Below are 102,241 nucleotides of genomic sequence, written 5' to 3'. Positions count from 1 at the left end.
CTGAGTTTATTACCACTGGTGGAAATAGTTTTTGTCTTATGCAGCTGTATTTACCCAATGGGTGAATAAACTTGTTTGGAGCTTACATAGTGTCTGTCAATTTCTTACTCTGATATTTAGAACCTAACAGTATGCAAGTGAAATCTGTCTGTAAACAATTGTTGGAAAAATGACTTGTCATGCACAAAGTAGATGTCCTATCCGACTTGCCAAAACTATGGTTTGTTAACAAGAAATTTGTGGAGTGATTGAAAAACGAGTTTTAATGACTCCAACCTAAGTGTATGTAAACTTCTGACTTCAACTGTACATACACTGACCAAAAAGTTATTTTGTTGGTATTTATGCATGTCCCCATTACCAGTAAAACATAATCAACCTATTTAATTCACTTATTTGCTGTGCTGTTTAGTTGTTCTTTCTCAACCAGGATTTCATCATACATGTCAAGCAGTGAAGTTTCAGCTCTGTCTGTCCGTGGCCTTTCTTCCTCATTGCTCACTGTCAGTGTGTCCGTTTTCCATCTTGTCCAGCTGTGTCAAACATTTCATGTAAACCCCGTTTCTTGTCTGCATCGAAGTAGTGGTCCTTGTCCTTAGCATCGAGCATGGTGGCGACCCTGTCAAGAGGCTCAGAGAGACTGCCAACAAATCGCTTGTTCACATCCTCTAGTGGACTTCTTTTGCAAGTTTTAACACCACGGTCTGTGTCAGCAGTTTTGTTGAGCGGGCGTTTCAATGTCTTGACAGAGGGTATCACGTCTGCTGCAGACGCAGTTCATGAGGTGATTTCTCGAGTCAGTTGGAGCTAGGGGTGTGTGTTTGTTTTCAATGAGAGTCCACTGGTTTGTACTGATTGTTGCCTGTAACTCCTAGGTGGCTGAGTACACGCCAAGCACTTGTTTTTGTTCCAGCAGGCTCTCCATCGTGTAAAAAGTACTGTTCCACCTGGTGGAAACGTCTTGCTTAAGCCTTTTCGTTTTCACTCCAAGCTGCTCCTCTTCCTACCTGTTGCCACTGTGTCAGATATGCTGCGTTGAGCCAAAACACCTTCATTTGCAGCGTGTGCCATGCATGGCAAATTGGCGACTCCGCATTCTTCAAAAGCCTTTGTCATATTACGTGCATTATCACGTAGCCCGTGTGTACTTTGTTCTTGGAGATTTTCCTAGTTTCAAACGTGTTCTCAAATGCCATTGAAATGGCAGCATCGGTATGAGAACCAGCACATTCTTGAGCATGCAATACAGCGTTTCTCAGTATGAAATGTGCTGTCAGACTCTGCATGCTCATGGGGCTGACATCGCTGGTCCAAATGTCAGTCGTGAAGCTTATAGCAGTGACTCCCATAGCAAGTAGCTCGAGGATGTGCGTTTCAACTATACTGTGTAACTCCTGTAGGGTAACATCTGAAAAATAGAGCCTACTTGGTAGTGTGTTCCCGGGGCTTGAGATACTCGACCAGTCAGCGAAAGCCAACATCATCCACGACAGAGAACAGTTGATTGTCAAAGGCAATGAATTCTATTATCTTGACGTTAATGGATTTCGCCTTTTGAGGTGTCTCGCAGAAATTGTATTTTTCTTTCAAGTGACTGCTCGACTTCAACTTGTTTAGTTGTTGGACGTGAGCGCTTAGTTTTCTTCTGCTTTTGTTCTAAGTAGTTGCTGAACGTCTGGGGGTGATGCACTTTCAAATGAGTAATTAGATTTGTGGTATTGAAAGATTTCACTTTCTCCCCTCGGGAAATAATAGCAGAATAACTTTGCATATGGCCTTTTTGTTATCTTCCTTTTGAAACTTAAATATATCCACACAGCAAACATTGTGGGCAAGGGTAGGAATGCTGTGTTTCGCACGTGCAGCGCTGTTTTTTTCGTGCCGTCAGTACGTCATCCTACCTACGTTATACAGGTATGCACGTCAGCCTTGACATCGGTTTTGCACGTCGGCGTTAAACTACACATAGAGCCGATGTTGCCATTTTTAGCTAATATCAGCCTATTCCGTTATCGTGCATCCCTAGAAATTAACATTACATTTTCTGGCAACAGCTCTGCTGGACATACATGCAGTCAGCATGCCAATTGCACACTCCCTCAACTTAAGACATATATATGTGGCATTGTGTGATGACAAAACTGCACATGTTAGCTTGGCCTTTGTCCCCAGCACAAGGTACACCTGATCATGCTGTTTAATCAGCTTCTTGATATGCCACAAATGTAAGGTGAATGGATTATCTTAGCAAAGGAGAAATTCTCACAAACAGGGATGTAAATACATTTGTGCACAAATTTTGAGAGAAATAAGCTTTTTGTGCATATGCAAAACCCTGGCTTAGGGGCTAGAGGTCGTGTTTTGGACAGGGACCAGGTAGACTTGTTCGGCCATCCTGATCTCTCTTGTTTGGCTATTAAACTGTGTGCAGTGGTCAGGATGGTGTGTCAGGCCTAAAGCTTAAGGATGCTACATTAGGATTTATTTGTTATCTTCAGTGCTCCGCTCCGAGATTAACCAGTCTGTCCAGGGAGACAGACCGTTGAGGCTCCACCATCTCATTAACACATTGTAATGACAAGAAGACCAATTGCACTTCCTTCAGAATCTGACACTTTAATTAACAGATTTAATTGGTTTTCTATGTAACCATCTCAGCTAACAGCAATGGTGATGTCCCTTTTGCTTTGGGGAAATAAAAAGTATCTGTCATGTAATGGTATAGTAGAGAAGGATGACTACTGAATGTGAAAACATGGACCAGGCACATGGATATACTGTACATGCAGAAAACTGCTACACACCTTTTGGCTTGGCTGAGGCCATGTAGGTTGGAACAGGCCTATAAGGGCATCATAAGGCAATGCTGGGGGATCAGCAATCATGTTGTTAGGAGTTAGTTTACTGTCACCATAGTTGTATTCATGGAAAAGCCCACTTGCATGTCAACTATAGCCATTACATACTACACTTTTTTAAATGTTTTATTTATTTTATTTAACTTGGCAAGTCAGTGGGTGATGGATTTGGTGCAATGCGAACACCAATCGTTCACTCGTAGCCTACCCCCTCCTCATCCCAACGCACTCTGCCGGCTACATGGACAATAGAGAGCAGCCTCCCACTCCCCGTTATTAGTAACAACAAAGGGGGCGGCCAGCAGGCAGCGTGACTCACTAGAATAGCGGTTCAGTTCAGACACACACACACCAACCAACCGGAGTCATCTTTCGATCAAGTAGCATAGCCTAAACAGAATCTGAAGAGGTAGAATTAATTGCTCGAAACCAAAAAGAGACGGGATAACGAGGAAGCTCTCGTTCAATTACGTCAAAGAGATTAGACTATTCTGATAACCTGCAGGTAGGCTGCTACGTGTGATTGGTGGTAGGGTTACTGTAGGAGACATTTTGCATTGGCGGCGCAGCGGGTTGTGCGGATTGGCTGAGCGATGCAAGGTAGAATTGGGCGACACTCAGGAAGAAACTGATATCAGTCCGACTTCAGTCGGCACTAGACGGGGGGGGCGTATCTCCTCACGAGTCAGCACAAGGAGGTGAAAAACGGTGTGTCTAATCACTTCGGTCTTCCCTGGTGGCGACATGGCGAGGGAGAACGGAGAGTCGGGCGGGGATGGATCTTGGAAGAAGAATGTCGACGATATCAAGCATGTATTCGAGTTCAAAGAAGTCCTTGGAACGTGAGTCACATGGTTTATCCTACTCCGTTCTAGAACCATAGGGTGTTTTACACTTAACTTTTGTCGTCGACTCGGTTTACTTGACAGACAAGGCAGTGATACAATGTAACCGTAGCGGAAATGCAATTGTCCTCGTGTTCTATTGCACATTAGATGAACCAGTCGGATTTCCACTGTTGTCAACGATGTATACACAATATGGCTATTGTGATAACCAATAGCCAGCCTACCTGCGATTATTTTTTAAATTATTATATGTTTTACAAATGTTAATTATGCTTTTATGATTTCCTACAAATGTTTATGACATCGAAAGTTACTTTCTGGATGCAACTATTCGACGCACGTGCAAAAAACGGTAAATGATTGGTATATTCTATGGTGGCAGGTGTTTGACGGATAATCGGACACGACCGTATATAATACGACATCTAAATTGATCTCTCATAGAATGGAAGGTTATTTTGGTCAGAGATTAGTTCTGTTAGGTTATGGCGTTTGCCCAAGGTGGTGCCTCAGCTCAATGCACCTGGATTACAGAATAGATTCTCTTGAGGTTTTCTTTATTCATGTACATCAAATTGAGTCTATAAGCAGAAACAACGTTAATATCAATAACATTGAATATATGCAGAAGATTCTAATCTTGTGCTGATTTATGATCATGTCTATGCCGTATTTCATTTATGATAACACAAAAGCACAGGAGGTTAGTGGGACCTTAATTGGGGAAAACGGGTTTGATGAGTAGAATTGTATCAAATACATCACACACATGGTCTCCAGGTGTTTGATGCCATTCCATTGGTCCCGTTGCGGCAATTACGATGAGCTGTTCTCCCCTCAGCCTCCTGTGCACGAAAAGGCACTTGCCCATTGGGAAAGTCAGGGATAGTTTTTTTGGTTGCCAGAAGATTATGATCACTTGTCCCGAAAATGTTAAGTGGATAAATTCACCTAAACACAGACTGTACCCGGCTTCAAGAGGGGGCTGAAGGGGGCTTTAGCACCCTCAGTTCAAACCTGTGCCCCCTCAGTTTTAGTTTGTCGCTATATAATAAAAGGTCAAATGATTGACAGGTTGGCTTGGGGGAAAAAATCTATCTGTATCAACTTTTAAATAATTATTTTCCCATTGTTCCTCAACTGTAGTGTATGCTATACTTTTATCCAATGTAAAAATAAAAAAAATATGTTGCTACATAAGACTGAATTGAGCTGGTCAGTATTTTAACGCAACAGTTTTTGTGACCAACTATCAGTAGAGTTGAAAATGTGATGGAAATACTTAACTTTTTATTTGGTACGTAAGAAAAAAGTGCATTTTGTGCACTACGTCATCACACTGATTTATGGGAGATTTGAATATTTGCATAAAAAAATCTTGTGGCCAATTGGATGGAAGCCTGCTTACTGACTGATGCTGAATTGATTATGCCCGAGCGGTGTGCTGTGACCCTTTCCCCGGGCTTGGAGAGAAAATAACTGTACCGCAAAATGGGTGTTGCATGGAAGTTGTCACTGCTGGGTGGGGGGGTCTGGAGACAACTCGTGTCCACTGTGCGTCATTTATGCAGAGAATGCTCCCTTACCTGCTTCAACAAAGGCCCATGCAGGGAAGTTTATACCCCCGCATTGCCAAAAGGTTAGTGGACAGTGTTTAGGGCCTGGGCAAAATCTTCATCTGCCTTGGTGCTATGATGTTACTTCATTTGCTCCACTAATCTATATTCACCAAATTAACATACCATGTTGGTCAATATTTGAGGTCGACTGATTATGATTTTTCAACGCCGATACTTATTTATTGGAGGATCAAAAAAAGCCGATGCCGATTTAATCGGACAATTTTAATTTATTTGTAATTATGACAATTCCAACAATACTGAATGAACACTTATTTTAATTTAATATAATACATCAATAAAAATCAATTTCGCCTTAAATAAATGTTCAAAAATAAAATGTTTGATTTGGTTTAAATAATGCAAAAACAAAGTGTTGGAGCAATATGTGCCATGTAAAAAAGCTAACGTTTGAGCTCCTTGCTTAGAACATATGAAAGTTGGTGGTTCCTTTTAACATGAGACTTCAATATTCCAAGGTAAGAGGTTTTAGTTTGTAGTTAATATAGTATTTATCGGACTATTTCTCTCTACCATTTTTATTTCATATACCTTTGACCATTGGATGTTCTTATAGGCACTATAGTATTGCCAGTGTAGCTTCCGCCCCTCTCCTCACCCCTACCTGGGCTCGAACCAGGAACACATCGACAACAGCCACACTCGAAGCAGCGTTACCCATCGCTCCACAAAAGCCGCGGCCCTTGCAGAGTAAGGGGAATAACTACTCCAAGTCTCAGAGCGAGTGACGTTTGAAACACTATTAGTGCGCACCCCACTAACTAGCTAGACATTTCACATCGGTTACACCAGCCATTAGGCTGATAGGCTTGAAGTCATAAACAGCGCTGTGCTTGCGAAGAGCTGCTGGCAAAACGCACGAAAGTGCTGTTTGAATGAATGCTTACGAGCCTGCTGCTGCCTACCATCGCTCAGTCAGACTGCTCTATCAAATCATAGACTTAATTCTAACGTGTAACACAGAAATACGAGCCTTTGGTCATTAATATGGTCGAATCCAGATACGATCATTTAAAAAACAAGACGTTTATTATTTCAGTGAAATACGGAACCGTTCGGTATTTTATCTAACGGGTGGCATCCGTAAGTTTAAATATTCTTGTTACATTGTACAACCTAAAATGTTATGTCATAATTGCGTAAAATTCTGGCAAATTAGTTCGCAATGAGCCAGCCTGCCCAAACTTTTGCATATACCCTGACTCAGTATGCAATGAATGCAATTTCACCTGGTTAACATTGCCTGCTAACCTGGATTTATTTTAGCTAAATATGCAGGTTTAAAAATACATACTTCTGTGTATTGATTTTAAGAAAGGCATTGGTGTTAATGGTTAGGTACAGTCATGCAACGATTGTGATTTTTTTTCTCGCAAATGAGCTTTTGTTAAATCATCCCCCAGCGTTGCATCGATTATATGCAGCGCAGGACACGCTAGGTAAACTAGTAATATCATCAACCATGTGTAGTTAACTAGTCATTATGATTGATTGTTTTTATAAGATAAGTTTAATGCTAGCTAGCAACTTACCTTGGCTTACTGCATTCGCGTAACAGGCAGTCAGTCTCCTCGTGGAGTGCAATGAGAGGCAGGTGGTTAGCGTTGGACAAGTTAACATGGGTTAACTTGCAAGATTGAATCCCAGAGCTGACAAGGTAAACATCTGTCGTCCTGCCCCTGAACAAGGCGGGTAACCCACTGTTCCTAGGCCGTCATTTAAAATAAGAATGTGTTCTTAACTGACTTACCTAGTTATTTAAAAAAAAAAAAATGTGCAAAATCGACGCCCAAACATATCCTCATTTCCGATTGTTATGAAACTTGAAATCGGCCCTAATTAATCAGCCATTCCGATTAATCGGCCGACCTCTAGTCTATGTATGATGTACCCAGTGCTCATTTGGAATATGTCATTCTGCCTTGCTGTCTGTTTGGGTAGTGTGAGTTTTTAATGGGGTGGTTAGAAATACTGAACCGTAATGATTTCAGTTGAAGGGAAAATGACCACTGATACGTCCTGACAATGTATGAGGTTACTGCCCATATGTGAGGAAGTTGTCTCAAACAGTTTTTAAAATGTTGATCAGAATAAGGGTATGGTTGTGTGGCGAAGATGCGCTATAGGCACGTCTCTCCACTTTTCCAACTCCAAAACCGCACAACAATTGTGAAGAACTTTTGGTTAATTTAATTGCTTTTACCAGTTTACTGTCAATTTCTTTGTAGTCTTTGTTTGGAGAGGGTGTGTCTGGTTTCTCCATGTTTAATGTTGTGTGACTGCACACACTGTAGCATGCATACATATACCTGGCCTACGTGCCAAAACTAGGTGTTGCCAAATGTATTTAAGTGTTTGGGGACGTTCTAGTTAGTTCACCTTTGGGTAACTCAAAGGGAGGTTGTATCTGTAGCATATTGGTTAAGACAGGTTTTGCCTAATGAAAGGTTTTTTCTTTTGAATGCTGACATTCTTAAATCAGACGTGTGTGTGTGTGCGTGCATGCATGCACACTACATGACCAAAAGTCATGCTCGTTGAACATCTCATTCCAAAATCATGGGCATTAATATGGAGTTGGTCCCCCACCCCCTGGCTGCCATAACAGCCTCCACTCTTCTGGGAAGGCTTTCCACTAGATTTCCACCAATCTCTCGACAAACCATTCATTTCTATATAGACCTCGCTTTGTGCACAGGGCACTACGTGCTTCAGCTGTCCTGTTCTGTGGCCTACCACTTCACAGCTGAGCCGTTGTTGCTCCTAGATGTTTCTCTTTCACAATAACAGCTCTTACAGTTGACTGGGGCAGCTGGAGCAGGGCAGAAATTTGTAGGAACTGACTTGTTGGAAAGGTGGCATCCTATGACTGTGCCACCTTGAAAGTCACTGAGCTTTTCAATAAGGCCATTCTACTGCCAATGTTTGTCTGTGGAGATTGCATGGCTGTGTGCTCGATTTTATACCCTTGTCAGTAACGGGTGTGGCTGAAATGGCCAAATCCACTAATTTGAAGGGGTATAAAACATACTTTCAAATATGATAGTGATATTTAAACACCAGCTCTGTGTAAATCAATCCAACACTCATTTGCACATCTGCCTCCTGCTGAATCTTTCTTCTTACGACTGCTAGAAGGACCCTGTTTTATGCTGATACAGCGCAGTGGATATGGGCTACAGATTTCACGCCAACCTGTCACTTCAAAAGTACTCTGATCTCTGAGTCTCGGCATTTGAACTTTTATGTTTATTGTGGTATAGCTTGATGTAAGCAGAATCCAATGTCATTCGAATGTAAGCACCCTGAAAATGTTTGTCCCCTTTCCACTGCCCCCTTAGTCACTTTATCCTGGTGCCATGTCTGGAGCAGACTACTGGAATTATTTGCATTTTGTTTGTCAGTAAAAAATGATTACCTGCCCCACATAGGGCAACTTTAGAACAGGCACAACTTGTGAGACTGCTCAGTGCGCAGGTCACTTTCCCCAGGCAATAAGTCAACCATTAATGTCAATCAATGCATGTAATGTTATCCTCTTCATCAGCAGTCATGAAAGCACTGCTATCACTTCATCTATCGTCTAAGTTACCTGGCGATTTTAAGATCGCTCTGGGCGTATGTACCATTTTCATTATCACTTCAGATCTCTGGTGTTCAGTTCCCCAGAATCTGTGTGTTTAGGATGTCGAAGATGAGTATGATGTGTCTCCTGTCTGACACCCAGGAAGCTCCGATTTTCAAACACATGTCAGACATGTTTTTAAGGTATGTACCCAGTAGGTCCCTCAGGTCCTCTGGCCTTTTAACTTTCCCAACGTCTAGGACCGAGAGGCAGCTATTAGTTATTATGCCCTCAGCTTCTGGAATAACCTGCCGTTCTTTTTGTTTTATATTTTTGTGTATTAAATTTTTCAGCTTTTATTTACATTTTTTTACTGTAAAGCACATTGCTGGCATTTCATGTCTGAAATGTGCTGTATAAATAAAGCTTGATTTGGTTCGGCTAACTCGTTTTTTGTTGTTTTTTGCTGTGTTTTGAACGTGAAGTGAACCTGTCAACATGTTTGATAGAGGTTGAATTGATAAGCTGTGTCTTATAGGAAATGAGACTAAGTCCTTTGACCTTCAGATGTTTTTTTTCTATTTAATTCCTCCAATGTTCGTAGCAACACATGCATCAGCACTCCTTCTTTTGGGGGAGACTGTCATTTGATCGGGTATTGTAGGAAGCCTGTGTCGGAGAAGGGAATTCTCGGGGGCTGTTTATGGCCAGCCCTCGGAGAACGGTGTCAAGCTGGAGAGGTAGGCCACTCTTAGCTTCAGTAAACTGGCAATGCTGGTCTCCATTCAACTGTGTAAACTTAGACAATATGGGGATCAGGATTGGGGTAAATTCCATTTTGATTCAGTCAATTCCGGAAATAATTGGAATCTCGGTTTACTTCCTGGCTATTTGGCGTGATAACACACAGCACTTCCTTCATCACGGCATATCCTATTTGTTGTTGAGAGTCTAAGATCATTCTCAATATGCTACATCTCTTTAGCCTAAGTCACATTCTGTCTGCACACTTTTTGGCTTAGCCCAAGGCTAAGAAAGAACATGCAGTGTGAAAGCCCTTAATGTCCTCTAATGGCCTCCCCCCTAAACCCATATGGATCCGTGTTCGACCCTGTCCTCCTGAGGTACAGGCTGTGCCTCTCATTACCATCAGGGAGGAGAGGAGCTCAATGTTCCCATCAGCCTCTTGATTTGAACCCATGGCTTTAGTGTGATTGTAACCCCTGACTTGGGTCACACCAAGAGACCTTACGTAATTCACTCCATTCCATTCAACTATATTTCCTTGCACGCTCCCGTTGTATTCAAGATCGTAACGGCAGAAGGTTTCAATGCCCTCATCTCTTTTATTGTTACCTGTGAGTGTCATCATGAGGGACCAATATTCATAGTCAGTTAGGATAGCTAAGGCTAGCTTTTTCAAACAGTAATGTGCATCTTTGTAGCGCTGATTCCAAAAAGTTTTGGAACACTAATGTCTATGGAGAATAATGCCACCTCCCAGCTGCCCACTGAACTGAAGCTAGGAAACTCTGTCACCACCGATAAATCTACGATAATCGAGAATTTCAAAAAGCATTTTTCTACGGCTGGCCATGCTTTCCACCTGGCTCCCACCCCCTGATCTGAAAGAGCTGCAAAATCTGGATCCCTACAAATCAACTGGGCTAGTCGATCTGGACCCTCTCTAAAATTATACGCCAAAATTGTTGCGAACCCTATTGCTAGCCTGTTCAACCTCTTTCACCGACCATTTCGAATCCCACCGTACCTTCTCCACTATGCAATCTGGTTTCCGAGCTGGTCATGGGTGCACCTCAGCCATGCTCAAGGTCCAAAACAATATGACCGCCATCAATAAAAAATAGTACTGTGCAGCCGTCTTCATCAACTTGGCCAAGGCTTTCGACTCTGTCAATCACCGCATTTATTAGCGGCAGACTCAATAGCCTTGGTTTCTCAAATGACTGCCTCGCCTGGTTCACCGATAGAGTTCAGTGTGTCAAATCGGAGGACCTGTTGTCAGGACCTCTGGCAGTCTCTATGGGGTGCCACAGGGTTCAATTCTCGGGCCGACTCCTTTCTGTGTATATCAATGTCACTTGCTGCTGGTGATTCTCTGATCCACGTCTACGCAGATGACACCATTCTGTATACATCTGGCCCTTCTTTGGACACTGTGTTACCTAACCTCCAAACAAGCTTCAATGCCATACAACACTCCTTCCGCGGCCTGTGACTGCTTTTAAATGCTAGTAAAACTAAATGCATGCTCTTCAACTAATTGCTGCCCGCACCCGCCCTCTTGATAAGCATCACTACTCTGGACGGTTCTGACTTAGAATATGTGGACAACTACAAATACCTAGGTGTCTGGTTAGACTGTAAACTCTCCTTCCAGACTCACATTAAGCATCTCCAATCCAAAATTAAATCTAGAATTGGCTTCCTATTTCACACCAAAGCCTCCTTCACTCATGCTGCAAACATACCCTTGTAAAACTGACTATCCTACCGATCCTTGACTTTGGCGATGTCATTTACAACAGCCCCCAACACTACATCCGATTTGCTATCACAGTGCCATCCGTTTTATCACCAAAGCCTCATATACTACCCACCACTGCGACCTGTATGGTCTCGTTGGCTGGCCCTCGCTACATATTCGTCGCCAAACCCACTGGCTCCAAGTCATCTATAAATCTTTGCTAGGTAAAGCCCCGCCTTATCTCAGCTCACTGGTCACCATAGCAACACCCACCTGTAGCACGCTCTCCAGCAGGTATATTTCACTGGTCATCCCCAAAGCCAACACTTCTTTTGGTCTCCTTTCCTTCCATTTGTTCTGCTGCCAATGACTGGAACGAATTGCCAAAATCTCTGAAGCTGGAGTCTTAAATCTCCCTCTATAACTTTAAGCATCAGCTGTCAGAGCAGCTTACGATCGCTGTACCTGTACACAGTCAATCTGTAAGTAGCACACCCAACTACCTCATCCCCATATTATTACTTACCCTCTTGCTCTTTTGCCCCCCAGTATCTCTACTTGCAGATCATCATCTGCACATATATCACTCCAGTATTAATGCTAAATTGTAATTTCACCTCTATGGCCTATTTATTGCCTTTACCTCCCTACTCTTCTACATTTGCACACACTGTACATAGATTTAAATATTTTTATTTAGTTATTGACTGTACGTTTTGTTTAACTCTGTTGTTTTTGTCGCACTGCTTTGCTTTATCTTGGCCAGGTCGCAGTTGTGAATGAGAACGTGAGAACGTCAACTGGCCTACCTGGTTAAATAAAGGTGAAAAAATAAAAAAATGAGTCACTGTCTAAACAGTCTGTAGGTTGAAAACCAGTCATCTCTACATAACAGCCCACCATGCCTGGGGGCGGCAGGTAGCCTAGTGGTTAGAGTGTTGGGCCAGTAACCGAAAGTGCCTACTTAAAGGTTAAAATGAAAACAAAAGAAATGAATTAAAAATGCCTCTGCCTGTCTGCCCACCAATGTCTTCAGGAGCTCGGTCGTGCTCAGTTTTGTTCTGTTGTAAACTATTTTTTCTAACACACACACACACACTGTCCCATGTCAGCACAGCAGAGGCTTTGGTTGGGGCTCCTGCTGTGTTGTGTATAAGCAGAGACAGCAGGTGTGTGTAGTGTGTTGTATTCAGTGAGCTTGCTGCCTGCTGAGCTGCTGTCACAGGCTGACAGAAGGCGGTTCACTCAGGGTGAGCCAACCCTGGCAGGTTTAGCACACACATACACACAGCGCTGTCTTTTCACCTCTTCCTCCCGACCCCTTGTTCAGCACTGAGCCTAGACGCTTTGCTTGGGGATTAACAATAGACTGATATAGGAAGGAGGTGACAGGGACAGAGAGATGTAGATTATCTCTTCTCCTCCTCTTTCTTCCCTTCCTCTACTTCGGGCTTTCCCGAAGGGATCATCCCTTCTCACTCATTCACTTCAGGTCTCCCTGACTGAATAACTTTCAACCCCTTCCCCCGACCCTAGAATTTACCCACTAGCCCATACACATTTACATCAGAACAGATTTGATTGGTTATTGGGTATAAGCAATATGGCAGCAATTCCAACTAGCCTATCAGAGGTAAATGTGGAACTAGCACAAGAACACATTTTTAACTGACTTGCCTAGTTAAATTGAAACAGTATTGCTCATACCTGTTAAATATTTTAAGATCTAGGTGAAAGGCTGCTTCTGGATGAGGCCATAATCTCCACATGTTGCCCTTCAACAACGCATAGCTATGAGATGGGAAGCAAGCTTGGGAAAAAGAAAGGAACGGCCAAATTGTCAACCATTGAAAACATCAATGCTCAGTCACATTGATTTGGGTCACGCCAAGAGACCTTACGTAATTCACTCCGTTCCATCCAACTATATTGTCCTGGCGGGGAAATTCATTGTGCTTCCGGGGGCACGTAAGACACACAATTTAGGTTACAGTTAAGAAGTAATATGTGTCACAGTCATATACAGTGGGGCAAAAAAGTATTTAGTCAGCCACCAATTGTGCAAGTTCTCCCACTTAAAAAGATGAGAGGCCTGTAATTTTCATCATAGGTACACTTCTACTATGACAGACAAAATGAGGAAAAAAAAATCCAGAAAATCACGTTGTAGGATTTTTATGAATTTATTTGCAAAATATGGTGGAAAATAAGTATTTGGTCACCTACAAACAAGCAAGATTTCTGGCTCTCACAGACCTTTAACTTCTTCTTTTACGAGGCTCCTCTGTCCTCCACTCGTTACCTGTATTAATGGCACCTGTTTGAACTTGTTATCAGTATAAAAGACACCTGTCCACAACCTCAAACAGTCACACTCCAAACTCCACTATGGCCAAGACCAAAGAGCTGTCAAAGGACACCAGAAACAAAATTGTAGACCTGCACCAGGCTGGGAAGACTGAATCTGCAATAGGTAAGCAGCTTGGTTTGAAGAAATCGACTGTGGGAGCAATTGTTAGGAAATGGAAGACATACAAGACCACTGATAACCTCCCTCGATCTGGGGCTCCACGCAAGATCTCACCCCGTCGGGTCAAAATGATCACAAGAACGGTGAGCAAAAATCCCAGAATCACACTGGGGGACCTAGTGAATGACCTGCAGAGAGCTGGGACCAAAGTAACAAAGCCTACCATCAGTAACACACTACGCCACCAGGGACTCAAATCCTGCAGTGCAGGACGTGTCCCCCTGCTTAAGCCAGGACATGTCCAGGCCCCTGAAGTTTGCTAGAGAGCATTTGGATGATCCAGAAGAAGATTGGGAGAATGTCATATGGTCAGATGAAACCAAAATAGAACTTTTTGGTAAAAACTCAACTCGTCGTGTTTGGAGGACAAAGAATGCTGAGTTGCATCCAAAGAACACCGTACCTACTGTGAAACATGGGTGGAAACATGCTTTGGGGCTGTTTTTCTGCAAAGGGACCAGGACGACTGATCCGTGTAAAGGAAAGAATGAACGGGGCCATGTATCGTGAGTTTTTGAGTGAAAACCTCCTTCCATCAGCACGGGCATTGAAGATGAAACGTGGCTGGGTCTTTCAGCATGACAATGATCCCAAACACACCGCTCGGGCAACGAAGGAGTGGCTTCGTAAGAAGCATTTCAAGGTCCTGGAGTGGCCTAGCCAGTCTCCAGATCTCAACCCCATAACATATTTGGAGGGAGTTGAAAGTCCATGTTGCCCAGGAACAGCCCCAAAACATCACTGCTCTAGAGGAGATCTGCATGGAGGAATGGGCCAAAATACCAGCAACAGTGTGTGAAAACCTTGTGAAGACTTACAGAAAACGTTTGACCTGTCATTGCCATCAAAGGGTATATATAACAAAGTATTGAGAAACTTTTGTTATTGACCAAATATTTATTTTCCACCATTATTTGCAAATAAATTCATAAAAAATCCTACATATGTGATTTTCTGGATTCTTTTTCTCATTTTGTCTATTATAGTTGAAGTGTACCTATGATGAAAATTACAGGCCTCTCTCATCTTTGTATGTGGGAGAACTTGCACAATTGGTGGCTGACTAAATACTTTTTGGAACCTGTCGTACAGTATTCACGGAGTGGGCGATCGTAACGGCAGAAGGTTACGATGCCCTCATCTGTTCTTTTTATTGTTACCTGTGAATGTCGTCATGAGTCACTGTCTGAACAGTCGATAGGTTGAAAACCAGTCATCTCTACATAACAGTTCACCATGCCCCTGCCTGTCTGCCCACCTACATCTGCTGTAGCTCGGTCGTGCTCAGTTTTGTTCTGTAAAACTTTCTTCCACGCCCACACACACACAGTCCCATGCCAACACAGCAGAGGCCCTGGTTGGGGCTCCTGCTGTGTTGTGTATAAGCAGAGACAGCAGGTGTGCGGTGTGGTGTATTCAGTCAGCTAGCTGCCTGCTGAGCTGGTGTCGTGGTCGGGTCACTCAGGGTGAGTCAGCCCTTGCAGCTATAGCACCCACACACACAGCACGGTCTTCTCTCCTCCTCTTCCCAATCCCTCATTCAGCCTAGACCCTTTACTTGGGAATTAAGAATAGACTTATCAAAGGAGTGCGGGACAGGAAGAGACCCAGATTCTCAGATTCTTCCTTCCCCTCCTTCATTTCAGGCTTCTCCAGAAATTCCAACTAGCCTACCAGAGGGAAATGTGGAACTACCACCATGTTGCTCATACCTATTCAATCCTTTAATAATTGAGATGAAGTCCTTATGGTTAATAGGGCTGCTTCTGGATGAGGCCATAGTCTTTTCCTTGTTACCCTTCAGCAATGCATAGCTATGAGAGGGAGAATCTGCTATTGATCCACGGACCCTGACATCTACTTTCTAATATTGTTCCTTTACTACAGCTCAATTGACTGTTTGGCAGGCAGGTGTAATCCATTTGGTTTCCCAATACAAACAGAAGGATAGATAAGCTTAGATTTTGATTACAATAGAATAAAAGTTGTGTTAAACATCTGATGTGTGCTCTTTGAATGAGAAATATATATATATCTCACACTGAACAAAAATAAGTGCAACATGTAAAGTGTTGGTCCCATGTTTCATGAGCTGAAATTAAAGACCCCAGAAATGTTCCAATGCACAAAAAGCTTCTCTCAAATGTTGTGCACGAATTTGTTTACATCCCCGTCAGGGAGAATTTCTACTTTGCCAATATAATTAGTCCTCCTGACCGGTGTGGAATATCAAGAAGCTGATTAAATGGCAGGATCATTACACATGTGCACCTTGTGCTGGGGACAAGGCCACCCCAAAAATGTGCAGTTTTGTCACACAACACAATGCTACAGATGTCTCAATTTTGGTGGAGTGTTGAATTGGCATTCTGACTACAGGAATGTCCACCAGAGTTGTTGCCAGATAATTGAATGTTTGTTTATCTACCATAAGCTGCCTCCAACGTCGTTTTAGAGAATTTGTCAGTACATCCAACCGGCCTCACAAACGCAGACCACGTGTCACCACGCCAGCCCAGGACCTCTGGCTTCACCTGCAGGATCGTCTGAGACCGGACAGCTGATGAAACTGTGTGTTTACTCGTCATCGTCACCAGGGTCTTAACCTGACTGCAGTAACCGACTTCAGTGGGCAAATGTTCACCTTTGATGGTCACTGGCATTCTGGGGAAGTGTGCTCATGGATAGAATTCCAGGTATTCCAAATTGTATTTGTCACATGCGCCAAATACTTAGCCCTGAACCAACCATGCTTTAAGAAGTTAAGAAAAAATCAAGTTAAGTGAAAAATAAAAGTAATAATTTAACAGCAGCAGTAAAATAACAAGCGAGGCTATATACAGGGGGTACCGGTACAGAGTCTATGTGCGAGGGAACCGGTTAGTTGAGGTAATTAAGGTAATATGTACATGTAAGTAGAGTTAAAGTGACTGCATAGATTATAAACAGAGTAGCAGCAGTGTAAAAGAGGGGTCAAGGGTAGCCCTTTGATTAGCTGTTCAGGAGTATTATGGCTCGGGGGTTGAAGCTGTTAAGAAGCTTTTTGGACCTCAACTTGGTGCTCCGGTACCGCTTGCCATGTGGTAGCAGAGAGAACAGTCTATGACTAGGGTGGCTGGAGTTTTAGGGCCTTCCTCTGACTCAAAGGTGTGGTTGAATTTATTATGCCGCTATGTCTTATTGTCTCTAACCTTAGGCCTATATATCACAGTGGCAATGTATATGAATTAACAGGTTATAGAACAAATGAACACATAGGTTGTAATAATAGAACACATAGGTTGTAATAATAGAACACAGGTTGTAATAATAGAACACAGGTTGTAATAAGAACACACAGGTTGTAATAAGAACACAGGTTGTAATAATAGAACACAGGTTGTAATAATAGAACACAGGTTGTAATAAGAAAACACAGGTTGTAATAAGAGAACACAGGTTGTAATAAGAACACACAGGTTGTAATAAGAACACAGGTTGTAATAAGAACACAGGTTGTAATAAGAACACAGGTTGTAATAAGAACACAGGTTGTAATAAGAACACATAGGTTGTAATAATAGAACACATAGGTTGTAATAATAGAACACATAGGTTGTAATAATAGAACACATAGGTTGTAATAATAGAACATAGGTTGTAATAATAGAACACATAGGTTGTAATAAGAACACATAGGTTGTAATAATAGAACACAGGTTGTAATAAGAACACATAGGTTGTAATAAGAACACATAGGTTGTAATAATAGAACATAGGTTGTAATAATAGAACATAGGTTGTAATAAGAACACATAGGTTGTAATAAGAACACATAGGTTGTAATAATAGAACACATAGGTTGTAATAATAGAACACATAGGTTGCAATAATAGAACACAGGTTGTAATAATAGAACACAGGTTGTAATAATAGAACACATAGGTTGTAATAAGAACACATAGGTTGTAATAAGAACACATAGGTTGTAATAAGAACACATAGGTTGTAATAAGAACACATATGTTGTTATAGAACACATAGGTTGTAATAAGAACACATATGTTGTTATAGAACACACAGGTTGTAATAATAGAACACACAGGTTGTAATAAGAACACACAGGTTGTAATAAGAACACAGGTTGTAATAATAGAACACATAGGTTGTAATAATAGAACACACAGGTTGTAATAATAGAACACACAGGTTGTAATAATAGAACACATAGGTTGTAATAAGAACACATAGGTTGTAATAAGAACACATATGTTGTTATAGAACACATAGGTTGTAATAAGAACACATATGTTGTTATAGAACACACAGGTTGTAATAATAGAACACACAGGTTGTAATAAGAACACACAGGTTGTAATAAGAACACAGGTTGTAATAATAGAACATAGGTTGTAATAATAGAACACATAGGTTGTAATAATATAACACATAGGTTTTAATAATAGAACATAGGTTTTAATAATAGAACACAGGTTGTAATACGAACACATAGGTTGTTATAGAACACATAGGTTGTAATAGGTTGTAATAAGAACACAGGTTGTAATAATAGAACATAGGTTGTAATAATAGAACACATAGGTTGTAATAATATAACACATAGGTTTTAATAATAGAACATAGGTTTTAATAATAGAACACAGGTTGTAATACGAACACATAGGTTGTAATAATAGAACACAGGTTGTTATAGAACACATAGGTTGTTATAGAACACACAGGTTGTAATAAGGCTTTTGTTCTGGCTTGGCTTCCCCAGGGATTTTTTCCCCACGCACGGATCCTGTCGACATCAGTCAGTCAGATCCACTGCTGCTTGGCCGGCATCTCGCTCGCACTCAATGATGGTGCTCTCAATGATGATGTCAGAGATGCATTTAGTACCAGAAACAAACAAATACTTCTACAGTGCCTCCCGCTTTTACTTATCACATCTGTGCAGGACAATTAGATCACCATAACCATATCCACTGTCACTGGACTGCTCTGTAGCATTAAGACCACTTTAAAGGGTTTTCTCTTATTACCTTCCTTTACCCAGTCCTATTTTCAGAGAAAGTGATGTAGTGTAGCTAGTCTCCTTTCAGGCAGGCACTGAGGGATTGTGGAGTAAAGTGTGTGTGTGTGTCTACACACAGTCGGTCCTCAAATGAGTGGCTGTGGGAGAGGGGATTGACTTGAGCTGCAGCTAGGAAATTGGTATGACGATGGGGACTCTTTGGATGTGGCTGTGGCTGTTGAAAGTGTATGTGTGTCCATATGTGGGTGCAGAAGTGTCTCTGCCTCCTCATGCATTCGTTGAATCTCTGATTACTTGAATCTGGTCCTGTATTCATAGGACTTCTTCACCTGATCCTAGATCAGCACTCCTGCTCGGAGACGCTTTATAACGACGCCCAGACGTGATAGTAGTACAGGATATAGTAAGGGGAGCTGGCTCGGGTTTGGGTCTGGAAACACGGGTCTAGTTAATAGTAGGCGTTTAACGATTCAGAACCGATCCAAATGTAGCATGGATTGGTCAGAAAATGTATTCAAAAGTTACGATACACAGATTCACAAATGTTTTGCTCCTATTTCTTTGTTTCGACCTTCCAAAAAATATGATTTTTTTTGTACAACTGATGTGTTCTCTCGTTCATGGTCAAACTAAGAATGTAACTGTCTTGACAGTCATGCCCAACAACCTAGGGAATATTAGTAACCTAGTCAAACTGCGCACTGTGCCAGCTTCGCGTGCAGACCAATGTGTGCTAGGTGGCCTCTTCCTGATCTTGCTCATCTGAGCAACACGTTCAGCATTCAAATGCTAAAATAGTTTGTGTGATATTAGGCAGCATTAGTTCACAACCTAAAGTGCCTTCAGAAAGTATTCACACCCCATTATTAAAAATAAAAAGCTGGAATGTCTTGAGTCAAGTTATTCAATCCTTTTTGTTATGGCAAGCCTAAATAAGTTCAGGATGAAACATTTGCTCAAGTCACATATGTTGCATGCATAATAACATAATAGTGTTTAACATGATTTTTGAATGACTACCTATATACCCCCACAGGTACAATTATCTGTAAGGTCCTTCAGTTGAGCAGGGGATTTCAGACACTGATTCAACTACAAAGACAAGGGAGGTTTTTCAATGCCTCGCGAAAAAAGGAGCACCTATTGGTAGATGGGTAAACACCAAAAAAAAGCAGACATTTAATATCCCTTTGAGCATGATGAATTTATAATTACACTATGGATGGTGTATCAATAAACCCTCAGGGATTTCACCATGAGGTCAATGGGGACTTTAAAACACTTAAAGTTTAATGGCTGTGATGGCAGAAAACAACTGAGGGTGGATCAACAACATTGTAGTTACTCCACAATACTAACCTAAATGACAGTGGCTGCATCATGTTATGGCTATGCTTGTCATCGGCAAGGACTCGTTTTTTAAAGATGAAAATAAATGGAAAAGAGCTGAGCACAGGCAAAGCCCCAGAGGAAAAACCTGGTTCATCAGTCTGCTTTCCAACAGTCACTGGAAGACAAATTCACCTTTCAGCAGGACAATAATCTAAAATACAACGGCAAATATACTGTACACTGTACAACATTTAATGTTCCTGAGTGGCCTAGTTACACACAGCTGTAAACCCTGCCAAGGGGGATTCTAACACATATTGACTCAGAAGTGTGAATACTTACGTAAATTAGATTTCTGTATTTCATATTCAGTCAATTTGCAAACATTTCTAAAAATCTGTTTTTACTTTGTCATTATGGGATATTGTGTGTAGATAGGCAAGGAAGAATATCTATTTAATCCATTTTGAATTCACGCTGTAACACAATATTATATGGAATAAGTCAAGGGGTATGAATACTTTCTGAAGGCACTGTATGTAATTTGCTAAGTTATTCGTATCTATGGGCTGTTAAATTGTTTTACCGGAATAAAAGTAAGCTACCAGAAACAACTCTCATTTGGCTATACTTGCTGAACAGTGTTTACAATTGATTTTATTTCGATTGTTAAGATTCACCATCAGTTTTGGTAGTTTTACTTTAAACAGTCAGTCAATATTGTTATTTTTAGATTTACAGGGTAACTTTGATACATTTATCATGCGGAATCACTTTTATGAGGCACACGGTTGGCCAATGTGGGAGAAGAAAATATAATTCTTTCAAACGGTCAAAACCATTTCATTTTGAGGGGTGAAATCCAAACTTGTGCTACATATTCATTGGCTATGTCATACCTAATTCGTAAACATTGATACATGACTAGCTCATACACTTAATCTTGCAAAAATTACAAGTTTTATTAGTGGGTGATGGTGATTTCTAAACATGATGGTGATTTTCAAATAGGCTATATTGCAGCCCCCCCATCTGATATTGTAGATGCTTAGTCTCCCTTATGGCTCAGATCAGGTACCTGCATAATACATACACATCATTCACAGTACATTCGGAAAGTATTCATACCCCTTGACTTTTTCCACATTTGTGACCGACCGTCTCGATTCGGTCTTGGGGCAAAATATCCAATGTTTTTTTTACAATCGATAAATGTAAAGACTCAGCTAGAAAATGGTATATCATACACTACAATTGAAGAACAAACGTAATTCTGCTTTGAAAGTTGATAAACCTGTAATCTCACTTTTGAGAAAATGGCCCTTGAATGTTTTGGTACACCTACTGGAGAGTTCTTCTTTTCTACACCCATTCAGCATCATTCACACCCTCTTACGCTTTAACCCCACCAATCTCTTTAAGGATTCACATGTGAGGCTATGTATTAAGCAACCAAAGATTTCGAGACCTAAAGTCTGGTATATACTACGGGTGTGTTCGTAAATTTAATCTGGAGTGCCAGAGTGTGTTCTGGGTGTTCGTAAACTCAGAGCGTTTGTCAGATTTGTATTTCGTGAATTCCAAGTGTTTCGCTCTCAGAGTGTTCATAGAGCACACTTGACGGTCTGGCCAAGGAGTAGCGTTGATCTGAGCGTTCTGACCTAACAGCAGCAGTCAAGCTAACTGGCTAACGTTGGCTAGCTTGCTAGCTTCTTTCAGACACAAATGAGAGAACAGCTCAATCTGACCATTTTACCCACCCTAGCAGAGCTGGTTAGGCTGTTTTTGTGTTAACCAAAGCGTTGCTGACTGCAACTGTGCTGCCGGCAAATTTAATTACGTTTTTTTGCCAACGTTTACTGACACCGGCCATATTCAACAGGTGTTGAGCGTTTGTAAATTTGTCAGTTATTCTGCTCTCTGGCATACTCAGACGAGTGCTCTGAAATCGGAATAGATAACCAAAGTGAATTTACCAGCTTCGTCTAGCAAAAATTGTCGCAGTGACAACATAAACATTCTATTATAATAGTTACTTGCCTAGTGGAGTCTTTTGTTAAGACATGTAGCTAGCGGAGACACGTGATGCCACAGAGCTGAGCAGACGTTGACAAAGCGAGCTCTACAAAGTTATTCTATTTTTACCTAAATAACAACGTTGAAACAGTATTCTAACATCGGCTGATAAATTGTCAAGTACTTACCTTCCCAAAGAGCCATGGACCCCCGACCGAGAGGCAAGAAGGACGACCAAAACATTGTTGATTCCCAAGATAACGATAACGCTACAGCTAGCAAGATTAGCATTAGCCCTCATAACTCAGACGACAGTTCCAGACTGTTGCTCTCAGCAGCCTCTTGCGAGCCTGCCGACATGCTGGCTACTCTCCTCCGGGAAATTCAAGATGGTAACAGAGGTCTTTCTCTGAAAATCGATAAGAAATCGGCTGAACTACATTCTTCCATTGACGACCTGAAATCCTCCATGAATGATCTCCTTTTGAGAACGACTGAGGCAGAGCTGCGCATTAGCACAGTTGAAGATACCATCGCTAGACATGACCAGGTCTTGACACAACTGCAAAAGGACAATGCCTACCTCAAAAACAAGGTAGATCAGATGGAGAACCAGAGTAGACGTAGTAATATCCGTGTGGTGGGATTGAAAGAGGACAGCGAGGGCCGTGACCCGGTCCGTTTCTTCACTCAATGGATCCCGGAGGTCCTAGGCATAACCAACTTCACCAAGCCGCTGGAAATCGAACGCGCCCACAGAACATCAGCGCTGAAACCCCGGCCAGATGAGCCCGCATGAGCCGTCCTGATCAGGTTCCTCCGTTTCCAAGACAGAGAGAAGATACTGCAACTCGCAAGAGCCAAAGGGGACATCGCCATCGATGGGAAGAGGGTCAGCCTTTTCCCGGATATGAGCTCGGACCTCGCCAGACACCGCAAGCAGTTCAGACCTGCCGCCAAAGCACTGAAGGAGAAGAACATCACCGGCTACCTCATCCACCCTGCACGGATGAAAGTTCAGTACAAAGGCCGAAGCCATCTCTTCAACACACCGGGAGAAGTGCACACTTTTCTCAAAGAACTGAGCAACGTCTGAGTCTGAGCCAGGACGGTCTCTCTGGGGGATAAAATGCAGTTCGTTTGTTTTCTCTTATCCGGATTGAACTGCTGGTATCTCCCGGTCACTTTAATTGATTTGTACATTTTCAACTAACCGTATCTTCCCGGGGTGAGTTCTATTACATTTACAGGAGAGTATATTTTGGTTTAGTCCATATCTACTGGGCGACGCAATAAGTGGGTTTAGGCCCACTGCTTTCCCCCTCATTTATGTTAATCTTTCGTAAAGAGACTCAAGCAGCCCTTTACCGTGGGCAGTAAATATTCAGCCATAAATATCTATTCACAACGTTTGTTTTCAATTTAGAGAGCTCGCAGGTTTTAGTTTACGCCAAGGTTTAGCTAGTAAGAGCAAGATGGAAAGCGATCAGCAACATATCTCTACAAGTGTATTCATGTTTGATTGTTGGGACTGTTGTTCTAGTCTGACAATCGGGGTGGGTGGGATTTTTATTATTTTTTTCTTCCTTTTTTCTATGTTTATTGTTTCCTTCCTAAAGAGACACACAGGTCACTTTTGTGCTCAAACCAAAGTTGAAACATTTCCTAATTATCTGCATATGATAGATTTCTATTCAGTTACATATTTGAAACCCAACCTATGCTTAATCCACTAAAATATGTCACATTCAACGTAAAAGGTCTTAAAAGCCCGATTAAAAAGAAAAGAGTCTATACATACCTTAAGAAATTAAAGGCTGACATTGTGTTTTTACAAGAAACACATCTTACAGCCAGTGAACACAAGACATTGAAGAGGGAATGGGTAGGACAAGTTTTTGCATCCTCTTTTAACTCCAAAGCAAGAGGAACTGCAATTTTGATAAGTAGACACATCCCCTTCTGTGTCAACAACACCATCTCTGATCCGTCTGGCAGGGGCATATGTTTTCAGAGTCTTGGACCCTATTGAATATTTATGCTCCTAACTTCGATGACCATATGTTTATTCAGAATGTCTTCCTTCAGGTTGCTCAAGCACCACCAGGATGGCTACTGGTTGGAGGAGATTTTAATTTTTGCTTAGATACAGTTCTTGATAGGTCTTCTGATAAACCCTCACTTCTTACCAAAGCCGGCAAGCTCACCATGTCATTCATGAAAGATCTCAATTTACTAGACATCTGGAGACAGTTGTACCCACAGGATAGGGACTACTCTTTTTATTCACACCCACACAAGACACACACACGCATAGATAACTTTTTACTTTCGACACAACTGTTTCATAGAGTGTTAGATGTCGAGTATCTCCCCAGATTGCTTAGTGACCATTCTCCTCTGGTATTATCAATCTCCATTCCTACCAAGGTAAATGGAGCATATAGATGGAGACTACATTCTACACTTCTAAAGCAACCTGAATTTTGTGCATTCATCAAAGAGCAGATCAATATTTTTACTTTGACAAACAAACCCTCTGCTCCTGACAGCTTCATTCTTTGGGACACATTGAAGGCCTACCTGAGGGGACAGATTATTCCCTATACTAAAGGGCTGAAGAAAAAACACGGTGCGGAACTGAGTGCTCTTGAATCTGAAATCTCCGAGCTAGAGAAAACCTACCAAAGAGGCCCGACTAAAGATCTATACAGGCTTTTGGTAAATAAAAAACTTAAATATAATATTCTGATTACATATCAAGCTGAGAGGGCCATCACTAAATCAAAACAGCGTTATTATGAGCTTGGAGAGAAAGCTCACAAAGTATTGGCATGGCAACTGAAAGCAGAGGAAAGTAAGAGGACAATTAATGCCATAGAAACTCTCACTAAAGAGATATCTTTCGACCCTACTGAAATTAATAATACTTTTAAGAAATACTATGAAGACCTCTACACTTCCCAATCAAGCAGTCTGCCAGCTTACTAGCAGTTCATGCTCTATTGTCGATTATCTATCAGAGGGACTCCTTTCTCTCTTCTCTCAAACTCCCATGCCTGTCAGGGGAAGACAGCGAGCGCCTGAGTGAACACTTCTCAGTCCCTGAATTGTTGGAGGCCATTAAAACCTTACCTTCTAATAAATCCCCTGGGGAGGATGGCTTCCCTCCAGAGTTCTATAAAGAATTTAGGGAGCTGTTGGTCCCCTACCTTATGGAGGTACTTAAAAAAGCCAGAGAAGACAACTGCTTTCCAGAGTCCTTCTCTCAAGCAGTAATTACTGTAATCCACAAGAAAGGAAAAACCCGCTGGCAGACAAAGTGCGCCTCCTATAGACCAATCTCTCTCCTTAACACAGATTGTAAACTGGTCACCAAGATGCTATCTAAGAGACTGGAGTCATGTCTTCCCTGTTGGTCAACCCAGATCAGACTGGCTTCATAATTAATAGATTGTCCTCCAATAATCTCAGAAGGTTCTTTGATATAATTCACCTTGCTAACAAAAACAAAGTAACTCCTTCTCTGCTCTCATCCTTCTAGACCTATCGGATGCCCTATTCCACCCTCTTGGGCATCTAAGGTGAATGCACCAATTTGTAAGATGAAGAGTCGCACTAGGTGGCGTAAGACAACTGTCTAATACCTGGTGTCGCAGTCTCCTCGACGCTGAAAAGGCCTTTGATAGGGTTGAATGGCCATACCTCTTTCGCGTCTTGGAAAAGTCAGTGTTTGTAAATTTGATAAAATCACTCTACAAATCTCCTAAAGCTAGGATTGCTACTAATGGGATTACTTCCTCCTCTTTCCCTCTTTATAGGGGGAACAGACAAGGTTGCCCAATTAGCCCCCACCTCTTTGCCCTCGCCATCGAACCGTTGGCTGAGGCTATTAGAACGTGCCCTGACATACATGGCTTTGAGGTGGGCCCCCATACCCATAAATTATCACTCTTTGCGGACGACCTTGTCTTATTCCTAACAAACCCAGAACACTCCCTCTCTCACTTGCAGATCCTACTAAAGTGTTATAGTTCTTTCTCTGGATATAAGGTCAATCTTGATAAAAGCGAAATCTTACCGTTGTCTGTCTTTGACCATCATACCATCAAGCACAAGTTTCCTTTTAGATGGTCTCCTATGGGCTTCACATATTTGGGCATAATGGTGGATGGTAATCTGAACAACCTCTATAAACTCAATCTGGCCAGTTTGTTGCAAAAGGTGGAGGTTGACCTTTGTAAATGGATGGATTTACCTCTCACTCTACTGGGTAGAATCAATGTAATTAAAATGAACGTCCTGCCCAGGTCTCTATATCTGTTTCAATCTCTCCCTATCCCTGTTCCCGCAGCATTTTTTTCCTCTCTCGACAAGCTGACCAGACGGTTTATCTGGCACGGCAAAACCCCTAGGGTTGGCCTGGATAAACTGACCCTTGATTACAGTCAAGGGGGCTTAAACCTCCCCAATTTTAGAATGTACTACTGGGCTGCACAGTCTAGGTTTCTGGCTCAGAAAATCTATAAAAACCATCACAGACAACCCTTTAATCATACATTCTGTCCTGGCATGGTGCAAACTGCATGAGCTGTTCAGACGAGGGGGATTCCTTTCCCCTAAAACCCCTTTATGGAACAATAGATTGATCCCTATGTTTTTCCAGAATAGTAACTTTAGACCATAGTCTGATAAGGGGATCACTCTTCTGGAACATTGTTACGAGGAGGGAGTTCTTATGTCTTTTGATCAGCTGAAACAGAAATACCACTTGCCTAACAGGGACTTCTTTAGCTACCTACAACTACGAAACTTTATTAGGGTGACTCTCAAGGGACAATGGAACCTACCTAAGATGTCACCTATTGAACAACTCTGCCACGCAGACCAACCACTGTTCAAGACCATTTCCCGTGTTTACAATGCTCTTATGTCAGGACTAACACTGCCTGGGCTAGATAAACCCCGACTTAGATGGGAGAGAGATCTGGGTATTGATCTTGATGAGGATCTATGGAATGACCTATGCAGGGATGGGGTTACATCCACATTGAACTCCAGATACAGACTGATCCAGTTTAATTTCCTCCATCAGCTCTATATCACCCCATCTAGACTGCACAGGTTCAACCCAGATATCTCCACCCTATGTTTTAGATGTGGCTCAGATGAAGGAACATTCCTCCATTCCACTTGGCAGTGTTCAAAACTACACGGTTTCTGGCAGGGGGTATGCGATACCATATCCTCAATTCACTTTAATTTTCAAAACAGTAACAGTCGGACACTTACATGGAATTTCAGGCTAAGCTGCAATCTTTAGAATAGATTTTGGCGAGTTACAGTCTCTTTCTTGTCCGCTCTCTCACCCCACCCCCTCTCTCTCACCCCCCTCTCTCTCGCCCCCCTCTCTCTTGCTCTCCCCTCTCTCTGTCTCTCGCCCTCCCTCTCTCTCGCACTCCCTCCCTCTCTCTCGCCCTCACTCTCTCGTCCGTCCGCCCTCCCTCCCTCTCTCTCGCCCTCCCTCTTGCCCGCCCTCCCTCCCTTTCTCTCACCCTCCCTCCCTTTCTCACGCCCTCCCTCTCTCTCCCCTGCCCTCTCTCGCCTGCTCGCCTACCCTCCCTGTCTCTTGCACGCCCTCCCTCTCTCTCTCTCGCCCACCCTCCCTCCTCTCTCGCCCACCCTCCCTCCCCTCGCCCACCCTCTCTCGCCCGCCCTCCCTCCCTCCCTCTCGCCCGCCTCCCCTCCCTCTCTCTTGCCCGCCCTCCCTCTCTCTTGCCCGCCCTCCCTCTCTCTCGCCCGCCCGCCCTCACTCTCGCCCTCCCTCCCTCTCGCCCTCCCTCTCTCTTGCCCGCCCTCTCTCTCGCCCGGCCTCCCTCTCGCCTGCCCTCACTCTCGCCCACCCTCCATCCCTCTCGCCCGACCGCCAGCCCTCTCTCTCTCTCTCTCGCCTCAGCCGAACTAACCTCCAGGAAATAAAGATTAGAATGATTATTTCTCCCATTTAATCAAGAGTCTGGCGAGCCGAGCACAGAGCTTACATTCCAGGAAAGCAACCCAAGGCCCTAGCCAGTGCTCATAACAACAACATGTAGGCCTAATGTCCCGTGTTGATGCAGTAGCAGACACTGGACAGAAGTTGTTAGTAATCATCAGTATGAGAGAATGTTATATTATTCTCAGGAGTAATAGAGGCAACATTTTCCAAAACAGAATTTGCTGTACAGTATGTATAATGCCTGTTTTAAAGTGATCATAACCTGATTCACATCGTATATTGACACGCTTATGAAAGCCTATGCCACATTGCCAGTCTTAAGATGAGATGGTGCCTTTTGCTTGTCTTGGTGAATGTTGGCATAACACTGTCTACAGTGTTGGCTTCAATTTGATTTCAATTCATGAGAGCTCATAACAGCATGTAGGCCAACATGTAATATAATAATAATAACATGTAGGTGCCACTGGTCGCCCCAGGCGCATTTAAAAAAAAAAAAAAAAAAGTTTTTGAAAAGGAGATGAGTATCTAGCAATGTTCAAATCATAATACATTCTCTGCTCTTGTTCTTGTGACACACGTGCAGTACTGTCCAAGGGAATTATTATTATTTTTTTAAACCTTTATTTAACTAGGCAAGACAAGATTTCAAACAACAACACGAAGAGTTATATTTTTGGCTCTTTAACAAAGGACAAACAGCAAAAACATACACATGATCAAATATAAATCTTAGTATCAACTATTTTTTTTATTTTACCTTTATTTAACTAGGCAAGTCAGTTCAGAACTAATTCTTCTTTTCAATGACGACCTAGGAACAGTGGGTTAACTGCCTGTTCAGGGGCAGATTTGTACCTTGTCAGCTCGAGGATCTGAACTTGCAACCTTCGGGTTACTAGTCCAACGCTCTAACCACTAGGCTACCCTGCCGCCCCACAGTATCCGTTGCTTGAAATAATGTCTGTTGATGTAATATCGCAAACGGACATGGCAGTTTCACCGCAGCGGATTCCAACTTTGCCATCCCACTAGTATTGATGTAGCTGCTAGACAGCATGGCAGTAATCATCACTTTGAGGGAATTTTGGCAACACTTTAGCCTGCAGCTATTATGATTCAGTTACAATACACTGTAAGACCTGTCATAAGCATGCATTGCTTGTCTTGGTGACTGTCGGCATATAACGCTGTGTATTGGGTAACTGAATAGTCCTGACGGGACAAGGACGCCAGTGACCGTACTCGAGCCATGATGTGGTCCGTGGACTGTCCTGCAGCCGAACGATGACCATGAACTCGACCCCTAAAAGGGAATTGTAATTCCATTAGACCAGTACATGCTCTACCCCATCTGGATTATCTAGCCTGGCTGGCAATGACTTTCCATCCAATAGATGACATAAGCGGAGCATTAATGCGTCTTACACAACATGATTCTCTGTGATTTACTCTGACTCAGCAGCTACCGCAGTAGCACAGGCCATGACTGGGGCATGCACGCAGACACACACACACACACCACACACACACACACACACACCAACTCTAGCCTAGCTCAGCCCCCGTGACCCCGTCTCAGGTTTTTTTCTTTCTCTAAAGTTACATTTGAAACATTTCCTAAGCAGACTCGCTAAAGGAATCTTAGGATGTGCAAGTGCTTTTCTTGTTTGAGTGCCCTGAGCCTGAGAGTACTGGATGAGTTTAGGTGTCTTGTTACAGGCTCATTGACTTCAGCAGCTGTCAAATGGGTTTCACAGAGGAGGAATATCCATTCGTCAGCTTAGCCAGCATCGTAGCCTGGTCTCAAGTCGTACACAACAATGCAGGTGTGACCCACTGTGGTTTGAAACTGGATCTCGTGTGTCACAAGACTGGGTTAGGCCACTCTGCTAAAGCCCGAGGCATTAGCCCGGGAAGCCAACGTGAGTCTTCAGGTCTCAGACAAGATGTCTTAATCCTGCAAGTGTAGCTCACAGAGGGAAGTACCTGTTCACTCTGGAAGGACCTGTTGAGGTAACCGACTAGGAGCTAATCAGCTACTTATTCCACGAAAGCAGAGCAAAAGAGAGCCAGTGTATTCATGGCAGTAAAGCGCTCAAGGTCAAAGCCACCTAGTCTATGACATACACACACTGATAGCACTGCTAGATTGTGACACTTATTCAAAGCCATTTCGTAGAGCCACGCTGTCATTTTTAAATCCAGTAATGGATTGAAAGGAATTTTACTCAAGAGCCAAATTTAGATGAAGCTTTTCTCCTCAATTAATGCTGCGCTTACGTTCCAGCTCACACCTTGGATTATAGTCAAACAGGGTAGAGTCAGTCACATAAAGGTGTGATGTAAAAAATACAAAAATAAACGTAGTCACTCTCTCGTCTGACTGTGTGTGTACGCCCAAATGTTTTCTTTTAACCTCAAGAGAATATGCATCCTTACTTTCACCCATACTGAGTTGCCTATATTGTGGGAGCCCCTATTGTGTATCATGTACCGTGTGTGTGTCATGTAGTGGCGGTGAGACAAAAGTCTCTGCGGCGTTCTTAGTTACCAGCAGGAAATGATGCTGGCTCACCCTGTGCGAGGTGAAGGTAGAATGCACTGCAGCAACCGTCTTCTAACCGTGTGTGTGGTGAACGCTTGCTTCGGTGCATTGTAACAATCCCCTCCAAGCTTCCTGTGGTTTTAATCATTGTGTTCCTTTCACTCTGACTGCAGCATAGCGCAAGCTATGCGATGCTCTGGTAAAGACATGCACGGAACACCTTTCTCACACACACATACACACACACACACATTACATTCACGCAGCTGCGTATGAGTCTTTCTCACTAAAGTCTCAATGCTGCAGCAGAGAGAAGATGGTAGAGGGTTATAGGAGTGTTATTGGATGGTTGTAGAGGCCAGCCTGTTGCTGTGCAGTTTGTGTGTGTGTGTGTGTGTGTGTGTGTGTGTGTGTGTGTGTGTGTGTGTGTGTGTGTGTGTGTGTGTGTGTGTGTGTGTGTGTGTGTGTGTGTGTGTGTGTGTGTGTGTGTGTGTGTATCTGGAGGGTGTGTGACTGTGTGTGCGTTACTGTATCTATGATCTATGGAGTGTGTAGAGGAGAGCAGGATTAGCATGGATTTGATGACCAGGGGAGGTTTAGCAGGCCGACTACAGCTGAGTTTAGAGCCTGCTGAAAGGAGCCGATTTACACACACACACACACACACACACACACACAGTGGCTCGCAGGTCTGCATCCACACATGAAGTCAGAGTCAGCGCTAGCCTTTTGGGTGCACCCCCCCACACCTTGTGATCAAAACATTTTAGTAGCCCTCCTCTTGACAGCTAAAGTTTTCTTACTTTCCTGCAATTCTACATATTTTGCCATGGGGCATAGAGAAAATGTTGCAGTTTTAAAGCAGGTTTGATGCAATTATACTCATTTTGCCATGAGGCGGAGAAAAAAATACCTGTTTTTGTAATGAATTTCCTGCAATTCTTCACACATTTCTCCACCGGGTGGAGAGGAATGCTTGCAGTTTTTAAATATGGTATCTTAGTGAGTAACACAATCAATGGGAGCCCCACGATTGGTAATTCGACCATGATTCCAAGTTTAGACAGCTGGCTAACCAATAATAAAAGGTCAAAGATGCTGACATGGGCTAATTGAGTGACTCAGTGACTGACATAAAATAAACTGCTGCTGCACAACCACATTTTGAATTTGCTCCTGGTGTATTCTACTCTCAATAATAAGTTGAGACCCCGTCGTTTTGGCAGTGGGGTTGGATTGACTCGCTGGCCTACAGCCAGTGGTCCATCCCTATAATAGACCCTTGACAGGAGCCAAGGCTTTAAAAACAGCAGTGCCACGGAGGTTTCTCTCTGTCTGTGTGTGTGTGTGTGTGTGTGTGTGTGTGTGTGTGTGTGTGTGTGTGTGTGTGTGTGTGTGTGTGTGTGTGTGTGTGTGTGTGTGTGTGTGTGTGTGTGAAGGGATGATGTGTATAGGGGTATGATAATGACTAACATTCAGGCACTTATTTCTGTTGTGTGGTTAAAGAGCAGGGAACACAGAAGAAAATGACACCTAAAGTAAAGGGAATATAGAAAAGTAAGCGTGAGTATCGGTGGGAGAACGGGCAAGCCAGAGAGGGAAGGAGAGGAAAGATAATGGAGGAAGCTGGCTTCACGATCAATGCAGGGTTTTTATTAACTAACTTTAAACGGCACAGCACAAGGACATGGCTTGTAGGGCTTGTAAGGCTGGTAGGTAAGTTTGTGATACAAATTATGATAGGAGGCTGCACGCTAACCAATCAAAGGGCCTTTCGCAAATATCTATGGAACAGGGTATACAAGACAACATAGGAAGTATTCTAAGGAAAGTATAGCATCATAAATGGTCTGATTGGCGATAAACATACAGGCTAGAAAGTTGGCATTGTACAATTCTCCGTTACACATAAAGGGCACTTACTTAAGAGTGAGGGAAGCACAACAAAGGACTTGGGCCGCCCCATGCCACCACACACTGAACAAACACTACGGAAACACAGGCTACTTTATACCAGAGGAATGGTGATTATCAGAGGGAGTTAAGGTGTGGTGACTTGGCAGGAGATGTGGGATGTCCAGAGGGTAATTGGGAAGTCGGGGCAATGGCATGATCCTTCGGAACAGTCCAAAGAGGACCTAGTTACTCTCTCTTTCATTTCCTCTCTCTGCCGCCTCTGTCTCTCTCAAATCAAAGTTTATTTGTCACGTGCGCCGAATACAACAGTTGTAGACCTTACACTGAAAGGCTTTACTTACAGGCTCTAACAAATAGTGCAGAAAATGTATTAGGTGAACAATAGGTAAGTAAAGAAATAAAAACAACAGTGAAAAATAACAGTAGCAAGGCTATACAGTATATATACAGTATATACAGTATATACAGTATATAGTAGCGAGGCTCTAAAAGTAGATTGAGGTAATATGTACATGTAGATATGGTTAAAGTGACTATGCATATATGATGAACAAAGAGTAGCAGTAGCGTAAAAGAGGGGTTGGCGGGTGGTGGGTGGCGGGACACAATGCAGATAGCCCGGTTAGCCAATGTGCGGGAGCACTGGTTGGTCGGGCCAATTGAGGTAGTATGTACATGGATGTATGGTTAAAGTGACTATGCATATAAGAGAAACAGAGAGTAGCAGCAGTGTGAAAAAGGGGTTGGGGGGAGTCACAATTTGCAAATAGTCCAGGTAGCCATTTGATTACCGGTTCAGGAGTTGAGAAGCCTTTTTGTCCTAGACGTGGCACTCCGGTACCACTTGCCATGTGGTAGTAGAGAGAACAGTCTATGACTGGGGTAGCTGGAGTCTTTGACCATTTTTAGGGCCTTTCTCTGACACCACCTGATGTAGAGGTCCTGGATGGCAGGCAGCTTAGCCCCAGTGATGTACTGGGCCGTACGCACTACCCTCGGAGGTCGAGCAATTGCCGCACCAGGCAGTGATGAAACCAGTCAGGATGCTCTCAATGTTGCAGCCGTAGAACCTTTTGAGGATCTCAGGACCGATGCCAAATCTTTTTAGTTTCCTGAGGGGGAATAGGCTTTTTCGAGGCCCTCTTCACGACCAAGTTGGTGTGTTTGAACCATTCTAATTTGTTGGTGTTGTGGACGCCAAGGAACTTGAAGCTCTCAACCTGCTCCACTACAGACCCATCGATGAGAATGGGGGAGTGCTCTGTCCTGCTTTTCCTGTAGTCCACAATCATCTCCTTAGTCTTGGTTACATTGAGGGATAGGTTCTAATTCTGGCACCACCCGGCTAGGTCTCTGACCTCCTCCCTATAGGCTGTCTCGTCGTTGTCGGTGATCCGGCCTACCACTGTTGTGTCGTCTGCAAACTTAATGATGGTGTTGGAGTCGTGCCTGGCCATGCAGTCATGTGTGAACAGGGATTACAGGAGGGGACTGAGCACGCACCCCTGGTGGGCTCCAAATGTTGAGGATCAGCATGGCAGATGTGTTGCTACCTACCCTCAACACCTGGGGGCGGCCCGTCAGGAAGTCCAGGATCCAGTTGCAGAGGGAGGTGTTTAGTCCCAGGATCCTTAGCTTAGTGATGAGCTTTGAGGGCACTATGGTGTTGAATGCTGAGCTGTAGTCAATGAATAGCATTCTCACTTAGGTGTTCCTTTTGTCCAGGTGGGAAAGGGCAGTGTGGAGTACAATAGAGATTGCATCATCTGTGGATCTGTTTGGGCGGTATGCAAATTGGAGTGGGTCTAGGGTTTCTGGGATAATGGTGTTGATGTGAGCCATGACCAGCCTTTCAAAGCACTTCATGCCTACGGACGTGAGTGCTACGGGTCTGTAGTCATTTAGGCAGGTTGCCTTTGTGTTTTTGAGCACAGGGACTATGGTGGTCTGCTTGAAACATGTTGGTATTACAGACTCAAGGGACAGGTTGAAAATGTCAGTGAAGACACCTGCCAGTTGGTCTGCACATGCCCAGAGCACACGTCCTGGTAATCCGTCTGGACCTGCAGCCTTGTGAATGTTGACCTGTTTAAAGGTCTTGCTCACGTCGGCTACGGAGAGCGTGATCACACAGTCGTCTGGAACAGCTGAATCTCAGTGCATGCCTCAGTGTTGCTTGCCTCGAAGTGAGCATAGCATAGCAGTGATTTAGCTCGTCTGGTAGGCTCGTGTCACTGGGCAGCTCGAGGCTGTACTTCCCTTTGTAGTCTGTAATAGTTTGCAAGCCCTGCCACATAAAATGAGCGTTGGAGCCGGTGTAGTATGATTCAATCTTAGCCCTGTATTGACGCTTTGCCTGTTTGATGGTTCGTCAGAGGGCATAGCGGAATTTCTTGTAAGCTTCCGGTTTAGAGTCCCGCACCTTGAAAGCGGCACCTCTACCCTTTAGCTCAGTGTGAATGTTGCCTGTAATCCATGGCTTCTGGTTGGGGTATGTACGTACAGTCACTGTGGGGACGATGTCCTCGATGCACTTATTGATAAAGCCAGTGACCGATGTAGTGTCACTCGTGCTTCCTGCTTTAATTTTTGCTTGTAAGCAGGAATCAGGAGGAGAGAATTGTGGTCGTATTTACCAAATGGAGGTAGAGGGAGAGCTTTGTACTCGTATCTGTGTGTGGAGTACAGGTGATCTAGATTTTTTTCTCCCCTCTGGTTGCACATTTAACATGTTGATAGAAATTTGGTTGAACTGATTTGTTTCCCTGCATTAAAGTCTCTGGCCACTAGGAGTGCCGCCTCTGGGTGAGTGGTTTCCGGTTTGCTTATTTCCTTATTCAGAGTACATGCTGACTGAGTGCAGTTTTAGTGCCATTATCTGTCTGTGATGGTAAATAAACAGCCACGAAAAGTATAGCTGAAAACTCTCTAGGCAAGTAGTGTGGCCTGTAATTTATCACAATATACTCTACTTCAGGCGAGCAAAATCTAGAGACTTCCTTAGATTTTGTGCAGACCACCCCCTTCGTCTTTCTTGCCAGTGCAGCGTATATCCCGCTAGCTGAATATCCATGTCGTCATTCAGCCACGATTCTGTGAAACATAGGATATTACAGTTTTTGATGTCCCGTTGGTAGGATATTCGTGATCGTACCTCGTCTAGTCTATTGTCCAATGATTGCACGTTGGCGAGTAATATTGACAGTAACGGCAGCTTTCCCACTCACCTCCTGTGGGACCTCACGAGGCATCCCGCTCGGTGTCCTTTATACCTGCGTCTCCTCCTAGTGCAAATAACGGGGATGTTGGCACTGTCGGGTGTTTGGAGAATGTCCTGTGCTTCTTGCTTGTTGAAGAAAAAATATTTATCTAATACGAGGTGAGTGATCTCTGTCCTGATATCCAGAAGCTCTTTTTTAGAGACATTATGTACAAAATAAGTTACAAATAACGTGAAAAACCCCCACATAATAGCACAATTGGTTGGGCGCCCGTAAAACTGCTGCCATTTCTTCCGGCGCCATTTTAACACTTACCCCTCTCCCCCTCCCCTTTATCTCTATCTCTCCCTCTGTTTCCACAGTGGTGCGTTCTCTGAGGTGATCATGGCCAGGGAGAAGGCCACAGGGAAGATGGTTGCAGTGAAGTGCATCCCTAAGAAAGCACTGAAGGGAAAAGAGACCAGCATTGAGAATGAAATCGCCGTGCTTAGGAAGTAGGTACCGGGCGTCCTGAGGGGGATCAAAGGGGGGAGGTAGTTGCTTGGTTACGGTTGCCATCCTTCCACCCTGCCATCCTCTCCTCCTCTCTTCTTCTCGCCAGTGCTTGTTTCTCTTGCTCCTTTATCTAATGACCCAGCACACATACGCTCCGCCTGCCCCTCATTCACCCACCTGTCTCTCTAAACGAGGCTCGTCATTTTCTTTGTGTTTTTGATCACCCACACCTTGTTGCTTGGACACCAAAGTGGTATACTACAATGCAAGCTAGATTTACTCAGGGTTTTCTTAAGCAAGCCAGCTTCAGTTAGCTTCACATTCTAGCTCAGGCTTCATCCATATTACTGCCACTAACTCTCGCAGGCTTGTAACTGCGTGTGCATGTCGAACGCCGGACTCTTCATTGAGACAATACTGAAACACCAATCCCTGGGTGCCACATTATCATTTGTGCCGACATCAAAATGAGAAAAATGTTACCTTACTAATTCAGCAGGCTAATGTGTTACTTATTGTTGATGCCACCTTTAGTGTGTTTATCAATGCATAAGCACCTTTTTTCCCACTTGGTTATCCAGAGTTGACCAAAGTTACCTCGCTAACTACTCTAAACCAGGTACATAGTATACAGTTGAAGTCGAAAGTTTACATACACTTTGGTTGGAGTCATTAAAACTAGTTTTTCAACCACTACACACATTTCTTGTTATCAAACTATAGTTTTTATAAGTTGGTTAGGACATCTACTTTGTGCATGACACAAGTAATTTTCCCAACAACTGTTTACAGACAGATTATTTAACTTAACTTAAGACTGTGTCACAATTCCAGTGGGTCAGAAGTTTACATACACTAAGTTGACTGTGCCTTTAAACAGCGTGGAAAATTTCAGAAAATTATGTCATGGCTTTAGAAGCCTCTGATTGACTCAAATGATGTCAATTAGCCTGGAGGTGTACCTTAGGATGTATTTCAAGGCCTACCTTCAAACTCAGTGCCTCTTTGCTTGACATCATGGGAAAAGCAAAAGAAATCAGCCAAGACCTCAGAAAAAAATTGTAGACTTCCACAAGTCTGGTTCATCCTTGGGAGCAATTTCCAAATGCCTGAAGGTACCACATTCACCTGTATAAACAATAGTACTCAAATATAAACACCATGGGACCACGCAGCCATCATACTGCTCAGGAAGGAGACTCCTTCTGTCTCCTAGAGATGAACATGCTTTGGTGCGAAAAGTGCAAATCGATCCCAGAACAACAGCAAAGGACCTTGTGAAGATGCTGGATGAAACAGGTACAAAAGTATCTATATCCACAGTAAAACAAGTCCTATATCGACAGAACCTGAAGGCCGCTCAGCAAGGAAGAAGCCACTGCTCCAAAACCACCGTAAAAACGCCAGACTACGCACATGGAGACAAAGATCGTACTTTTTGTTTTTGTCCTCTGGTCTGATGAAAGAAAAATAGAACTGTTTGGTCATAATGACCATCATTATGTTTGGAGGAAAAATGGGGAGGCTTGCAAGCCGAAGAACTCCATCCCAAACGTGAAGCACGGGTGTGGCAGCATCATGTTGTGGGGGTGCTTTGCTGCAAGAGGGACTGGTGCACTTCACAAAATAGATGCCATCATGAAGAAGGGAAATTATGTGGATATATTGAAGTAACATCTCAAGACATCAGTTTAAATTAAAGCTTGGTCGCAAATGGATTTTCCAAATGGACAATGACCCCAAGCATACTTCCAAAAATGTGGCAACTTGGCTTATGGACAACAAAGTCAAAGTATTGGAGTGGCCATCACCAAAGCCCTGACCTCAATTCTACAGAAAATTTGTTGGCAGAACTGAAAAAGCGTGTGCTGAGCAAGGAGTCCTACAAATCTGACTCAGTTACACCAGCTCTGTCAGGAGGAATGGGCTAAAATTCACCCAACTTATTGTGGGAAGCTTGTGGAAGGCTACCTGAAATGTTTGACCCAAGTTAAACAATTTAAAGGCAATGCTACCAAATACTAATTGAGTATGTAAACTTCTGACCCACTGGGAATGTGATGAAAGAAATAAAAGATGAAAAATAAGTCGCTTTGGATAAAAGCGTCTGCTAAATGGCATATATTATTATTATTATTATTATAAAAATAATTCTCTCAAATATTATTCTGACATGTCACATTCTTAAAATAAAGTGATGATCCTAACTGGCCTAAGACAGGGAATTTTTATTAGGATTAAATGTCAGGAATTGTGAAAAACTGAGTTTTTAAATGTATTTGGCTAAGGTGTATGTAAACTTTCGACTTCAGTTGTAGGTATGGAGCCAAATACCTGTCAAAAGGTTGAACGTACATATTATTAGGATCGTAAGAATATCTTATACGTAAATTATTAGGATCGTGAGAAAAGCCATGCAAGAAACATCAAACGTAAACTTTTAAAATAGATCTGTAAACGTACAAAACCCTATGTTACAACTATTAATGAATATTTACACATTCAATTCTTACTTCACGTCTCCCTTTAATCGGTGACAGATCTTTTTTGTGCGGTCAAACTTTATTCAGTAATGTGCCATCTGCAAAGGACATGAACTGAACGTAGCTAGTCGAAGTTAGCTAGTTGAAGCAACTCTTGCTTTGCAGCTTCTGGTTTAATTTTCAAATGAAAAGTCTTGAGCTTGTTTTAGAAGTGCATTCAATAACTACGCTATACCATATACATAGTATAGGCTTGGGCCTGCAGCAAATGACTTGTGTGAGAATGATAAAGACACAGAAGAGCCTTGTCTAGAATAACCGCCCAAGCTGCAAAATAGAAAGTAAATATGATTTAGGCTTATTCCGCTTTTTAAATATGCCATGCTGTTGTGTGTTAGTTAATGGCCATATAATTGCATACTTTATTTTTTATAGCCGCGTGGGGCTATTATGGTGATCATGTGACCTAATGAATCGTACTTTTTCATGTATTTGGGAGAACGGACTCTAGGCCTTGTATTGGGCGTTTTGATTGTTTTATTACTGAATTCCACTCTGTATGTAGGTTTGTTATAGCCATTTTCGTTGCACAACCCCGTCGCACAGAGGCTATACATCCATTTCAATAAATGAGACAAAACAAAATATTGATTAAGTCTAGGCTGTAACCTGTCCTGAGGGAAATAGCCCAGGGGTCCGAAATGGTCAAGACCATCTATAGCCTATTCTTAATGCGAGATCTGTTTTCCCCATCAGCCACTGTATGTGCTTGTCAGAGTCGTGTGTTTAGGTGGCAGGGAAGTCAGGCGCAGGAGAATCAAACTGAGTGTAATGGAGTTATTTAATAACGATAAACGAAACATACTCCAAACACTAAATGTAACAATAAATAGTGGGTACGAGGACCCGTCGCGCACCAATACAACACTGAATAACAAACAATCTCTGACAAAGACATGAGGGGGAACAGAGGGTTAAATACACAACAGGTAATGAATGGGATTGAAACCAGGTGTGTAGGAAGACAAGACAAAACCAATGGAAAATGAAAAATGGATCAATGACGGCTAGAAGACTGGTGACGTCAACCGCCGAGCACCGCCTGAACAAGGAGAGGCTTCAACTTCGGCAGAAGTCGTGACAGTGCTTCTTCAACAATTTTGTTTAACATTTACAGGATATATTTAGAAACCTGTGAGTTAGGGTCTCTTTTTAACGCGAGGAGCAATATAATAAAAACAGTTATAAAACACAGAGTTCTAAAATTATTCTGCAAGACACCAGTACCCAACATGATAGCCTAAATTGCAATTGCCTACAAGTTGAAGGTCATTTAAAAAAAAATTGGGGGATATGCCTAAATTAAACACTGAATTATTAAAGTGGCGGGCTAAAGAACTTAAGATGCATTTGAATACACATGTTTTTCAATTAACAAACTGGTGAGACTGTTCTAATCTCTTTTGATTTGAGTTCCTACTGCAACTCAAACAAATTACATACTGACTGACTGAACTGAATGAAGGATTAATTAGATGTTCAAATAGGTTGGACTGACGAGTTGTGAGCATCATGCATGTTCTGCGCTTTATTTAGCTAGCAGGCAAATAGGCCTACATTGGGGTATAATGACAATGAATGCATGACTCCAGAAGGGCATCTTCTGAGGCTGAGGGGTGCTTTTCTGAAGGCGAATGGTGTTGTGGTGCTGCATGGAGATCACAAGCTCTTCAACTGGGCAGCAGTGTCACGATGGAGGGAATATCCTATAAATCAAATCCAAATCAAATTGTATTGGTCACATACACGTGTTTAACTCCAGATGAAATCTCGCGTCTTGTGACGGCCGGCCGCCCAACAACCTGCCCGCTCGACCCTATCCCCTCCTCCCTTCTCCAGACCATTTCCGGAAACCTTCTCCCTTACCTCACCTCGCTCATCAACTCATCCCTGACCGCTGGCTACGTCCCTTCCGTCTTCAAGAGAGCGAGAGTTGCACCCCTTCTGAAAAAACCTACACTCGATCCCTCCGATGTTAACAACTACAGACCAGTATCCCTTCTTTCTTTTCTCTCCAAAACTCTTGAACGTGCCGTCCTTGGCCAGCTCTCCCGCTATCTCTCTCAGAATGACCTTCTTGATCCAAATCAGTCAGGTTTCAAGACTAGTCATTCAACTGAGACTGCTCTTCTCTGTATCACGGAGGCGCTCCGCACTGCTAAAGCTAACTCTCTCTCCTCTGCTCTTATCCTTCTAGACCTATCGGCTGCCTTCGATACTGTGAACCATCAGATCCTCCTCTCCACCCTCTCCGAGTTGGGCATCTCCGGCGCGGCCCACGCTTGGATTGCGTCCTACCTGACAGGTCGCTCCTACCAGGTGGCGTGGCGAGAATCTGTCTCCTCACCACGCGCTCTCACCACTGGTGTCCCCCAGGGCTCTGTTCTAGGCCCTCTCCTATTCTCGCTATACACCAAGTCACTTGGCTCTGTCATAACCTCACATGGTCTCTCCTATCATTGCTATGCAGACGACACACAATTAATCTTCTCCTTTCCCCCTTCTGATGACCAGGTGGCGAATCGCATCTCTGCATGTCTGGCAGACATATCAGTGTGGATGACGGATCACCACCTCAAGCTGAACCTCGGCAAGACGGAGCTGCTCTTCCTCCCGGGGAAGGACTGCCCGTTCCATGATCTCGCCATCACGGTTGACAACTCCATTGTGTCCTCCTCCCAGAGCGCTAAGAACCTTGGCGTGATCCTGGACAACACCCTGTCGTTCTCAACTAACATCAAGGCGGTGGCCCGTTCCTGTAGGTTCATGCTCTACAACATCCGCAGAGTACGACCCTGCCTCACACAGGAAGCGGCGCAGGTCCTAATCCAGGCACTTGTCATCTCCCGTCTGGATTACTGCAACTCGCTGTTGGCTGGGCTCCCTGCCTGTGCCATTAAACCCCTACAACTCATCCAGAACGCCGCAGCCCGTCTGGTGTTCAACCTTCCCAAATTCTCTCACGTCACCCCGCTCCTCCGCTCTCTCCACTGGCTTCCAGTTGAAAGCTCGCATCCGCTACAAGACCATGGTGCTTGCCTACGGAGCTGTGAGGGGAACGGCACCTCAGTACCTCCAGGCTCTGATCAGGCCCTACACCCAAACAAGGGCACTGCGTTCATCCACCTCTGGCCTGCTCGCCTCCCTACCACTGAGGAAGTACAGTTCCCGCTCAGCCCAGTCAAAACTGTTCGCTGCTCTGGCTCCCCAATGGTGGAACACACTCCCTCACGACGCCAGGACAGCGGAGTCAATCACCACCTTCCGGAGACACCTGAAACCCCACCTCTTTAAGGAATACCTAGGATAAGATAAAGTAATCCTTCTCACCCCCCTTAAAAGATTTAGATGCACTATTGTAAAGTGGCTGTTCCACTGGATGTCATAAGGTGAATGCACCAATTTGTAAGTCGCTCTGGATAAGAGCGTCTGCTAAATGACTTAAATGTAAATGTTAACAGATGTTATTGCGGGTGTAGGGAAATTCTTGTGTTTCTAGCTCCAACAGTGCAGTAATATTTAACAATTAATATCTAACAATTTCACAACAATACACACAAATCTAAATGAATGGAATTAAGAATATTGGGGTGGCAGGGTAGCCTAGTGGTTAGAGCATTGGACTAGTAACCGATAGGTTGCAAGTTCAAATCCCAGAGCTGACAAGGTACACATCTGTCGTTCTGCCCCTGAACAGGCAGTTAACCCACTGTTCCTAGGCCGTCATTGAAAATAAGAATGTGTTCTTAACTGATGATTTCAAGTCTATGGATATAGGGCAGCAGCCTCTGTGCTAGTGATGGCTGTTTAACAGTCTGATGGCCTTGAGATAGAAGCTGTTTTTCAGTCTCTCGGCCCCAGCTTTCAGTCTCTTGGTCCCAACCTGTACTGACCTCGCCTTCTGGAGGGCCTCTACCCAGGGCCTTGAGCTAAATGATGAGCTTGGAGGCTACTATGGTGTTGAATGCTGAGCTATTGTCAATGAACAGCATTCCTACTGTACAGGTATTCCTCTTGTAGAGATGGGATAGGGCACTGCAGTGTGATGGTGATTGCATCATCTGTGGATCTATTGGGGCAAATTGAAATGGGTCTACGGTGTGAGGTAAGATAGAGGTGATATGGTCCTTGACTAGTCTCTCAAAGCACTTCATGATGAAAGAAGTGAGTGCTATGGGGCGGTAGTCATTTAGTTCAGCTACCTTTGCTTTCTTGGGTACAGAAATAATGGTGACCATCTTGAAGCATGTGGGGACAGCAGACTGGGATAGGGAGCGATTGAATATGTCTGTAAACACTCCAGCCAGCTGGTCTGCGCATGCTCTGAGTAAGCGACTAGGGATGCCGTCTGGGCCGGCAGCCTTGCGAGGGTTAACACGCTTAAATATCTTGCTCACATCAGTCTTGGAGGAGGAGAGCCCACCGTCTTTGGTAGCAGGCCGCGTCTGTGGCACTGTGTTATCCTCACAGCGGGCGAAGAAGGTGTTTAACTTGTCTGGAAGCAAGACGTCGATGATCGTGACGTGGCTTGTTTTCTTTTTGTTTTTTGTTACTATCTGTAGACCCTGCCATATACGTCTCATATCTGAGGCGTTGAATTACGAATCTACTTTGTCTCTATACTGACATTTTGCCTGTTTGATTGCCTTACGGAGGGAATAACTACACCGTTTTGTATTCGGCCATATTCCCAGTCACCTTGCCATGGTTAAATGCGATGGTTCGCGCTTAGTTTTTTCGCGAATGCTGCCATATATCCACGTTTTTTGGTTAGGGTAGGTTTTAATTGTCACAGTGGGTACAACATCTCCTATATACTTCGTGATAAACACAGTCACCATATCAATGTTGTTCTCAGAGGCTACCTGCAACATATCCCAGTCCGCGTGATCAAAACTATCTTGAAGAGTGGATTCCGATTGGTCAGACCAGCGTTGCATAGTCTTAGCACGGGTACTTCCTGTTTGAGTTTCTGCCTATAGGCAGGGAGCAACCAAATGTTAATTTCAAAGTCTATATGTTCATGACCCGATTCATATAAATCTGTGAAATTATTAGAAATTCACATTAACCCCTCCTACAGAATATACTTTGCCATGATTTTGAGTGATTTTAAATAAACTTGTCATATATCTTCTCGAATCTGTAGGACATTAAACAATTTAGAGGTAAGATGGATATTGATTTTGAGACATGACATGTGGTGTTTTCATGTTTTAGTACTATATGCACTTTTCCAATTAATTTAAAATTCCTGTTTTTCTAACATTTCTGAGCGCATACTAAGCTTTCTATTTTCAAAGCCTTTTACATTGACTTCAGCTCGTGTCGCACAGATTTTTGCCTTTTGCGACCCACAGAAACTAATTGAAAGACAACAACTACAAAATATGAAATCGACTGAAGTTGTTCCGAGAAACCTGCACTGCTATCAACAGAGCTCGTTGCTTATTATGGGATGTATCAGGTTACGAAATCTGACTTTTTTTTAGATATGTTTATGAAATGTTCGAGAAAAGACCCCTCTGAACGATTCAGAACATGAATTATCATATTTGTCTTGGTAAATTGTGTTCTATAACGTAAGGAAGTGATATTTCATCACCAAGTCCATTTTTTACCCACAATGGGCAGAGTGGGTGGACACCCTATGATTAGTTAGAACTCTGAGCAGAGGGACTTTCTTTCTGTGTGTCTCAAATAGCACCCTATTCCCTATGTAGCTCAATGGACTTTGGTCAAAAGTAGGGCACAATATGGGGAATAGGGTGCAATTTGGGATTAAGACTCTTCTCCTTGCTGCTGGTGAAACACTGAAGTAGAGGTTTCAACAAGTGTATTTTCTGCCTTGTCACCAGACACACAACCACTCACTCACACACACACACACACACACACACACACACACACACACACACACACACACACACACACACACTTTTCGCCCACACATATTTTTTCTATGGCCTATTGAGAACAGAAAGAAAATTGAAAACACTTGATGATTCAAAGCAATTTAACATGAAAATAGCTGCGTTTCAAATGGACTCTGGTCAAAAGTAGTGCACTATAGGGAATATGGTGCTGTTTGGGACTGACATTGCTTTGTTGTGATGAATGCAACGAATAAAACTATTTGGCGAGGAAATTGTGCTTTATTGTGCTGTGCATTGAAATGATCAGAGGTTAGTAGAACAGTAAGCCAATTAAATAAGTTTCCTCTCTTCAGGATAAAACATGAGAACATTGTGGCTTTGGAGGACATCTATGAGAGCTCCAACCACCTATACCTCATCATGCAGTTGTGAGTACAGTACCTCAACCACCATTTTGTCTCTCTGCATCTTGTATATGTCTGTCTGTCTGTCTTTCTGATAATGCAGGACCGGTGTTCATATTTCTATAAGAGGTGTCTGTAATGAAAATCAGATGTGCCGGTACTCTGTGTCCGTGTGAGCACTGGTCCAAATCAAATCACTGTGATAACGTATCATGTTTTGCTGCAGTAAGCGTTCAGGGGCTATCGAGGTGCATTTGACCTTGGCAATACAAAATGCAAACCTGTGTGGATGGAAGCATTCCCAAAGAGTTGCTTCTATGTTTCTTTTGTGTCATGGTTGTAACACTGTAGCAAACACAGTCTGGCAAAATACTCATTTAAAAAGAGTCTCTAGGGTCAGTTTCCCAGGCATGGATTTAGCCTTGACTGATTTTAAGAAAGGCATGATCAATGGAGAATCTCTATTGAAATAGCCTTTTCATTCAGGACTAAGATTAAGTGTCTGAAAAGTTTGAAAGAAAAGATAAAAGCTGCACACTAGCTCCGATGCAATCATTTATGCACCAACATTTCGACACAAAGCTTCGTTAGGGTGACATGTGTTTTAAGTATCTGGAGAACCAGCCCTAAGTGAGGGTTAGGTTCATTCAGTCCTCAATCTCCTCAGAGTATCTGAACGGAAGCTGTTTGACTGCATCGTAAAGGGTTGGGGTTGAGGCTAGGGTTGAACCAGGAACTGGACATGAAGCCAGGGTTATGGTTAGGGTTGAAGTTGAACCCCGGGTATAGACATGATGCTAGGGTTAACGGTTGGGTTAGATTGACTCAACCTCTGTCTCTGTCTCAGGGTGTCTGGTGGTGAGTTGTTTGACCGCATCGTAGAGAAGGGTTTCTACACAGAGATGGACGCCAGCAGGCTCATTAAACAGGTGCTTGACGCTGTCAACTACCTCCACGACATGGGCATCGTACACAGAGACCTCAAGGTACTGAGTGAGACACACACACGTACACAGAGCTCAAATCGCTTATTTCCCCAATATTGATCGTTTCTTTTCTCAGCCAGAGAACCTGCTTTACTACAACCCCCATGACGAGGCCAAGATCATGATCAGTGACTTTGGTCTGTCTAAGATGGAGGGGACAGGAGACGTGATGGCCACTGCCTGTGGGACGCCAGGATATGTGGGTGAGGCTGTTCTCTCTACCCTCTGGGCTGTTAGGATCCATATTAGCTACTGCTAAAGCAGCAGCTACTCTTCCTGGGGTCCACACCGAACATGAAACATGACCTAATACAGAATGTGAATAGACAAGTACATCACAAAGACAAAAACGACATAAATGCAACAAACAAAAGTATGCATGCTTTCAGTTATGCCTTCATAATCATGTGATTCATACACGCTACTGAATGCAGGTGCAACACGCTCAAAAGGAAATGGAAATGCAATAACAAGCAGGTGCGTTGCGATTAGGATGACACTTCACTAAATTCCCCTGACGTGAATATAGCAACCTTGTTTCTATAGTTACCGCCCGTAATGGGTATGCTGGAGTAAAGTATAGACCTTTTTTTTTGTTTTGTTACGGTTACCACTCACAATGGGTTTCCTGGGGTAGCACGTAATCTCTTTAACGGGTAGACCTTTTGTTACAGTTACCACCCGCTATGGGCTTCATTAGGTAAAAGGCAACATTCATCAACATGAAATAACCAGGCCTTGAATCTTGAGCCTTGTTGCAGTTTTATCGCCCCTTTAACGGGTTAGTTGAGATATAGCGTAACGTGTGACAGTGCAACCTGCTCCGGGTTTCATTAGGTAAAACGGAAGGAAGACATGACATTAGGAAGTCTGCAGTAGTGACATAATCTAAACATATCTCTACTTCTGGGTTAACCTAAACATAATTCACCTGATTGGACCGGAGGAAACCTCACCCTAACAAAATGAATAGGAGTTTGGTAGATACAGTGGTGAAGTAGTGGGTGGTTTCTGAACTACACTCCATAAGAACATATGGCAGCAGAGCTTTGGTTCTCTCTTACTTCTATTGCGTCCTTGTTTACTTCGAGGGGTTAATGTGGAAGAAGCCTTATTTCCTATCCACACCAGTATGTTTGGAACATACTATGCTACTGTCAGTTCAAGCTCTACGCGGGGATTGTTATGCAAGGCCTCCCATGTTCTAAATCTCCGCTCGGAACCTTATGATGTTCCCCACAGCCCCAGAGGTTCTGGCTCAGAAGCCCTACAGCAAGGCAGTGGACTGCTGGTCTATCGGAGTCATCGCCTACATTCTGTAAGTACCTCATAACAACGTTTTCTTTTGTGTGTGTCACTGGCGTAGGCACAATACCCCATTATGTCAAAGTGAAATGGTGTGTTTAGATCTTTTTTTTTTTTTTTTTTTTTTTTAACAAATGAATGAAAAGCTTGTCGATATGTATTCAACCCCTTTGTTATTTCAAGCCGAAATACATTCAGGAGTAAAAAATGTGATTTAAAAAGGTCACGTAATAAGTTGCACGGACTCACTCTGTGTGCAATAATAGTGTTTGACGTGATTTTTTAAAAGACGAATTCATCTCTGTACGACGCACATACATTTATCTGTAAGGTCGTGCAGTGGATTTCAGACACTGGTTCAACCACAAAGACCAGAGAGGTAAAAACAATTATGGAGTTGAATGGCTGTGATAGTAGAGAACGGAGAATGGCTCCACAACATTGAAGTTACTCCACAATTACTAACCTAAATGACAGAGTAAAAGAAGGAAGCCTGTACAGAATAGCAAATATTCCAAAACGTGCATCCTGTTTGCAATAAAGCATTAAAGTAAAACTACAGCAAAGAAATGAACTTCATGTCCTGAATACGAAGTGTTATGTTTGGAGTGAATCCAACAAAACACACCACTGAGTTACAACTCTTCAACAGACACTGGGAGTCAACGTCACCTTTCAGCAGGGCAGTAACCTAAAAGCACAAGGCCAAGTCTACACAGGAGTTGCTTATCAAGATGACATTGAATGTTCTTGAGTGGCTTAGTTACAGTTTTGACCTAAATCGGCTCGAAAATATATGGCAAGACTTCAAAATGGCTGTCTAGCAAGGATCAACAACCAGCTTGACAGAGCTTAAATATATTTTTTAAGAATAATGTGCAAATATTGTTCCAACCAGGTGTTCAAAGCTCTTAGAGACTCACAGCTGTATTCACTGCCAAAGGTGATTCTAACATGTATGGGCTACAAGGTGTGAATAATTATGTAAATGTAAAGAAAGAAATAATAGCTTCATTTTGAACTCGGGCTGTAACACAACAAAATGTGGACTAAGTCAAGGGTGTGAATACTTTCTGTAGGCAATGTATTGATATGTTATCTGTCCCCAAGGTTGTGTGGTTACCCTCCATTCTATGACGAGAATGACTCTAAGTTGTTTGAGCAGATACTCAAGGCAGACTATGAGTTTGATGCTCCATATTGGGATGATATATCGGATTCAGGTGAGCCGTGTGTGTTTGCATCTGTACCCGTGCTCATTTTCCATTCTAGTCATTTTGCCGACGCTTTTACCCAGAGCTACTTAAAGTAGTGAGTGCATACATTTTCATACTTTTTTTCAAACTCATCCCCTGTGGGAATTGAACCCACCACATTGGCATTGCAAGGACCAACTGAGCCACACGGGATCCAGTACCCGATGTCTTCATAAGAATAGTAAGCCAACTGAAATTCAGTGAAGTGAGAACATTTCGCCGGTCCTCACTTGTAAAATTGAGATTTTACGGTTACGTTTAGGGGTCAGGGTAAGGACTAGGGGTGAGGGAAAGGAAAAGGGGGTTAGGGAAAATAAGATTTTGAATGGGGTCAATCAATTGTTGGTCCCCAAAAAGTCCACACGAGTATAGTAAGACATAGCTGTGCTTGTATATGAATGTGTGTGCACGTATACAATTGTTTGTGTGTAATTGTAATCTTGAATTAATGGCACATGGTATACAGTCCCATGAGTGAGATTGTGTGTATCTTCCACATACAGCCAAAGAGTTCATCAGCTCTCTGATGGAGAAGGATCCACAGAAGAGATACACATGTGACCAGGCTCTAGCCCATCCCTGGTGAGTGTCTGATTGCCACCAGACTGACTGAGCACCGTCATACAGCTGCTGGTCCCAATTTACTCCATAACCCCTTTCTCTTTGCCCTAACCCGTTGATGTTTGCAGATCTGAAGGGTCTGGGTAGGTAGAGCCCGTTAAAGCCTCCTCATATCGCTTCCACCTTACCGATCTGTAAACATCAAAGTGTTAGGAGCAATGGGAAGGGGTGGTAAGTGAATTGGGACCAAACAGTCAAAGGGAACAGTGCACCGTGGTGAAAGCTGACGCAGATAGAGGATGCCTGGATGATGCAGGTGTTGCTTAGAGCAGTGCCATGCGTGTCCTCCCACTGTCATCTGTCACCATGACTCCCTCCCCGCCTTCCTAAACTCTCTCCTCTCCTGGTCTGAGACTGGGGGGGGCAGACGGGGGTTGGAGAATACAGAGACCCACGGATGCAGATTATGCAAAATTGCAACCATCAAAAGCCACCAGGTTATTACCAGCTGATGTCTCATTAAACCATCAATACGTGCTAAAATCACGCACACAGCTGATCTCAACTGCAACCAACATTGGGCAGCGATTTGCCTCTCCCTAACGGGGATGTCGAGGTTGTCTTTTAGTCATGATTACATTGCCAAGACAATTTTTCCCTCTGGTTGGTATTATCATTGGAACAACTTAGTCCTACTTTATGAGCAGACTAAGGATGATTTCTATATTTGACAATCATTCCGTACAACTGAAATAAAGCATTTCCTCCTTTACCACGGCAAATCTACTATGGCAGTTTACCCGACACTGTGTATGAAACGGAACACTAATGTTGACGGTGTAGCCTACTCATTACTTTATTTGTTTCCAATTTATATAGTCCATTAAATACAACTGTCTGATATGGTAAATTCTTATCAAGATTGGGGGTAAAATATCCCTGGACAGTCCTTATTTGAAATGTGTAACTAAATCAAGTAAATTGAACATTATATTTTCTTATCAAAGGAAAATGTAGTCTAAAGTTAATTCGATTGGCATATATTATATTGTTTTGCCATATTTAAGGTGAAATGTTTGAATGAAATATAGGACTACTACAAGTATTTTCACATTCATCAGCCTTACGTTTTCCAATGCTCCTGATAGGTCGATATTTGAAACAGAGAACCTCGACTAGCTGTCTGGTATCCTAACCACTTCATACGGTAACAACGAGAGATCAACTGATCTGCTGGTTTATCCTTAGTGGGTTTTTTGTTGCAATCAAGCTTAGTTTAGCCCGCAGGTGCACGTAATCTCATGTTAGTAGCATTTTAAGAAATCCAGCGGTAACCTGCAGGATAAATGATGCCAGTCCGTTGCATTTGAGCCATTGCGTCTTGGGCCTATTGTGACTTGGGCAGGTTGATAGAGTTTATATAGACTCACAAAGGGTGGTTGTAACAGGTGGGTATTATATAACGTGAGACCGGGCAGTACACATCCTATCACCAGCTTGGAGCTGGTGCTAGGTACCCAGGCCAGGATTTTTTAACCATGTTAAAAGAAAAACATCTGCACACTACATGTACTTTATCAGTACTTTTTAACCAATAAACAGACATTGTATTTCAGGATTGCTGGGGACACGGCTCTCTGCAAGAACATCCATGAATCAGTCAGTCGGCAGATGAGGAAAAATTTTGCCAAAAGCAAATGGAGGGTGGGTACACAATTTACTCTTCTCTCTTTTTATTTTTTTTTGGGGGGGGGGGTTCTGTCGCCCCCTGTGGCCCATCCCACATGAAATGTATTAAATAATACATTCATATTAAACACCCAAGCATGCAAAAAGTACCAATTTACAATGTACACATTTTAAATTGTGTCCAACATAAACATAGTCATCCTTCCTATTTTACATGCCTGTTCTCGCCATCTCTCCTCACCTGCCTCCTCTCCCTCCTTCTCTCTCTCTGTTTCCTCCACAGCAAGCGTTTAACGCCACGGCAGTGATTCGTCATATGAGGCGCTTGCAGCTGGGCAGTAGTCTGAACAGCAGCTTTGGCAGCAGTATGAGCTTTGACCAACAGGGACCGAACTCTGTGCTGGCCAAGAGCATGTCTGTAGACTGTGCCACCCTCTCACGCAAAGATGGTGACTGAATGACGCCTTTGTGTTACTTTACCGGTTTAGTCTGGTATTTTGGATCTATCAAGCCTGTGTAACTTTTGAGTGATTCTAGTGATCTTCTCCCCTCAGGTCCTCCACAACCTCTGCCCACTCTGCCTCTCTCCACTGCAGCCTGCAGTGCCCCTGCCAGCATCAGAGGGGAACCACAGGCAGAACTACAGGTTGTGGCTACAGCTGCAACGGTGGAGCCACCCCGGCCACGCCCCTCCACAGTCACCACCATCCACATGGGGACTAAATGACGTCAGGTTCCGCGGGAGGTCAGTTGGGAGACCACAGAGCTTTGAGTTGGTATTCTAATTCAGCCCCTCAGAATTCCAGAATTTCTCTCCTAGTCTCCCATCCCGCCCATTATCAGCTGTTGGGATTGAGAACTTGAGGACTCTGTCTGTACCCAACCACAGTAAGTGTATTCAGAGATGTGAAATAAAATGGAGAGCTCACAGGATTTCCTATTCTATCAAACAGACAATCATATCTGTTCGACATGATACATGCCTATTTGAACATTCTACTTCCTAACGGACCACAGGTCTGGTGGTGAAGAGATGAGGAAGACCACTGTCTCTCTCTCTCTCTCTCTCTCTGTGTACTGACCAGAGGGTTTAGTTTCCCAGTGTTTAAATTGGGTTTGTGCACTCGGTACGGAGTAATTGCAACACAAAATGTTCACCTCTTATAGAATTGTTCACTCTAAAATATGAACACGGACATTGAAAATATTGTACTGTAAAATGAAAATGAGCCTGGCTCCTGAAATGAATACCGGCACCTTTGTCATTCCACTTCAAGCACTGCCGTGTTGTAAGACTCTCCTCCAGAAGACAAGAAGAACGGTTTTGTATGGGACATTGGTGGTGTTATGAGGCCACACTACGCTAGGTTGAAGATGGAGAAGGTTAAGACAACGTAATAATTCCGTGCAGATGCGTTCGAATAGAAACAAATTCATTGGACCAGCGCTGGAGCGAAAATGACTGGGAGTGAATGTTAGCGGTTCAGAAAGTTTGCCATCAAAGTGGAAAATAAACACAATCGTAGAGAATATCTGTTAACTACTCAGCCAACAAATAACTGAACTGTTTTACTGTCATTCTATTAGTTTAAACGTTTTTTTTAAATTTTATTTCAATGAGCTACAGACACTTTACTACTTGATTCCCCAACCGCTGGTCACGTTTTCAATGCTTTATCTCCTGTAAAATCAGCAACAGCACTGGTCCAATGAATGTGTTTCTCTTCAAATGCTGCCACATGGAATTGTGACGTTTTTCTTCTCCTTATATGGGAACTCGTCATGTTTTTATTATAGTCTTTGTTATTGCTGTAATTCTGAGACTGTGAGTGTCAGGGGCATCACGCCCTCTATGCCTTGTGTTCAAAATTGCACCCTGAAACCATTGTGAGGAGTTACTTTTATGAAACTGAAACAGCATTCAAGGATAAAATAGTGGTGACTTCTTATTCTAATTTCTAGTTTTCATTTTTAGCTGCAGTTAAGGTTGAGTAAAATCACTGGTTCGTTATTCCCCTCTGTAGGGCATAGCGGTTATATATATATATTTGCTTTATGTTTTCTGGATGTATAATGTCAGAGAAACACATCTATCTGCAGAATCATACACACACCTGTGAATGAAGTGCTTTACTGGTGTGAGACAACTGGCAAGAGCAGTTTTGACGGCCGGTTGTGACGGTAATGCCGGTTGTGACGGTAATGCCGGTTGTGACGGTAATGCCGGTTGTGACGGTTATGCATATTCATCGTACACTTTTCCTGATTGAAAGGTATTGAATGATTTATTTTCTTATTCTGACTCTTGTAAGAACTTTACTTACAGGGGAAAGAAAATTGTAAATGTGTCACAAGACTTTTACGTTGTAATGTATAAACGGTCAGATATGTTGTCAGTAGTAGGTTGAAATGTATAGTTGTTACTTATGAATAATTGCGATGTAACTCTGATGCCATCCTTAGCATAAGGATAGCATAGCTTTGTGACGTGTTCTCAGGGAGATGCTCTGACAATTTGATGAAATGAAATCCCAGTTATGATGCTGAGGTTCACATTTATGATGATGATGATGCATGTATTGACTAAAGCAAGCTTTGCATATTCTTACGTGTCCCGTCAGGACAGTTCAGCTCATAATTAAAACAATTTGGTGGGGATGAACCTTACGTGGAATGGACAGTTTGATATATCCCATTTTGGGGGCATTGTTTAAAAACTAATAATAATTGGGATGAGACTGAAATGATGTGTATTATAACAATGACCACTGCAATAGAGTTCAATTTAAACACATATGACAAACTAAGGAATAAAGATTGAAGTCATTTGATAATCAGTGCGCCATTGCAGAATAATTTTGTAGGAGCCTGTGTAGTATAGCCAACTTTAGTTACCTGTGCTGCTTTGCTTCTTCCCCCCAGGCGCTGGCTGTTCCCACAAGTGCTCACACACTGTTTGGTCAGTGTACTTTCATACCCATCCTTTGAATTTAGCAGCCAGTTGCTGTCTCTCTCACTGTCCTCACTCTCTGTCTTCGCTCCTCTCTCCCAAAACGAACGGTCTTCACGCTGCAAAGGAGGAGGGAAATCTGTCTAGCAAGCGTTTTTTACCTGTGATACCACTGCTTAATATTTCAATGTTCGACATGGAACAGTATATTTGCTTGGATTGCAGTGTTTATTGATTTTCTACGTTACAAATACTGTATGTTCTCTTCAAAAACAGCATGATACAAAGCACGAAATATAAAGCTTTTACAAAGCATGCATGAAAAGCACTTTGTTTGAGAGATACTGTGTATATAGGTTGTGATAAATTGGACTACAAGATGACTAACTCTTGAATAAAATCAAATAAAAAGTAAGAATATACTTAACTCCAGGGGGTTTACTGTGGAGTGCTATTGCAAAGCAGTGTCTAATAAAACATAAATATTACACCTGTGGGGTACACGACCGGTCAAAGGTTTTAGAATACGGTACCTACTTATTCAAGGGTTTCTCTTTTGGACTATTTTCTACATTGTAGAATAATAGTGAAGACATAACCTATGAAATAATCATGTAGTAGCCAAAAAAGTGTTAAATCTCAAATATATTTAGATTTGTTTAACACTTTTTTAGGTTACTACATGATTTCATAGTGATGTCTTCACTATTAGTCTACAATGTAGAAAATAGTCAAAATAAAGAAAAACCCTTGAGTGAGTAGGTATTCTAAAACTTTTGACCGTGTGTGTGTGTGTGTGTGTGTGTGTGTGTGTGTGTGTGTGTGTGTGTGTGTGTGTGTGTGTGTGTGTGTGTGTGTGTGTGTGTGTGTGTGTGTGTGTGTGTGTGTGTGTGTGTGTGTGTGTGTGTGTGTGTGTATACACACATACAGTACCAGTCCAAAGTTTGGGTCTTTCTTTATTTTTACTATTTTCTACACTGAAGAATAATAGGGAAGACATCAAAACTGTGAATCACATATGGAATCATGTAGTAACTAAAAAAGTGTTATACAAATCAAAATATATTTGAGATTCTTTAAAGTAGCCACCCTTTGCCTTGATGACAGCTTTGCACGCTCTTTGCATTCTCTCAACCAGGTTCATGAGGGATTCACCTGGAATGCTTCCCAACCGTCTAGAAGGAGGTCCCACATATGCTGAGCACTTGTTAGCTGCTTTTCCTTCACTTTGCTGTCCAACTCATCCCAAACCATCTCATTCTGATTGAGGTTGGGTGATTGTTGAAGCCAGGTCATCTGATGCAGCACTCCATCACTCTCCTTGGTCAAATAGCCCTTACACAACCTGGAGGTGTGTTTTGGGTCATTGTCCTGTTGAAAAATAAACAATAGTCCCACTAAGCGCAGACCAGATGGGATGGCGTATCGCTGCAGAATGCTGTGGGAGCCATGCTAGTTAAGTGTGCCTTGAATTCTAAATACCCTACAGTGTCACCAGCAAAGCACCATCACATCTCATCCTTCATGCTGGGAACCACACATGCGGAGATCATCCGTTCAGCTACTCTGCGTCTCACAAAGACACAGCGGTTGGAACCAAAAATCTCCAATTTGGACTCATCAGACCAAAGGACAGATTTCCACCGCTCTAATTTCCATTGCTCGTGTTTATTTGGCATCCTTTAGTAATGGTTTCTTTGCAGCAATTCAATCATGAAGGCCTGATTCACACAGTCTCCTCTGAACAGTTGATGTTGCAATGTCTGTTATTTGAACTCTGTGAAGCATATACAGTGGGGCAAAAAAGTATTTAGTCAGCCACCAATTGTGCAAGTTCTCCCACTTAAAAAGATGAGAGAGGCCTGTAATTTTCATCATAGGTACACTTCAACTATGACAGACAAAATAAGAAAAGAACATCCAGAAAATCACGTTGTAGGATTTTTAATGAATTTATTTGTAAATAATGGTGGAAAATAAGTATTTGGTCACCTACAAACAACACAGACTTGTAACTTCTTCTTTAAGAGGCTCCCCTGTCCTCCACTCGTTACCTGTATTAATAGCACCTGTTTGAACTTGTTATCAGTATAAAAGACACCTGTCCACAACCTCAAACAGTCACACTCCAAACTCCACTATGGCCAAGACCAAAGAGCTGTCAAAGGACACCAGAAACAAAATTGTAGACCTGCACCAGGCTGGGAAGACTGAATCTGCAATAGGTAAGCAGCTTGGTTTGAAGAAATCAACTGTGGGAGCAATTATTAGGAAATGGAAGACATACAAGAACACTGATAATCTCCCTCGATCTGGGGCTCCACGCAAGATCTCACCCTGTGGGGTGAAAATGATCACAAGAACGGTGAGCAAAAATCCCAGAACCACACGGGGGGACCTAGTGAATGACCTGCAGAGAGCTGGGACCAAAGTAACAAAGCCTACCATCAGTAACACACTACGCCGCCAGGGACACAACTCCTGCAGTGCCAGACGTGTCCCCCTGCTTAAGCCAGTACATGTCCAGGCCCGTCTGAAGTTTGCTAGAGAGCTTCCCAAGAAGATTGGGAGAATGTCATATGGTCATATGAAACCAAAATAGAACGTTTTGGTAAAAACTCAACTCGTCGTGTTTGGAGGACAAAGAATGCTGAGTTGCATGCAAAGAACACCATACCTACTGTGAAGCATGGGGGTGGAAACATCATGCTTTGGGGCTGTTTTTCTGCAAAGGGACCAGGACGACTGATCCGTGTAAAGGAAAGAATGAATGGGGCCATGTATCGTGAGATTTTGAGTGAAAACCTCCTTCCATCAGCAAGGGCATTGAAGATGAAACGTGGCTGGGTCTTTCAGCATGACAATGATTCCAAACACACCGCCCGTGCAACGAAGGAGTGGCTTCGGAAGATGCATTTCAAGGTCCTGGAGTGGCCTAGCCAGTCTCCAGATCTCAACCCCATAGAAAATCTTTGGAGGGAGTTGAAAGTCTGTGTTGCCCAGGAACAGCCCAAAAACATCACTGCTCTAGAGGAGATCTGCATGGAGGAATGGGCCAAAATACCAGCAACAGTGTGTGTTGACCTCCGTCATTGCCAACTAAGGGTATATAACAAAGTATTGAGAAACTTTTGTTATTGACCAAATACTTATTTTCGACCATAATTTGCAAATAAATTAATTAAAAATCCTACAATGTGATTTTCTAGATTTTTTTTCTAATTTTGTCTGTCATAGTTGAAGTGTACCTATGATGAAAATTACAGGCCTCTCTCATCTTTTAAAGTGTGAGAACTTGCACAATTGGTGGCTGACTAAATACTTTTTTGCCCCACTTCATTTGGGCTGCAATCTGAGAAGCAGTTAATTGCCGATTTCTGAGGGTGGTAAACTCTAATGAACTTATCCTCTGCAGCAGAAGTAACTCTGGATCTTCCTTTCCTGTGGCGGTCCTCATTAGAGCCAGTTCACGGTGCTTGATGGTTTTTGCGACTGCACTTGAAGAAACTTTCAAAGTTCTTGAAATTTTCCATGTTGACTGACCTTCATATCTTGTAATGATGGACTGTCCTTTCTCTTTGCTTATTTGAGTTGTTCTTGCCATAATATGGTTTTGGTCTTTTACCAAATAGGACTATCTTCTGTATACCTTGTTACAACACAACTGATGGGCTCAAACGCATTAAGAAGGAAAGAAATTCCACAAATAATTTTTTAACAACGCACACCTGTTATTTGAAATGCATTCCAGATGACTACCTCATGATGCTGGTTGAGAGAATGCCAAGAGCATGCAACACTGTCAAGGCAAAGGGTGGATACTTTGATGAATCTCAATTATAAAATATATTTTGATTTGTTTAACACTTTCTTTTGTTTACTACATGATTCCATATGTGTTATATCAGAGTTTTGATGTCTTTACTATTATTCTACAATGTAGAAAATAGTCAAAATAAAGAAAAACCCTGGAATGAGTAGGTGTGTCAACTTTTCACTGGACAAAAACACTCCTTACTCATCAGAAAAATACGTCAGACTCTTACATGTCCCATTGTGAAAGACCCGTGTTGTTTTCCAAGAGAAGAATTATATATATATATACTCATTTTACTGTGGATATAGATACTCTTGTACCTGTTTCCTCCAGCATCTTCACAAAATCCTTTGCTGTTGTTCTGGGATTGATTTGCACTTTTCGCACTTCATTTGAAGGAAGGCCTTGAAATAGGCCTTGAAATCATTTGAGTCAATCAGAAGCTTCTAAAGCCATGACATCATTTTCTGGAATTTTCCAAGCTGTTTAAAGGCACAGTCAACTTAGTGTATGTAAACTTCTGACCCACTGGAATTGTGATACGGGAAATTAGAAGTGAAATAATCTGTCTATAAACAATTGTTGGAAGAATTACTTGTGTCATGCACAAAGTAGATATTCTAACCGACTTGCCAAAACTATAGTTTGTTAACAAGAAATGTGTGGAGTGGTTGAAAAATGAGTTTTAATGACTCCAACCTAAGTGTATGTAAACTTCCGACTAAAGCTGTATATAAGTATAAACATGTTCAAATCTACATCATTGTATAGTCACACAACATGCGAAAATGCAACACACATGCAAGCGTTCAAACTAGTACAGAAGAATAACAGTAATTTGTTTCTTTAAAATATATGATTTATAAGGTATATCTAAAAGAGAACACCTACCTAAAGTCTTTCCAAAGTATTTCTGGAAGCGTACATGACATTATAAAAAGATACATTTACTATATTATAGAAGGGGGCGTAGCCCTCTGTGTCCTGCCTGCTGTAATACCACTGTTCTCCAGTAGGGCGGTGATGTCTCAGGTAGACTGGCGGTTGTACTCCTGGGGGGGATGCAGGCCGTCATAGTGGAACTCTCGCCACTGCTCGGTGCTCTCCCGTGTCCTCTCGTCTTGCTCTAAGGCCAGAGGTAAGTTATGGGAGGGAATGACGAGGGTAGACGGATCACGCTACTGGATGAAGTGTTACTGGATCAATTTACTGATACACATAGGCTACTGCCATACTGTGCTCTGATTATACACCAACAATAAAAGAGAAACTGTTACAGGAGTAGAATACAAAATAACCTGTTATTGTTTATACTGTATATTAGGGTATTATACACTGTGTACAAAACCTTAGGAACATCTTCCTAATATTGAGTTGCACCCCCTTTTGCCCTCAGAACAGCCTCGATTCGTCAGGGCATGGACTCTACAAGGTGCCAAGCCATTCTTGATACACACAGGAAACTGTTGAGTGTGGAAAAACCCAGCAGCGCCGCAGTTCTTGACATAGTCAAACCGGTCCTGGCACCTACTACCATACCCCGTTCAAAGGCACTTAAATCTTTTGTCTTGCCCATTCACCCTCTGAATGGCACACATACACAATCCATGTCTCAAGTGTCTCAAGGCTTAAAAATCCTTCTTTAAACTGCCCCCCCATCTACACTGATTAAAGTGGATCCAACAATAAGGGATCATAGCTTTCACATGTGTTCACCCGGTCAGTCTATGTCATGGTAGTTGCCATGGTGCCCTAGTAGCAGCCTCTAAGCAAAGATTTCCTGTAAATATGTACAGTTTTTTTATCAGCTGTTTTGCTTTTGAAAACATTGATTTTTATTGCATATTTATTGCATGTTTGTGGTGGTTTTGATCCACAGATTTGCAGATGGACTGGCAGATCAACTCTTTTTGGCTTAGCTAGCTAACTAGCTGGCTAATGGTTCGAATGATGCATCTGGACACTATCAGCTTATTTGTGTCACTTGGTTGCTGGTTCCTGATCTTTTGAAAGCATCAATTGAAGAGTCACCTGAAGCGTGAGAGGAATGGGAGATGCAGTAGAGGAATGCAGTGCTGAGGCAGAGGGCTCCTAGTGAGGACAACTGGCTACTACTCTGAACTGTGTGTGGTGAGCTTTCTGGCTGCCGAGGCATCACTCAAGTGGGTGACATGCATTATGAAGGAGGAGAAGTCCAGTCGCTCCATGAACCAGGCTGGTTCCCCAGAGCAACCCTCTATAAGATCGCCACTAGACCCTTCTTCATCAACCATCTCCCCGAACACATTCCTCTTCTCAAGCCATGATGAACTGCCTCTCTCTATCTTTGGAGGATGCATGAACTCAAAAGACCTGCCCCATATTGGTCGACCTAACGATAGTTAAAGCTACTCATGGTGATGCATTGCTTGTTTTTGTATGAAGCCCATTGAGATTTTGAAAAGCGCTACAGAAATGGAATACATTGTTATTATGGGAAGAGCGGGTGTTCCTAATGTTTTGTACACTGTGTATTATTATTATTATTATTATTATTATTATTATTATTATTATTATACCGTCATGCTCCTCCTCAGCGTAGTTCTCAAACTCATTCCTCTGTTCCTCGTGGTTCTCTCTCTTCCGCTTATCTGCAGCCAGCACCTGCCTCTGTTCAGCTATAGTGGAGGAGAAAAGGGAAGTCAATTCAATTGTGTCACTTGCGGTCAAACTGCACCGACAAACATTACGTAGGATTGGATCTCTGCAGAGTACAGGCAGACGCTGGGGTTGGGCCATGGAATCCTCTCCTAAGTCCTGACACCTAACCTCTGACCTTTTCTTCATTGTTGTTCCACGGGATAGGTCTTTGCCTGCATAACGACTCCCTTTGGAATTTGATTTTGGGAATTCAGGTCGGTCAGGTCGTCGTAAATAACAACTAAATGGAAAAGCAATCAGATGAACAGTTGAAATGGTAAAGCTTGCAGCGTTCCTTCGCAGGTCGGTGGTCAGGGACCTGTGAACTAATGACCCAGTGTAAATAAAACTCAAAAAGGTGACCACCAATATTGTCAACCAAGGGTTATGTCAATCATTGGGATACTGCACTGTATGCACGTCACTTGTTTACACATCGAGAGGACAATGTGACAGGGCCCATGAGTGATATGCTCCGAACTCCTGTCAAAGTATTTGACCCACCCACTCACTTCTACTTGGCATAACCTTGCCACATAAAAGCCCAAAGTCAAACAGGTTCACCCATTTGAATACAGGTGAAAGCCACATTGATGTTGATTATAACGACCTGGCAACAGAGCTGAACCTCACTGTAACCACTCAGTGGTCACACAGATAACACAAACTAACACACACACTTGTTATACTATCCTTGTGGGGACCAAACAATTGATTCCCATTCAAAATCCTAATTTCCCTGACCGTAACTCCTAATCTCTAACCCTAACCCCGAAGTTTAAAACATACTTTTTCCTTGTGGGGACCGGTGAAACGTCCCCTCTTGACTACATTTTCCATGTTTTACTATTCTAGTGGGGAATTCTGATCCCCACAAGGATAGTAAAACCAAAAACACACACACACACACAATCAATCAAATACATGTATAAAAAGATGTGCTTATACAGAAACACAAGCCTAAAACCCCAAACAGCAAGCAATGTTGATGTACAGACCGCCTCACACTATAGGTTTATCCACATTTTCTCGTATGACTTTACTGTGGTTTAGTAGTGTCAACATCTGGCTGCCAAAGGGGCTTTCAAAAAGTAAACATATTTTTCTCTCACTCTGTCCATCTCTCTGACCCCCCCTCCCTCCACTGTGCCTGTGTGTTGGCACATTCCACACTCAACTTCTAACTGCTCTCTCCATACCCAGACTGGATACAAACATCACTCCACCTCGCTCTCTTTCTCTCGTTTTCTTCTCTTGCTCTAACTTTTTTCAGCTCACACTTCAATTTGTCTTGGGTTTCTGCATTAAGTAACTCGCCCCTCTAAACGGCTCTCTTTCTCCAGCTAAACTCTCACCTGGCCGTCAACGGAGTAGTTAAAGAGAACAATCAAACATCTCACTTATGGGAACTTTCACAAGGTCTCCTCTCGTGTCCTAGCGGTTAGAGCGTTGGGACAGTAACTAAAAGGTTGCTTGTTCAAATCCTTAAAGTGGGAAAAATCTGCCGTTCTGCCCTTGAACGAGGCAGTTAACCCCACAACAACTTCTCCCCCGACCTTGATGATGTCAATTAAGGCAGTTTCCCGCACCTCTCTGAGGGGTTGTGGAAAATGCATTCAGTTTTGCAACTTACTACAGTAAGTATCACCTTTCCCTGCATTATACATGTACTTGTGGAAGTAGAGATTTTTGTCTACTCCTCGGTTTTAGCTGAGTAGGATAAAAGGAGGAGAGAAGCTAAATGCTCCATGCTACCCTGTAGCTCCTGTGGCAGCCACCGATATGCTACCGTTTATAGCTGGGTCATGTTCAGTGGGGGGGGGACTTTTGAAACAGAGGTACCATATCTAAACTTGTCCAATGGGAACACTAGGTTTGGTTTTCTGTTGCAACACATTTAGCTACAGTGTGCCCGACTGAACACAACTCTGGTCTGAGGCGGTCTGGCAAAGGTATAGCACCTGAGATGTCCAGGGCTCTAGGCTTTGCAGCTGCCAGTCTTCTCACAGTAAAAACACTATTCTCCAGCTCAGTCCAGCCATAACGGTATTCACTCAGTGTCATAACATGACCTATTCAGCTGAATCCTTTTACATTCTTGCCATTTAGCAGGTGCTCTTATCCAGAGCAACTTACAGTAGTGAGTGCATACATGTTCATATTTGTTCCTACTGGTCCCACATGGGAATCAAACCCACAACCGTGGTGTTGCTCTACCAGCTGAGCCCCACACAGGACTGAATCATTGCAAATTTCGGATAAAACACTGGGACTTCAGCCATTGCTCTATTCAACTGCAGCAATATAAACTCCATCCAGTAATATAAACTCTGGCGTAGTGGAGTAGTAGGCTACCTCTGCAACCAAAACGTTCAGCTGACCTTAAACAGTATTGATCGATCTAGAAGATGTGGGACCAAACCATCCATCTATGCCTACACACACAAGCTACGCTTCATTCATGCATCCACAGACAGAGGCGCGCAACACCACACCCTCCATTGCCAGTTCACCACTGACCGTTGGTGGAAAAACAACCCCAAAAACACCCAAGCAACATGAAAGAGATCCAAACAGAGAGAAAGCTTCAAATCACCGTCAATTTCGTCCTGAGACTTGGCAGCTCTTCTGCTGCGGCGTCTGAAGAAGTTTGCTGCGTCGGCCTCGGGCATGAAGATCTCCCTCAGTGGACCTGAGAAGAAAAGATAAAGAAAAGACAGATTAGCGAGCCGTTGTGCTACAATCGCATAAGAGATGAGAGGAGGGTAGATTTAACAGCAGGCAAAAAAAGAGGGAGTTCAGTAAGGTTTGAAGTCTCAGCCCGCACCAAGACATTAGGTTGCATGTGCTGCAGAAGACGAAGAGGGTTCAGTGAAGGTCGCGCTGCTTACCTCTCGGGTCAGTTGCCTTGGTAGTGGCCTTATCATCGGGGACAGCTGCACTGTCTACCTCCTGAGATACTGCAGGGGTTCAGAGGTACATGATCATAGGACAAAACATCAGATCAGCGTTGAGCTCTCTATCACAATGTTCCCATACCACTATCACTAGTAACAGAGTCACTCTGCCCTCAGACTGCACTCTAGGTTTCTCTAGCGATATCACAGAAAATATGACATGCACCATCCTCCTCAAGTATTCATTCACATCTCGTAAGTATATATTATTCCCTGACAAATACAGTCCCCCTGCAGGCAGACTCACTCACAGGACAGTGACAGGAGCACAGCGACAAGGAAGGTTGCATGCGACCAGGACATCTTGAGAGCTGTGTCTGAGCCGTTGAGGGATAGGAGAGAGGTGAGAGAGAGAGAGAGAGAGAGAGAGAGAGAGAGAGAGAGGGCGGGGGGAAGGAGGCGAGTAAGAGAGGAAGGAGGTGAGAATGAGAGAGAGGGAGAAAGAGAGGTTAAAATAGAGCACATGGCACCCTGGAAGGGGGGGCCGGGGGCCTGGGAGAAGATCAGCTGGATGGAATTTCAGAGGCTTTGACAAACCGTTGGTCAGGGAGGGGAAGATAGGATCCATGGGGACCATGGAAGCAGCGCCACAAAAACGTCAAGGTTTCCTCACATAAGCCACATCATTTCAGTTTTTCAAGTAATTTATCAGTTTGATCTGAAAATCCTCAAAAGTAATATACCCCCGACCCTTAATCTTTGGAGCTGAACTTACACAGTATATGATAAACGGTCCAGATGACCTTTCACCTTGTCTCAGGTGGCACAGGCTCATGAGCACATGCTCTGGGGGCTCCTTTGAGTTGCCTGTGACATCATTTAGAGATTTCAAATGGGAAGGACTCAATGAGAGATCATTCATGCCACAAGTATTACGTTGCAATATTAATTACAGCTTCATAATGTAAACCTGCAGCAAAGTCTTACCCGAGGTTGTGCTGTACATCATTCCACTCAACATAATGCTCCATAACATATTTAAGGGAGAGCTGTAAAAGCTTTGATTGGGTTTGACGTTGACAAATGTGTTATTTTGTCATAACTGCCATGTGTGGAGGCTCGTTGCTGGGCAGGACTCCAGGATACAGCTGTACACCAGAGACTTACTGACATGTACAGTATATTCTTTATGTTTACACCTATCAGACAGGAAAGCAATGGATGACTTGCAACTACTACAACACTGCAATTCACAGTCCTGGAAAGCAATGACAAAACTGATTTTGAGGGCACCGACTTGCCTGTGTTGCCTCCCGCCAAATCTCTCCATCCAGGCAGAACCATATGTACACTGCTCAAAAAAATAAAGGGAACACTTAAACAACACAATGTAACTCCAAGTCAATCACACTTCTGTGAAATCAAACTGTCCACTTAGGAAGCAACACTGATTGACAATAAACGTCACATGCTGTTGTGTAAATGGAATAGACAACAGATGGAAATGATAGGTAATTAGCAAGACACCCCCAATAAAGGAGTGGTTCTGCAGGTGGTGTCCACAGATCACTTCTCAGTTCCTATGCTTCCTGGCTGATGTTTTGGTCACGTTTGAATGCTGGCGGTGCTTTCACTCTAGTGGTAGCATGAGACGGAGTCTACAACCCACACAAGTGGCTCAGGTAGTGCAGCTCATCCAGGATGGCACATCAATGTGAGCTGTGGCAAGAAGGATTGCAGTGTCTGTCAGCGTAGTGTCCAGAGCATGGAGGCGCTACCAGGAGACAGGCGAGTACATCAGGCAACGTGGAGGAGGCCGTAGGAGGGCAACAACCCAGCAGCAGGACCGCTACCTCCGCCTTTGTGCAAGGAGGAGCAGGAGGAGCACTGCCAGAGCCCTGCAAAATGACCTCCAGCAGGCCACAAATGTGCATGTGTCTGCTCAAACGGCCAGAAACAGACTCCATGAGGGTGGTATGAGGGCCCGACATCCACAGGTGGGGGTTGTGCTTACAGCCCAACACCGTGCAGAACGTTTGGCATTTGCCAGAGAACACCAAGATTGGCAAATTCGCCATTGGCGCCCTGTACTCTTCACAGATGAAAGCAGGTTCACACTGAGCACATGTGACAGACGTGACAGAGTCTGGAGACGCCGTGGAGAACGTTCTGCATCCTCCAGCATGACCGGTTTGGTGGTGGGTCAGTCATAGTGTGGGGTGGCATTTCTTTGGGGGGCCGCACAGCCCTCCATGTGCTTGCCAGAGGTAGCCTGACTGCCATTAGGTACCGAGATGAGACCCTCAGACCCCTTGTGAGACCATATGTTGGTGCGGTTGGCCCTGGGTTCCTCCTAATGCAAGACAATGCTAGAACACATGTGGCTGGAGTGTGTCAGCAGTTCCTGCAAGAGGAAGGCATTGATGCTATGGACTGGCTCGCCCGTTCCCCAGACCTGAATCCAGTTGAGCACATCTGGGACATCATGTCTCGCTCCATCCACCAATGCCACGTTGCACCACAGACTGTCCAGGAGTTGGCGGATGCTTTAGTCCAGGTCTGGGAGGATATCCCTCAGGAGACCATCCGCCACCTCATCAGGAGCATTCCCAGGCGTTGTAGGGAGGTCATACAGGCACGTGGAGGCCACACGCACTACTGAGCCTCATTTTGACTTGTTTTAAGGACATTACATCAAAGTTGGATCAGCCTGTAGTGTGGATTTCCACTTTAATTTTGAGTGTGACTCCAAATCCAGACCTACATGGGTATTTCCATTGATACTTTTTGTGTGATTTTGTTGTCAGCACATTCAACTATGTAAAGAAAAAAGTATTTAATAAGAATATTTCATTCATTCAGATCTAGGATGTGTTATTTGAGTGTTCCCTTTCTTTTTTTGAGCAGTGTATATCTATGTACCTCAATTACCTCGTACCTCTGCACATCGACTTGGTACTGGTACCCTGTGTACATAACCAAGTTATCGTTACTCATTGTGTATTTATTCCTCGTGTTATTATCTTTCTATTCTATTTTTCCCATTTTTTTCCCTCTGCATTGTTTGAAAGGGCCCGTAAAAAAGAATTTCACTGTTAGTCTACACCTGTTGGTTATGAAGCATTTGACAAAATTTTTTGATTTGACACACACACACACACACACTGCCAGATCTCTCCATCCAGATGGAACTGAGCTGGCCTCTTTAACAAGGCTGCCCTCTCTGCTCAGCAGAAACTCCATCAGGAGAGTATGCAGACTTTTGTTTGCTTGAGTTTTTTTTTCTTCACCTTTATTTAACCAGGTAGGCAAGTTGAGAACAAGTTCTCATTTACAATTGCGACCTGGCCAAGATAAAGCAAAGCAGTTCGACAGATACAACGACACAGAGTTACACATGGAGTAAAACAAACATACAGTCAATAATACAGTATAAACAAGTCTATATACAATTGTGAGCAAATGAGGTGAGAAGGGAGGTAAAGGCAAAAAAGGCCATGGTGGCAAAGTAAATACAATATAGCAAGTAAAACACTGGAATGGTAGTTTTTCAATGGAAGAATGTGCAAAGTAGAAATAAAAATAATGGGGTGCAAAGGAGCAAAATAAATAAATAAATAAAATACAGTTGGGAAAGAGGTAGTTGTTTGGGCTAAATATAGGTGGGCTATGTACAGGTGCAGTAATCTGTGAGCTGCTCTGACAGTTGGTGCTTAAAGCTAGTGAGGGAGATAAGTGTTTCCAGTTTCAGAGATTTTTGTAGTTCGTTCCAGTCATTGGCAGCAGAGAACTGGAAGGAGAGGCGGCCAAATAAATAATTTGTTTTGGGGGAGACTAGAGAGATATACCTGCTGGAGCGTGTGCTACAGGTGGGAGATGCTATGGTGACCAGAGAGCTGAGATAAGGGGGGACTTTACCTAGCAGGGTCTTGTAGATGACATGGAGCCAGTGGGTTTGGCGACGAGTATGAAGCGAGGGCCAGCCAACGAGAGTGTACAGGTCGCAATGGTGGGTAGTATATGGGGCTTTGGTGACAAAACGGATTGCACTGTGATAGAGTGCATCCAATTTGTTGAGTAGGGTATTGGAGGCTATTTTGTAAATGACATCGCCAAAGTCGAGGATTGGTAGGATGGTCAGTTTTACAAGGGTATGTTTGGCAGCATGAGTGAAGGATGCTTTGTTGCGAAATAGGAAGCCAATTCTAGATTTAACTTTGGATTGGAGATGTTTGATGGGTCTGGAAGGAGAGTTTACAGTCTAACCAGACACCTAAGTATTTGTAGTTGTCCACGTATTCTAAGTCAGAGCCGTCCAGAGTAGTGATGTTGGACAGGCGGGTAGGTGCAGGTAGAGATCGGTTGAAGAGCATGCATTTAGTTTTACTTGTATTTAAGAGCAATTGGAGGCCACGGAAGGAGAGTTGTATGGCATCGAAGCTTGCCTGGAGGGTTGTTAACACAGTGTCCAAAGAAGGGCCAGAAGTATACAGAATGGTGTCGTCTGCGTAGAGGTGGATCAGAGACTCACCAGCAGCCCACCTGAATAGCTGGCTCGACACAGGTCGGAGTGAATGTGTAAATTGTTGAGAGAGAGAAGTATGCTAGGCTATCCAGGGTGGAGGGACTTTATGGATTATCTCCCAGGGGTCCAAAGTAAGTTGGAGTAAAGGGAGGAAGGATATAGTGTGTGTGTAGTTGTTGTCCTACCTTATCAGGACTCCAGTGTCCTAACAATTCACCTAAATGTCCTGACAAGGTAGGGAACAAGAACAAGTATTTTCTGTGGTGAGAATGAACAGCAACCTAGTGGTAAGGAGATTCTGGTGTACAGACTTACTGTACATCAACATGGAGCACACAGATGGACTGCTATTTTCCTACAAAGTTGGGATTTATAAGGAAAAGCATGTGCCCGATACTCTGCTTATACTGTAAAGCTTATCAAGAAAGACACAAATAGATGTTTGTTTTTTATTTTTTTTATTTCACCTTTATTTAACCAGGTAGGCTAGTTGAGAACAAGTTCTCATTTGCAACTGCGACCTGGCCAAGATAAAGCATAGCAGTGTGAACAGACAACACAGAGTTACACATGGAGTAAACAATTAGCAAGTCAATAACACAGTAGAAAAAAATGGGCAGTCTATATACAATGTGTGCAAAAGGCATGAGGAGGTAGGCGAATAATACAATTTTGCAGATTAACACTGGAGTGATAAATGATCAGATGGGCATGTACAGGTAGAGATATTGGTGTGCAAAAGAGCAGAAAAGTAAATAAATAAAAACAGTATAAAAACAGTATGGGAATGAGGTAGGTGAAAAAGGGTGAGCTATTTACCTATAGACTATGTACAGCTGCAGCGATCGGTTAGCTGCTCGGATAGCTGATGTTTGAAGTTGGTGAGGGAGATAAAAGTCTCCAACTTCAGCGATTTTTGCAATTCGTTCCAGTCACAGGCAGCAGAGTACTGGAACGAAAGGCGGCCAAATGAGGTGTTGGCTTTAGGGATGATCAGTGAGATACACCTGCTGGAGCGCGTGCTACGGATGGGTGTTGCCATCGTGACCAGTGAACTGAGATAAGGCGGAGCTTTACCTAGCATGGACTTGTAAATGACCTGGAGCCAGTGGGTCTGGCGACGAATATGTAGTGAGGGCCAGCCGACTAGAGCATACAAGTCGCAGTGGTGGGTGGTATAAGGTGCTTTAGTGACAAAACGGATGGCACTGTGATAGACTGCATCCAGTTTGCTGAGTAGAGTGGAGTGGAGGCCATTTTGTAGATGACATCGCCGAAGTCGAGGATCGGTAGGATAGTCAGTTTTACTAGGGTAAGCTTGGCAGCGTGAGTGAAGGAGGCTTTGTTGCGGAATAGAAAGCCGACTCTGGATTTGATTTTTGATTGGAGATGTTTGATGTGAGTCTGGAAGGAGAGTTTGCAGTCTAGCCAGACACCTAGGTACTTATAGATGTCCACATATTCAAGGTTGGAACCATCCAGGGTGGTGATGCTAGTCGGGCATGCGGGTGCAGGCAGCGATCGGTTGAAAAGCATGCATTTGGTTTTACTCGCGTTTAAGAGCAGTTGGAGGCCACGGAAGGAGTGCTGTATGGCATTGAAGCTCGTTTGGAGGTTTGATAGCACAGTGTCCAATGACGGGCCGAAAGTATATAGAATGGTGTCGTCTGCGTAGAGGTGGATCAGGGAATCGCCCGCAGCAAGAGCAACATCATTTGTGCCAAATAGATAGAGATGAGACACCAGTAAATCAAACTAGTGGGTATTATGTTAGAAAGATGCTATAGGATTATATCACATTAGCTGAGTAAACACAACTCCATATCATCTCTATGCACACAAAAGAATGAGGGTTCCTCAAGGGTTCTTTCAGAAAGGTGATGCTTCTATGTGTGAACCATATTGACCCAAAGAACCATTTGAGCACTTCAACGGCTCTTTGCAGTTCAAAAAAGGGTTCTTTCCTCTTCTAATGATAATTGAAATGTAAGGGCAGTGGCTCATGGGCATATTCAGGGGCGTGTTTTACGCACAGCTCTTCTTTTTTTTTTTTGCAACTGTGAGTCAGAGAGTCATCCCAGTTGATCTAATCTGTTGTGTTATGCTGTTACATGTTACATATGACTATGGCCAGTGACAGTGTATTGTGAAAGACTCACATATGGCCTTGAGTCATTTGAGAATGTTCGACTAAATCAGTCATTGGTTTTTAATGATCTCCTCAGGGGACCTTCAGCCGTTCCAGAGCTAGCACACCTGATTTAAATGTGTTAATAAACCAACCAGAATCAATGTCTGCGCCTCCGTGGAAATCAAGTTAGCGTACTCCACAAATCTTCATGTAAATCTGTCTGTTTAAACTAGGGATATCTGGATTTTTTTTATCACGGGCTGTGTCTGAATCCGTCGATGTCGGTACCACCGAGCTGCCAACTTCTGTCAGTAGCGTCCGCACAGTTTGGGCTACTCTCTAAGAACACGTACTGTACATGTCAGTTGTTTGGCTCTAGGAAGCCCACAAGCCACACAAGACTCGTCTGAAGGTAGTCTGGTACCTGTTAAAAAAAATGAAAGTACAGAATATACTGTATGGAAGTAGTTTAGTGCCTTAAAAGAGCGGTTAAATATGTATAGAAAAATATATAAATCATTTTCTGATCTTTCTTAGATCTCTCAGATATAGGACAGACACTTCAAAGCAAACTTAGTAAAAATAAATCAAAAATATCTGATTTTCCATGTATGAATCTGTTATTCATTGCATTTCTATGGACAAATGGCATTTCTATGGACTAATAATGCTGCCACTGCCATGCTTCACCGTAGAGATGGTGCCAGGTTTCCTCCTGACGTGACACTTGGCATTCAGGCCAACGAGTTCCATCTTGGTTTCTCCAAGCAGGCTGTCATGTGCCTTTTACTGAGGAGTTGCTTCCGCCTGGCCGCTCTACCATAAAGGCCTGATTGGTGGAGTGCTGCAGAGATGGTTGCCCTTCTAGAAGGTTCTCCCATCTCCACAGAGGAAATCTGGAGCTCTGTCAGAGGGTTCTTGGTCACCTCTCTGACCAAGGCCCTTCTCCCCCGATTGCTCAGTTTGGCCGGGAAGCCAGCTCTAGGAAGAGTCTTATTGGTTTCAAACTTCTTCCATTAAAGAATGATGGAGGCCATTGTGTTCTTGGGGACCTTCAATGCTGCAGAAATGTTTTGGTACCCTTCTCCAGACCTGTGCTTCGACACAATCCTGTCTCGAAGAATTCAAACAATTCCTTCGACCCCATTGCTTGGTTTTTGTTCTGACATGCACTCTCAACTGTGGGACCTTATATAGACAGGTGTGTGCCTTTCCAAATCATCTCCAATCAATTGAATTTACCACAGGTGGACTCCAAGTTGTAGAAACATCTCAAGGATGATCAATGGAAACAGGATGCACCCAAGCTCAATTTTAAGTCTGATGTTAAGTCTGAATGTTAATTAAGGTATTTCTGTTTTTTTAATTTTTTATACATTTGCACACAAAAAATCTACCTGTTTTCACATTGTCATTATGGGCTATTGTGTGTGGATTGATGAGGAAAATGTTTGATTTAATACATTTTAGAATAAGGCTGTAATGTAACAAACTGTGGAAAAATACTGAATACTTATAATATCATCACCTCTTGAAGAGTATAGTCAGAACTACAAATGTCTGATTGTTGCATGCAAAACACTTGCACACATTTAGCTCTATCAGAGTTACACATGAACTAACTGAATGCTTTCCATGATCATTAAACGTCCATTTTTAATTGATTTTCAGGTAAGTGACAGTAGTCTATCCATTTGGAATATACGGCAGGAAGCTAGCCAAACAAACAATATGTCATTTAGCTTTCGAAAGACTTTGACATTGGCAAGTCCTCATCCTGGTAAAGTTTTCAGTCAGACAACTGTCATTTGGTATTTGACATTTTATTAGGAACCCATTAGCTGTGGCGAAAGCAGGAGCTACTCTTCCTGGGGTCCACACACAAACAAGAACAGCTCAAGGACAGAACTACAGAACAAACAAGAAAACAGCACAATTAGCTTACATATCAATACATACAAACAACATATCTAGGTCAAATAGGGGAGAGGCGTTGTGCCATGAGATGTTGCTTTATCTGTTTTATGAAAACAGGCCCTGCTGTTCACTTGAGCAATATCAGCTGGAAGGGAGTTCCATGAAGTAATGGCTCTATATAATACTTTACACTTTCTTAAACTTCCTATGGATTTGGGGACTGTGAAAAGACCTCTGGTGGCATTGGTGGTGGGGTAAGTGTGTGTGTCAGAGCTGTGTGTGAATTGACTTCGTAAACCATTTGGAATTTTCAACAGATGAATGTTTCTTATAAGAGAAGAAGTGATAAAGTCAGTCTCTCCTCAACTCTGAGCCAAGAGAGACTGGCATGCGTAGTATTTATTTGATTTGACAGCTTTGGACACTTTTGGTATCATAAAAAAAAAACTAGGTAAGTCAAAGTCGGCCTACCCTGGACGACTCTGGGCCAATTGTGCACCGCCCTATAGGACTCCCAATCACAGCCAGATGTGATACAACCAGGGACTGTAGTGACATCTCTTGCACTGAGATGCAGTGCCTTAGACCGCTCTGCTTCTCGGGAGCCCCACATAAAGCTTTCGACATAAAGGGGTTTCTGTGACAATTACAGGAAGGAGGCGTTTAACCCCAATTTACCCCAAATTGAGATCCCTACTGAGACCCCCCCCCCTCTAAAAAAAATAAAATATATTGTTTTCTTTATGTGTTTGTCACTGGCCCTGTCAGTGTCGATACTTATATGCTGGAAAGAAAAGCAACGCTGCTCTCGGTTCAGCTTTCAACATTCAAATGTCACTTTAACTCCACAATACTGACGACGGATTAGCATCAACTCGTAGACCGAGAGAGATAATAAACTACCACCTATATAACCCTGTTTCCATCCACAGTTTTTATGCAAGTAGTCATACCATATAAAAAAAAAACACCACAGCTGTGATGGAAATAGGAAGTTTGGGACACATTTTATAAATGCCTACAGATCCTTTGTTGGTGGAATCCTTTTGTGTCTGTAAAATTAATTATGGCGGTGGAAACTCCTTTATGAGCAAATATTGATATTGTTGCGACCTTAACCCAACACCTAGTGACCTCGTCAAAAGATTTGGACTTCTTGGCATAACGATGGTGTTGGTTTGACAGTCGCTGGACCTGGGTTTGAGTCCCGGGCGGGGCTATCCCCTGCATTCGCTACAAAACAATAACCATTTTATCGAAGTTAACTTGTCACGAGATGATACGGCGTGTGGTCCTCCCACTACGACTCAGTTTCTACACTGTTATAATGGGTATAATGTGTAGTAGTTGCACACCTCCCTGCTGAATTATGTATGTAGAGCTGATTTGGGACAGTTTGGCGCTACCCAGAATGGAAAGAGAAGTGGGAGGCCCGGTGCACAACTGAGCAAGAGGGATGCTGGCCTTCTAGGCAGAGTTGCAAAGAAAAAGCCATATCTCAGACAGGCCAATAAAAAGAAAAGGGCAAAAGAACACAGACACTGGACAGAGGAACTCTGCCTAGAAGGCCAGCATCCTGGAGTCTCCTTTTCACTGTTGACGTTGAGACTGGTGTTTTGTGGGTACTATTTAATGAAGCTGCCAGTTGAGGATTTGTGAGGCGTCTGTTTCTCAAACTAGACTTAAAAAAAAACAGTTCGGTCATTTAATGAAGTTTCTAACAATGAACTGGCGATCATAGCGAAGTGGGTGGCGCTATTTCCCCTGGTGATCGGGGTTGAAATTCTTCTGTCTGAAAACATACGTTCGATGACACGGCGGCCGTGGCACCGTCAGCAAGCAGTAGTCAGGCAGGCGCACACAGCTGAGCTCGCACCCCTCAACACCGATCCATCGTCATCATCGGTTTCTCACGCTGGTATGTTCTCCAACCGAAAAGGGAACAGTTCACTCGCTACCGCCCCCCAAACAAAGGTTCTAACTTCGAGTCCTCGATAGCCATGGCGTGAGCAACATCCTCGCGGATTTAGGTGACATTATTGGAGATAAGAAACTACTACACCGAGACAACAAAGCAGTCCACTATTTACATCGGGTGGAAAGACGGCATCCGGCATGAAAAGAAGCTCCGGGGACGGGGACACCGGTCGGAACAACGCAAATCGTTTCTGGTGAGCGCTATGGTAACATTTGTCTGATGGGTCCTTACGAAATTGCAACAAATGCCTACCGTGTAAGTGGCTTGATGATAGCAACGAGTTGTTGCGGCCACAACAAAACACATTCCACCCTGCGTTGTCACAAAATGGGGTAACAATGTTGCAATGTTTATTTCACAGCGCTCCCCTGTGTGTGTGTATGTATGTATGTATGTATGTATGTATGTATGTATGTATGTATGTATGTATGTATGTATGTATGTGTGTGTGTGTGTGTGTGTGTGTGTGTGTGTGTGTGTGTGTGTGTGTGAATAGCTTTCTATTGTGGTGGACAGGCTGTTTCTATTCTAATTGGCGTTGTCCCGTCCTGCCTATTAGGCTGTGGAAGGTAAACTGGATACTCTTAACACAAAATAATTAAACATTTAAAAGGTACACAGCCAGGAGCTAAGCCACAGCTGTCATGTTTAAAAAATATATGGGATAGGTAAGCGTGCGCTATTTGGAAGTGCTGAATTCGCAGAAATACTGTATGTTGTCGTTTAATGAGGAAAGCACAGGGTTTAAGAGGAACTAAACAAAATTATTAATTGAAAATAATATTCTTGTCAAAAACAACCACCAAAAACACCACGTTGTCCCTACTAGTGATGGTACGCTACAGTATGCAGGCATGACAGGTATGATTGGATCGACTTCGCTTTTATTCCCTATTGTAAAGTGATACCCCAAATTCATTTACTGACCTACATTTCAAATCCATCTACATGTTTGTGTTTTCCAAAACATTTATAGAACAAAGTAATCTTTGCTGTAAACCAGACTTGGAATATTTTTAAGTTACATAATGGGGGGGGGGGCATTTTTGAATGAAATAGTATTACATTTGACCCATAGGATTTACTAGTTAAAACATCACAGGAAGCTATCGCAGTGGTATTCAATGGATTGCAACAAGTATCCATGAATTTATTCCTTGTGTTATTATTTTAATATTTATTGTTGGGAAGGGCCTGTAAATAAGTTTTTGAAATAGTGGGGATTCATTACACTTGATAACCTTTGAATTATATTTGTGTGGGCAATACATTGTTGGCATGATGGAGCCTTGCCATGTGGCAGACAGAACCTTGTAGAGCACGTTTACAGTAGACTGCAGGAACGTGTCTGTGGGTTCAAGGATGACGCAAGTGGTAGTCAGTTGTTTTCATGGCATTCCTTCCTTTTGGTGGGATTCCTCTTCCTTTAATGGTTACTGTTTGACTGGGCTTCACCCGTTATACGACCCTCTGTGTGTGTGTGTGTGGGGGAGGGGGGTTGGCAGGATGTCCTGAAGGAAGACGTCATTGTTCTGAATGCAAGCTCACTCACCCCGAGGAACAGTGCACACACGAACAGAGTGCTGACCCAGAGCAGCCACTAGCTCCAAGTTTAGTTTAGTCTGGAGCTGATCATTATAGTGTTATTGATTACCCGCATTGTAGAGTTGTAATAACTAATGTGTATATAGTTGTAGTCCTTCTCAGTGGTTGGTTGTGGTTTTCTCTCGTGTCAGCCTGTGATTCAAACGTTAACTCATGTTTAGATCAGATTGATGGGCTCTTTCTTCTTTTTGGTTCAGTCATGTCAAGGTTTTGTGTGTAAATACCCCTGTGTGTTACATGGTGCCCCACTGAGGTTGTAAGGAGATGGTTGCCACCAAGGTGGAGTTGAGTCTTTCCTGTGTGTGTGTGTGTGTGTGTGTGTGTGTGTGTGTGTGTGTGTGTGTGTGTGTGTGTGTGTGTGTGTGTGTGTGTGTGTGTGTGTGTGTGTGTGTGTGTTTGACGTTGTTGTATAACCTTGGTTTGAGATGGTGGTGGAATTGTAAGGCAGGGTAGCGTGACCTTCTGTGAAACAGCTGTAGCCATGCAGCACTGATCCCCGTAGGGTAGGATATATCAGATTGTGCTCTCTGAGGGGGTGTGTGTGGTTGGGTGTGTATGCGGATGGCTTGTGAAGGTGTGTAGCTGCACATGTGCGTGGGTGCGCAGTTGCCCGAGATTGTCTCCGCCACTCCCCCGGGACTGCGGTAGAGAAGAAATATTAGCCCACTGAGAGAAGTGCGAGATTGAACTTCCCTACAACTTTCTAGAGCAGTGGTCACCAACTTGTTGATCCCCAAGGCATTCCTACACGATTGCCAAACATTTCTGTACAAAACCCAGTGATAAAGCCTTGTATTGGTAGGTGCTCCCGATTAGTTGCCCTGCTCGCCGGGTAGGCGAACTGTTGCCATTTGAACCATTTGATGTGTCTGAAGGTACACACTCTGCCTTCCCGGCGGGCCCGGAGAGCAAATCAAGTGCACTATAGGCCTTCCGCTGGCCAATCAGATGTCTCAGATGACCGTGTCTGCAGTAATGTAGCAGGCATAAAAGAAAGCTACAGCAAAGTTGTTACTGTGAGATTTCTAAAACGTTTAAAACCATGACTAGGAGTGAGACTGTCAACGGATATAGCAAAGAGCTGCTGTTTTAATGAGTGAGTTCAGGTTTAAGTTCTTACTCAGCGCTGTCAACACTTTCTATTCAACACTTTTATCAGCCATAAAATGCACATTCTTCCTATTTCCACTCAGCGCTACAACAAGCACTGCAGCAGTAATGAATGAGGTGGAAAGTGTATCTATAAGGTTGTGTTGTTATTATTAGTGGCTTGGGTCTTTTTTAATATCAAGGAATATTTCACTTTCTCTGTTCATAGGAGTAACAACATGAATTTGTGAATGAGGCACAAATAATGTGGTGCAACTTGAGTTACGCAATCAGCTTTTTGGTCAGTGTCAGTGGAGGAAAGAGAGAGTGGAGGGATGTTGAGAAGCGGACCCTCAGTCTGCTGTTCTCTCCATCTGCTGAGACTGACCATCAGATGCAGGCACCGTCAGCCCAGTAAATAAAAATCTAATTATTTAAATGTATGCTCACTCAGCTGTGGCCCACAAGTAATACAACAACAGATCTATTACCAGTGTGATCATATAGCCTACCTCAAATTTTGAAATATATATATTTTTTAAATGGCCCGAACAACCATGCATTGGCAGGGCAATTCAAGCAAAGCCAATATGCGGTAATCATGTATTGGGCCTATAGCTTACTGCACAAACGTCATTGCTACAGTACGTTTTTTAATTGGTTAATGTTGCATAGGCTTACGTTTTTTAAGTAATGTAAAAGTCCAAATCTGAGCGGTAGATCTCGGCTTGCATTTTGACTCAAAGTGATGTTGCCTCAGAAAAGGTTGGTGACAACTGTTTGAGTTTTCCCTATTAACACTATCAACGTTTCCTTTACTTCGGCAATTGTGATCGAATCAGTGCAATATTAGGCACTTTCAATGCAACATACCGAAACAAAACAAACTATGCAAGAGATGTTGTAGGCAGAACGCATAGGAGTAGGATTTAAGATGGACTTAAAATGACGCCGGAGCAGAAGGCAGACGTTTTATGTGCCCCCAACCGATTGTATTTTTTTTGTTCGTTCATCTGCGTTGTTTGTAACTTTATTTTTTAAACTCATTTTGTACATAATGTTGCCGCTACCGTCTCTTAGATGACCGAAAATAACTTCTAGACGTCAGGACTGCGATTATTTACCATGGACGAGCAGAATCCTTTTTCTTCTTTCACGACTCTGACGAGGCAGAGGCGATACGGCTCCCTCGGGAACAGGACTCGACCCCAGTGATCTGCGTGAAGAGGAGGCTGATAAAGAGAGGCCGGAGAGCGGGCGGCCTTTTGAGAATTCTGCAAGCAAAAATGCAATGTTTGGACAATGAAATCGACGAGTTACGGGGAAGATTAAACAAGATTAAACAATATCAGCATACAACTGGCTTGTTATACGATGTACCGGCAGGATAGAACAGTGGCGTCTGGTAAGACAAGGGGCGGCAGACTATGTATTTTTGTAAATAACAGCTGGTGCACTATATCCAAGTAAGTCTCGAGCTATTTCTCACCTGAGGTTGTGTATATTATCATAAGCTGTAAACCACACCACCTACCGAGAGAGTTCTCATCTGTATTCTTCGAAGCTGTTTACATATCACCTCAGTCAGAGGTTGGCACTAAGATAGCATTGAATGAGCTGTATTCCTCTATAAGCAAACAAGAAAATGCTCACCGAGAGGCGGTGCTCCTAGTAGCTGGGGACTTTAATGCAACGAAACTTAAATCAGTTTTACCAAATTTCTATCAGCATGTTAAATGTGCAACCAGACAGAAAAGATTTCTGGACCACCTATACTCCACACACAGAGAAGCATACAAAGCTCTCCCTCACCCTCCATTTGGCAAATCTGACCATAATTCCATCCTCCTGATTTCAGCTCACAAGCAGAAATTAAAGCAGGAAGCACCAGTGACTAGATCAATAAAAAAGTGGTCAGATGAAGCAGATGCTAAGCTACAAGACTGTTTTGCTAGCACAGACTGGAATATGTTCCGGGATTCCTCCTATGGCATTGAGGAGCACACCACATCAGTCAATGGCTTTATCAATAACTGCATCGACGACATCGTCCCCACAGTGACTGTACGTACATACCCCAACCAGAAGCAATGGATTTCAGGCAGCATCCGCACTGAGCTAAAGGCTAGAGCCTCCGCTTTCAAGGAGCAGGACTCCAACCTGGAAGCTTATAAGAAATCCTGCTATGCCCTCAGACAAACAATCAAACAGGCAAAGCGTCAATACAGGACTAAGATCGAATCATATTACACCAGCTCTGACGCTCATTGAATGTGGCAGGGCTTGCAAACCATTAGACTACAAAGGGAAGCACAGCCGAGAGCTGCCCAGTGACACGAGCCTACCAGATGAGCTAAACTACTTCTATGCTCGCTTCGAGGCAAATAACACTGAAACATGCATGAGAGCACCAGCTGTACCGGAAGACTGTTCACTGATCACTCTCACCGCAGCCGATGTGAGTAAGAAATTTAGACAGGTCAACATTCACAAGGGCGCATGGCCAGGTGGATTACCAGGATGTGTACTGTGAGCATGCGCTGACCAACTAGCAAGTGTCTTCACTGACATTTTCAACCGCTCCCTGTCCGAGTCTGTAATACCAACATGTTTTAAGCTATAGGCTTTGCCATGCCCTCTTCATGACTATCTTGGTGTGTTTGGACCATTCTAGTTTGCTCGGTCCTCCTTTTCCTGTAGTCCACAATCATCTCCTTAGTCTCGGTTATGTTGCGGGATATGTTGTTATTCTGGTACCACCCGGCCAGGTCTCTGACCTCCTCCCTATAGGCTGTCTCGTCGTTGACGGTGATCAGGCCTAGCACTGCTGTGTCGTCTACAAACTTAATGAGGGTGTTGGAGTTGTGACTAGCCATGCAGTCGTAGGTGAACAGGGAGTACAGGAGGGGACTGAGCACGCACCCCTGGGGAGCTCCAGTGTTGAGGATCAGCATGGCAGATGTGTCGTCCGGAACAGCTGATGTTCTCATGCATGCCTCAGTGTTGCTTGCCTCGAAGTGAGCATAGAAGTGATTTAGCTCGTCTGGTAGGCTTGTGTCACTGGGCAGCTGTACTTCCCTTTGTGGTCTGTAATAGTTTGCAAGGCCTGCCACATAAGACGAGCGTTGGAGCCGGTGTAGTATGATTTCAATTTTTGCCCTGTATTGACTCTTTTCTTGTTTGATGGTTCGTCGCAGGGCATAGCAGTATTTCTTGTAAGCTTCCGGGTTAGAGTCCCGCACCTTGAAAGCTGCAGCTCTGCCTTTTAGCTCAGTGTGAATGTTGCCTGTAATCCATGGCTTCTAGTTTGGGTATGTACATACAGTCACCGTGGGGGCGACGTCCTCGATGCGCTTATTGATAAAGCCAGTGACTGATGTGGTGTACTCCTCAATGCCATCGGAAGAATCCCGGAGCATGTTCCAGTCTGATCGCAAACATTCCTGTAGTTTAGCATCTGCTTCATCTGACCACTTTTTCATAGGCTGTGTCACTGGTGCTTCCTGCTTTAATTTTTGCTTGTAAGCAGGAATCAGGAGAATAGAGTTGTGGTCGGATTTTCCAAATGGAGGGAGAGGGAAAGCTTTGTACTCGTCTCTGTGTGTGGAGTAAAGGTAGTCTAGAATTTCTTTCCCCTCTGGTTGCACATTTAACATGTTGATGGAAATTTGGTAGAACTGATTTAAGTTTCCCTGCATTAAAGTCTCTGGCCACTAGGAGTGCCGCCTCTGGGTGAGTAGTTTCCTGTTTGCTTATTTCCTTATTCAGAGTACATGCTGACTGAGTGCGGTCTTAGTGCCATTATCTGTCTGTGGTGGTAAATAAACAGCCAAGAAAAGTATAGCTGAAAACTCTCTAGGCAGGTAGTGTGGCCTGCAATTTATCACAATATACTCTACTTCAGGCGAGCAAAATCTAGAGACTTCCTTAGATTTCGTGCACCAGCTGTTGTTTACAAATATGCACAGACCTCCCCCTCGTCTTACCGGCGTGTGCTGTTCTATCTTGCCGGTGCAGCGTATATCCCGCTAGCTGAATATCAATGTTGTCATTCAGCCACGATTCTGTGAAACAGGATATTACAGTTTTTGATGTCCCGTTGGTAGGATATTCGTGATCGTACCTCGTCTAGTTTATTGTCCAAAGATTGCACGTTGGCGAGTAGTATTGATGGTAAAGGCAGCTTTCCCACTCACCTTTTCCGGGTCCTGACCAGGCATCCGGCTCTTTGTCCTATGTACCTGCGTCGCTTCCTCTTGTAAATAACGGGGTTTTGAGAATGACCAAGGCCCCCCCCAATTGTTCAGTTTGGCCAGGAGGCAAGCTCTGTGGGACCTTAATATAGATAGATGTGTACCTTTCCAAATCATGTCCAATCAATTGAATTTATCACAGGTGGACTCCAATCAAATTGTAGAAACGTCTCAAGGATGAACAATGGAAACAGGATGCACCTGAGCTCAATTTCAAATTTAATAGCAAAGGGTCTGAATTCTTATGTAATAAGGTATTTCTGGTTTAAAAATATATATAAATTAGCAAACATTTCTAAGAAGTTGTTTTTGCTTTATCGTTATAGGGTATTGTGTGTAGATTCATGAGAAGAAAAAATATTGAATCAATTTTAGAATAAGGCTGTAACGTAACAAAATGTGGAATAAGTCAAGGGGTCTGAATACTTTCCGAATGAACTGAATGCAAATAGACCATTGCCATATATGTGCCATTTACTTTGAACTGGACTGTGTTTACAGAATGAATGTGCTTGTTTTGAGATCAAAGCGAGAGCTGCATGTAGCCACGTGTGCACATTTTGTTCATATCCTTTGCTAGTTAGTGAGTTATTAGTCCAGTTATAGATAATTTGTACTTAGCAATAGGGGAAAGATAGCTTCTTACAAGAGCACAAATCTGTACATTTCTAGACATATTTGAAAAGCGAGTCATGTAAAGAGATTTTTGTTTTTGTCTTAAAGGGGCAGTGTTGTATTTTGAGACAGTCTTGAATAAGCTAAATAGGCAGTGAGTAGAATAATGTGTCTGATTCTCTGTAATAATGGTATGGGAATAATAATGCATTTTATTTTGAAAAGTGTTCTTTTGCATCAAACAACAACATTTTCAGTCACTTCCTTGTCTGAAGGATAAGTGGACAAACAGGTTCTCATGGAATGGAAGCCTACACTGAACACCACACATTGGCTGCTACTGTAGGCTGAATGATAGAACAGCTATTTCCATGTTAAAATGTTATGGGATGCATTTTCTCCAGGTTATTTTATGGTAGGCCACTCTAGGAGACCTACATTATTATCAAATAGCCACAGAAGCCATTTGGCCACGGTTAAACTGTAACTTAAAGTGAGTACATCCTCAGTGTTCACAGTAAACACACAATGTTCAAGTTTGCGCTCAGCAGACCTGGAATTTGCTCGGTGCCTAATTTTATTTTAGGGAAGTGTGAGATTGTGTGTGTGTGTGTGTGTGTGTGTGTGTGTGTGTGTGTGTGTGTGTGTGTGTGTGTGTGTGTGTGTGTGTGTGTGTGTGTGTGTGTGTGTGTGTGTGTGTGTGTGTGTGTGTGTGTGTGTGTGTGTGTGTGTGTGTGTGTGTGTGTGTGTGTGTGTGTGAGAGCATAAATACGTGTTTGTGTATGAGCATAAATGTGGGGGTGCGTGTGTGTGTGGTGGACAGGGCTCATGTTTAAGGGACCAGGCCAAGGACAGCTGGCTGAAGGTTAGTGTCCGCCTCTCCCTAGTCCTCACTGAGCAGGTGCCATGAAACACACACACACACACACACACAGAATCCACACCACACTCCCCCGTCCCGTAACTCTGGTCTATACATAGCCATTCATACAAACTCTTCCTCTTTCTCTACAGTATTAACGGAATTCTGGCACTCAGGCTCCGAAAGCAGCCCCTCCTGAAATGCAAGTTGCTATAGACAACACATACTAGTGTAAGCAAATGTTGTTCCCTTGCCTAATAGTGGCCTCCCGAACTCTCACCGAGCTCTTTTTTTTTTCACTTTACAGTCAGGCTGAAAGTGGAAGTCTCACTCAGCATACAGTAGCCACCCAGCAGTCAGAGGGTTAGGCTTCGGGGTGAAGTGTCCCCTTAAGGACAGATCTTGGATTAGCATTCCCTCTGCCAATTCTCACCTGAAGCATTAGTTGGGGAAATGGAAAACCGACCCAAGATCAGCGTTTAAGGATAACTACACCCTACACCGAGTGTCAGCTGGTTAAGACCCTATTTGGTTAGGGAGGTTAGATGGATGAATGTAGACATTACTACACTCAATGATTCTAAGGTATTATTTATTACATGTTAATAATATAGATATTGTTTATGGTTATTATAATATTGTTTACACTATTGTAAATACAGTGTTACTACACAGGTACAAGAGTACAGTGTTAGCCTTTCCACCGTTTTGGCCCAAGCATTAATTAAGGATGCATCCCAAATGGCACCCTATTCCCTATATAGTGCATTACCTTTTACCACATCCCTATGGGCCCTGGTCAAAAGTAGTGCACTACATGTACATAGAGAATAGGGTGCAATTTTGGACACTGACTAAGTGATCATGCGATGTATGACATATATATATATATATATAGATATATATATATACACACACACACATATATACAGGTGAAGTCAGAAGTTTACATACACTTAGGAGTCATTAACACTAGTTTTTCAACCACTCCACAAATTTCTTGTTAACAAACTATAGTTTTGGCAAGTCAGTTAGGACATCTACTTTGTGCATGACACAAGTCATTTTTCCAACAATTGTTTACAGACAGATTATTTAACTTATAATTCACTGTATCACAATTCCAGTGGGTCAAAAGTTTACATACACTAAGTTGACTGTGCCTTTAAACAGCTTGGAAAATTTCAGAAAATGATGTCAGGGCTTTAGAAGTTTCTGATAAATTATGTCAATTAGCCTGAGTCAATTGTAGGTGTAGCTTTGGATGTATTTCAAGGACTACATTCAAACTCAGTGCCTCTTTGCTTGGCATAATGAGACAATCAAAATAAAGACCTCATAAAAAAAATTGTAGACCTCCACAAGTCTGGTTCATCCTTGGGAGCAATTTTCAAATGCCTGAAGGCACCACGTTCATCTGTACAAACAACAGTACGCAAGTATAAACACCATGCAGGATTTGAATCCATGACGGCGTAGTGTGTTACTAATGGTTTTCTTTGAGACTGTGGTCCCAGCTTTCTTCAGGTCATTGACCAGGTCCGGCCGTGTAGTTCTGGGCTGATCCCTCAACCTTCCTCATGATCATTGAAGCCCCACGAGGTGAGATCTTGCATGGAGCCCCAGACCGAGGGTGATTGACCGTCATCTTGAACTTCTTCCATTTTCTAATAATTGCGCCAACAGTTGTTGCCTTCTCACCAAGCTGCTTGCAAATTGTCCTGTAGCCCATCCCAGCCTTGTGCAGGTTTACAATTTAACCCTGATGTCCTTACACTCTCTGGTCTTGGCCATTGAGGAGAGGTTGGAGTCTGTTTGATTGAGTGTGTGGACAGGTGTATTTTATACAGGTAACGAGTTCAAACAGGTGCAGTTAATTACAGGTAATGAGTGGAGAACATGAAGGCTTCTTAATTAAAGAAAAACTAACAGGTCTGTGAGAGCTGGAATTCTTACTGGTTGGTAGGTGATCAAATACTTATGTCATGCAATAAAATGCAAATTAATTACTTAAAAATCATAAAATGTGAATTTCTGGATTTTTATTTTAGATTACGTCTCTCACAGTTGAAGTGTACCTATGATAAAAATTCCAGACCTCTACATGCTTTGTAAATAGGAAAACCTGCAAAATTGGCAGTGTATCAAATACTTGTTCTCCCCACTGTGTGTGTGTGTGTATGTATATATATATATATATATATATATATATATATATATATATATATATATATATATATTTATTTATATATATATATATATAATATATATTTGTAATAATGACAATTACAACAATACTGAATGAACACTTTTATTTTTACTTTTACTTTCATTGAAAGTCAATATATATAAAACATTTTTTTTTTAACAGGGCGTCTCATATATATATATAAATCGGCCGATTTCTTTTTTTATCGGTATCGGCTTTTTTTGGACCTCCAATAATCGTTATCGGCGTTGAAAAATCCTAGTCGGTCGACCTCTATATTGGAGCGGCCATCACAAAGCCCTGACCTCAATCCTATAGACATTTGTGGGCAGAACTGAAAAAGTGTGTGAGAGCAAGGAGGCCTACAAACCTGACTCAGTTACACCAGCTCTGTCAGGTGGAATGGTCCAAAATTCACCCAGCTATCGTGGGAAGCTTCTGGAAGGCTACGCGAAACGTTTGACCCCAGTTAAACAATTTAAAAGCAATGCTACCAAATACTAATTGAGCGGATGTAAACTTCTGACCCACTGGGAATGTGATGAAAGAAATAAAAGCTGAAATTAATAATTCTCTCTACTATTATTCTGACATTTCACGTTCTTAAAATAAAGTGGTGACCTAACTGACTTAAGACAGGGAATTTTTACAAGGCTTAAATGTCAGGAATTGTGAAAAACGGAGTTTAAATGTATTTGGCTAAGGGGCATGTAAACTTCCGACTTCAACTGTATATTTGATTGTTAAACCAGTCATCTACCTCTGTTAAGTCCAAAGCATTAGTCTGCATAGCTGGTCATATTCGGATGCTTTGGTGTAATTACTTGATATTAATCCTAAGTACTTAGTAATAACATAATACCTAGACAAAGTCAGTGTGCTTTGTTTATTAGTGGAAACTGGAATCCCCTTCTCAGAGTGACTCATCAGGTTCTGTGTAATAATGGATCAGAATGTAGAACCTAGAACTGTGCCAGCTACACAGCGATTGTAGTAACAACCAGAGAGGAGTTATATTATCTAGCTACTGTGTTAGTAACAGTATGAACACAATGTAGGCTTACTTCATCAGGGGTGAATGTAATGGAAAAATGAATGCAGAGACTAGAACCACGCGTCGCTCTGCTACCACAACGGTAACAGAGTTACCAAAAAAATCAGTAACAGAATGACTTCAATTGAATTGGCCACATCGAGATGTCATAGTAGTCACAAACCACTGTTGCAGTAGAGCACAGTAGAGTAGAGAACAGAAAAGTAGTGTATAGTTGAGTAGCGTAGAGTACACATGAGTGAAGTACAATATAATACTACTCTCCGGGACTTTTCTGTACTGAACTATACTTTTCTGTACTGTATTCTTCTGTATGGAAATATACTATTTTCTTCTTTGTAGTCTACTGTACTGAACTATACTATACTTTTCTGTACTGTGCTCTACTGTACTGTATTGTGATGTCTATGTTTCACAAGTTTGGACATCTATGATTGGTACAGATTTGTTCTGGTCTGGACCAACCAAATTTGGTCTTGTTTGGGGTTGAGCTCATTAGAATAATAGCCCGTGTGTAGAATAATACCCCAGTATGCAAAGGAAGATATTACATATGTCTAGTTTTGTGTATCTATTCAGGATACATCACCATGAAGAGAATGACATTCATAATTATGCATTTCTGTATTGTACAGATCAGGGACCCATGATGTCATTCTGTTACCGGGTGTTAATCCACTTCACTAACTGTAGTTTAATAACCAAAATAGATGTTTTTTTTCAACTCAAAGGGTCATATCATAGCTGACACTTCTTTCTGCAGACTTTTAGTCTTAACTCGGAGTAGAGTGTTAAGTGTTTTTGGGAAAAAACGTGGTCAATATAAAAAATGATTTTACTGTCATTCCGTTACTAAACTTTGTATCGGCATTGTTCGTCAAGTTAATGTTTTAGTAAAATGTCCAGTGGGAATTGTTAAAAGTAGACTTCTGCATATAGGTGTATGGTTTGTTAAACTTTGCCGTCAATGGTTTTTTGCTTGTCATACATTTTAAAGTGAGTCTCCTCGTCACCGTCACCTTGGAATTGCCCGACATGCACTCCATGTGGTGATGCTGTTATGTTTGAGATGCAACACACATTTCCTGAAAGGGACACAGTCAAATAATAGTTGTGTGCCTGGTGGCAAGTTTACGTACTACATATTTGTCGCATAAGGCCCGGTCTTATTGAGCTGCTTAACCTACTTCTACTCTCTGCTTACATCCTCTTCTTCCTCCTCTCCCTCCTTTACCCTGCTTCTCTTAGTCTTTCCCCTGCTTCTCTTAGTCTTTCCCCTGCTTCTCTTAGTCTTTCCCCTGCTTCTCTTAGTCTTTCCCCTGCTTCTCTTAGTCTTTCCCCTGCTTCTCTTAGTCTTTCCCCTGCTTCTCTTAGTCTTTCCCCTGCTTCTCTTAGTCTTTCCCCTGCTTCTCTTAGTCTTTCCCCTGCTTCTCTTAGTCTTTCCCCTGCTTCTCTTAGTCTTTACCCTGCTTCTCTTAGTCTTTCCCCTGCTTCTCTTAGTCTTTCCCCTGCTTCTCTTAGTCTTTCCCCTGCTTCTCTTTGTCTTTACCCTGCTTCTCTTAGTCTTTCCCCTGCTTCTCTTAGTCTTTCCCCTGCTTCTCTTAGTCTTTCCCCTGCTTCTCTTAGTCTTTCCCCTGCTTCTCTTAGTCTTTCCCCTGCTTCTCTTAGTCTTTCCCCTGCTTCTCTTAGTCTTTCCCCTGCTTCTCTTAGTCTTTCCCCTGCTTTTCTTAGTCTTTCCCCTGCTTCTCTTAGTCTTTCCCCTGCTTCTCTTAGTCTTTCCCCTGCTTTTCTTAGTCTTCCCCTGCTTCTCTTAGTCTTTCCCCTGCTTCTCTTAGTCTTTCCCCTGCTTCTCTTAGTCTTTCCCCTGCTTCTCTTAGTCTTTCCCCTGCTTCTCTTAGTCTTTCCCCTGCTTCTCTTAGTCTTTCCCCTGCTTCTCTTAGTCTTTCCCCTGCTTCTCTTAGTCTTTCCCCTGCTTCTCTTAGTCTTTCCCCTGCTTCTCTTAGTCTTTCCCCTGCTTCTCTTAGTCTTTCCCCTGCTTCTCTTAGTCTTTACCCTGCTTCTCTTAGTCTTTACCCTGCTTCTCTTAGTCTTTCCCCTGCTTCTCTTAGTCTTTCCCCTGCTTCTCTTAGTCTTTCCCCTGCTTCTCTTAGTCTTTCCCCTGCTTCTCTTAGTCTTTCCCCTGCTTCTCTTAGTCTTTCCCCTGCTTCTCTTAGTCTTTCCCCTGCTTCTCTTAGTCTTTCCCCTGCTTCTCTTAGTCTTTCCCCTGCTTCTCTTAGTCTTTCCCCTGCTTCTCTTAGTCTTTCCCCTGCTTCTCTTAGTCTTTCCCCTGCTTCTCTTAGTCTTTCCCCTGCTTCTCTTAGTCTTTCCCCTGCTTCTCTTAGTCTTTCCCCTGCTTCTCTTAGTCTTTCCCCTGCTTCTCTTAGTCTTTACCCTGCTTCTCTTAGTCTTTCCCCTGCTTCTCTTAGTCTTTCCCCTGCTTCTCTTAGTCTTTCCCCTGCTTCTCTTAGTCTTTCCCCTACTTCTCTTAGTCTTTCCCCTACCCCCTCCTATCCCCACTGTCCATGCCAGTCAAACTTATGTGTGAAATGCAATTTTGCATACAGCTGGAACTATCAGTTTGTCCATCTGGGGATATCATGGTTAACTATGTGTGTGACCACAGACTGTAGGGTGTGTGTGTGTGTGTGTGTGTGCCGTAAGCCAGGTGGTTTGATGAAAAGAGACAGAATATCATCCTAGTCTCCTGCAGGGAGACTAGGATGATATTTAGACATTGGGTAGAGAATGTTGCCACGGCAACAAATCCGAATCAGTGCTTGAATGGGACTAATTCTTTGACCTTAACCCAGTGGATCTGGAGCCCAGTCCTCTGCACGGCCTACTTACTCATGGGAGCAGGGATCACATCCAACTCTCCAGGGCTCCAGACTAGATCACAGAGCCAAGCCATGGAAAGGGGACAGAATGGGATGAGGGGATGCGAACAAGGATGAGATGGGTTAGAAACTGCCATCAAAACTCTAGTCAAATTCATTCATTTACTCTGGTGAAATTCATTCATCCATCCATCCATCCATTCATTCTCCATGGAACACAGTGTGCTCCGAGGCTGAGCTGTACCCTCAACTGTGAGAAATGAGAAGAAGGCTATGAGCTGTTTCGTTGGCAGTGATGACTCCAGAGTCCGGCTGACTCCCTCATCTCCGCTGTCCTGAAATGGCCTTTTGTTATGACCGGAGGAGCAGGCTGTAACATTTTGGAAGAGTTGTCAGAGCTAAATCATGGAGCAATAATAGAATGCGAAAGAAGGGCAGGAATCGTCACCGACTATCCCCGATCAGTGGAATGAATAGGGAGCTATGTGTCAGACAGTGAATAGATGGTAGCTTAGTTTAGTAGCTCTGCTCTTTCCTTCAAAACAACTTTTACCCCCCTGCCTTACTCCGTGTGGTATTTGACATCTCTCTCCAGCTCCTGAGTGATGTTTGGGAAGACAAAGGCTTGTAATGGAGACTATTAGTCAGACAGACAGACCTTCAGGGCCTAACTCATGTGGCCTCATGTCTCTTCTTACTCATCCCCAGTACAGACAGACAAACGGACACATGTCCATATCTGTTAAAGTGTAGTGCCGTTGTAATCTCCCCCTCACTAAGGTCAGAGAACATTGGCAGGGAGGGAGAGGTGTCTGAATCAGCAGGTTGAGAGGCAACCTCCCTCATTCACATCTCTCTCTCTCTCCTCTCTTGCACCAGCATGTCCTTTTCTTTTCACTCCCTTCTCTGTCAATTGTTTTCTCTCCGCCTCTTTTGCTTTCACTTTCTCTCACACAAATACACTTGAAATCTTTCTGCTCTCTCTCTCTCTCTCTCTCACTCACTCACTCACTCACTCACTCACTCACTCACTCACTCACTCACTCACTCACTCACTGCACTCACTCACTCACTCACTCACTCACTCACTCACTCACTCACTTCTCACTCACTCACACACACACACACACACACACACACACACACACACACACACACACACACACACACACACACACACACACACACACACACACACACACACACACACACACACACACTGAATGGTGATGCAATGTGACATGAACTGGATGCAGCCTATGCTAGTCCTGTTCGCCATTCTCTCACGAATCCCCTGCTTTACCATCTGCTACCACAGTTCATGCATGGGCTGTGCCATCACTCCATCAATCTCTTCAAATACATCACGTTTTCTTTCCAGTGTGGGAAATTCATTAGCCTATTTAACTAATGTCAAAATGATCTATTTTTCCCTGAATGTTGATAGGTTCGTTCTTGTTTCGCTCCAGTTCACATTAATTCCATCCCCTATGAATAAAACATGTATCTCTCTCAATGCATCATGTTTTACCCACCGTTGGACATAAGTTACGAGGACTGTTAAACACTGAGTGTACAAAACACTCGGAACACCGTCCTAATATTGAGTTTGCACCCCCTTTTGCCCTCAGAACAGCCTCAATTCGCCAGGGCAATGGACTCCACAAGTTGTCGATAGCGCATCCACAGGGATGCTGGCCCATGTTGACTCCAATGCTTTCCACAGTTGTGTCAAGTTGGATGGATGTCCTTTGGTGCGTTGCAGTTCTTGACACACTCAAACCGGTGCGCCAGACACCTACTACCATACCCCCGTGCAAAAGCACTTAGAATTATTTTGTCTTGCCCAGTCACCCTCTGAATGGAACACATACACAATCCATGTCTCAATTGTATCCAGGCTTAAAAATCCTCCTTGAACCATGTCTCCTCCCCTTCATCTACGCTGATTGAAGTGGATTTAACAGGTGACATCGATAAGGGATCATAGCGTTCACCTGGATTCAGTCTATGTCATGGAAAGAGCAGGTGTTCCTAATGTTTTGTACACTCGGCGTACAACTGGTCTAAATTATGTGTGTATGTTTTTGATCTCTAGGTTCTTCTTCACACTCGATTAGTTCCGTCCCGGAGCTACATGAATAATTATCTCTCCCAATACATTGGTTTTTCCAGTGTGGGAAATTCATTAGGCTCTATATTACTGACTCCTAAATTAGGCGTGTTTCCCTTGAGTGTTGATAGGTTCTTGTATTCGCTCCAGTCAGTAGCTCTAAATCTTGTCTTCTTTTTGTCTTCATTAAACTATAGATGTGCGATTACTAGGATATTTATCTTGCGGCCGTTTGGTGTTGGATGGTTATTATTTGTCATAAACTCATTTTTACTGTAGATGTGGAATTAGTGTGTATAGCTTGAGGTGTGATTGATGGCTATATTCTCTGTGAAATCTTTAAAAGCAATATTTATTAGGGGACCTGCCCGGGAACATGCTGGGGCCTGCTCAAGACCTCACTCACACAGGGAGTGCTTTTCAAAAGAAGCACACCTTTTGACACGCACACTTGTATGACAAGATACACTATCTGTCAAGCTTCCTCAAGCACAAGGAGTACTGGCAGTCATTGTCCAAGAAAGACCCACTGTTTTACCCTCTGGTTTGCTTTTGAAGGACTTATATCATGTTCCAGGGCTGATCAAGAAGAACTCCCAGCCATATGTATTCTAATACTTTTATCGTCCCTCTTGTCTTTTTTTTGAGAGAGAGTGTGTGTCCTCCGTAGCTTTTCTTCACTGCCGCTCTGTGTCCGACTCCTCTCTCTGCGTTAAACATTCCAGCCAACAGAATAAACAGTGGGGCCATTTAACAGTAATGGTGTGTGGGGTATCTTTTTCTCCCCAGGCCGTGTGTGTGTGTGTGTGTGTGTGTGTGTGTGTGTGTGTGTGTGTGTGTGTGTGTGTGTGTGTGTGTGTGTGTGTGTGTGTGTGTGTGTGTGTGTGTGTGTGTGTGTGTGTGTGTGTGTGTGTGTGTGTGTGTGTAACTGACTGTCCCCTCTTCTCTCCATCCCCAGGCCTCCCCTTCCAGAGAGCTCCATAGAGAAGATGAAGCGGTTTAGGAGGAGGCTGTCCCAGACTCTGAGAGGGAGTCAGACCATCGACGAGTCTCTGTCTGAACTGGCTGAACAGATTACTATAGAGGAGAATGCCGTCAAAGACAACAGTGAGGGTGTGTGTGTGGGGGGGTGTGAGGGAGAGTGAATGTGTGGTTATGTGGATGTAATGTACAGTGGATTTGGAAAGTGTTCAGACGCCTTCACTTTTTCCACATTTTGTTACGTTACAGCCTTTATTCTAAAATCGTTTTTTTCCTCCTTATCAATCAATCAATCAATCAATCAATCGTATTTATAAAGCCCTTCTCACATCAGCTGATGTCTCAAAGTGCTGTACAGAAACCCAGAAACCCCAAACAGCAAGCAATGCAGGTGTAGAAGCACGGTGGCTAGGAAAAACTCCCTAGAAAGGCCAGAACCTAGGAAGAAACCAAGAGAGGAACCAGGTTATGAGGGGTGGCCAGTCCTCTTCTGGCTGTGCCTACACACAATACCCCATAATGACAAAGCAAAAACAGGTTTTTAGACATTTTTGCAAATATTCAGACATTTACTCGCACCTTTGGCAGTGATTACAGCCACGAGTCTTCTTGGGTATGACACTATGAGCTTGGCACACCTGTATTTGGGGAGTTTCTCCTATTCTTCTCTGCACATCCTCTCAAGCTCTTTCAGGTTGGATGGGGAGCAGCTCTTCATCAAGTATTTTGCTCTGTTCATCTTTTCCTTCATCCTGACTAGTCTCCCAGTCCTTGTCGCTGAAAAACATCGCCAGAGTGTGATGCTGCCACCACCATGCTTCACTGTAGGGATGGTATTGACCAGGTGATGAGCTGTGCCTGGTTTCCTCCAGACGTGATGTGCTTGGCATTCAGGCCAAAGAGTTCAATCTTGGTTTCATCAGACCAGAGAATCTTGTTTCTCATGGTCTGAGAGTTCTTTAGGTGCTGTTTGGTAAACTCCAAGTGGCCTTCATGTGCCATTTACTGGGTAGTGGCTTCCGTCTGGCCATTCTACCATAAAGGCCTGATTTGGTGGAGTGCTGCAGAGATGCTTGTCCTTCTGGAAGGTTCTCCCATCTCCACAGAGGAACTCAGCCACTCTGACAGAGCTCCAATCGGGTTCTTGGTCACCTCCCTGACCAAGGCCCTTCTCCCCCGATTTCTCAGTTTGGCCCGGTGGCCAGCTCTAGTGTGTTGATGGTTCCAATCTTGTTCCATTTAAGAATGATGGAGGACACTTTGTTCTTGGGGACCTTCAATGCTGCAGAAATGGTTTTGGTACCCTTCCTCAAATCTGTGCTTCGACACAATCCTGTCTCAGAGTTCTACTGATAATTCCTTCGACCTCATGGCTTGGTTTTTGCTCTGACATGCAGTGTCAACTAAGGGACCTTTATATAGACATGTTTGTGCCTTTCCAAATCAAGTCCAATTAATCCATTTAGAGTCTCATCGCAAACGAGTTATTTCCGTTTTTTGTTGTTGTCTAAAAACCTGTTTTTGCTTTGTCATTATGGGGTGTTGTGTGTAGAGGGAGGAGATAAATATGAATAATATGAATCCATTTTTAGAATAAGGCTGTGACGTAACAGTGTGGAAGAAGTGACGGGGTCTGAATAGGTTTGCGAATGCCGATGGATAAGCCTACGTCTGGCTTGTGTCTCGTTTCACTGCAGACACAGCAGATACTTTTTCTTCTTCTCTTTAACATCCGGGAACACACACACATCATCATCATCGGTGTTACTTCTTCATGTTCGAGTCCGGTGAAGGCTGTAGCCGGCGAGGCGTCAAAACAAAGATACGGTGACATAGCTGGTTAGTTATCTCTAAGCTTGGGATGGTCTAGCGCCTGCTGTTGACGGTGGCTGCCACGACGTTGCTATGGTGCTGCCTGTTCAGGGTCTGGAACGTTCAAGAGTTTCCATGACATTGCCATGGCGACTTGGAGGACTGTGAGAGCAGCTGGGCGTCCTCCTCCTCCTCCGTTTTATCTCGTTATTCCTCTCCTGGCTTTCTTAAGGTTTCCCCCAGATCCCCTCTCCTTATATTATTCAATAGCTTCAGCTTCCCTCTCCTTTTCCCCGGCTCCCCTCTCCTTTTGTCCTACAGAGGATGTTGTTTTGTGTGTGTGTGTGTTCTCTTCTTGTGTGTGTGCGATTGTGTTTGCCCATGAGCATGGTGTACGCACCTGTGTATTCTGCTGCGGAGAGGGATTGCGTTGGGCTGTCTGCAGTGTGTGGGACAGTACAAGTCTCAGAGAGAGAGGAGACAGAATGGAGTGTCCAGATGAGATCAGATGAACCCACCATGGTGTCAATCATTGGGATGAATCCTAATGTCTTAGCCTTGATCTGATTGTGTAACACATCAACATAACAGGGGCACACAGCGGTAGTAGTGGGATACGAGATTTAATGTGTGCGCCTGTCTGTATGTGTTATCTAGTAAGGGAGGGAGTTTGTTTGTGGTCATCTGTTGTGTTGATGGACATTGATGGACATTGTTTGTTTCCTCTCTAACGTAATGCTCTTCCTCGATCTTTAACCCTATTGTCATTGTCGTATATGATCAGGACTATAGATATCACCTGAGATTGAGGTGATGTTTTAGTTCTAAGATATGAATTGCCACAAAGATGTTTGTTCTTCAAATTATGTATTTTATCGGCTGAGCTACTATGTTCGCTTAGGGTCATTTTGTCATTTGAGTGAACTATCCCTTTAACGGTTATGTCAATCAATCACTGTGGGTGGGATTATCAGGTGTGGTGGCAGAATGTGTGTGAGTCACAGAGTTGGTACAGTTTCAGACCTGTCAATCAATCTCTGTGGGTGGGACTTTGAGGAAAGGCGGGGTATTAGTAATCTAGTAAGAAACACATTTGTCTAGTCTACTCTTTCAGTTGAGTTTATTGTGTCTAAACCGAGGAAAAAAGATTGTGTTCTGTCAAGTAAACATGGATTCCCTGTTGAGAAACGATATACACTGAACAAGAATATAAATACAACATGTAAAGTGTTGGTCCCATGTTTCATGAGCTAAAATAAAAGATCCCAGAAATATTCCATAAGCACAAAAACACATTTTGGGCACAAATTTGTTTACATTGCTGTTAGGGAGCATTTCTCCTTTGCCAAAACAATCAATCCCTCTGACAGGTCAAATCAAACATTTTTGGTCACATATACACATGGTTTATGCGTAGCGAAATGCTTGTGCTTCTAGTTCCTACAGTGCAGTAATATCTAACAAGTAATCTAACAAATTCACTACGACTACCTTATACACACAATGTAAAGGGATGGAATAAGAATATGTACACATAAAATATATGTACACAGATGCAATAGATGGTATAAAGTACAGTATATACATATGAGATGAGTAATGTAGGATATGTAAACATTATTAAAGTGGCATTATTTAAAGTGACTAGAGTGAGTGGAGTCTGTATGTTGGCAGCAGCCTCTCTTTGTTCGTGATGGCTGTTTAACATTCTGATGGCCTTAAGATAGAAGCTGTTTTTCAGTCTGACCATATGACCTGACTAAAACAGGGTGTAGCCTCCAGACCCTCACTACAGTATGATAGATGGTGCCCCAAGCCAAGGTGTCTGTATTGTATGTACTGGACTGAACTGAACTGGTTGTCACAATAGATCTCTCTCTCCCCCTTCCACAGAGCCCATGGTGAGGAACGGTCATGGTCTCCCCCCCTCAGCCCACAGTGTTAACTCCTTCCTGCACCAGTACACTGGTCCCTTTAAGAAGCCCCCGCTACGGAGACCTCAGAGTGTCATAGGAGGAGGAGGGCTAGGGTCTCTCATGGCCATGCCCCGCAACGGCAGCCGCCTCGGTGAGACACACACACACACACACACACACGGGCATGGACACAGAAACACACACAGTGTCACTTGAGTCAGGGGAGAGGGCAGGACAGTGGAAACTAACCAGGGAGTGGCTGCTATAGTTCCCAGCAGCTGTGGATGACATCAAGTTGAGTTGATGGAAAGAATAACCTCACTCATACGTTTATGGGCCCCCTGGTCTTATCAACCACTGTTTGAACAGTTATCCAGGACTTGCATTTTTGAAATGTTGACTTCATTTAAAAAAAAAAACAATCTGTGTCTCTCTGTCTCTGCCCCGCCTCCCCTCCTCTCCCCCTCTCTCAGACATTGTCCATGAGAACATGAAGATGAGTTCTGATGGAGAGAGTGACCAGGCGTCGGGGACGAGCTCAGACGAGGTGCAGTCTCCCACAGGGGTGTGTCTAAGGAACAGGGGCAACCGACGCATTTCCGCAGAGGTGAGTCTGACACCCCCTTCATCTCCCCCCATCACTGCTTCACCAACTCATACGGAGGAAAGGAAGTGTTGTTTGGGAGCGACTCATACTCTCTCGGAGGACAGGTTTTGAATCATTTCAAATGTTTTTAACAGTAGCATTTCTTTAGTTAGGGTTTGTTTTATCTATCAGCGGGATGAAAACATTTTTTCAACATTGACATTAACAACCACCACAGAACATTCCTCAAATGTTCTCATTAGGTTACCAGGTAATGTAACAAGTATAATCAAGTTTTAGTTGTCACATACACATGGTTAGCAGATGTTAATGTGAGTGTAGCAAAATGCTGGTGCTTCTAGTTCCGACAATGCAGTAATATCCAACGAGTAATCTAACCTAACAATTCCACAACAACTACCTTATAGACACAAGTGTAAAGGGATGAAGAATATGTACATAAAAATATATGAATGAGTGATGGTACAGAACGGCATAAGCAAGATGCAGTAGATGGTATCAAGTACAGTATATACATATGAGATGAGTAATGTAGGGTATGTAAACATTATATTAAGTGGCATTGTTTAAAGTGGCTAGTGATATATTTATTACACCAATTTTTACATTGTTAATGTGGCTGGAGTTGAGTCAGTATGTTGGCAGCAGCCACTCAATGTTAGTGATGGCTGTTTAACAGTCTGATGGCCTTGAGATAGAAGCTGTTTTTCAGTCTCTCGGCCCCAGCTTTGATGCACCTGTACTGACCTCACCTTCTGGATGATAGCAGGGTGAACAAGCAGTGGCTCGGGTGGTTGTTGTCCTTGATGATCTTTATGGCCTTCCTGTGTCATCGGGTGGTGTAGGTGTCCTGGAGGGCAGGTATTTTGCCGGTCCTTCTGTAGCTCAGTTGGTAGAGCATGGCGCTTGTAACGCCAGGGTAGTGGGTTCGATCCCCGGGACCACCCATACGTAGAATGTATGCACACATGACTGTAAGTCGCTTTGGATAAAAGCGTCTGCTAAATGGCATATATTATTATTATTATATTAATGTTTGTATACCTTTAAAGAACACATTTAATGAATGTGTTCTAGGAACGTTCTTGCAACGTCAGGTGAGTGTTTTATACAAACATTTTTATAAATCATCATTACGACTGGACATTCTTTGTGTTTTAAGAACATTTGCCGTGACCTAACGAATGTTCTGGGAACTTTTACAAAACCAATTATGGTTTGCTGGGACACCACACGCAGGTCCTCATATGCTTGATGAAGCCATCCGTGTGACAGACCCGACTATTACTGTTGTTTATCATCAAACTATCCAGGTGTTCTCACCTCAGCTTAACATGGGGTGGTTTCAAGTCTTCCTATTGCATGTGGATGTTTGGCTTTGAAAAACATTTGACTATAAAGTGCGTATGCTGAGGGATATCCACTAGGAAAAGAGAGTGGTGATTTTCCTGCCAAGTACATAGCAACAAGACCTGCCTTGGAAACAAACAAAAACTGAAAAGAAAAATCAGTGGGCATTCACACAACATCAAAAGCCTCGGGTGATTATTCTCATGACGTCAACACGTGATGTATTGGCTTTCATACTGTAGCATATTGACAGAGAGCACATCTATTCTCTATTGATGGACTGTACGCGTACAAAGAGGTTTGAGCCAGGACTAGACATTGGGTAAATCAAATCTTCCCATCCTTGCTCAATTTGGCACTCCTCATGAACAGCTACAGCGGTATGCACATTCACACAGCAAGTCTTATTATTAAAAGATTATTTTTTAATATATATATATTTGTAATAGTGACTATTACAACAATACTGAATGAACACTTATTTTAACTTAGAATAATACATCAATCAAATCTATTTTAGTCTCAAATAAATAATGAAACATGCTCAATTTGGTTTAAATAATTGCAAAAACAAAGTAAAAGTGCAATATGTGCCATGTAAAAAAGCCAACGTTTCAGTTCCTTGCTCAGAACATATGAAAGCTGTTGGTTCAATATTCCCAGTTCTTCAATATTCCCAGTTAAGAAGTTTTAGGTTGTAGTTTATTATAGGAATTATGACGTGTTGACTATTTCTCTCTATACCATTTGTATTTCATATACCTTTTACTATTAGATGTTCTAATAGGCACTTTAGTATTGCCAGCCTAATCTCAGGAGTTGATAGGCTTGATGTCATAAACAGCGCTGTGATTCAAGCATTGCTAAGAACTGCTGTCAAACGCAGTAAAGTTTGAATGCTTACGAGCCTGCTGCTGCCTACCACCGCTCAGTCAGACTGCTCTATCAAATATCAAATCATAGACTTAATTATAATATAATAAACACAGAAATATGAGCCTTTGATCATTAATATGGTAAAATCCGGAAACTATCATTTCGAAAACAAAACATTTATTCTTTCAGTGTAATACGGAACCGTTCTGTATTTTATCGAACGGGTGGCAACCCTAAGTCTAAATATTGCTTTTACATTGCACAATCTTCAATGTTATGTCATAATTATGTACAATTCTGGCAAATTAGTTCGCAACGATACAGGCGGCCCAAACTGTTGCATATACCCTGATATACCCTGCATGCAATGAACGCAAGAGAAGTGACAAAATTTCCCTAGTTTAATATTGCCTGCAAACATTAATTTCTTTTAACTAAATATGCAGGTTTAAAAATATATACTTCTGTGTATTGATTTTGAGAAAGGCATTGATGTTTATGGTTTAGGTCCAATCGTGCAACAATTGTGCTTCTTTCGCGAATGCACTTTTGTTAAAACATCACCCATTTGGCGAAGTAGGCTGTGATTCGATGATAAATTTACAGGCACCGCATTGATTATATGGAACGCAGGACAAGCTAGTTAACCTAGTAATATCATCAACCATGTGTAGTTAACGAGCAATTATGTGAAGATTTATTGTTTTTTATAAGATAAGTTTAATGCTAGCTAGCAACTTACTGCTCATTGCTGCACTCGCGTAACAGGTGGTCAGCCTGCCACGTAGTTTACTCGTGGAATGCAATGTAATCGGCCGATTACCGATTGGTATGAAAATTTGAAATCGGCCCTAATTAATCGGATGAGCTAAACACCTTCTTCGCTTGCTTCGAGGAAAACAACATCCGTGGCCAACGTGAGTAAGTCATTGAAGTGTGTTTTTGAGTGTGCAAGACTTTCGGCCCAGACGTTATTCCAAAGCCGCATCCTCAGAGCATGCGCAGACCAGCTGGCTGGAGTGTTTACGGACATATTCAATCTCCATATCCCAGTCTGTTGTCCCCACGAGCTTCAAGATGTCCACCATTGTTCACATACCCAGAAAAGTGAAAGTAACTGAACTAAATTACTAACGTCCTCATAGCACTCACCTTAACTAGAGGTTGGTGTAGTACCATATCACCTCCACCTTACCCGGCACCCTAGACCGACTACAATTCACATATTGCCCCAACAGATCCACGGACAACGCAATCAACATTGCGCTACACACTTCCCTATCGCACCTGGATAAGAGAAAAGACCTATGAATGCTGTTCATCGACTACAGCTCAGCCTTCAACACAGTAGTGCCCTCCAAGTTCATCAATAAGATCAGGGCCCTGGGTCTGAACCCCGCCCTGTGCAACTGGGTCCTGGACTTCCTGACGGGCCGACCCCAAGTGGTGAAGGTAGGCAACAACACCTCCGCCATGCTGATCCTCGACATGGTGGCCCCTACAGGTGTGCATGCTCAGGCCCCTCCTGTACTCCCTGTTTGTGCCCAAGCATGTCTCCAACTCGATCATCATGTTTGCTGACGACAAGAGGCCTGATTGGTGGTAGGCCTGATTACCAACAACGATGAGACCGCCTACATGCATGAGGTGAGAACCCTGGCGGAGTGGTGCCAGGAAAAGAACCTCTCCCTCAACGTCAACAAAGGTGCTGATCGTGGACTACAGAAGACCGCAGAGAGAGCACGCCCCCATTCACATGGACGGGGCCGCAGTGGAGAGGGTCAAAAAGCTTCAAGTTGCTTGGCAACCTGAAATGGTCCCTTCACACAGACAGTGAGATGAAGAAGGCGCATCAGACTGTTAAACAGTCACCAATAGCCGGCCTCTGCCCAATACCCTGCCCTGAACCTTAGTCACTGTTCTACCACCCGGTACTCTACCCTGCACTGTAGAGACAGCTGGCCTATGTACATAGTCATAGAACACTGATCACTTAAATAAATGTTTACATACTGTTTCACCCACTTTATATGTGTATATACTGTATTCTCGTCATGGCTCATCCTATATAACTTATTTTGTTATTTTTCTGAATTTGTGTGTATGGTTTTATTTATTTTCTATTGCTAGGTATTACGGCACTGTTGGAACTAGAAACAAGCATTTCTGATTTCTGCAAATCTGTGTGAGTGTCACGCCCTTAGGCCAGGGTGTGACTAGGGTGGGCATTCTATGTCCTTATTTCTATGTTTTGTATTTCTATGTCTTGGACTGGTTTGGTTCTCAATCAGGGACAGCTGTCTATCGTTGTCTTTGATTGAGAACCATACTTAGGTACCCTTTTCCCCCACCTGTTTTGTGGGAAGTTAACTTTGTAGTTGTTCAGGCCACATAGCCCAAAGCTTCACGGTTGTATTTTGTTTTGTTCTTCGTTTTGTCGGCGTCATTTTAAAATAAAGTTCAAATGTACATTTACCATGCAGCACTTTGGTCCAGTCCTTCAGCCAGCCGTGACAGCGAGCGACTAGAAAACTTTGATCAGATGTATTTATTTGATTTTATATCGAAATAGTGTAGTATGACAGTACAGAGAGAGAGTATTATCCGTCAATGTACTATATGACTGGTTTGAGTCTGGTTGTGCTGGTTAAACTCTGAGACAGGGAAACCCACCGTATGTCCTTTACGACTTGCTGGGCCATCACCAGGGAGAGGTCCGAGGGGGAGCGTCTGATTGGAGGTCCACTCCAGCTGTGTTTATTGGTTGTTTTGACCACAGGACCTCTGGAGATTTGTCAGGGGCTCCTGTCACTGCATTCCAAATGGCACCCTATTCCCTATAAAGTCCGCTATATGGGCCCTGGTCAAAAGTGCTGCACAACATAGGGATTAGGGTGCCATTTGGGATGCAGGCCAAGTGTTCAGGCCATATTAAAAACGACCAAACCCCACCAAAATGTTAAGCAGCTTATTTCAGCGGGGCTACACTGTAACGTGAAACACCACAAACTCTACCACCTGTCTCTCCTGTCTGCCTCCTGTAGGTGATCCACAATCGATTAACTAGCTCCCGTTTGAATCTACTCGCAGACTCCTGCTTTTTGTTTGTTGGTTTGAGCCGTTCCAATTGGCTCCCTTCGGGCAGCGCAGCTTCAGCCCAGAGCACCACAACACATCACATGCCTGGTGAGTGGCGCAAGTGTCATTAGGGAGAGAGGAAGGAGCCATACACCCTAGGAGCCTTTCTGTCCCACTGCTCCATCAATAGCAGATCCTTACAGTACACACTGCCATGCTCCCTGGGGCCTATCACACAGCTCCTACCAGCACGCCTGGGTGACGTTGCCTGTAAGGCACATAGGAGAAGAATAGAACATATTATCCACCATACAGAATGTATAAAACATCATACACTAGCCTGAAATCCAGAAACTGTTTTGCTAACATTTCACTCCAAGGAGTGGCATGGGGGTGGAATGCTCACTTATAAACAGACTGGTACCCAGGCCGATCATATACATCATACACACTTAGAACACGTAGCTTCCCAAATAGCAGGAGGGGATTCCCTGTTCTCCGTGACTGAGCCTCCGCTGTGTCTGTGGCAGAGTCTGTGAGTGGAGCTGGAGCAGAGGGAGGAACGTGCCCAATTTGACTGGAGCACGGAGCGAGATTCCCAAAGGCTGGAACGTTGGCCTTCTCGGCCGCTCCAATTTCGCTCCAATAGCACCCCAGTAGTGCTCACTTCACAAGCTCAGGGTATGCCTGCCCCAGCATGTATTTGTAGGCTACTTGTGTGCTGCCGATAGCCCCTTGCTTTAGCTACTGTCATGGAATTCGCTAAATATTTTCATAAATAAACTGGTGCAAATCAAAGGATACCTACAAAGATGAGAACTGAGAACCAAGAGCCAAAATCTGATCTCTTAAAAGTTTCCTTCATTTTTGTTCTATTATCTATACAAAAGGCCATCATTGATTTTGGCCCAATAGGCCTGACATATTCCAACTTTCATGGAGTTTTATGTGTTGA

General features: G+C 43.2%; 3 protein-coding genes across 6 annotated transcripts in view; 2 read left to right on the top strand and 1 right to left on the bottom strand.

Annotated features, from left to right (window-relative positions):
* Positions 1-3,168: 3,168 nt before the first annotated feature.
* Positions 3,169-54,478, top strand: LOC118400908 (calcium/calmodulin-dependent protein kinase type 1D-like). 2 transcript variants are annotated; one of them, XM_035797912.2, is made up of 11 exons: positions 3,171-3,700; positions 36,344-36,475; positions 45,249-45,323; positions 46,147-46,285; positions 46,362-46,488; positions 47,528-47,603; positions 48,701-48,813; positions 49,350-49,428; positions 51,024-51,111; positions 51,380-51,545; positions 51,651-54,478. In XM_035797912.2, exons 1-11 carry the CDS (start codon positions 3,603-3,605, stop codon positions 51,821-51,823), a joined length of 1,266 nt encoding a protein of 421 aa, XP_035653805.1. In that variant the 5' UTR covers positions 3,171-3,602; the 3' UTR covers positions 51,824-54,478. The 2 variants fall into 2 exon arrangements, with proteins under 2 accessions (XP_035653806.1, XP_035653805.1); XM_035797913.2 differs by lacking the exon at positions 36,344-36,475 and having other exon boundaries at positions 3,169-3,700.
* Positions 54,479-57,964: 3,486 nt separating this feature from the next.
* Positions 57,965-63,805, bottom strand: ucmab (upper zone of growth plate and cartilage matrix associated b). The gene is made up of 5 exons (XM_035797727.2): positions 63,751-63,805; positions 63,434-63,502; positions 63,139-63,234; positions 60,422-60,520; positions 57,965-58,989 (listed from the first exon to the last, which is right to left on the bottom strand). The coding sequence occupies exons 1-5, from the start codon at positions 63,800-63,802 to the stop codon at positions 58,892-58,894; spliced, it is 414 nt and encodes a 137-aa protein (XP_035653620.1). The 5' UTR covers positions 63,803-63,805; the 3' UTR covers positions 57,965-58,891.
* A 9,988-nt stretch (positions 63,806-73,793) lies between these two features.
* Positions 73,794-102,241, top strand: part of LOC118400909 (cyclin-dependent kinase 17-like) — a 51,782-nt gene continuing 23,334 nt past the window's right edge. The window contains exons 1-4 of one of the 3 annotated variants that reach the window (XM_052474651.1): positions 73,794-74,183; positions 91,625-91,773; positions 95,353-95,526; positions 95,849-95,982. In XM_052474651.1, coding sequence (XP_052330611.1) covers positions 74,128-74,183; positions 91,625-91,773; positions 95,353-95,526; positions 95,849-95,982 — 513 coding nt within the window. In that variant the 5' untranslated portion in view covers positions 73,794-74,127. Of the gene's footprint in view, positions 74,184-91,624; positions 91,780-95,352; positions 95,527-95,848; positions 95,983-102,241 lie in introns of all 3 variants that reach the window. The other 2 variants (XM_052474650.1, XM_052474652.1) reach the window with 2 other exon arrangements.

This window comes from Oncorhynchus keta, chromosome 22 (genome assembly GCF_023373465.1).
Source record: "Oncorhynchus keta strain PuntledgeMale-10-30-2019 chromosome 22, Oket_V2, whole genome shotgun sequence".
NCBI lineage: Eukaryota > Metazoa > Chordata > Actinopteri > Salmoniformes > Salmonidae > Oncorhynchus > Oncorhynchus keta.
Note: the sequence above shows the minus strand (reverse complement) of the source record. Positions and strands in the feature narration are given on the sequence as shown.

Bases quoted from the DNA above. Each gene is read 5' to 3' on its own strand.
- LOC118400908 (XM_035797912.2), top strand. From the start codon at position 3,603: ATGGCGAGGGAGAACGGAGAGTCGGGCGGGGATGGATCTTGGAAGAAG. The intron at 46,489-47,527 runs GTGAGGCTGTTC...TGTTCCCCACAG, and splicing joins TGGGACGCCAGGATATGTGG to CCCCAGAGGTTCTGGCTCAG. The intron at 49,429-51,023 runs GTGAGTGTCTGA...ATTGTATTTCAG, and splicing joins CAGGCTCTAGCCCATCCCTG to GATTGCTGGGGACACGGCTC.
- ucmab (XM_035797727.2), bottom strand. From the start codon at position 63,802: ATGTCCTGGTCGCATGCAACCTTCCTTGTCGCTGTGCTCCTGTCACTG. The intron at 63,235-63,433 runs GTAAGCAGCGCG...TTTTCTTCTCAG, and splicing joins CAAGGCAACTGACCCGAGAG to GTCCACTGAGGGAGATCTTC. The intron at 60,521-63,138 runs GTGATTTGAAGC...CCTCCACTATAG, and splicing joins GTCTCAGGACGAAATTGACG to CTGAACAGAGGCAGGTGCTG.